Below are 144,179 nucleotides of genomic sequence, written 5' to 3'. Positions count from 1 at the left end.
CTGTTTACTTTTGTTGCTTGCCTCAGCAAAAAAAAAAGGAAGGACGATAGGAAGAGAATTGGAATCTTGAGGTGCAGTGAAATCACAGGTAAAAGAGAAAGTTAACAGAGCAAAAGAGTTAACAATATTGATTGGGGCTGATAAGAGTTATAGTCCCAAACATTTTGAGGGCATTAGGTTGTGGGAGGCAAGGGCAGCACTTTGAGAAACTGCACCTGCCTATATTACCTCTTCTACAATACTGTCAAAGATACAATACATGAGCTATACAATACATATACTAAAGTCAGCCATCTCTGTTTTATTATAAAGTGTTTTCGCTAAAAATGTTTAAGGCATGCATTTACCTTGAAATACCTTCATTAATTGTGGAAACAGCCTTTTCTGCTGCTGACTAAATTCAGACACATCGTAGTTACTGTGGAAACTAAGAAGTAAAGGATATTTGTGAATACCAGGTGTGTTGTGGATCTAATTGTGCATAATAAAATAAACTGCCTGTGGCCCTTCTTGTTGGGGAGTAAGTGACAATGCCACCATCCCCTTTTTGGCATGAGCTGTTAGCTTTCACACATCTACCTAATATTGATCCAATACCTTCAACGTATTATCATGCTAGAAGAAGAGTTTGGATTTGATATCCTGCTTTATCGCTACCCTAGGGAGTCTCAAAGCGGCTCACGATCTCCTTTCCCTTCCTCCCCCACAACAAACACTCTGAAGTCTCTCAGCCTCACTCACCTCACAGAGAAGTGTGACTAGCCCAAGGTCACCCAGCAGCTGCATGTCGAGGAGCGGGGACACGAACCCAGTTCACCAGATTACGAGTCCACCACTCTTAACCACTACACCACCCTGGCTAGGTGTTTGCAAAGGTTGGGGGAGCTTAATAGAGCCCTGACAATGGTGTGGCCAGATTACTTTCTGGGTTAGTCCTTTGGTTAATTTATTTGGTAAAGATAATCATTCACTTTGAAGTTTTTTAAAAAATTGTTTTAGAAAAACAAAAGGCAATAAATAGGCAAATTTTACAGCGCAAAATCTACCCCTCCTTACATTTCATATAGAACAGAAATTCTGTCTTCTTAGTTCTAAAAAAAATGTTTTTGAGATAGTCACAGGCATTATTGGTCCCCAACCTCAGCTCAGCGGAAGGTACACCATTGTAATTTGCCCATCCCAACTCAACGGGGATTTAGCCCACTCACCCAAAGTTGGCTAAGCTGAGGCAAGTTTAAGTTCCCCAAAAGGGTTGTTCCAGGGTGTAGCAAGGATAGAATCAGATTGGAGGATGTCGACTGGAACCTAAGCCCATCCAGTTTGGTCATGTGACCTAGCAACCCAGCATAGAACACTATTTTAAAGGCTTGTTTTCCTGCACCCAGACTAGGCACTGTAACAACAGCTCCACTGCTAAACAGGGTTTGAATCTAGGGTAACTTAAGCAGACATAAACTTATATAGGCTTGTTTTATGCCAGCTTCTTGTGCATAGAATTGCTCCCTGAATAGATTGCATTTTATTTTTCTTCTCTTTTCCCCATTAGTGGTAGTTTTCAGAGCTTTTTCAGCTAAAATTTCATCACAGGGACCTTCCAAAGTTTCACAGCATATGTCAGTACAGTAAATACAAAATAAGAGCTATGGTCTTTCTTCTGGTTTTTTTTTTTTTTTTTGTTATCTCTTGAATATATTTCAACAAAATCATTTGTGGCTCTTCTGGTGGGCCTGATCTTGGTCCTATCAGTTGTCACACTCATTTAACCAAACAGTTTGATTTTAGGACAATCTCACCCAACATGCATATATGTTCTTTTCAGAATTAGTAGGAAAGGGCAAGCTTCAAATATCCAATATGAACCTCCCTTGAACCTAGAATCCATTCTCAAGAGACCGCAAGAGTTTCCTAAGGATAAATATTTCAGAATCTGGCATGTAGATTCACTTTAACAGCCTGATTATTCTCCTCTGAGATGTAAAATCAATGCAAAGCAGCAAGGCACCCAAGGCTTCTCAAAGTCTAACGTAATCACACGCATCACAAGCATTTTTCTGAGGGGTGAAAACGTCGGTAGATAGTGGTGTCCTATGTCATATTGCCGGATGACACACGGCATCATATTCCTTGCAATAATGTACAGTGGCACAAGAGCTCAGAAGTAATGGAGAATGTCTCACTTCATGTCAGAGAAAGCAGTGAGCAGTTTATCTGCTGAGCATCATACATTTAGCTTAATGGCTCTGTCATGGCCCTCATTGCATCTGACATCCCAGCCACAGTACGGCTTTATTGTGAACCAGGTCTTCCGACTGTCTGCATGCCGAATAACTAGCACAGCTGTATGCTGTTAAAAGAACAATAGAGAACATATGAATTCTGTTCTTCGTCTCCTCCCTCCAATTCTGCAAGCAGTTCCACTCCAAAATGTCACTGAACAGTTTTCAAATCAGGGAGCTGTGAGAATCTTTTAATTAAGCAAGAAACCTTCTTTTGCTCTTGATAATATTTCTCTACAAATATTGCAATTTTGCCAGAAGTACTGTAATTTTATTTAGAGGCTTCTAAAGCCTGCAGTGCCATGAAATAAACTACTGGCAATTTAAGCCTTCCTGTCTTTTTTGGTGCTGATTTTATTATAATGGAATAACATCAGAAACAAGACTACACTACGTCTCACATCAGAATACACATATTTCATAACTGAGGGGAAAACTTTACAATTTGGGATGTCTCTTTCTGGATTATGAAAAAATGGGTAGGAATTCTAGAAATTTATTGTTAGACTGGTAGAAGCAAACAGCTACTGTAAATGACTTTGGTAATCAAAGTTGGAATTTTTCAACTTTGAACATTGCCTTTTTTGCAGCACTATGTGAAGTCCTTTATTTTGTCTGTCCTGAATCCAGGGGCGGAGGAAGGGGGTGCGGTGGAGGCAGGCCGCCCCGGGTGTCACCACTGAGGGGGGTGACAAAATGCCAGGCGGCACTCACTGCGGGGCCTGTAGCGTGCCCGAGCTACGTATCTCTCCTGGGAGTAACGCAGTGGCTTGGGTGCCCGCAGGCTCCGCGCTGCCCCAAACAGTCCACCCGCCACCTCCCCTTCAGCTGTAGGGTGGCTGAGTGGGAGGAGACAGGCAGGCCCCGCCCCATGGGCAGCTGGCCCCTCCCGGCACAGGACACACATGCCACCCCAGGCGCCCAATCAGCTTCCTCTGCCGCTGCCTGAATCTTCCAACAGTTGTGATGTGTAAGATTATTCACCACTCCAAGACTGGCCTTCTGACTGCAGTGGGGCTTCCATTTACCAGGAGACAGATGAGACAGGGCAGCAGCAGGAGTAGATGGAGCACTGAGCTGGAGGATGCAGCAAGGCAGTGTGGCAGCAGTATTGCACCTCACACATTGCAACTGCAGTGATGATGATGGTGATGATGATGTATTAGATTATGGAAGTGATAGTCTGGTCCAGGGGTCGGCAAGGTTTACTTCGCCTGGGCCAGTTCACTCCCGCAGAGATCACTCTGTGGGCCGGATTGTGTCTGTGCATGCGCAGATGCACTTTCCGGCACCGCGGAAGCAAGTCTCCGCTCCGCGCTGCACCGGTTTAGCGCAGCGCACGGGGACTCGCTGAGCGGGCGGTTCGGGGGTAGCTCTTGGGCCGTTTAAACAACCCCCATGGGCCACTTGTGGCCCATGGGCCACAGGTTGCCGACCCCTGGTCTGGTCAGCCTGGAATAAGGGACAACGGTCAGTTATGATATAGCAGTTTGGATGGCCCACCCTTGCCCTACAGTCTAAAATCCCAAATAGGAGATACTAGTACTTAGGAATGAAGCTTCAGAGGTGTTCATGTACACATTCATAGATGCTCCTATTTGTACATGATCACACAGCTGCTGAAATCTGCCGTTTTTTATGGTTAAAAACTCTGAAGCTTAAAATAGGACTGAAACCTGGACTTTGGTGAAACTTTGCTCACATTGAGCCCCACTCTTGAAAGTGTGCCATTTATTTAATCTCTTTTTTTCTCTCCTCTTTTTTGTTTTGCAGAAATCCATTACAGAGTGAGAGTTATTTACAAGGAGTCCTGGCAAAGAGTCTGGAGAAAGCTGTTAGCCAAAAATAGTGCTTAATAGCAGGATGCATAGAGCTGCCACAAATGCCTTTGTGGAAAGTGCTACATACAGAAGCGGGGCTGTTTCCACCTCCTGTAAGATTTATAAGCTGAGCTGTCAATAGGAGACTTTTATTAGGGTGGGTTCTCATCCTTTATGTCAAGCACATTAATGGCTTCTTATTCCTGAAGTTTCTAATCACCCCTATTGGAAAGAAAATTTATTGCTAACCTATTAGCGCTATTTTAATGTCCCAAAAGCATATTATTTGTGCATTTGAAGATCAACCATCAATAAACTCTTCCCCCACCCGTTGGGACAGTTACTTAATGGGATTAAAAAGAATTAATCCATTTGAATTAAAATCGAATGGTTATATTTAATCTCAACAAACATCCACAGAAGGTTTATGTAAACTGTTTATATGTAATATGATCTAGATTCCCTTCACATACACTCGTACCATTCTTAAAAGATGAATTACTGGTTCTAATTTGTGTTCATGGCTGCAATAACACTTAGGTTTATAACAGTGACAGTACAATCCTATACATGGCAATACAAAAGTAAGGCCCATTAAGTTTGATGGGGCTTACTGACAGGTACTGTCACCTAAGGCTGTAAATCAGTACCCACTTACTTGGGAGTAAGCTCCCTTGAACTTAATAGGACTATAGGATTGTGTTGTAAGGGTGCAGTCCTTAAACACACTTACTGTACTTGGAAGCAGATACTATTGAATTCAAGTAGATAGGGTTGTGCTATAAATAATACAATACCTGATGAGTGTTGGAATTTTGAGTCTCCCATTAACCACACTGAAAAAAGCAGAAAACCCTCCCCTTTAGCACACTGTAACCCTAAGCCAACATGGCACCCATGAGCACACCACAACACCCTCTGGCTCTCCCCAATCCCCTGTGTCTGCCAAGGCCCACTGACCCCCCCCCAATTTGTAATTAAAATGTTTTTGGGGGTGCTTCCTCTTAATTGTGGCAGGTGCTGGGCTGGTTGTGAAGTGAATTGCAAGCATCCAAGCAGCCTAGCCCTTTCCAGGTTATTTGGGAGGAAAGATTGCTCACTTTTTCTTTTGTATGGTTAGAGAGTGTTTTGTGGGAGATGGCATTACCTGATTTTTTAATTGTCTATTTTGTTTTGGATCTTTTGCCTGTTGCTTGGAGGTGTAGTATGAGCAATGCCAGTTTTTCTTCTCTAGAATGGGTATTTCATGGTGCCCACGGCAGTTATTTACATTTCCCAGGCCCAAAAGCTTTGGAAGCGTACAAAAAGTATATGGTTAAACCAGTGTTAAGGTGTTAACTTTGTGCATTGTATAATACTGTGAATTATCTATGTGAGCATTCTAATATATATTAATGATTGTCAAAGAACTAGCAAGTGATGTATGTTTTTCAATTCTTAATTGGAAAAAATGTATTTGTTCATCTGAATGTGCTCCTGCTTCGTTCTCCCAAAACCTTCTCAAACTTCCCATTCTCATACTTCTCAAAAATGAGGCAATTGGTACAAAGGAGAAGTTGTTGAAAGTCAAAAGGGTCAAATATCTTCAGAATGTCTGGGGGTTATTCAAAATCGCTATAATAGAACGTCAGCTAGAATGTATCCCACAGATAAGGAAAGGTGCTTGCAAGTCCCAGAACAGGTCAGCCTGGTTAACAAGCAGAGGCAAAGAAGCTATCAGAGGCAAGAAGATTTCTCTCAAAAAGTGGACGTCTTACCCAAAGGATGGTGACAAAAAGGAACACAAAATTTGGGGAAATAAACCCTAGCAGGCAATAAGGCATGCCTAACAAGGTATCTGGCAATCCAATCCTATACACCAAGCACGTCCAACAGGTAGATTGTGATCTACCAGTAGATCACTGGATGTCTGTGGTAGATCACTGTAACACCACTGGCACCCCTAAAAAAACCTCACCCAAAATTTTCCTCTTCCCTAAAAAAAGCTGAACTATGACCTGAAGCCCTAAACAAAAATGGGCCTCCCTCCCTCCTACAAGAAGCTCAACAAGTTTGACCTAAACCCCAAAAAACAGGGCTTCCCTTCCTTTAAAAAAAACTCAACAGCTTTGACCTGAACCCCCCAAAAGGGGATAGATCACTCCCAGTTTTTAACTCTGTGAGTAGATCAGAGTCTCTTGGGAGTTGGCCACCCCTGCTATACATGTTTGCTGAATAGTAAGCTTCACTGTGTTCAGTTGGACTTACTCCTAGGTAGCTGCGTACAATAGGGATGCAGAACCTGTGTCCCTCCAGATGGTGTTGGACAACTCCCATAATTCCTGACCATTGGCTATGCTGGCTGGGGTTTATGGGAGTTGTAGTCCAACAACATCTGAAGGGACACCCACCTGGTTATAGGATTGCAACGTGAAGTGCCGCATCAAACATCATGAGAATTACTTCCAAGTAAATATGCTTACAGCTGTACTGCACAATACATATTTAAAGGGGTCATCCTCCTCAACCAGATGTTTTGGACTATAATTTCCATCAGCCCCAGCCACCGATGGGAGTTGCAGTACAAAATATCTAGAGGAAACAAGGTTGGGGAAAGCTCTTAAAATAACCACTGGCATGTTCCACCAAAAATGAGGCCAGCAGTCCTTTATAGCACTTGCCTCATAAGCATTTAGGGGTAAAAAAACAATCTCAAGATCTCCCATAGCTATTGTCCCATTGCTTCCATTAAATAAACACAACTGTTTGGCAAAGGTGTAATGAAGCAGTTTATGTCAGAGACGAGAGATTTCCAGGTCATCCGCTTTTGTCCCTCGGTGCTGCAGGGATCTAATTATATATCTGGATGTGTTCATCCCATGCAGACAACTCTGTTGTCACTTCATGCTGCTTTAAGATAGTCAATGACATCCAGACAATTTATATGTTTCTTAGTTGCCGTTGGAAAATCCATCCTGTCAGAGTAAACAATGAAGCTACTCAGAGTACAGTGCCTTTTCAGGTTCTGAGAGGACGAAAGCCGTGCTTTGGGGATCATTCCTCAAAGCAGACAGCCGATCTATCTGACTGAAATGACAGCAAATGATGAGAACAATCAGGGAGCCTCTTCCACCCCACAACTCCTACCTCCAGGGATGGGAAACCTGTGGCACTCCAGGTGTTGTGGCACTCCAGTGCCAATCATCCCAGATGATTTGCCATACTGGCTAAGGCTGATAGGAGTTGGAGTCAAGCAGCAGCTGGGGGGGGGAGTTCCCCACCCTTCTCTAAAGACAGCAAGAAGTGTATATCCTGGGCTCTCTCTGTCTCCCACTGTCCCCATCATTCACATGCATTGCATGCAGAAGCATTGCCCCACCGCCCAACATGTGGAGAAGAAACAGACAAGATAAATAATTTTTGGATCAAATAAGGCCATGACTTTATTGATTACAGATCTAAGAGGTTTGGCATAGGCATTGGATTAGACATCCAGCCCACCTGCTGGATGTGTTGCAGAGATGTCCTATAACTTACATCAAGTAGAGACATCTCTGTGGGATCACGATCTATATGAAGGAACACCACAGGCTATAGGTGCTTTCTTGAGCACCTGTGAGAAATGACATTTAGCTTAACGTGACCCATCCTCATATATGAACAGTGGCTCCGTCCCAGGAGTCCTAAGCTAAAGGTACCTGCAGAGGTCCTTCACAGGGCACAGCTCCTCTCCATCAGTAGCTGCCAATCTTATTATGGAACCATTCCCTAGTTGGTCCATCAGACTCTCCAAGTGGCCCTATTTTCTAGGGATGTCCCTAGTTTAGAGAAGCTGTCCCGTTTTCTGATTTGATCCCGGAATGTCCTCTTTTCCTTAGGATGCCCCTATTTTCATCGGAGAAATGTTGGAAGGTATCTGACCCCCAAGCTGTCTGAAGGCTATCCCGTATAGGCAAGTGTTTTTCTAAAATGTTTAATGTTTTATTAGGTTTTTATATATGTTGGAAGCTGCTCAGAGTGGCTGGGGCAACCCAGTAAGATGTGTAGGGTATAAATATTCAAATTATCATGATGGAATGGGACGTCCCCAATTTTCATCAGAGAAATGTTGGAGGGTATGAGTCCATTTTAGAAAAATGTATTCTGATGGCCACTGAAGATGGAGTTAGATTAATGTGTGTTGCAGTAAGAGGCCTTTAGCTGATGTGGAAGGATTGTTCTCGGAAACACATGCACAGGGCCCCAAAGGAGTTGGAGACGAAGAGCAGCTAGAGGGCAACAAGTTCCCCACCCTTCTCTAAACACAGCAAGAAGAATATATCCTGGGCTCTCTCTGTCTCCCACTTTCCCCAGCAAACACATCCATTCCCTTAAGTTTTCCCTTCCACAGTGCAAATGTCTTCAAGTAGGCACTTTCTCCTCCAGCAAGTTCTCCTAAGTCAGCATGCTGTATAGGTTGGGTACACTCACAGGAATTTTCCTTGCTTCTGATTAGTGCTTTCCAATTTCATGTGCCTTCAACCATTACAGATACATATTGTACTGCTCTGCAGCTCAAATCACCAGGGCTTTTTGTAATTGAATGTCTCTCCTATTTCTCTTTTGATTATCTCTCTGAAAAGAAAACTCTGTAGCTAAGCATTACCTTTGTTTTATGCCATGGCTGCTCCATCCGGCCAGTGGTATTAAGTTTGGAGGCATGTTCGTAAAGTGTGTACGTGTGTATGAGTCTGCAAGCCCACTTTTCTGCTACCAATATCTCTGAGCTGAAGAGAGGCACACAAACACACACACACACACACACACACACTAAATGCCTTCATCTAGTCTGAATCTGCACATTATTACTATAAGCAATTAAATGAATCTACAGTTTCAAGATATGCCAAGAGGATATATCCCTTTACTAAGTTTGCTTTAAAAAGTTGAGGGTGGCTGTTTGTTAATTATGCTGAGATTTAAAAGAAAAAGAAAATAACTACAATGAGTTTTTTTAATGCACAGTTTTTTGAAATTTAATCTTGAAAATATACAATTACCCCAATGAAATATTATTCCTTGCCACTACAAAATGCCTCTGTGTTTTGATCACAGTAAAAGTGGAGTTAGATCTCCTAGGCTTGGCCTTGGGAAAAATAAAAAGTACTTTTTTCAGGATAACATAGGCAGACTTTTCTTTCAGCAGAAATTTCGAGAGAGGCTGGCTTTCCTAGCAAATGGGTCTGTTGATTCTTGTTCCTCCCCTTTGTGAACAAGTAAAAGCCCATTGCCTCTACAGGAATGACTTTTCTATTTTTCTTGCTTCTACTCATGTTCAGTTTTGGTGGTGTTGTAATATTTTAAAAGGTGGTTTCAATTCAAGGCAGCGGAAAACTGGATGAAGAGCTTTTACAGAATCCATTTCTTTCCCTCTTTTTTAAAAACCCAAACAGGCTTTCCCTAATTCTGTGAAGAGCAAGCATACAACATAGGCGACATAGAAAAATCCTGTGTAAGAACAGCTTAATTAGAGCCCAAGGGACGTGGGGAAATTTCCCAGGCTGAGATCTGAACACATCAACTATCTCCCTTTAGGAATGAAAACTGGGATTGTCTCAAATCGCTCCAGAGTTGCCCATTTCTGCTGAAGTAAAAAAATAAATGTGCCTCAACATCTGGGGTAAACACTTCCCTTACCCTGAGTTTGGCAGGGAGGTTCTCTATGTTGTGGTCTCGATTCAGATCAGGGGAACCACAGCTGCTTTTTTAAAAAACAACAAAGCACTTTAAAGTGTGTCCTTAACTTCGCTTTGTGCACTTTGCCCTTAATGAAACCTTAGGCTGGCATAGGGAGTTAGGTATTTGTGTAAGCACAGCTCTACAAGGAAAGTGGGATAGATTGCACTTAATCGATGTATAAAATAAACTCAAAGGAGGTGAAACTGGGCCCAACAGCTTCCTCCTCATTTGAGATGCATATTGCTGATATTAAAAAGTTAGATGGCACTCCAGTTTTGCAGTTCAAGATGAAGCATCGTTGGTTCCGTGGATCATTTCACAGGTTGCTGGGTCATGACCTCTCAGCATGCAATTGACTATATCTGAAATACCTGCATCATACAGTCACCTTTATTAGATATATCTGCAGCACCATATTCAGGCTAACTGCCTTACAGGTAAGGAGTCACTGTCCCTAGTTTGAGACCTACAGCACTCTGTCCAGATGGTCATCATGAGTTGGTGGGTCCTCTTCCTTTTAGTGAAGCCAAATAATAAGCATCAGGCCATTCCGTTCCCTGGAGAACGAGAATCCTTTCCAAAACTCTATCTGCCAAGGAACCTGCACATTTGCCAAGGAACCTGCACATTTGCAAATGAAATTCAGTGTGCAGTGGAGCATTCCAATGGTTTTCTAAGACACACTAAGTTCATAATGGGCACCGGCCACTTCTATTGTGCCATATTGTTGCCTTGCTTGAACGGAGAGTGTGGCTTGGGAAATAACCTCCTGCAACTCCACATTGGTGGACACATGATCAGAATTAGGGTTCAAAAGAACCTACAGGAGTAAATTAGCTGTCCAATGTCTGGTATGTTCTCTGCTTGACTCAGACTTGCATGATTAGACACTGCCTGCTTCCTCCAAAAGCCTCGCCATGAGTGACACCATGGAAGAGGCGGGGTGACCTTTAGAGAGGGCATAGCCTGGGCAGAGTCTTGAGGGGTGGATAAAGAGGCCTGGAGAGTCCCATTTGACCTCCAGGCTTGAAGATACCCACTCCTGCTGTATACAAGGGCTGGTATTCTCACTGAACCTGATATACCTCCAAGAGACTCTACACTTCCCTGGAGCATAGTTTTAAAGGCCCTGAATTATATGGTCCCATCAGACTACTAGGAGCCTATCTTGGATCTCGATAGATTGAGAATGGGGAACCCTAGGACAAGACTCAGTTTGGGGAGTTAGGATTCCTGCCCTGAAACAAAAACACCACACCCAATTCTGTGAAACAATGATATTCTCCTAGGATTCAAAGCATGTGATTTAGCACTGTGTCAAATTGTAGTTATTCCTACATTTAGCAGTTTAGCTTTAGGCTACTAAGTATCTTGTGCTTCATAAGGCAGTTTTGGTGCTGTATAAGTAGGGGTTTGATAATTCCAGTTGGAAGTTATATCTCAATGAAAGCTCCAGTTGACTGTAATGAACTTCATGGTTTATGTTTTTAAAGAATGCTGTGCTGGTCTACAAGTCTAGCTTCTACCCACAAAGTATCTCTCCACTATTAAAATTATAGCATCTCTGTTTTAATTTTATAACTCAGTGGTGAAATACATATCCATGAAAGTCTTCCCTCCATTAAAAAAAAACCCACGCTAAAGTCATATCTGTGAATAATTTTTCATGATTCCACCTTTAGTAAAAAGTTCACAGTGTGTATAATTTGCAAAATCCATTAACTTCTCTCCCGTAAACACAGGCATTTTGGCATCTTGATGTCAGCATTGTCAAGAGCATCTTTAATCATTTATTCAGATAACTTTGTGGGACACAGAGGGTTTGCCAGCAATGTGCCATTTCTGGCTGTTCTGCTCATAGAACTGCACAGAGTCACACAACTGGAAAATTAGCCAAGTGTCAGCAGGTGTTAGTGGGTGAAGATACAAGAATATATAGCCTCCTCATTACAGTGTTTCTAATGGTAAAAGATCTACCAGCCTCAGAGGGAAAGGAAAAAAATAGTTCTGAAAGGAGCTGCTGAACAACAGCTATAATGCAGATAACCCTGGGATGATACTGGTAACTGTCAGGACTTGAAACCAGCAGATGGATGCTCTATCCAAAGCGGGACAATATGCTTTTACTTGGTTGGGATCCAAAAGACAACTCTCCAATAAAAGCATTGGTGGGGGGGGGGAGAAATGACTTTGCCCTAAAACATTATGCTGATCAATAATCTATTAACTCTAACCTTGCTAGCACTGAGAGTTAGTACGATTTATGGCCCATCAGTCAAATAATTATTTCTGCCCCCCTAAATTAGAGTATGGTAAAAAGAAATATTAAATAGGGAGATTATCAGTCAACAAAAAAAGGAAACAGTTAAATTTCTTGACAACTTTCCGATTGAACTTCATCCACGGCATTTGTCCTTTTCTTCCAACTCTGCAGATGGATTGCATTATATTTCTTGCAGTTCTGAGGACCATCAAGTTGTGCTTTTTATTTTGTTTACTATTGATTATTAAAGCAAGGCTATTGGTAGAAAATAATTTGGAAAGTGTGGGTAGAGCTGAATCATCTTGTTTTAAAACATAGATAAGTTTGTGGCCATACCTCAATGCAGTTTTGGCTTTGTCAGACAAACTAGAGCAGGCATCCCCAAACTTCAGCCCTCCAGATGTTTTGGACTACAATTCCCATCTTCCCCATCCACTGGTCCTGTTAGCTAGGGATCATGGGAGTTGTAGGCCAAAACATCTGGAGGGCAGCAGTTTGGAGATGCCTGAACTAGAGGAAACAAAAATTAGTGTACGTAGATATTTTCACTAGTGGACATTTGAAATCATAGGGTTGATGCAGTACAGATATGGTCTCCTCAACACAAAAAGGATGTTGTAGGACATTGTACAACTGGAAACAGTTCAGAAAAGGGCAACCAAAATTATCATGAGGCTGGAACAACACCCCTATGCGGAAAGGTTACAACATTTGGCACTTCATTGCTTAGAAAAAAAGGTAAGGGGGACACAATAGAGATATATAATATTATGCATGGTGTGCAGAAGGTGGATGACGAGATGTTCTTCTACCTCTCTCGTACTAATAGAACCCTGGGGCATCCAATTAAATTAAATACTGGACAATTCAGGACAGACAATAGAAGGTACTTCTTCATACAACACATACTTAAAAAGTAGAATTCAGTGCAGCAGGATGTAGTGATGGTCAATCAATTGGACAACTTTAAGAGGAGGTTAGACAAATTCATGGATGATAAAGCTATCAATGGCTACTAGCTATGATGGATTTTCATGGCCTCCAGTAGTATGCTTTTGAACACCGGTTGCTGGAAAGCGCAGGTGTGGAGAATCCAGCTGCAATCTGGTCCTGCTTGCAGACTTTCCATGGGCATCCGGCTGGCCACTGTGAGTCTGACATGCTGGATTAGATGGGCCTTGGATCTAATGCAGGAGGGCTCCTCTTTCATTCACATTCAAATCCTGTACAAGATTTTAATTGGTGAGTGGGTTCATATGGGAAAAGATAGTCCCTCGAGTATCCCAGTACCAAATATTGCAGTCACAAGATATGGTTTCTAGCACTCGATTATGCATTGGAGTTTTGAGGACTCGGAATCCAACCTTGTAATTCTCACTGCTCTCCGGACAATACCAAAACATCTTATGAGCTTCAGCAGAAAGCATCTGCTAGAAGATGTCAACTGTGACAGGTCAACAACCTACCTCAGCTTAGAGGATCAGGCAGGTTGCCCAATTTGCAGAGTTAGTGTTGATGACTGGCAATAGAACTCACATACAGTACTAGACATCAATGCACAACACGTGTGGTACAAATTAAGTTCATCTGTTCACATTCTTGTGTACATACTAGTCACATAATTTGTGAATAGCCGATCTCAATTATAATGGAAAATGTTTCAGTTAAGCCTTAACAGAGCCTTGCCTGTGAGCATTATGTTATATCCCTCTCTCTCTTAATTTCAAAAGGCATCTTTGTGCACCCAAAACCAGGGAGAAAAGAACAAGAAACACTCTATACAAGCACCAGGGTCATTTTTTTTCTGAGCCCTGATTCTAATTATACTCGAGGGTTTTTTAATTCCATCCCATCAGAGGGACTGGAAGCGCAGCACTGCAAGCAAGCAAACCTTGGAAGGTAATAGATCTACTTTCCTCTGGTCTGGTCTATACTAGACTAAAGCATTTCAGGTTACAGGTAGGTAGCCGTGTTGGTCTGGATCGAAGTAAAATAAAAAAATTCCTTCAGTAGCACCTTAAAGACCAACTAAGTTTTTATTTTGGTATGAGCTTTCGTGTGCATGCACACGAAAGCTCATACCAAAATAAAAACTTAGTTGGTCTTTAAGGTGCTACTGAAGGAATTTTTTTATTAAAGCATTTCACTTAGGACAATTCAGCTGCAAATAAAGAGAAAGGACTAGTATAAATAAAGATGATTAAAGGGTTTAGGAAATGGAACTAGACTTTGTTAGCTTAGACTTAGAGGAAATATGTGGAGAACCAAGAACAGGTTTCAAATATAAAAGTCATCATAGATCAGCTGATGCTCCCTAACCCATATAAAGGCTTCCGGGTCACATTTTGATTGCTCCTAGGGGAGGGGGAGATATTCAGTTCAGGCACATTTAAAGGCAAATCTACCTAGTTTGCACTTTCTGAAACAATGTAATTATTTCAGTTCAACACAGCCATCCTTCAGAATTCTCTGGATTTTGCAGTGCAACCCTCCAGCATACAAAAATGTATTAGGTTAAAGTGTACAAAAGTTGCATGTATTGGTGAAAATACCATACCAAAATGTATTCTGTTAGGGAAAACTGTTCTGCAAAAAGGTGTGTATTAGGAAAAATTGTATACAAACCAGCATACGAGGAGAAATCTTCACAAAAATGTTGATAAGTTTTCAAGAGGATTAAAAAAAAATTAAGTGTAAACTGATATGGAAATGGGGAGAACCAAACTTATGATTGGAAAACTGATAAACCAAGAGAATCCAAAACTGACAGCAATAAAGAGACATATTCTCTTTCTGGGTAGACTTTCAACCCCTTAGGACTCCGACGCAGGATCCAATAGTCCACGGCACCACTGCTGATCTTATTGTAAAACTCGGTAATCCAACCCCAGGACTCCCTAGAATACAATTTGAAAACATAGGCATAGAACTGCTACCAGCCTCACTTCCTCCAACTCCCTTCCTACAAGAGTTATTTCAGGCACTGGGGTCCGCCCTGTATCTTCTGCTGTGAAGACTGAAAATCTGACAATAGTGGCTGTCTTGGTTTGATCGCCAGAACAAATAACACATTCCTTTTCTACAAGGGAAAAGGAAAGGCTACAAATGCAGCAAAAAAAAACCTGACCAGGGCACTCCTGAACAGTCAAGAGAAAACAAGCAAAAGCACACTGCAGCCAGATGTCTCCCGAATGTAAAGAGAGAAAAATATATCCTCCAAGAACATGAAATTGCTTATTTGTACCTCAAGAGCCAAATGCGGACTGTCAGCAGGCAGATCATCACAGGGAAGACAGTCGCTGGGACAGGTGAGATGGAACAAGCTACGTCAATATCTTGCTCTGCCAAGCTGCTGCTTTGTCCTAACTCCTTTTGGCATGTCCCACTCAAAAATGAACAAGGTCTCTCCAACACTATGTAGCAACAATTACCAACCTGGAAAGCAATAGCCCATTATGTTGTTTTCAGGTCCGCTGGCATACATTCATAGAGCACTTTGCAGTGGCCTCTTTTGTGCCTTGTATGCCTTTCGCTGCCAGTGCTTGCCGTCCATTTGGAACAACTCGTTGAACTTTATTTCACTTTATGTCCTTTCGCCCAAATGCTTTTAGCTAAATGCCCATATTAACAGCCGTCACAGCAAACAGAAAATGCTCATTTGTGTTTGCTGGAGTTAAAACTCTGCACTGCTTTGCTCTGACATGGGAAAATTCTGCTGCAGTGTCCTAGCCTTCTGGATCAGTTTCTACCCTTCATTTCTTGACCAGAATCATCCCTTAATGAAGAATGGATGGAAAAGGCAACCTGGTGTTCTAGTAGTAGCTGAATTACAGAGTTGATGCTATTAGCTTTAGCTATTCCATGCTAAAGCAAATAAAGGATATAAATGCACCAGATTCTGAGGTGGTAAGTACAATTTGAAGTCAGTGGAACAAAGATATAGGATCAAATTGCCTGTGACTCATTCCATCTTGCAGGCAGGCCTCCAGACAAGGAGAATTGGTTGTGTGATTGAGTTTTCATGTATTCATGAATACATCTTGTGAAGGCAAAAACATTGTGTTGCATCTAATGTTAGTCGTACTCAAAGCAGACCCACTGAAAATAATGGGCATGACTAACTTAGATCTATTTATTTCAATAACGGACACTTGCTGCTTCCAGGGGGAGGGGCAATGATTGCAGCCTCATATGCTCCTCTTTCAACCCCACCGGTCCCTGTGGGACGTTGTTGGGTAATTCCCTCAGCCGGTGGTCTTAAGGGGCACCCTTTCTGCCAAAGAGTGCGACTTTTATTGGGCTAATCGAAGGCCCTGCTTGGAGGGCAGGGCCTCCATAAATCATCATCGGGGTGTTATTAGCATAGCTGCCAAGTTATCCCTTTTTTTAAGGGATTTTCCCTTATGCTGAATAGGCTTCCTCGCAAGAAAAGGGAAAACTTGGCAGCTATGGTTATTAGATGCTGAAGCCAATACAACCTGTTCTTAACTTGCTGTAATGCATGTTTGATTAGCATGAACCCTTATGAGGCACTCCTGTTCTTCTCATAGCTGCCAAGTTATCCCTTTTTGAAAGGGATTTTCCCTTATGCTAAATAGGCTTCCTCGCGAGAAAAGGGAAAAGTTGGCAGCTATGGTTCTTCTACCACATTGGCAACTGCTACCCTAGTACTTACATGCCATTGTTGCAATCCCACGATCCTAGAAAAGTTGCAGTTCTTAAACAACTGCATTGGCTGCCTATTTGCTTCTAATCCCAAGTCAAGGTGGTTGAGCTTTTAAAGTCCGAAATGGCTTGGGACCCAGACAGCTGATGAAGAGCACTCAGCCTGCCCATGCTTTAAGATCAGGGCACTTCTTTGGGTTTGTTCACACATTACACAGGTACAAACTGTCCGCACATGTGTAGAAGTGTTTATGAGAAATGATGAAACACTTGTTGACCTGTGTGCAGCTCAACTACTGTGTACACAGATACACAGATTGTACACTCAGTGAACGTAACATGTGAATAACTGTTTTGTGTTCCACGATCAAGGGAGTCTCATTAGCAGTTGACAGGGGAGACAGCCTTCTTCATTTGTGGAACGTGCTCCCCTTACAGGTATGTCAGGTGCAAACATTGTTGTCATTTCAGTGCCAAGTGAAGATATATCTGTTTAATCAAACTTTGCAGTTTTTTTAATGAGTAGGGGTTTTTTTAGCCTTTGCCTCCATTCATTTGCATTTCAGTTGCCTTTGCATCTTAGTGGCCAGTTCTAGCTCTTCTTCCAGATTCTACAATTGTTGCACTAATTCCAGGGCTGCAGAAATCAGGGAATTGAGTTCTGTGGAGAATACTAATGATAGATCTAGCAGCCATAAAAATTGAGTTCAGCCTCTTTGGTGCAGTCTGGTAGTCTTTCCCCTCTAGCTGGAAGCAGGCGAAGACCACCCACATTTTGACCACTGACTGAACATCTGTCAGCAATGATACATGACGACCACATTTGATTCCAACACATGATTTCTTCACTATGTGATTTTAAGCCCATCTGTGCAGATCGCAGCCTGCCTTATTTATTTAATTTGATTGATTGATTGAATGATTGATTGAATTTATATACTGCCCTATAGGTCTCAGGGCAGTTCACAGAACAAAATCAAAATATAAAACCACAAAATATATAATCCGAATAAAAAGAACAACCCAATAAACCCCCCCCCAAAAAAAAACAAACCACATTTTAAAAGGGCATAGGATGTAGCCAGGAAACAAAGGGCCTTGATGAATAAGTTCGTATCATGATGCATGTTTACATTGCTAAGTGCTTCCTTGTCAACAGAACAACAGTGCTTGGACTATACTGTTCCTCTCTTCTCCACAGCTGTTGATATTTAGGTGTAGACATGATCCTGAAGAGTGAGGGAAGTAGCTGGGCATCTCTGGTAAAATACCAGCTACCTATAGAAACTTATGGCCATCAGCCAGAGCTGAAATAAATGAGAATTTGCACTGTTCCAAATCATATTTCACTACTTTTGGAGAAGTAGTCCAATAAATCAGAGTAAGGTGCTCTTAAAAGCCCTAGAGCAGGGCTAGCTAACCTGTGGCCCTCCATATATTGTTGGACAGCAGTTGCCATCATCCTTGACTATTGGCCATGCTAGCTGGAGTGGACTTCAACATCTGGAGGTCCACAATTTAGCCATACCTATGCCTTAAAGATTTTGCAGTTATAATAAAAGGGCCATAGCGTGGTATGAGCTCTTTTCATCAGGAAGGATAATTTTACCTTCCCTACTCCTGTGAATCAGTAGGAGGTGACCCTTGGAGCTCTTATGTCACAGAGGTTAATAGGTTGACCTTTCAGTGTTGCTTCAGTCTAAATGGGAAAGCTTCCCTTGGTTTTCAGTGGAGTGTGGTACTTGCACACTCAAATGCTCTTATTCCCTTACAATAAGCGGAATAGGAGAGGGAGGGAGGGAGGGAGGGAGGGAGGGAGGGAGAGACCAATGCAGAATAGGAGCCCTAAGGCTACATTGGTGATTTTTCTCCTTCTCATAACTGTGAGTAGTGTATGGCAAGCTAGGAGTAGCAATCTAAAACATATAGAAGAACAAGCAACATATATTACAGTATCTGTTATGTTTATTCTCTGCAGTTTGGTTGTCTTATGAGGGCTAGTTCCAACATTATTCATAAACTCCACAGAAAATTATTCCATGTGGATGTGAACCATGCAGTAGGGCATATGGTTTGCATTGGTTTGAACAGATAGATAGAAGATGGGGGGGGATATACAGTGGTACCTCGATTTCCAAACATAATCTGTTCCGGAAGACCATTCGAGTTCTGAAATGTTTGAAAACCAAGAACTCAATAGCCAAGCCTCAGGATCTTGTACTCAGTGGAAGCCTTGCGGCATGTTCAACTTCCGATGCATGTTCAAAAACCAAAGCATTTACTTCCGGGTTCAAGGAGTTTGAAAATTCGTTAACGGAGACATTCAAAAACCAAGGTACCACTGTAATTATCTTGAATAAATTGCTAAATACAACAGCCATGATATTTCTTTTTTTTTCCTTAGTAGCATCCACATGGGAGAGGTGGCAACTGACCCCTTTGTTATGGGGTCTAGTTGGTTATAGGGCAGGAAAACATTATTCTGCCATAACACATCTATGTCTAAAAAAATAAAGAAGTCTCCATTCTAAGCACACCTCCTTATCCTTTCAGATGACTGTATGACATCTAGGGAAGGGCCATAGCTCATTGGTGGAGCATTTGCTGCGCATGCAAAAGGTACCTGGTTCCTGACATCTCCATGTAGGGCTAGGAGAGATTCCTGGAGATGTACTGCCTGTCAGCACAGATGAAATGAGCTAAATGGGCCAATGGTTTGACTCCGTATAAGGCAGCTTCCTTTGTTCCTATTGCTCTGAAAAATGTCAAAGAATGATTTCTGCTCCGAGGCAGGCAGGTATACAGCAGGCTATGTCTTAGTACCAATACACAATTCAGCCATAATTAATCCGTTTAAGTGAGGCTTTACCCAAAGGTAGAGGAGACACTGGCTCAACTTAGCTAAATCATTCACTGAGGTTGAGGGGAAGTGCATATCCCAGCTGGTCTTCCATACTCAATGTATTTTGAGTTTTGATATCACCGTTGAAGGTTACCCTCTTAGGGACAGAGCAGAGTGGGTGAACTTTAAAACAGCAAGTTTGCAAACCTGTTGGGAATGCTGATTAATAGCAGACTGAATGAAGGTCAAAGTGAAATACACACAGCCGGTAACTCCGGTGGAACTGGTGAAGGTACATTAAGGATAAACTTGGCAAATCAGGCTAATTCATAATTCAGTCTGAAGGCTATTTGGTTTATTTTGATTTATGGTCTGGAGGCTATTTGAGAGAAAGCGTATTAGAATGGCAGATGGCTCTGCACCTACTTTCAGAAGATAAAAGGGGAAGGGCAGAGGATAAATGGAAGAAGCATAGTTATAGCACACACAAAATGAACTTACCAGGTTTGTAATAAAGAATTGTAATAAAGACTACAAGCGCCCTTTGAAAACTCACTGCTTCATCAAGGTTTTCTTCAACTATCCCAACATTGTAATTCCTGTCCTCCATTGGGGTATGAGTCTTGTTCCTCTCCTCCCATCTGTCTTATTCGTGTAACGTATGTAGTCAGTGGGGATGGGAGAAAAAAAATATTCTGGCCACATTTAGAGGTGAATATATCAAATTTGCACTTTACAAAACCATATGAGAGCCACAACACAGCACTTATCTGAACCAAAGCACACTTTGAAATCTGCACTTATACAAATTTTGTAACGCAGCTCACCAACCCAAGTTTATAAAAATGCACATATGAGGAGAAAGTGCATGAAAAAATAATAATAAGTTGGTGAACACAAAAGTGTTCTCAGTGGAAACCACTTGCAAATATGTGTACATTAGTCAAAACTGCATAGAGAAATGGGTTCATTAGGGAAAGCACACTAAAATGCTGATGAATTTTCAGGAAGATTTGTTAAAAATGCACATTGGTGCAGAAATCTGGAGAAGTGAATTTAAGATTTAAAAAATTAGAATCTGAGAGGACCAAGATCAACTTATCCCTCTGTCCCTCATTGAAATGGCCAATCTAGGGGTGAGCATGGCCCTTCCCATAAACCATCACTGAGTGGCAGCTAGGAAAAGAGAAGATCTCTGCCCTGCAGTGTCCAAGGAGGTGCAACCTGCCCTCCTGTCTGAGCCATGCCTGCATTGTGTACTGTTGACAAAATAAATATAATCATATACCGGTAAGTGGTGCTAGAACCAGTAGCAGTAATAGCAGTACTGGTATGGAAACTGCAATCCTAATGACACTTTAGCGATCACTTCTGGCAAAATAATGGGCACTTCTTTTTCCATTCCCATCCAAATTAAGCCTTCATTTCTTGGTCTAAAGAAATCAATAGTGGAAGTAAGACCTGACCTGCCAGTCTAGTCGGCATCCAAACCTACAAAGAGAAGAGGGCGCAAGCTTGTCTATCCCTTGGGCAGCGAAAACTTTTTGACCAGCTTCATCCCAACCCCCTCTTGCCTGTTCTGCCCTGTTCTTTGAGTACTAGTGTCAAGGTGACCCATTGGATATGATTTATTTGGGTATTCAAACAGCTCTTGATAATATCCCTCATAAAACAATATTAATCATTTTACATTTATGAGCTCACATTAATGATAGTGTCTTTTATCTCGATGACTCGGCAAAGTGTTTCACCAAGTCCCTACTAACTAGGCATTGTCTCTGTCACAGGGAAGGGATACAAATCTAGAATATAATGTTACGAATTTGTAGTTTTTACACAATCCAAACTGTGCAAAGCATACAAGATGGTGGGGAAAGGTGCATTTAAGGGGGAAGCAGGAGAACAGGAGAAATACCAATTAGTAGATAAAATAGGGTTGTCACATTTCAAAAAGTAAAATTACTGACACTCGCAATGTTGTAGAGCTTGTTGAAACCCACCAAAAGTGATTTTAAGCTGACGTATGGCAAGCCTAAGATATAAAGACTTGGTATATCTTTCAGAAGTAGATATTACAAAAATAGATAGCAGTATTATGCATTGTCTTATACCTGAAGCTCTCACGGCACCTTGTAAAGTGCCACGAGTAAATATTAAAAATCCACATAACAGTCAGTTTAAAAAAAAATTAAAAAAACCTCAGGCATCAAACACAATAACATAATCGCTATAAGTCAGCAACATGCCAGGCTCCCTGGAGAGAGCATTACGAAGGTTGGGAGCCACAACCAAAAAGACCCTTTCTTTAGTAGCCACCATCTCCATTTCAGTCAGATGGGGTATTCAGAGACGGAACGCAAATGATGACCTGAGTACCAGGCAAATCTATTGTTAGCATACACGCAGAAGACCTGGGCCACCAAGCCCCCCGTTAAGCCTCTGCCGGGTGTCTTCTGCCTCCGGTAGCCAACTGTAACACGATCCAGGCTCCTTGGAGTCTGGACACGTTATCTGCAGAGTTCATCCAGCATTAGCGTGATTTGCAGCAGCAGCAGCAACAAGAAGAAACTCAGAGAGAAGTCCTTGCATATTTACAAGCGTTTATTCTAAAGCATCTTGGAAGATAGACAAAACGTGTCCGTCTTCATCAGCAAAGCAAAAGCAAGAGAACTAACATTACAATAGTACAACAAACGGGAATATACATCATGTGACACATTCAACATCCTCTTCCAAGCCTGTTCCTGTTTAAGGTGGAACAGAATCTACTATGAAATCCTAACATCTATATGGGAACAGGTGCTCCATAAGGTAATAGGATCGCAAATCAAATATGGTTTTATAAGTCAATAACAACCCTTTGAATTTGGTGAGGAAACATACTGGAAGCTTTTTAGCCAGTCAAAGTAGACAATACTAGGCTAGATGGAAACATCATTTATGGGATTAATATCCTGCTATTTCCTAAGCATAAATGATCCAGTGAATCAGCATAAATTATCCAAGCATACATGTTACAACAGTTCCATTAAACAAAACCCTAATTTAGCAAAATCAGACTGAAATTAATACACATGTATCTTCTAAAAATATATTATTCATCAACTTTAAAAGGTCCTCCAAAAGGGGATATTTTTTCCCTGATGCTGAAAATTTGTCTATGTTGGCACCAGCGTACTGAGGCTACTGAGGCCACACATCCCCAGTGACAAGAGATCTCAAGAAGTACTGCCTCCAACTATGGAGTGATGCAACCGTATCCCGAAGACACTGAATTCCTGGACAAAGGAACCACCCATTCACAGCACTTCCATCTTGTTGGGATTCAGCTTCAGTTCATTGGCCACCCTGAAGCTCATTACGAAACCCAGAGACTGATTCAGCACCTGCAGAGCTTCACCTGAGAGTCTGATGTGGCATATGAGGCAGCTTCCTATGTTCCTACTAATATGTGGCACTGCCTGATTGCTGGGTCTCATTCCAGGTATAACCTGACAAAAATTAAACTATATCCAACATTTCAGGTGCACTCTTTCCACTTCTCATCTTGCTGAAATTTTGTTGCTCTCAAATGAAGACGGCTATGTTCTGAGCCAATCAACTTTATCCTATAATTGTTTAATCACAGAAAAGTCTTTTAATAACAAGGTGTGTTTTTAAATATGTCATACAGCCAGTTCCTCTTATCTGGATTAAAGTGCTGTGTTTGGCGGCATTAGTTGGAAGTATCACTTCTCCGAGCTCTTACAAAGTCACAGGAGCGATTTGCAGTGCCCTAGCTTTCAAATTAAGATTTTATTTCATTTATGAGGGTATAAGGACATGCAATTTAAAGGGGGGAAATGTCAGGTTAATTGCTTGAAAGCAAAGGTTTCATATTTTAATTAAGCTTTAAGTGGAGTTGCTTAATTGCTCTTTGATTTTTGCTTTCAGATATGACGATATGAAGCTGGTTAAAGAATATCTCTACTGATTAAGTAATAACAATAGCAACTTCACTGTGATTCTAGAGCCAAGGGAGTTTAATGATGTGCATTTCTTCCCCCCCCCCCCAGCCCTGTTTTAAAATAGCAAACTTTGAGTAACTGAAGATCGAGTTCAGTTTCACTGCTGTGCACAGCAGCAAAGTGCTTTTGGTGCCATTTCTATGGAGCCAGAAGCACCCCCAAGCTGCATATCCACCCCTTCAAGAGGAAGTGTAACCCCATCAAGAGTACACAACCTCCCATCCTCTGAGCCCACTAACAGTGCCTACCGGTAGATATTATCTGGGTTGAGCTTCAGTCTGCTGGCTCTCATCAGGTCCATTACCAGGGCAAGACAACAGTCCAACACATCTAAAGGTAAAGGAGCACTGGATGGTTAAGTCCAGTCAAAGCCAACTTTAGGGGGTGGCGCTCATCTCGCTTCAGGCCGAAGGAGCCGGTGTTTGTCCACAGACAGGTTTCCAGGTCATGTGGCCAGCATGACTAAACCGCTTCTGGCGCACAGAACACTGTGACGAGTGCCAGAGTGCACGGAAACACTGTTTACCTTCCCGCCGGAGTGGCACCTATTTATCTACTTGCACTGGTGGGCTTTCGAACTGCTAGGTTGGCAGGAGCTGGAACCGAGCAACAGGAGCTCACCCTGTCATGGGGAGTCGAACTGCCAACCTTCCAATCGGCAAGCCCAAGAGGCTCAGTGGTTTCGACCACAGCACCACCCACTACATCTACTGCCACTGGATGACTACTGGCAGGATACATGTGTTAACTAGGGATGCCAAGTTATTAGCAATCCAGAAACCACTGCTCCGTGTATGTTTCTTCATACATACCTTACATTGGTGTGACAATTGCCACCATTTCCCTCCCGTGATGCATACACATTAATAGAGACTTCCTCTCCTGGAATGTGGCTACAAGGAGATAAACCCGAGGCTTAGCTATGTCTCTCTCCAGCGGGCTCCTCTGTATCCCCATCTGGTCTGCTTCTAGGAGAGGTTAACTTGGACCGCTTTTGTCATATACAAAAATGTATTCTGATGGCTACCATCACCAGTATTGCTATGGTATGATTCCATCTGCCCCTGGGCCTTTAGGAAGTGCTAGTGTTACAAGGGACATGGGTGGTGCTGTGGTCTAAACCACTGAGCCTAGGGCTTGCCGATCGGAAGGTCGGCGATTCGAATCCCTGCCACGGAGTGAGCTCCCGTTGCTTGGTCCCAGCTCCTGCCAACCTAGCAATTCGAACGCATGTCAAAGTGCAAGTAGATAAATAGGTACCGCTCCAGCGGGAAGGTAAACGGCATTTCCGTGCGCTGCTCTGGCTCTCCAGAAGCGGCTTAGTCATGCTGGCCACATGACCCGGGAAAACTGTATGCGGACAAACGTCGGCTCCCTTGGCCAGTAAAGCGAGATGAGTGCCGCAACCCCAGAGTCATTTGCGACTGGACTTAACTGTCAGGGGTCCTTTACCTTTTTTTTAGTGTTACAAGAGAGAGGAAGACGGGTGAGACATGGCATGCACTGGAGATTTTTGATTATGCAAAGGATTGACCAAATGTGGGAAGAGTTGGCATGAGCTGCATGCATATGTTTTTATCATTGGTTGCCCACTTTGGTGCCTAGAAGCAGCATGGCAGAATGAAATGGGGAAATGAAACAATAAATTAAGCATGCACAGCAGCTTCCTTCCCAGGCCACTGTCCAGCACAGTCATTTTGGTCCACACTCTTATCTATTTAGATTATCGGCAAGCTAAGTGAGCTAATAAGCATCTGCCAGTGAGGTTTCGCCCTCATCAGAATCACAAGAGGTAATTTTGACCCCTGCAAACCTGGCAAAGCGTTTGATCAGGAGAAAACAGGGAATCAATAAAAAACACATCTCATCTACAGAATTAAAGTAGATTTACTCTCAATTCTCTGCGTCTGTGGACGGTGCTCTGTCCTGCTTTCCCTTCATTAATTTGGATTAATTTAATTTCTTCCTGAGCACTGCTGCCTTTTATCTGCTGCTCAACTTTAAGATCCTAGGAGGACCTCATGTGGTTTTAACAAAACAAGCCAGGTGGGGCTTCCATTCCAATGTAATGGATGATCTGGACCTTTAAAACCAATCTAACCTCATTTTTCCCTTACAGAAATCTAATACTGTACATAGATGATATTAGCTGAGTTAATTTTTAAGCTTTCTTGTGCACAATACTTCACTGGGAAACTGCATTTTGGTTCTTGTTTTGTTTCAAAAGGCGCATATACAGTAAGTCCTACTGAAGTCACTGGATAAGTGCATAGAACTGTATATTCTACATGCTTATCTCTCCCATTGAAACTAGTAAAATCTGTGCAACACATTCCTATGCATTTATTACTGGGAGTAAGCCCCATTGAACTTACTTCCAAGTACACACCTAAAGGGTTATAATCATAGAATCATAGAGTTGGAAGAGACCACAAGGGCCATCCAGTCCAACCCCCTGGCAAGCAGGAAACACCAAGCCTCTGCTTAAAGACCTCCAAAGAGGGGACTTCACCCCACTCCTTGGCAGCAAATTCCACTGCTGAACAGCTCTTACTGTCAGGAAGTTCTTCCTAATGTTTAGGTGGAATCTTCTTTTTTGTAGCTTGAATCCATTGCTCCGTGTCCGCTTCTCTGGAGCAGCAGAAAACAACCTTTCACCCTCTTCTATATGACATATTTTTATATATTTGAACATGGCTACCATATCACCCCTTAACCTTCTCTTCTCCAGGCTAAACATACCCAGCTCCCTAAGCTGTTCCTCATAAGGCATCGTTTCCAGGCCTTTAACCATTTTGGTTGCCCTCCTCTGGACATGTTCCAGCTTGTCAGTATCCTTCTTGAACTGTGGTGCCCAGAACTGGACACAGTACTCCAGGTGAGGTCTGACCAGAGCAGAATACAGTGGTACTGTTACTTCCCTTGATCTAGATGCTATACTCCTATTGATGCAGCCCAGAATTGCATTGGCTTTTTTGGCTGCTGCATCACACTGCTGACTCATGTCAAGTTTGTGGTCTACCAAGACTCCTAGATCCTTTTCACATGTACTGCTCTCACCCATCCTGTATTTGTGCCTTTCATTTTCTTTTTGCCCAAGTGTGGTACTTTACATTTCTCCCTGTTAAAATTCATCTTGTTTGCACTGTAAAGTACTCGGCTTTGGGTGGATTTTTTTGCATCAAGGCCATTCCCCCCCCCCAAATGGGACTTGCTCCCAATGTTTGTTGTTGCCCTAAAAGGATAATGAGCTATCCATCACTGGATGTCTTCAAGCAGAGGATTGACAGCTTTGGGCTGAGGATGCAATAGTTCTTGATTTTTTGCATCAAGCAGGGGGGGGGATTGGGCTAGATGACTCTATGGTGCTATAAAGGACATCCTGCCATATTTAAATTCAATTTGCATCTATTTCTCATATTTCAATAAAATGGATGGAGGGGCATATATTGGGATAAAGAATCCATAAAAATGTGTAGTTAGTGAAAATAACATTCACAAGTGCAATATTTTAGGGGAAATTACTTTGCAAAAATATGTATGTTAGGCAAATTTGCAAATAAGCATGTGTATATTAAGAGAAGCTTGCAAGGACTTCTTGGGGGTTTTTTATTTAAAAAACACACAAAGTGGTGTAGAACTCTGGAGAACTGAACACAAGACTGGGGAAAAATGAGAAACTGAGAGAAATCCAAATTGACAGATGATTCTGGGTCTCCAATGAGCTTTCTCCAGGTTTAGGGCTTATCCAGACTTTAGCACCATGTTTTCCCGGCACATGACCATATTTTAAAGCTCTGTATCTGAGGGTTTTTCGTCGTTGTTTATTTTCAGAATCAGAGCAAATGACAATCCAAGGAAAACCCAATGACCATTTCCTCTGATTCAGCGGTAAAGCGCAGGTTTTCTGGAAACAAAAAGTACATTCAGGCATATAGCGTTAAAGCCAGGACCAGCTCCTAGAAATGCAGCACAAAAAAAGAAGTCTAGATCAGGCACCCCCAAACTTCGGCCCTCCAGATGTTTTGGCCTACAACTCCCATGATCTCTAGCTAAGAGGACCAGTGGTCAGGGATGATGGGAATTGTAATCCAACACATCTGGAGGGCCGAAGTTTGGGAATGCCTGGACTCTAGATGAACCCTTAATCTCACTAGTGACCTTGGCAGGTTTCTGCTTTCAGACACAGAATGCCCCTGAATACTAGTTGCTGGAAACCACAGGAGAGGAGAGGGCTCTAGGGCTCAGGTCCTGCTTGCGGTTTTCCCAGCAGGCATCTGGTTAGCCACTCTGAGAACAGGATGCTGGACTAGATGGGCCTTTGTTCCGATCTGGCAGGGCTCGTTCCTATGTTCTTATGTTCCTTATGCACTAAAAGGCAATGGCTTACTCACTTAAACCATCCATGTATATTTTGCTTAATTTGTTTATTTGGTCAGATGAGGGCTTTTCTTATTTTACAACTTGGCTCCTTATGCTTCTCTGCCTATTACATATCGAATGATCTGCTTTGTTCCCCTTTGATTTTCCCCAAGCTGTCAAAAGACCTGAATGTCAGCGCTGCTTGCTGGCTGAAGTTCTCCAAGGGAAAGGATTCCAATTCAAGCATTAAAAAGGAAACAAACCCTTAAAACTGTTCCACAAATTAGAAGCTGGGATTTGCTCTGCTTCAGATCCCCACAAAAAAGTACCATGGAAACAGAATAAAGATGAATTTGACCCTCACCACTCTTGTTTTGTGTCTCTGATTTACATGGATCCTTGGAGTCATTTACAGTACGTATTATAATACAGAGACTATTCCAGAGAGTGAGCAGCCCCAAATTTGACATTGCCCTGTAATTGGAGCAGGGATTTAATTTTGCTTACAGTTATAAAACATAAAAGGTCTCTCAAAAGAAACAGAACAGTTCACAGTAAGCTCCACCTCTGCTTCTAACAAACAAGAGCACTTCTACTTATTCTTCAGGTTTGGGTTGTTTTTTATAATGTATACAGAAAAGAGAACTTCCTCCAGTCTTCTTGTTTCAAATGTTGCTGTTCCCTTCCAGCGTAATCAGAAGATAATCTCATACATGGGACAACATGAAACAATAAAAATGTCACTGCCACAATGAATAGTTTATTAAGGTTTGACGGATTGATTCAGTGACTTTTTGACATAATTCTAGTCTGTCAAACCATGGCTGTATTTGCACATAACACTAAGCAAACAAATAAATAAATTCCGGTTTATAATATACCAGGAAATGCATGAGCAGCAAGCATATTTACTGATGGTCAGGAACAGAAATCAATCAAGTGAATACATTTGGTATTCAGCTTTTTTTTTTAAGTATACAAACCGTACATAATCAATGACTTTTTTACAGTGTTTTGATGTTCACTTTATGCTGAAATGAATGTAAGTTATTTCAATATGTATGTAATTTATGTTAAGTAGAAGTGAGACAATGACATATTTGACCGAAACCAAATTGCAGTGAAATGGAAACAGTGCTGCCCTCATACATCCCTAGTTAAAGGTAAAGGGTAAAGGGACCCCTGACCATTAGGTCTAGTCGTGACCGACTCTGGGGTTGCAGCACTCATCTCACGTTATTGGCCGAGGGAGCCGGCATACAGCTTCCAGGTCATGTGGCCAGCATGACAAAGCCACTTCTGGCGAACCAGAGCAGAACACGAAAACACAGTTTACCTCCCCGCTGTAGCGGTACCTATTTATCTACTTCCACTTTGACGTGCTTTCGAACTGCTAGGTGGGCAGGAGCTGGGACCAAGCAGCAGGAGATCACCCATCATAGGTGTCACAGAGGGAGCGTTGTGACTACTCTAAAGTAACGACTCTCCAAACCGTTGCCTTTTCATGCTTTTATTGTGTGCAGGCTATTTACAGTGCTAGAGCTGTACAGGGTACATGTTCTTAGTCTGACCCAGAACCCTGGAATGGCGCTTCCCGCGTTTTCTTCCAACATAAGAGTCTGGGCACCCCAAATCTCCTTCCGCGCTTCCTCCTGCGTAATTCCGGAACCGGAGGGGAAATGGGTCTCCTTTCCATGTTTTCCTTCTCCCCCCTTTTCCCCGCTCTCTCTTCCTCTCTCACGTGCAACAGGGGCTCTGCTATCCTGCCAGAGCCCTGTCTCCTACTTCCTCCTTCCCCACTGGACTCTTCCCCCTCCCCGCTAGCTCCGCTGCTGGTGGAAGAACTGCTCCTCAAGATGGGAGGGGGGCTCTCTGTACTGTTTCCCCCTCACAATGGGGATTCGAACTGCCGACCTTCTGATTGGCAAGCCCTAGGCTCTGTGGTTTAACCCACAGCGCCACCTGCGTCCCTACCAGAGCGCCACTCGCATCCCTACATCCCTAGTTAGAGAGCCACAAACTCCTCAACTCTGTCTTAAGGGGTATGTGGATGTGGGTGGGTGTAGGCTAAACAAAAAGAACCAGCACTGACCCTTTTTTTTCTAGCAGCTATCTCTTGAGATGGACAGACTTCTGATTTTTCTGATCTACTTTGTTTTTTACTAGAATCCCGAGATTTACCAACCATAGCCAGCTATACAAGACCTGCATTTTGATTTTATATATATATATAAAAGAAAAGGGGTGTCTCTGAGCATATCCTGAACCAAAGAATTTGTTTTGATACCAGCACTGAATGGAACTCCCAGTCTTTTCACTCAAAGTCCACTCCTGGTTGGCTTTTCTTAATTAGGATGGGGAAAAGTAGCTTCATCGCTACTATTGTTAAAAAAATATTGCAAGTCAGAAACCCTACTGATCTACAGCAAACTACCCAGATATTTACTAATAGATCCAATCCACCTTCTGCCCTGTTCTACCCTAGCTCAGAAAGCAAAACTGGAAAAGACCAGGCTGCTGGTTTTGTTTTACTTTTCCTATTCACTTAGGATTCTAATAACAACATACTTTAGCTACAATGAGAACTATATTGCATGTTGTTTGGGCCCAAGCCACTATCTTTACAAACCTGTTATTATTTGAGCTTCATCGACAGTGCATTTTGAAACTGAGGTCATATAATTTAAGCAGATTTTATTGGGGTTTCAACTTCCCAATGAACAATTGACTCAGTTGCAAGGCAAGTTGTTGGTCCCTAACATTTTGAACTCTTCTGAAACTTCAAGGAAAGTTAAGGAATGATTTTATGCACTTTCCCCCTCAGTGTTCAGTCACAAACCTGAATATTCTATGCTTGGGTTGCCCTTAATGGATGTTTTACTTTTACACTTATAAAGTTTTCAAATTACACTTTCTCTTTCTGATCACTCAAAGGTGGATGGTAGGTGATGATCCCTGTTATTTTCCATCCCCATAAATTCTTTTAATTGGTTGCCAATGTTGCAGCTATACCACAGGCTCTCCTGTCAAATACTGTTAAAATGATCCCTTGTCTGGAGACGGTATTGGGCAAAAGGTCTTCCCTGCTATGCAGGGAAAATGCTAAGTAATCAATTTTCAATGAGATCAGATGTCAGATACAGAAGTGTGAATAAGACTGTCTGTTCAAGTGGACAAAAAGGATGTCAAACTAGTATAATATTGGTTCAACAAATCAGATGAGCTATTCAACACCCTAAGCAACATGGGCACAACTTGGGAAATGGCCTGAGAGACAACAGGCATGCAAAGATTATGGGTATGATTGAGCTAAAGTTAAGCATAATTAGTTACATGACACTGATTTTAATGAGAAAGTTAAGCATGTGCTTAATTCTCCATAGCTGAAATCAATGGGACCTCAGAGTACTTAACTTTGGCTCAATCATGCCTAAAATTGTTTTGCAGAAATCTTACAAATATGATTCTGGGAAACTCCTCACTCCATCAAAAATGTTACCCTGGTAACAGTCCTAATTTTGAGTGGAGGAAGAGTTGGATCTCACTACCCTGTTTTTAGTACCAATGTAGGACTTTTATTTCCAATCTCCATGAGGCTGTATGCTCAGGCACCCACATCAAGAGAGAGAGGGAGAACGATAACTATACACTAGCTATTCTCCTTCTGTACTTCTTCACTATGAGTTTCTTGTTCCAGCTATGCAAAGAGGCATTAGAACTCCAGAATAGTCAGGTGCCTTTGTTCCTGCCTAGTGATCCAAATTTGTCTGCTACAGATGGGTACGCAATCTAGATTACCTTAGCACATCCTGTACCAAGGAAAACCTGGAAATCTGTACTTTGGAACCATTATGCACATTTTTGCATGACTTACTCCACTTCTAATTATGGGATGGAAAGACCACTGAAGTGCCAACTACTGAGTCCTAGAGATCCTACATAGCACTGCCCACTTAGTTCTTACATTCCCAAGGTACCCTCCAACCACTCACAACTCTATTTTTGCAGGTATCTGAGCTAGAAACTTCTGTTCCCACACACCAAATTCCATAATTACCTAAATGGGAACAATACATGGTATGGCATGGCATAAGTGCAACTCCATCCCCTCCCCCAGAATGAAGGGGGACAGGTCTTCTTCAACATTTCCCCCCTTCATGTCCACTCAAATGTCACCAGAACAAGGAGCCCTGAAAAGAATCAAATTAGGGATGTTCTTTGTCCCCAGCTGATGACAGCTTGCTCTAGAAATATTTTTTGGGTACCAGCTTTGACCCACAAAGCTTGAGGTGGCTAAGATATTAAATCAAGTTCTTCTTAGCTCTGTTCTTGCACAGTTTCTGATTGATGGGGATCTCTCTTGACAATTCCACCAACACACCAAGAATGAACAAAAAAGGTTTATGGAGAGAGCATTCTCAGTACTTCCTCCTTGTACCACTGAATTCAGCTCAGTTGCTGAACTCTCATCATCCCTGACCATTGGCCTTTCTGGCTGGGGCTTATGGGAGTTGGAGTCCAACAGCATCAGGAGGGTACCATGTTAACCAGAATACCCCAGAGGTTTGTCAACCTCAAGCTTACTTTGAGAACAGCATCAGGCACTGTGTGCAGGATTTATTAAATTATTCAAAATATATAGTTTTTAAACAATTGTTGTTCCCCAACTCAAACATTTCATTTAGATGCAAAATATTAAAAAAATATGTGCTGATTTTTACTTGAGAATAAGCTATTTTTGTTAGGAAGAAAGTGGTGATCAATTTGGAAAAAATACTGGAGAGTGTCAATGTGTGTGCAAATCTTTGGTATCTTCCCTAGACTTCCCTAACACTTCAGCATTATAAATATACTGCACTCCTTTGGAAATCAACAACAAAGTATCTTGGTTCTTTTCTTATCCTGTTTTGTGCCAGTCCCGATCATTAGAAGCAAACAGACAAGAAAATATAAAAGGGGTGGGTGGGATATGAACTGCAATATAAACAATTTAAACAATTACATGAATAAAAGCACAGTCTGCTACAATAGGTAGGTCAATCTATAAAATATGAGAATAAAGGCATTGCAACAGATGCCAACCTTCAAAGTATGCTGTGAAAAGAATACTAAGTGCCAACTCATGGCTTAGATCAGTATTTGTAATTTTTGCAATGAGCAGAAGAAAAGAAGGGGATGTCTGGAAAAGGGAGTGGGGCTTTTTCTCTCCCCATCCCTTTTGTATTTAACACCTCAGTCCTAAACCTTTAGCAGTAAGCCCCACTGCAGTGAATAGGGCTTGCTTTTAATTGCATTGTAAAGCTGGACTGAACAGCCACAAATGCTTTTGCACAACCATTCAGCTCATATGAGAGGGAGTATATTCAGCAAATTGGGTTAGGGGAAGGTGAGAATTCAGGGTGGAGGGGCTTACCTTTAAATACCAAGTGGCTTGGCTTGGCTTGCCTTCTTCCATTCCTTGCCACCACTTCAAGTATGGGCGTGGTTGCTCTTTACAGCCTACTCACTTTCCTGGGACAGAATTTTGTAGTCATTTCGTAGACAGAATGCCATGACTCAGGAAGCTGCCTTAGACCAAGTCAGACCAACAAGTGTCTAGTTCAGTACAGTCTGCACCGAATGGCAGCAACTCTCCAAGGTTTTAGGCAGAGGTTCCTACTTGGAGATGCCAGGAATTGAACCAAGGACCTACATATAAAGTGGATGCTCTACCACAGAGCTACAGCCCTTCTCACATATTGTCATGTCCCAGGAATGCCATCAGACTGCTAAGAGCAACCAGGCTAGTGCCTAAAGCAGAAGCAAGGCAAAAACCGATAATACCACAAACACCTTTTCTGCTCCTTCATGTGCCTTGGTTGTGGGTTCCCAGTCATCAAGAGCTACCTGTGCATCATTTGTAAGGATGTGTTACCTGCCCAATGGGTGGTCAATCCTCAGGCAGTATAGTTTGCAGTAGGAAAAAGTCTCACCCTGATTTGTGTTTGTTTTCTCAAATACTAATTGTTGTACTTCTTGGTTTTGGCTTAACGTTATAGAACAAATTGAAAAGGGGATACCTACAAAGCACTGCTGCTAGAGTGATTCAGTGTCTAGCCCTGGTTGCATTTGATGTTTGGATGTTCTAGCCACCTTTTGTCTCCAAGAATGACTATGGAACGAGATTGTGGTTGAGATGGAAAGGTATGGTTAAACTGATTCCAGACTTCCGTAGCACATGAATAAATCAACTGACCACAGCCCAGTAACTACCTTGCTCTATTTGTGCTAAATACTAAAGTGTTGACAGAGGTTATAGATTATTTTGTTTGGGTCAATGAAAGTTGTGGATGGGTAAAGGGATGCGGGTGGCACTGTGGTTTAAACCACTGAGCCTAGGGCTTGCCGATCGGAAGGTAGGCGGTTCGAATCCCCACGACGGGGTGAGCTCCCATTGATTGGTCCCAGCTCCTGCCAACCTAGCAGTTCGAAATCACGTCAAAATGCAAGTAGATAAATAGGTACCACTCCAGCGGGAAGGTAAACGACGTTTCCATGCGTTGCTCTGGTTTCGCCAGAAGTGGCTTAGTCATGCTGGCCACATGACCTGGAAAAACTGTCTGAGGATAAATGTTGGCTCCCTTGGCCAGTAAAGCGAGATGAGCGCCACAACCCCAGAGTCATTCGCAACTGGACTTAACTGTCAGGGGTCCTTTACCTTTACCTTTAAAAGTACTTAATTACGGCAAGTTCTGGGGTTATTTCTAGTGTTTGCTTGGTTATTTTACATATTTCTCGTATGGTTGTCATCCAGAATAATTGAATTTTGGGGCACTCCCACCACATGTGGAAATATGTGCCTGTTGTGGTGCACCCTCTCCAGCATTTTGGTGAGGTTCCTGGGTGTATTAGCGCTAGTTTTCTTGGTGTTAGGTACCACCTGTAGGTGAGTTTCAGGGTGAGTTCTTTCCTTTTTATTGATATGGATTTAAAGGGGGGTTTAGACCACATTCTGGTCCATTGAGTGGGGTTAATCTCATAGCCTATGTCCTCTTCCCATTGTCTTTTGATTGTGTCTAGGGGATTGGTGGGATTTGTGGAGTAGTATTTTGTATATTGCAGATACCATCCCTTTGCCACGTCCCTTTGTCATTGGAGGAGATTTTCGAAGGTTGTCAGGGGCCTAGTTGCTGCTGATTTTACTGCTGGATTGTTTAAGAGGGCATGTAATTGGTGTTGTGCTAACCAGGGTATTTGGGTGTCTCCAGTTTATCCTGTATTTCTTGTGTTGACAAGGGTTTGTTATTTTTATAGAAGTCTATTAGGCGATATAAACCTTTGGTTTGCCAGTTTTTTATCTGGAGGTTTTGTGCTGCATGGTGGAATAATGGGTGGTAAGCCAGGGGGATTAGTGGGGATGGGGTTGGGGCTAGTTTGCCTATTTCTGTTTTCCATGCTTTGAACATGGTTTGTGTGTACCTATTAAGACAATAATGCCCAAGTACACTACAAAGAACTCATAACCCACTTACTCTCAGCAACCAGAAGCACCATAACCAGACACTGGAAAGACCTGTCAGGAGTAAGCATGGACCAATGGTACCAGATAGTATGGGAAACAGCCCTACTAGAAAAATTAACCAATAAGCTGAAACTGGCACGGGGACAAATAGAAGAAGACGAGTTCAACCCGGTATGACTCCCCTTTATCACATACATATCCCAACAAGACAATGACAAAAATCCACCAACAGCATAAAAATCAATATGGCTAACCTGACCCAAAACACCCACCCACCCCACTCACACACGAAACAAAGACCACCACAGCCAACCACAAAGGAACAACCATATCAGAGGCCAACCCCAACCCCAACAGGAATGCTTTGATGGTGTTTCCTTGGCAGGGGGTTGGACTGGATGGCCGTTGTGGTCTCTTCCAACTCTATGATTCTATGATTCTATCTCTCACCACCAAAGGAACATAAGCGAACAGCAGAGAACCAGTACAAGCGACGCTGACAAAAAACCTCACATACATTAAATAAAATAGAAACATCGTCACCTGACCCCGTCCCCACCCATCTTTCCCCCATCTACCTCTTTTCCCCTTTTCTTCCCAATGTCTCAACAAATGAAACTGATCTGTATAAATGTTATGAGAGACATTGCACATACTTTTGTAAATCGAGAAAATCTTTATTAAATAAATAAAAAGTACTTAATTACGGAATAGCAAATGTCATAAAAGGGGAGCAACAGCATCTCTGCTTAGACAAGGGAGCTGAGTGTCACATCCAATGCTATCCTTACAGAGATACGGTGTTTCTCCAAAAATAAGACACCGTCTTATATTTATTTTTCCTAAAAAAAAAACACGGTGGCTTATTTTTGGGGTATGGCTTATTTTCGGAGAAACATGGCAGCAAGGGGCTCATATGAAAATGGAGTCATTTTTTAAGCAACTCTGCAATTCTAAATTCAGGGATGACTCTGGCTAGTTTCTTAAACTTTCATTTTAAAAAAACAAAACACCTGTCTCTGCTCTCTTGTGTGTGTGTGTGCTTGCTTATATGTCATTTGTACACACTGAATTCATGCATCAATAGCCACTTTACAGCCATTTTTTTCCCAAAGGTGTGATACAAGGGGTGTTAATAATTTGATGTCAAAACTACAGCAGTTTCACTGATCAAGTAATTGGTGTGAATGATTGGCAGATAGTCAATAGAGTGCCTGCTGAAGAGTGTTAATACAATCTATCACCACAGTACTATTACTGCCAAAGACATTCACCTAGTACAGCATCCACAGTTGTATTATGCCTAATAACAAATATGTAATATTTCAGTTCTGTTCTGCCAGGTGACCTCAGCCCCCAGGTTGATAACAATGGGAAATTAATGGTTAGTTCAGTGGCGTAGTAATGGGGGGGGCGGGGGGCGTGCCGCCCCGGGTGGCAGGCTGGGCAGGGGGCAGCAGGCTTGACGGGGGTGACCACTTCCAACGGCTGCCACTGCTGCGAGCGCCCCTTGCCACCCACGTGGAGGCGACGCTGGGGTGCACTGCAGAAAGAGCTCCGGCGGCTTCCAAGCCCGGCTCCTCCACGGTGTCTCCTCCCTGCCGGAGGAGCTGCCCTCCACCGACAGCGCAGCCCTCGTCCGCCTCCACGATGGCCCTGAAGAAAGCCAGGAGGCGGGCGAGCAGGATGAGCCCCTGCGGAGCCAGCACAAACTGGCTGTGAGGAGAACCGCCTCGAGCGCGGTAAGGACGGGTGGAGGGAGGGCCAGAGAGAGAGAGTGGGAGGCCTGCCGGACGCCCCCTGCCGCTGCCTGCTGTGTCGCTGCAGCGCCGTGGCATATCCCTCCTGTGCACGCATGCGTCGTGCGTCATGACCTGTGCATCGTGCATCGTGGTCATGACGCATGTGTTGTGATGTGCGACGTATGCGTGCAATGGACACCCCGTCCCCCGGCAGGGTGCCTTCGGGTTTGCCGCCCCGGGCGGCCAAGTGGCTAGCTACACAGCTGGGTAAGTTAATGAAAAGTTAATTTCTGTACAATGCCTTTGAAGAAAATGGTTATCAGGCAGGACGACATGCACATATTACCCAGAGTATAGCCAACTGATCCAACACTTGTTATCCTAAAGACACATCTACAGATACACTTCACATAAAAGCTGTATGTGTTTGGCTCACCTAGCATACTCTGAAGTTAAAGAGCTCAACAGAGCAATGGGTGTGAATAAACGCAGGAATTTTCCATCTGTAGATCTGGCAAACTCTGACACACAAAGACAATCTTCCCTGCGCCTGGCTTTTTCTTACCCATTTCTTAATGATTAGCTGGAAGTTAAGGTTAGGTCCTGTTCCACCTTACTGTATTTCCATTTGTGCAAGGACTTGCCACTGAGGACATCCCACAGCAGAGGCAATTCACCACTTCCAATAGTGATTCAGTATATGAGTGCTTTACAGCAGGAATAGCCAATGTGGAGCTCTCCATCTGCTATTGAACCACAACCTGCATTATGTCTGACTATTGGCTATTCCGGCTGAGGCTGATGGTAGATCTACTCCAACAGCAACCAGAGGGTGCCATGTTGGGTAACCCCTGCTTTGCAGCAACTTTTCACATATTTTTGTCCAAATGATTCAAACATGCAGCTGATATTTTTCTGCCCTTTGGTAGGAGCAATTAGCTCTGCAACACTTGCTGAGTAGATACAGTCATCATTGGACATTTTTGCCAACAGTACTAGAAAACTTTTAACTGTATTTACTTGCAGGAACAAAATTTTAGCAGTTTAAAACAGGCTTTTTTGAAAGGTTAACTTCATTTATAATTGAGTGCATTCGATATTAATAAGTATAATAGTGCTGTATTTTCAACGTGGCACAGAGCTGCAGATTTTTTAATTATATATTAGCATGGTATTAAGCTGGTTTTATTTTCTGAGCACTGCGTCAATTGCTGTTGTTCCTTAAGAAGCATGATTATTCCCAAGATGATTATGCATTCAGATAAACAATCAATGACATTAATCAGAGAATGTTTTTAGTAGTGCCGAGTCAAAACAGGGGCATCAGGAACACTTTTGTACCATCCAAAAAAGATACTCCCTTTTGATGTTTGTTTGAGGGGATCAAAAGGTTGTAAAATGTCAGCAAAAGAGTTGAGCTTTCTTAGCATTTGTAAGGGTGGGGGGGGGGATATCACTGCATATTGCATATTCACTTCTGTGACAAGGAGTGCCACAGAAAGCAGAAGTATGCAGTGATTTTCCATATTTCATCAAATGTTTAAACTACAGGCTAATGCCTAGACCTGCCGAATATATACCTTCTCCTGGAAAAAAGGTACAGAAGTCCCACAGCACCACCTTCTGGGCCAAACCTTCTGGGAAGGACTGGAGGCACTGTAACATCTTGCCTCCTAGTCCCACCCATGCCAGATGACCAAGAAGGCTCAATGCTATTAAAAGTGGCAAAGAAGAACATGCTTCCCATATTCTCATGGCCCCTAGCTAAATCAAGGAACAAGTAACAAAGCCTTCATTCCAAACAGGATTGGCCAGTAGCTGTTATTGGAAAGTTGCTGAATTGGCCAGTGTGGTGCAATGGTTGGAATGTTGGCCTATGGTCATGAAATTCACTTGGTGATCTTGCCTCACAGGGTTGTTGTGAGGATAAAATGAGGAGGAAGAGAACCATGTATTTCACCTTGTGCTCCTTGGAGGTAAAATGCAATCAATAAATGAATGAATGAATGAATGAATAAATAAATAAATAAATAAATAAATAAATAAATAAAAGGTCGTGACCCCTCTCCTTGATAGGCGCTTTGCACCATGTAAGGTCTCAGGCATAATAGTTACTGTACTTTGCTTTGTATGGTCTCACCTTCTACCTGATCCTTTTTACCTGGAGATGCCTCGGTACCTTCTTGGTACCTTCTGAAGATAGGATTTGATGCCTATCTCAACAGACTTACATATTCTCATTTAAATTAGCTACTACTTTATATTAACGTCTGCTGTTTAATCCATTAGTTGCATTAGTTTTACAGCGTTACTGTATCCAGCGATTAACTGCAGCTCGGTTTCACTCCTGCCGAATCACAGCACCCTGATCACAGCTCCTGATGTTGGTTGCTGGATTCTAAAACCCTGTTTTGGATTCCCATGCCACAGGTGTGTGTGTGTGTGTGTGTGTGTGTGTGTGTGTGTGTGTGTGTGTTTTAACAGTCCAGATTGCATTTAATTGACATGAAAGACCTATTTGTTCTCATGCTGTGAATAATCAACTGAAAAACTCACTTTCATTAGCTTTATCAAACCATTGTTGGCGAACATCCTAAAGTTTCCATATAACATCTGCAAAAGTATTAAAACTAATTATGAAGCCATCTGGAACAAGAACAGAATATTTTTTCTTAATTTTTAAAGGGCCCTCCATGAATAACCGGCTTCATAATAAATGGAATGTCAAGCAAATGAGTATAATAACAACAGCAGAATCATTGAGGGAGGATGCAAGGAGATTTACATCAAGAAAGTCACAAATGCTCATTAAGAGAGAAACATCACAGAGACACTGCCATCCACTGCTACCTAAGGTCTACTTCGTGTGTTACCTGCAGTGGCAAAGTTGCTGCCACCTGTGGCTCCTCACTGCCCCCTTGTTCCCATGGAAGCCAGCGTTAGGTAGGGAGTGGGCCACAGTGAAGCAAACAGAAGCAGAAGGCAGCCGGAAGTGAATCCTGTGCTGGATCTGTCCAACATCATGACCCCTTCTGCACTATACATTTCAAACAGTATCATACCACCTTCAACAATCCTGAGTTTCCTCCAAAGAATCCTGGGATTTGTAAATAAGTGTGCCGAGCATTGTTGGGAGACCTCTGTTTGCAGAGCTTCAATTCCCAGAATTCCCTGGGGAAAGGGGCTGATAGTTAAACCACAGTGAGAACTGCAGCTGAGACCACACTATCACAAAGCAATGCATTAACCACTCCCTGGATCCACCCTGTTAAGTGTCGGAATGACGCTCTCTCAGAGATGGCAGACCCCAAGATCCCTGAGCAACTCCCGGGAGGCCCCCTCTGGAATGGCATGTCCCCTCACTTCAGACTGCCTATCTGTGACCCCCCTCCCCTCATGAGAAGAGCACACAAGTCTTCAGCAAGAAAAAACATCCGTAGATCTAAACTACATTTATTTACAGTCTATATACAGAGACTCCATAAGTCACATCTGTGTTCTCCAAGCTCAGGCAGAACAACAAGCACCGCACACAGCAGAAGTTTAAGTATATCAAATTACAATAACACTCTCAGAAGGAAGAGATAAGACAGTCTTCCGTTCTCAGACACTCGTGTGATTTAAACTAATCACACTAGCCAAGCTGAAGCAGCAGAGGCTACATAAAATCCTAACATTAAGCCCTCATTATTACAAGCGGGGCTGGCCCAATACATTTTAGCACCTGAGGCAACTCACAAAATGGCGCCTCTCCTCACTACCACCAGGGAAGAAGGCATAATCGACATAATCTACATTTCTTAATATAGAAATATAGAACAGGGCCGTCTTTCTTAATATAGAAATATAGAAGGCATGATCTGCATAATCTAGGCATGATCTACATCAGGAACAAGTGGGGAATAAAAATCTGCATCAGGAATAGGTTATGGGGTGAGGACAGGGCCGTCTTAAGCACCTTTGGCGCCCTGGCGCCATGGTGCGCTGGATCCCGCCGCTGCCACCCCCTGCCACCCCGTTTTCCAGCGCGGCAGCTGGGCGGCCGGGCTCAGCACGCAGCGCAGCTGCCAAGGGAGCTGCTGCGCGACGGGCGGGTGGGCTTAGCGTGCAGCGCAGCTGCCGTTGGTGCTGTTGCGTGGCGGGACGGCCAGCGGGCGGGCAGGCGGGCGCAGCTGCGTGGCGCCCCGCCCCCGGCGGGCCGGTGCCGTGGCACCCTGCGCCACCCAGCCTGGCCGTAGAGCCGGCCCTGGGTGAGGAATCAAAACAACCTTCCCTGATGGTTGAAGTGGGAATCAAAGGCCATCACTAGGTGTGGGGCTCACTTTGAATCATGCTGGGTGGGTTCAGACCCCAGGAGATCCCAGAGGGCAGCCCCTGCCATTTCCTCCGTAGGGGCGGGATGAAACCAGCAGTGCCTCCTATTCACGAAGACGCCTTGAGGAGGAAGCATTGGAGCCTGTCGCAGCCATCACTGCCATTGCAGCAGTAGCAGTGTTCAAGTCTGGGTGCCCTTTTGTTTTCAAAGTGTCTTGCAAAATTGTCACAGTGCTAGAGAGGACCCTTAGGAGCAATTGTGTCTTGCCTTTTCCTTTCATGGCTCAATAAGGAACTAGACTTAACTACTAGCTTTAGCTGCTTGAAACCCTCTGATTCTATCATAACAGGTCCTCCACCTCTGCAAGTGTGGGGAGGGACTGGTGCTGTAAGATCAAACTTCACCATATGACCGCTTGACTAAATTTATGGTGATGGAAGAACAACATCCGCTATGTCATTCCTTGGATCTTAGCTCTAGGCCAGCTCTTAAACTTTCTGCAAGTTGACTATGATTTCCAAGTCCCTGTTGCCACTAATTGAACAAGGGAAGAAACATGCCAGCCGTTGTTTGCCATAGGACCAATTTCAGATGCATAAATGATAGATGCAGCCAGAAAGGCATTATCATAATCATTCCCCCATATAAATGTTTCAGATGTTGGAGTTCAGGCCTGTTAGCTCATGGCGAGACACTCGCTGATAAGCTACTGACTAAATGCATTAATATGGATTCCCCCCCGTTGTAATGAACTGGTGCTCTCAAGGTGAAAAAGAGCATGAACACATGGAAGGAACCATGCAGTTCACTCCACAAAAGGAGAGCACTGAATTAGCAATGATACTTGGCCTGTGCACCCAGCGTGCCATTCTATGATAAATGCCTATGAGAGCCCAAACTGTCAGCTGTGTTCAGAGCTTGCTTCTGTTCCTGATATAGGAGACTACCCCTGCTATCAATAAGCAGCAGCTCTTTGCATTTCACGTAAGTACGGGGGGGGGGGGGTTATTTAAAAAAAGTGCTGGAGCAAAATGAAGCAGCGGTGTAGAAAACAGCAGGAACAAATCAGCATCTTTTGTCATATCACCATGGGCCAGGTCTGATGGATGTAACAGTACAGCATATTGATCTGAAACTCCTTTCCCCCTGCCCCAAACCAAGTGTTTGGTTAAAAATGTTTATTAGCAGCTGAGACCATCCATCCACCCTCTCTGCTTTTTTATTTCTGTTCCTTAGTAGTTCTTACTTAATTTTCATGGATAGAATCCAAGGAGCTGCTCAGAGTTAGACAAAGGTGCTTGGACTCACCCAGTGGAATTTTCCTTTGAACAAGACTGCATCAACAGAAGTATAGTGTCGCAATCCAGGGAAATAATGGCACCACTCTATTCTGCCTTGGTCAGAACAAACCTTGAGTCAGGGGTACCAACTTGAATAAAAATATTGGGAGGGGGGGCAGGAAAGTCCAGACAGGAGCCAATGGACCATAGCATCCCCTAAAATATGGCAAAAGTGGGTGGATCATTCCAAGTTAATGTATGTCATAGGGCGATCCTTAACCCAGGATTGACACTGCCAAATTATCAACCAACAGATGGGCTATATGATTCAGGATGCACACCCAATGCCTACACCAAAACCTACTGACATCTGTAATCAATAAAGTTGTGGCCTGCTAAATCCCAAGGTGTTTGTCCTATGATTATTTGCATATTCCATGCCTTGGCCCCCACCAGCCATGGACTCACTGGACTCACCCGCATGTATTGCATTATTCTTAGTTGCTACACTATAGCGTCAATCCATGAGTGAAGGTTGTTGCCATCTTGTGCCCTGGGATGGGATGCTGACAGTTGCCTCCTAGTTTCAGCAAGGGCAATTATTTGGCTAATAGAATCCTATTGCTTTCCTTTCCCTCCATTTTTATGCCTGTTCAGGGAGGATCACTGCTGTCAACTGCTTTGAGCAGAAAGGATAAAAAGCGATGCACAAAAGAGAGATGCAATAAACATTTTCATTGCCAGCAGAAATTTTAGCTCTGCTGCTCATAATGTAACAAAATGAAAATATCTGTCTTCTTACAAAAGAGGGAAGCTGTACAATCCATCAAAATGTCATGGATCTCAGATCAGGGGCCCTAGCAGCCTGTCTCTTTGCATTCTGCAACACCAGGTCTGAAGCAGAGACCATGATCCCACGAGCAATCACTGTTCAGCAAGACCAGTTGTAAGCTGGAAATGTGGACACAGTGAGTGGAGGTTTGCTCTGCTGTCCCGGGGACCCCATGATGTAGAAGGCTATGCTGGAGCAGAGTGCCGTGTTATTACTCTGTGGAGCACAAGAAGTGGGCTTAGACCTGAGGGAAGGCAGAAACCTTTGTCACCTGCTCTATCTATAACTGAACAATCTCTCTCTCTTTTAAGAAGACAAGTTACCTACCAACGCTCTTGTTTTCATCCTGACTGGCCTACAGGCTACTTACCTGAATTTTGTACATAGTCATGGTCTTTTCAGCTGGAGCTCACTGGAGCTCAGCTCCAGCATCTCTCAGGTGGGTGGCATTCTAAGAGAACAAGAGAGAAGTTCATGGTGAGCACTGTGCATAGCTAGCATTGGGCAGCACAGAAGCATTAACAAAATAAAGCTAAGAGCCCGTCCTCTAGCATTCTGTTTCACGGAGTAGCCAGCCAGGGGCCTATGGAAGCCCACAGGTAGGACATTAGTGCAATAGCCCTTTCTTGTCAATATTCCCCAGAGGCTGGTATTCTGAGGCACGTTGCCTCTGATTCCATAGGTAGCCAACAGCCATCATGGCAAGTTGCGTTTGAAAGCATTATTGTTCGTGGATTTGTCTAATCCCATTTTAAGCCATCTCTGCTCATGGCCATCATGGCATGAGTGATTTAAACCTGCCTGCTCTGCAGTGCAAATGTACACCATTCAATTGGATATCTGAAATGTAGGCCATCCACTGCATCATGCAGATGAAGTGGGTTGTTTGAGCTTCTAAAGAGCATTTGTCTTGTGGATTTGCATCGAGGGAGATGCAGCCTAGAACGTGAAAGACAGGAAATATCTCTCCCTTCATTGAGGATCATGGTATGATGTAACTACTGCCAAGGGGAAGCTACTTCTGAGATTGGTCCAAGAGATTAGCATACCCTTTTAAGATAAAAGACTATGGGAAGAAATCAAAGCTACTCCAAGCATGTATATTTCAGTCGAGACGTGGGGTTCTCAACATGGCACCCATTGAATGGGTTTGGGATGGGTTTCTAGAAGACGCCTGTGCGTGAATTTGTTTTATGTGTGGAGATCAGTGCATGCTGACCAGCGGCTGACCATTTGTGAACATCCTTTGGCTCCTCCATGATAATATGACAGCAACAATTGAGGATAACAATGGCTCTCAAAGTGAACCATTCACAGTGGGATCAGGTGTTAAACAGGGATGTGTTATTGCCCCAACTCTATTTATTATTTTCATTGCTATGATCCTAAACATCGTCGAAGGGAAACTTCACACCAGGGTAGAAATCATATATCAATTAGATGGAAAGCTCTTTAACTTGCATAGGCTGAAAGCAAAGAGTAAGGTTACCATAACTTCTGTCATAGAGCTTCAGTATGCTGATGACAACGTAGTGTGCACACGCTCAGAGGATGACCTCCAAACCATCCTAAACAACTTCGCAGAAGCTAACGAAAAGCTTGGCCTATCACTCAACATCCCAAAAACAAAAGTGCTGCACCAACAAGCACAAAACAGCTCCTCTGCAGCTCCACAAATCCAACTTAATGGTGTAGCATTGGAAAATGTTGATCACTTTTCCTACCTGGACAGCTATCTTTCCACAAGGGCCAACATTGATGCTGAAATCCAGCATCGCCCGAGCTCTCCGAGTGCAGCTTCCTCCCAGTTGAAATGCAGAGTGTTTGAGGACAGGGACATTTGTAGGGAAACCAAAATGCTTATTTGCAAAGCTATTGTAGTACCAACCTTACTGTATGCTTGTGAAACATGGACCACTTATAAATGCCATCTCCAACTCCTTGAAAGATTCCATGAACAGTGTCTCCGAAAAATTTTACACATCACTTGGGAAGATAGGGGAACTAATGTCAGTGTACTGTAAGAAGGAAAGATCACCAATGTTGAAGCAATGATTCTTCAACATCAACTTCATTGGACCAGTTATGTTGTTCAGATGCCTGGTTATCGTCTTCCAAAGCAACAACTCTGTTCCAAACTTAAAAATGGAAAGCGTGATGCTGGTGGTCAACAAAAGAGGTTTAAAGACGCTCTCAAGGCAAATCTTTAAAAAAGTAGTATAAACACCGACAATTGGGAAACACTGGCCTGCAAGCACTCCAATTGGAGATCAGCCTTTACCAAAGGTGTCATGGACTTTGAAGACACTCAAACTCAGGACGAAAGGTAGAAACAAGCTAAGAGGAAGGCACATTTGGCAAACCCTCACCATGATCAACTCCCGCCCAGAAACCTATGTCCCCACTGTGGAAGGATGTGTGGATCCAGAATTGGCCTCCACAGTCACTTACAGACACACCATTAAGACTGTGTTCACTAAAAAAGAAGACCCATGGAACCCAATGGCATTCCCAGAAATCACCCCTGGAGCTTTCCATTGTATCATGCCACTCCATTTTTAAAATGTATCGGACTTGCCTTGGACTTGTTTGTATTGGACTTGCCTTCTTATGGGAGGTGTTGCCTGGTTTTTCATCTGTATTCTTTTTGGAGGGGAGGTGTTTTATCTGTTTTGGTGGGGGGGGATTCTGAGCATCACCAGTTTTACTCCTGCAGAATGGGAATTTTAGTGGTGCCCACAGCAGCTCTGCAGATTTCCAAATCTTCCTCCAAACCTAAAACACTTGGGGATCCCTGGTCTAGACTGTCACTTCAGAGCACTAAACTAGACTAGGATTCTACTAACCTCCAGTGTTGCCCACTGCCTGACTTTGAATAAATCTTCCATCCTTTACTTTTTGACATATTAACAGCAAAGGAGAAACTAGACAAAGAAATATAAAACATCTCATAAACTTGGAACTGTCTGGCTGACTATATTTTAAAGTAAAAGTTTGGGCTATCTTTTATCTTGTTAGACACCCAGATTCTTGCATTTGATATCAGTGTATACATATGTCTTCACACCATGTGCCATTTTCTGTAGGTAAAACCAGGTGCAAAGCAAAACAGAAAATTAAGACCAAGAAAATCACTGCTGGGAAGCTTTGAGCTTTTAAAAGTATTGCCAGATTGTATAACACACTTCTTCAGTTTAGTTACTTAATGCTCATTTCTTGATATATCTCTAGCCCAAGGATGCTCTGCATGACAAACTAATTAACATCAAGGTGGAAATTAAATGCTACTCACTTAGTAATTTTGTGTTCTAGGCTATACTTCCAATCAAATTAGCACCTCGGCAATGTGAGATTTTTTATCAAGGAAGCATAAGTTGTGAAAAGAACCTCAATAAGATTTTGTTAAAGAAGAAGCTCAGCATTGCAATCCTGTGCACATCTACTTTGAAGCAAGTTCCATTAGGGTCAATAGGACTTACACCCAAGTAGGGATGGGCAAATCTATTTCAGTTATTTCAGTTTCATATTTTTCCAATCTTACGTACACTTCTCCACATCAGTTTGCTTTTTTTGTAAGTTCTCAAAATTCATCAGCCTTTTATGGTGAGTTTCTCCTAATATACACGTTCGTATCTGGTTTTGCCAAATATACACATTTTTGCAAAGAACTATATTTTATATTATTTTCACTAACAAATTCATTATTATTTACTACATCAAACGCATTTTTGCACATGTTAGATGACCAGAAAACTGCATTGCAAAATTTGGAGAACTGCACATTTTGACGAGTGGTTGTGTTTTCATTCAGGTATTGTTTCAGAAAGTGCAAATTATGTTAAGTGCCCCTTTAAATGAGAACCAACAACTATCCCTGCCCTACATCCCAACTTCCAAGTAAGCATTTGTAAGATTTCAGTGTAAATCAACACTATCAAAATTCTTGGATTGGAGGGGTTTTTCCCCCCAGGAATGTCATTTTTCTAGATTCTTTTCACACAAAATTCACTTCTCACCTAAACCATGTGTTTCTGTTTAAAAGCCTGACAACCGCACAGCAATTAAATCTTATATAGACATTGTGATGTAAGAAACCAACTTTGATGAACAAAGGAGATAATGGGTGAAAGCTCTGGGCCACAATCATCCCATACATTTAAAGCATTATGATGCCACCTTAGACAGTCATAGCTTCCCCCAAAGAATTCTGGGAGCTGTAGCTTGTTAAGGGTGCTGAGAGTTCTTAAGAAATCCTCATTCCCCTCTCAGAGCTACCATTCCCAGTCCAGCTTAACAACCCTTCTTTGCAGAAAACTCTGAAAACTGTCACTTTGTGAAGAGAATAGGAGTCTCCTAACAACCTTCATGTATGGTGTGAATGTGGCCCTGGTCTCGAGCCACACAGTCAAAGGCCATCATATGTTCATTGTCCCCATTTCTCTTTTTGTAGGTAAATGCTGCACATGTTTCCACACACTTTCAGGGCTGGATAATCACCTAGTTAAAGTCACAGTCCTCCATGCGGCAGTAGCGGTTTAGTCATGCTGGCCGCATGACCTGGAAAACTGTGGACAAACGCCGGCTCCCTCGGCCTGAATGTGAGATGAGCGCCACAACCCCATGGTCACCTTTGACTGTACTTAACTGTCTAGAGGTCCTTTACCTTTACCTACCTTCAATCACCTAGTTGCTGAGGTGCTCAGACACACCTTATCAAAATTATCCACATTTCCTATGTCGGCACTGGTTTCCTGACAACTTGCGGTGATCTTTTTTGTTATTAGGTGTGTAAAATCTTAAAATGACATTCTTACTACCGTAATCTTTGGTCTGGAGCTATATTATTCATGTGTGTGTGTGTGTGTGTGTGTGTGTGTGTGTGTGTGTGTGTTTTCTCCAAAGGGAAATTTCGATCCCTCCACTGAACTGCAAAAAGCAGCTTTTGAACTCATTCTGTCTTTCCCCAACAAATGGCCCGGTCAGCTTGCTAGCTAAGCAAAGCATCTAATGAACTTTAATATTGTTGTCTATTTGGTTTATTACTAATAATATCTCTTCTTCACTGGATAATAAATACCACCAAGATAGTAGCTGTCATGGTTTAGGTTTTATGTTACTTAGAGCAACTTGAATACAGTTTTGGCTAAACTCCCTCTTAAGCATTTCCCTCCCCCCCCCCCTTTGTCTTAATGAGCACAGATTCAGCATTTTATCAAAGTAGTTTCTTGAAGAAGAATTTAGCATTCCAGTCTCTCTCACTGGATGCCTGATCTCATCTGACTAATTGATTTTGGCTAATGGTCCAGTGGCTTGTTTTGTAGCTTCTGCTCTGTTAAATGAAAGAGTGAGAAAGTCCTAGAGCATCAGGTCATCTTCCACAATGGAAAGGAGTAAAACCAGCCGTGCAACTCATATTCAACCATCTGGAAAGAACAGTTAATTCTTCTTGGGGAAGAGGCTTTGTAAAGCAACTTTAAGGCCTGATTTTAACATCAAGCAAGCACATCTCTTTTAATGCGATGGGATAGGTTTTTGAGGACGTGGAGTATATTAACTCCATATTAAAATAATCACCTGATGGATATACAGAAGCCTTTGCTCACCGTTGCAGTAGTCAAACCAGTTTCAGATATTTTACAGATGCCTGGTGAATAAGAATCTGTCATGGTTTGTTCTAACATGAAGCAACCAGATTTTGTGCAATTTCAAAAACAGATTGTGTATTGTGAAATAAGTTTTTATGCATCTGCAGTTGTGCATATGGGATCTGATAAGGAGCAGGGTTGCTAATTTAAAAGAAATAGATAAGGAAATGAAAATAAATTAAAAATGAAAGTGAATATTGTTTTCTTTCAGCCTTCATAGCCTCCAAATACTGTCTCCAACAGCTACAGTTCTTGGCCCTTGAAGAGATTTCTTCCTCTCAACCTTTCAGTAGAAATTAGCCAAATTGCTTGTTCTTATTCAGCCAGCAGCTTGGAAAAACCCCAGGGCAGGCCCTCAGTTGTATTTGTTCTGGCTCCTTGTCCTTCCTTCTCCAACACTTTTCTCAATTACTGTTTAGCTATCCAAGTGGGGGCTGAACAAAGACCCTCCCGACTGCTGCACAGTGAAATTATTAGAATTGAGGCCATGTGGTGGCCTCCAGATCTTGGACTCCAACTCCAACAGTCAGTCCCAGCCAGCATGGCCAACTATTAGGAATGATGGGAGTTGGAGTCTAGCAAGACATGGTAACTAGCAGTAATCTGAAGTGAAATACATTGGCAAGCCCTGGATTAGGTGCAATGCATATTCAAACTCTTACTGGAGTGGTGTGGGATCTTTCTGTGGGGGAGCAAGTCCTGTACCATGAAGGGCAAGCATGCTTAAGCCTTTATATCTTTCAGGTCCCCTTCATCTCCACCACTCTGTGGTTTTCACATGGTCACTCCCTCTGTGGGTCAACCACAGCCCTTTTTTACAGCCTATTAAAAAAGGTCTTGTAGCCTTATTGGCTTAATAATGGTTCCTTAAGTTGCGCCCAGGCAGGGACAAAGACAGTCAATAACGACGCCAAGGGTTGAATTTAGAGAAAGAGTTTAATCTCTATATAGAGAGACTCTTGGTGATCCATACTTCACGACAAGAGTAAAGAAAGACAAATTTGCAAAGATTCTTATACACTTCTTGGGCTCCTTTCCCCTCCTCAGGAATCCACTCTGTAAGTGTGTGCACGCAAGGGGGTCATAGGTTACAAATACATATAAGGAAGATCCGTATCCTGTCCTTCTCATAAACACATGATAACTCAGCAATGCTACCCCGGTACCAGCCTCAAGCAGCCTTGTCTATCTGGTCTTGTGCCTGATATCTGCGTCATCTCCTGGTGTAGACCTTGAGCATCTCCTGATGCTCCTTGTGCTTTCTGGCAAGGCCATCCTGTCTAGCTGTTGAATGTTTTCATTACTCTTTAGCACAGAGGCAAAGAGAAAAGCATTTTAAGGAGGAAAGCATCCCAGGAATAGGGGGGGCTAAGCCACACAATCAGAATTATACAATGCAGACTATATGATCAGATTTAGCCCAATAATACAATTAGCAAATCTCTTTCTCCAGTCTCAAACAACATAGGGATGTATTTTAGGGAGCAAACTATTTAAACAGCTACACACTGCAGCTTCACCACCTGACTCCAAGCCCCTTCACCCTCTTTATTGCGGCATAAAACTCAGTCGTAGGTAAAGATTTAAAAATGAAATCTTTTGCAATTGCTATCTTGTCTGTCCCACTCCACTGCTCCTTTCCTAAAGGGGTATGCAGGGAATGAGGAGAGGAAAGAGAGAGAAATTAAATTGTTTGAGTGGGGAAAATAGCAAAAACACGGAACTTTTCTCAAGTGAGGCATCTGAAGGATGTAAAATAAGATGGGATGTTTGAGGAGCAAATGGAGCCTGACAAGCTCATCTCAGGAAATACTGAATGTGGCCTTTTAAAAAAAGATTTTTGCTATTACTGAGTATAGAGGAAAGGAGGAGGTTCTTAAAGGAGTTGCCACACACTGAAAGTGTTATCAAGTGGTCAGAGCTGAGATGGATTTACATGATACAAATACATTTCTCACATGCTTATCTATGACCCAAATCACCTGCTTAGGGAGCTACGGGTCAAGCAAGTGTATTTAACCCGGCTGCTTTGAGTTTGGGCCAAAAAAAACACACAGTGGAATATATAAGCAGGTGGAAGCATGGAGTTGAAAAACGACCCACACTTGCCTCCACATGCATTGATATTTGCAGTTCCTGTGCATAAAGGAAGTTAAAATATACATCTTACTTTGTAAGAAGTCCAGTGTTCAAATGACTACATAGCCAAGGTGTAAGGGTGACTCCCTACAGGGAGCCAGCCCCCATCATCCTAACATCCACCTCGCCAAGCACAGGGAGCAGCAGTGCGTCTGAAGCAGCCGGGGGGAAGGGAGAGACTCGGAGGGAGAGAGCAGCCAGTGTGCAGAATTATGGGAAAGCCCAGGGGAGGAGAGATGTAGGCAAGGGCTCCAGGCTGGAGAGCCATTACACCGCCTTGAGCAGGAGGAGGCTGAGAGGGCATCGCTCCTTCCGGTGCAAGAGTTAAGAAGAGCACCATGACGCAGGTCAAGGGGGAGGCGTTTTGGGGTGTCCCAACTACTTTGCTGGCATAGGAACAGACGTACGCCATTGCCGGATTCTGGTTTGGACTGAGAGGTCAGGTTTTAAGCTATCTCTGCACTGTAAATACTATACACAATAAAAGTCTTTAAAGACAATCTGGACTCAAGCGGAGTTACTCTAGAGTATCCACAACGACCCTCTGACACAAGGTTTGCAAAATGGCTACATAATCCATCAAAAGTTGGATCCATTCAAATGAACAAAGCCCACTTGGTTTTCAATTCAGGGCAGCAACCGATTAGCATTATTGTTACATCTTTAATCTTGCTATTGTTGTTGTTGTTGTTGGCATCAGTTTGTCTTGAGAGACAATGGAGTGGAGCACCAGGGGTAAGGTCACATCACTGCATTAGCAGCACCTAAGTGACCTCCCCGGGACACAAGCCTGCGTAGTGTGTATGGGGGTCCTGGGCTGCCTAGACAACAAGACTCCCCTCTCGGTCTCGCTGATATGGGCCCAAAGTAAAGGAGGGCAATATGTATGGCATCAGCTTGGCTGCAGTTGTTGTTGGAAGGAGGCCAACAAGGCACCATCGAACTGTTTTAGGGACTCCACTCTGGATTTGTGTAGGGTTTACTTCTTAGCCTTTTCTTCTCCCACATGGCAGCTGCAGTTTAGGATCAAAGTTTTCCTTCTCCTAGATGGGCTACCTTCCCAGGTGGACAAGCCCCATCTGCCCCTCACTTCCCTCTACAGCATGTGCAGAAACCACCTTCTTGACCATTGGTCCCGTCCACACAATCCACCAGAGCCTGTGTTCGCATGCAGGGGAAGTTCCTAACTCACTGAGGATTTGAGACCCAGTGGCTACCCTCACCTAGTTTAACCAGCCAATCAAAGCCATTCCCAGGGTGTGGCCACTGCCACATGCTGACAGCTTTTAGGAACCACAGGTGAGAGCTGAGTGCAGTTGGTGAGTCCAAAGGTGGACAAACTACCTTTGGTAGCATAATGTGCCCCCTACCAGAGGCACTCCTCCTCCTCTAACACCACGTACACCCCTTTAATCCTGTATGGTTACTAAAAACATGCACTGCAAAAAAAAAAATCAGCCCCAGATTGACATCATGTTCAACAATGTGAAAGTATTCCTTTAATCTGCTTTGAACTCTTTTTCTTCCTTCCAAGTTCCCAACGAAATTTGTATGCAGGAGCTCTTTAAACATAAAAGGTAATTAAATGAGAAGACCCATCATAAATACAGAGCTCCTCAAACAGAAGGAAAGCACGCTTGGCCAAAAAGATATATAATTAACTTTTTAAAATCAGATTATATTTAATTAATATCTTATGTTGTCCTTATTCAATAGTACTGTATTGGGAGGATAGAGCATTATTTAAGGGCTTCTCTGCCTTTAACTTCTGTCTATACTTCTTCCTATGCACATAAGAAGCTGGCCCATCTACCTCAATCTTGACCCACAAGGTTTGGGAACCTTTGGCCCTCCAGATGTCTCTAAACTTCACCTCCCAACAGCCCCAGCAAGCTTGACTGCCAGAGTTTCTTTAGGGTTTCTCCCAGCCCTTTCCAGAGACGATGGGAATTGAACCTGGGATGTGCTGCATACAAAGCAAATGTTCTACCACTCAGTTATGGCCCTCCTCTAAAGGCAGAGTTTTTGACTCCAGTAGAACCCTCAAAAATAGATCGGCTGAGAAAGAGCAAGCAGAAGAGAAACTGACTATGCGTTCTCAGTGAAATTGTACTGAGGTGAATTGGAGTGCTCATAAAATGTATGAAAGACTTTAATGCCTCAGGGTCTTTTATTAGAGCAGCAGTGCAATCTTGTACATGTCTGCTCAGAAATCAGTCCTACTGAGATCAGTGGGGCTAACTTCAGGCAACGTGTGCATAGGATTGCTACCTAATTGTTCGGAGGCACCAGGAGGTTTCCAGCTACATTCAGAAGGTCGGGAATTTAAAGTTAGTTTCTCCTCTACTCTTTTTCCACTTCAAGTCAAACAATGCTGAATATCAGCTCTTAGTCTTAGCATACATAATATCAAGGGTAAATTGGCAAGGGATGTTAGGGATCGCCAGTTCCTCCCTTTGTTGACGTGGTTTGCAGTGTAGATGTGACTTGCTACATTTATCTTTTCTGTCCTGGGTCTACGATATTGCATGTAATTGTTGTATGTAATTGTTATCCATGCCGTTGGGCATTTATCAGCATAGCTGAAGGTGCCGTGACTTTCCACAGATCCTCAGAATACTGATTACATGGCCACACAACAGATATATGTCACATGTTGGCCAGCAAGTACTTTCCTCTGCCATTTTAAATAAGTCCCTCACAGCTTGAGTCCAAAAGTCTTCTTCTTATGTGAGAAGATACCCTGAGTTGAGACAGTCACCCAGGGCAAGAAAGCAGTAGGTATACCCTAGGTACTACTGGGTACTACCAGTGGGTAGCCAGTAAACATCATTCTTTTCCCTCACAAACAATTAAAAACCATAGCTCACTCTCTCTCGTTTCTTCAGAGAGTGTATTTCCAAGAAGGGTGGGTGGGGTGAGAAAAAAAACGGTTGGCTTTTCTAGCTTTTTGTAATGGAAGTAAGATCACCAGGCATCATAGCACCTATTCATAGAACTGTAGAGTTGGAAGGAATCTCAAGGGACATCCAGTCGAATCTCCTGCAACGTAGGAATAGTCACCTGAACACTGACAGATTTCTTACCCAGGGACACTTCCCTCATGTGCCCATGTTGATTGCTCCCTAAAAAAATAAAGGAGGGGATATCATTTCTATTCTCTGCCCCCAAAATGAATACACTTCTACCTTGGTTTTCGAACAGCTTAGTTCACGAACAACTTGGAACTTGAACGCCGCAAACATGGAAGTAGATGTTCAAAGTTTGTGAACTTTGCCTCGGAAGTCAAATGTCCAGCGCGACTTCCACTGCTTCCGATTGGCTGCAGGATGCTCTTGCCGCCAATCGGAAGCCACGCCTTGGTTTCCTAATGTTTCAGAAGTAGAACAGACTACCGGAACGCATTCTGTTCGAAAACCAAGGTACAACTGTATATGAAAAATATTTAGTTGACAACTACCGTACAATCCAATCAATCAATCAATCAAAGCAGGATGTGTGCTTGTGAGGTTTTAATGTCTTCAGTTAAAAGCATGTTTTGCAACAACAGCAATGAAAGAGGCCACATTATATAGTGATCATTATATGCTGAAGACATCATATCTTGCAGGTAATAAGACCAAAAAAAAAACCTAAGCGAGAAAGAACAAGAATAATTAATATTTGTTCAAAGATGGCTCCAAGGCTCTACTTAATAAGTAAAATATGTCATCTGTGATGAGAAAATTTTCATTTCGCACCTGCCCTCAGGAAAGACTCAAACATACTTTAGACCTCATACAATTCCTGTTGTGTCCAAGTGCTGGGAACTTTCTTCACCTTTCCTGCGAGTTAATTATTGCTTTTCTCATACAGCAGTGCTGGTGCGGTCCTGATGTGACTTCCAGTGCTACTTTTTCATTTCAGGCTCCTCATATATGTACACTGCAAATCAGGGTTCGTTGTTCTTTACTCAAACTTCCTTAAGGTGAGCCTGGTGCCTGGATACTGTAGCAACTGGATACAGTACTTTTTTTAAAAAAAAAAGTTATATTAAAGGGCAGGAACTGCTTTGGTCACCCATATTTGGGGAAGAAGGAACTGTTTTTTATCCAGGGCAGAATGTAAGTCAGGATCTATTGGCAAATCTCTGGATGATATTTGCCGTAGATCAGCAAGGGTGCTGGTTCTCAATTGTTTAAGAATAGGGAAGGGGGGAAAAGACTTCTGCCCTCACCTCCCAAATCATACTGTTATGAACTCTTGATTTGCAAATTACTTGTGTATGCAAATCATCCCAGTGCTGTAGGTAACTGGCACCAAGCCTTTGCACCACCACTTTGCCTCTGGCTCCTCCCCCACCTCAGCTGATTGGTAGCTTTCAGGGTTCTAGTAAAAAACAAAAAACAAAGTCGACCTCACTAGCATGAAGTATGCCCACCTGTTCTCTAAACCGGCAGTAATGGTTAATTTACAAAGAGAGACATCATCAAGAATACTAACAACTGCATTATCCACCCAACTCCTGTAACAAAAAAAATATTCTCTGCATGTTTAGAGATGCCCTCATCTTTAGCATTCCTCTTGCATATCCAAGGGTCAAGTTCTGGTTCTACGCTTGCTGTGATTTTCTCTTGCACACATTTTTAAAATGTGGCATAGCATGCCGCTCTTTAATTTGCAAGCCTTTAACCCTCACTGCCCTGTAGTACAATGGGTAAAAGCACCCCCCCTTCAAAATTCAATAGGATAGGCTTGGGCATGTTTGAGCTTATGTCACACTTCAGGGGTAGAAGAGTTGGGAGGGTGTCAGAAAGCATAAAAAACCTGGCATTTTGTATATTTAGAGTTTAATCTATATGTAAATTTCCACCACTCCTTAAATGAAAAATAATTCATGACAATTTATGCCTACAATTTATCGTGCAATTCTTTTTGTGTCATTAACTAATGCTTTCAGAGCAGTGATGCCATATTTTACAAAGCAACGTTGATGCATTGTCTGATCGGCTACAAAATTGAGGGCTTACTCCTGTACAAATGAATAAATAAAGGCACAATCCAGTCTTCGCGTGGTGGGGGGGGGAGTATTGTGGGTGTGCACACTTTTTCATCATTCACTTCTCTCACCCACCCGCCCATTTCAAGCAGCACACTGGCTCTTCCACTGAATGCGGTATTGCTGGCCTAAGAAGAGCCATTGATGAAAATTGATGAAAAGCCTATGGTGATATAACTAGCTTACAGCTCCTGAAACTTTTGAGTTCTCCGCATGGTTTAGGGATGGCCCCATAGCTGCCAAGTTATCCCTTTTTTAAAGGGATTTTCCCTTATGCTGAATAGGCTTCCTCGCGAGAAAAGGGAAAACTTGACAGCTATGGATGGCCCTGGGGAAAAGCAACAGAATTGGCCTTTTCTAATACTGAAACACAATTCTGGAGAAAGCTTTGTCTGTTGATATACTGTCTATCAGACACCCTGTTGCTTATGTGGCCCTCAATTTATATTTGTGACTCACCCACAAAAGCTGGTACAAATTTGCATATGCTCTTCATCCTATGCCCTCTTTAGGGGGTGGAGGTGGCAGACCCAACCCACATACACACTGAGCCGAGACAATTCTGTTGGTACCCCTGAGAAGCAGCAGGGGAAGACATAGATGTATATTGGTGTTAACTTTCACAGTTTCTCATTCGGATAACAAGCTAAATATTTGTTCCCAATCAAATTGAGAAGCAGGCTTTTTGGAAGAGAAAAGCAGATATATATGAATAGCTAATAAATCATGAATGCTCACGTTCAATGCCCTTTTATATCTCTTACACTAATCCATTGGATTGAAACAATGGCTCAGCCATTTTCAGACCATTATCCGGATGCAGAGATGTCCCTCTTAATCTTGAAAAATCACACGCTTACAGTGTATCCGAGTTGGAAGCGCATTGTTCTGCATACTTAAGAGCTTCTCCTCCTCATGCAGTTTAATTGTCAGGTTTAGCATGAAGCATAGATGTCAGCTGGACCGATGCCATCATTCTAAAACTAGCGTATCTATATGAGAGCGGAAAACAATGAATTATACACACACGTTTATATATTCATGGAAAGTTTTTAAATACATTTCAGACCCGGGAGCTGTCACCAGCATTGTAGTAATCTGGAAAAATAATCCCAGGGTGAAAAGAATATTATGATGGATAAGACAGATAAGAAACTTGAGCATTTTCTAAACAAACAAAAATACCAAACCTCTGGCCTGATCTTATGCATGTTTATTCAGAAATAAATTCTACTTCATTTGTTGGAAATTGATCCCAATGGGGAGGCATAGGATTGTAACCTAAGGGGCAGTTCAGATGACACAGCCTGTGACAAGCTTACCTTTTAGCAGCCCAGCTAGTGATGACAATACATGTTTTTTGCATTCAATTGTGTGCTCTTCTGACGTTAAATTGTGTCTGGAACTTTGAGTTCAGCATCCCATATAGCCGATTGCTGCATGATGAGGCTGCAAGGCACAGTAGCAGCATCACCTTAACCCTGACCATGTAGCAAAGTCAGGCCATTTTCGAATGGATTTCGTTCTTAAATTTCACACAGGACTAATAAGGCAAAGGATAGCCTTATGAATACGTTATCCAGAGGCGCAGGCAAATTGGATGATCACAAAGGAGGTCCAAATGAAATGAACCGAATTGGAGGTAAATGTTTCATAGGCATGGTTACCTAAGGGAATACATTACTGGTCATAAATGCAGGGTATGTGCAGAGTGCAAACCCCAGCTGGGGAACATTGTGGTATAACAGACCCACCTAGGTCTCAGTGATACAGACCAGATCAGCCTCTTCATCCAGAAACAGATCGTGGATGAGGGAGGTCTTACTCCAAGCCAACCTGGCATTCAGCAACAGCAGTCACAGACCTGAGGGCTGGCTGATAGGACACCAACTGCCCGTGCCTGCCCCACCTATCACACCATACCTTCCCCTCCCCTGAACCACTGCTCCTCGCTTCCCAGGCACATCCTACACCCCAACCAAAAAAACCCCACAATTTAAAGACCCACCATTTAAAACATTTTGAACAGTCAAGGTAGCAAAAACCATAACAGCCCCCAACAGAAACCCCTGGACAGATTGGGCGATATTGCTAGACAAGAGGGCATAGCCCTCATGAAAACAGGGATGTTCCTAGGGGAGCAGATCTATCAGGTTACAAAGCAATGACAAACCTAGACAGCATCTTAAAAAGCAGAGACATCACCTTGCCTACAAAAGTCCGTATAGTTAAAGCTATGGTTTTCCCAGTAGTGATGTATGGAAGTGAGAGCTGGACCATAAAGAAGGCTGATCGCTGAAGAATTGATGCTTTTGAATTATGGTGCTGGAGGAGACTCTTGAGAGTCCCATGGACTGCAAGAAGATCAAACCTATCCATTCTGAAGGAAATCAGCCCTGAGTGCTCCCTGGAAGGACAGATCATGAAGCTGAGGCTCCAATACTTTGGCCACCTCATGAGAAGAGAAGACTCCCTGGAAAAGACCCTGATGTTGGGAAAGATTGAGGGCACTAGGAGAAGGGGACGACAGAGGACAAGATGGCTGGACAGTGTTCTCGAAGCTACAAACATGAGTTTGACCAAACTGCGGGAGGCAGTGCAAGACAGGAGTGCCTGGCGTGCTATGGTCCATGGGGTCACGAAGAGTCGGACATGACTAAATGACTAAACAACAACAAAATGTTTTAATCTTGTACTGAGAAATGTGTCTTTGCTGACTGACAGTCAAATAAAGAATGATGATGATGATGAAACCCCTGGACAATACCTCAGCTCAGGGTCCTGCATTCCCAGGTTCTCCAGAACTCTCAGCATGGTGGTCTCCAGCATCAGGCCTATGAACTATGACCACTTGAAGCCTCAGAAATACAAAGGTGTGGGGGGATGAGGAAAACAACCAGTGCTCCTGCATTGTGTTTATGCACTGCACTGAGGTTTGTGTTACCTTGCTTTCATCAAGCTGGCAAGCAATGAACGTGAGTCATTTCTATGTGCTGGAAATGTTAAAACTGTGGTGTTGTTGTTGTTGTTGTTGTTGTTTTAAAAAAATGTAAAGAAACATATCCAGACCAGAAAGGTGCTCTAGCCAAGTGTGGAAATATCCCCTAGGCTTCGTGTGGGAGTAAAATATTTGTGACTTTATAGACAAGAAAACTCTCAAAGGTTCTGGCATCTGTAGGTTTGGTTGGAGCCAGTTGTAAGCGGTTTTCGCCAGCCTTAATGCCCAAAGCAGCTTGTAATCTGTCACCCACAGGCCGGTTTAGTTTGAGATTTTCTCTGTTTAAACCTCTTCAGCTCCTCTTAAAACAGGTTGGATTTAAGAGCTGTCAGACATAAATGGAAGGCAGAGAGGGAACCATCACGAAGAAGTTACAAGTTTTAAGAGGTAAAATGGAGGAAAGGAATGGATTTATACTGGTATTTTCAGCACATTGGTGAGGGTTGAAACCCCCACAGGGAATGACATAATGGAAAATAGAAAGGAACTCAGCACTTAGAACGAAACCTGGCTGAAGAAAGAGGCTTATTAAAATGCGTATTTTTTGTGGCGTTCAAAAGGAAACACACACACACACACACACACACACAGAGAGAGAGAGAGAGAGAGAGAGAGAGCAGGGTTCAGAAACGAAGGGACATGAGAGAAATGTTCTAGTGCACCAAGAGCGAATATTTGGAATAGTGTGGTTCATTAAGTGAAGACTTTCTTTTTCTCCTCATCTGGTCTGTTACAGAATAATCTTCATGTGATATGCCACAGCTGGATGCAGCTGCTGGAAACCACAGGAGGGGAGAGTGCTCTTGTGTTTGGACCCTGCTTGCAAGTTTCCCACAGGCATCTGGTTAGCCACTGTGAGAACAGGACTAGATGGGCCATTGGCCTGATTCAGCAGAATCTTCTTACATTCTCATGTGACAAGGAGGGTCCCCAAAAAGGAAGCTATGCTGTTAAAAACTAACCCTGTTTTCCAAATCCACATACTACTGACACATGGTTGTGCATTTCTCACCCGAGCTTAATATCATTGGCTGCTGATAGCAAGGGCAGGGGAACAAAAAAGTCACAGTACAGAGACCTTACTATATCGTAATGCAGGGGAGAGGTGACTTTAACAATGGGATGCCTTTGTTCTGCCTGCTTTGGCACCCAGAAACACCCCTTCTGGTGGATGGGGCATATTTCAGGAAAATGCTAATTTGCTGCTATAATTCTTGTTTGCTGCCCTGGGTTCCTTTTTGAGGAAGGACAGGGTAGAAAGTCAATAAATAAATAATAATAATAATAATAATTTATTATTTGTACCCCGCCCATCTGGCTGAGTCTCCCCAGCCACTCTCAGCAGCTCCCAAACGAGTGTTAAAACAATACAGCATTAAATATTAAAAACTTCCCTAAACAGGGCTGCCTTCAGGTGTCTTTTAAAAATAGGATAGCAGCTTATTTCCTTGACATCTGATAGAAGGTCGTTCCACAGGGCGGGTGCCACTACCGAGAAGGCCCTAAATAAACAACTAAATAAACAACAAAATAAACAACTAGTGAAGCAGATTGGTACATGTAGATAAGTGGTGGAACGAAGGAGTCAAACCAGAGGGAGAGATGTGGCTCAGAGGCTGAGCATGTCCATTGCGTGCAGAAGGTCTCAGATTCAATTCTTGGTCTCTCCTGCAGAGCCACTACCGGCCAGTGTTGGCAAAACTCAGCTGGGTGGGCAAGAGGTGTCTCTTGCTATGAGGCAACTTCCTATGCTCGCACTGACCATAGTCTCATGAACAAAATAAAAAAAATTCCTTCCAGTAGCACCTTGGAGACCAACTAAGTTTGTCATAGTCTCATGAGTTTGCCTTCCTTCGAGGCCTGAATTTCCCCTATGCGCTGAACAGGTTCATTCCTGCTTAGCTGATTAAATCTGATGGGCTGGCAGCCCAAAGCCTTGCCACCACAGGGCAAATAGCATCCCTCTTTCAATAGATGAAACAAAGCGTACCAAGGCATTGATTCCTGAAGAGACAACACCACTTATATCATGCCGTAGTATAGAACTGTCTAAATAAATGACTTCATGGGATCAATACTTTTAAACAGATACAGGACTTGAAGTGAGGCGGGGAGGGGGGAGAGGAGAGGGCACCCTTTGTCAAAGCTCTTATTGTTGTTTTAGCAATTTAGAAAAAGCATCTCAGATATTCTTAACTTGCTCAGGGAAATGAAAGGGGTCCAAACAGCTGTAAAAAGGCAATTCGGAGCTCCTGCTTCATTATCCTGTGAGCTCCTTTCATCTTCAGTAACTATAATCGTCCTCATAGTCACTTATCAGTTAAAGCTTGAACTCCAGCCACTCTGCAGAGCCCAGAGCAAAGGCTGTTAATACTGGAACGAAAGAAATAATGGTCAGCCAATACTAATAAAAGGCCATTATCCTGCACCTAGAAGTTAGAGGGGTTCACAGTCATTTTGTTACAGCACTTTTACAGCTACATCTAAGCTTCTTGCCCCAAAGCTCGTACAAGACATCGGAAAAGGAGAGTCTCTATCAGCAACTCCAGGACTTGAACATCAAATTTCGCTGCTTAAGGCTAAGAACCTGGACTGACACACTTGAGAGCGGAGAGTGTTTAGGCCTTGCTCATAACCCTCTTCTTTAGAGAATCGGAATGCACATTGTCACCCCCTGGGATCCGTAGGCATTTGGATTAGCATTTGGATTGGAAAGACTATATACAAATGCTGGGAGAGAGATGAAAGAAAAGATAGCTCGGTAGAGGGAATTTTTAACTTGTAAGGAAGCAAGGACATCATTTTCTTCAAAGTTAGCTATGGGTTTGGGGAACCTGTGACTCTCCAGATGATGTTGAATCCCAGCTCCCATCAACCCCAACCAGCATGGTCAATAGTCATGGATGATGGGAGGTGTAGTCCAGCAACATCTGAAGGGCTACAGGCTCCCCACTCCTGAATTAAGAGAAGTTTATTGGGAATGAACCCACTTTGTGGGTTTTATTGAACAGCTTTTGTTGAATGTCAGGTACATGAATTAATAAATCTTACAAACATACAGAAACAAGAAAGAAAGACATTGTATATAACATAAGATGGTTTGAAGGCTTGTAAACTGGCTGGCACACCTGCAAAGGGGAAGTGAGACATGCATGGCTTTCTGTTTTTGTCCCTGAGTGGATGCTACTTTCCAGCCACAGGACATTACACTTCTTGACTCATTCAGTGTTCCTCTCTTCACATCACACACACACACACCATGCATAGTTGCTGCTCACCTCAGATTAAGACTTCCTGGAAGGATGAGCGGGGGTGCTTTCTGCCCTTTGCTTCGGCCTTGCAAATGCACCATTGTCAGAGGGTGATTTGTAGTGAAGGCATAGAAGGAACGAGGTGCTTAAGCCACTGCAGTCTGAAGTGGTTCAGCAGCCCAGACACAGATTTACCACCTTATGTACTTTGTGAGAACTCGCCTTGTTGATTATGCTCACATACCTGTAAGAGTCTCTGAAAATTGCCTCCATAAACTCTGCTCATAAAGAAAAGGGAGCAGCTGAACTTGTCCTCATGTTACAGGGACTGCCAAGGATTACGTGTGTGTGTGTGTGTGTGTGTGTGTGTGTGTGTGTGTGTGTGTGTGTGTGTGTGTTTCCCAGCCCCTAGCAGCAAAATATTAATACTTGTAGGGCAGTTTACTACTTTGTTTTTGTTTATATAGTGCCACCAGGAATATGTGGTAAATTACTAAAGCAGGTTCATTATTACAGAATAGAAAAAGACAGGTCTATGCCCTGAAGTTATACACCCTAAACCGCAGGGAGAAAAATACAGCAAGGCAATAAAGGAATGATTTGGGCTATGAGGGAATGTGTATGTACAGTTTACACATACTGTAATACTTAGACATGTGCCGCTTAAGTGTTATTGAGCCTCTCACTGCTGTTCATGTGAATGAATAAATGAGAATGATTGAGTGAGTGAGTGAGTGAGTGAGTGAGTGAGTGACAGAAACATAGTTTTTAAAATGTGTTTGGATTAGATTTTAAAAATCATGCATGATCGTGCAGGAGGGATAGGTTCACAACAAATCCATTTTAAACAAGAAGCAGACTATTTGCAGTTAGGAAAGTGACAGCAAAATGCATTGAAAAGCGTGGGGTAAACAAATGACTAACAGGAAGATGTTTCACCACCCCAAAAGAAAATCTGAATGAATGTAGGATGAATGTTCATTGTTGTACAACTGTCCCACAAATAAATCGGAATGAATGCTCAATAAAACCAGGTGTAATCTAACCTCAGTGTAAACGTTGTGCAAACCAATCAGGATGAATGCCCAAAAGCTTCATTTAAATATGAGATAAAACCAAGGGGCTAAGCCCAGTGGTCACCAAGCTTTTGAGTCTGGGGGGACATCAGGATTTTTGAGAAAGTGCTAAAGAAAAAGTTATCCTTTCCTAACACTGTTAATTCTTGGCTGTTGTATTTCCTGTTGCTGGTGAACTGTTATAGAAGCCAACAATTTCAATGATGAAGGGCCAAAACAAATAACTTTAGGGTCCTTAGTCAATCTAACCTGGGAGAAATTGCTTCCTGGCCCCAAGTAAGGGAAAGAGTCAGGACTTTGTACACTAACAATACCTATCCAACTGGGTTTTCTTCGCGGCACAAAATGGAGGCCATCTTGTGAAAGATACCAGGACTAGAGATTCAATTGTTTGTCTCTCTTTGTCAATTCTTTTCAGCAATTGCATCCAACCTAAGGATACATCTTTTCTACCCCAAGCTTGCTCTGTCTTAGATTGCTTATAAAATTATAGGTGAATGGCAGAGGAAAGGCACAAGTATTCTTTAATAGGTATATATAATAATAGGGAAATAACAGAGGGAAAATAGGAGATGAAATATTTTGCACTTCACAGGCAAAGAGCCTTCAATTCTGAATATCTGACAATGTGAATAGCAAAGCCTTAGATTGTGTGATCAGATGAGAGTGGTTTTTTCCCTGTGCTTCAAAAAAGATAAAGATTTTCATTCTTTAACCAGCTTTTCTTTTCCCAGTGATTTTTGCAACATGAAATGATGATGATTGGTAGTCATAAAAGCTCTAGAAAAGGTTAAACGTGGCAAGTAGGGGTGATTGACAAGTCCCTCTTATTCAGTTATTTGCTATCTATATGAGTGTTGGAGGCTCAGGCAGAAGAGTTGGGGTCTTAGGTAGCTGGTACTACAGAAAGGTTAAAAGCCAAAGACTAAGGGCATCTCACACAATAATATTAAATTGCCGTTTACATCCTATTTATCTTAGACAAAAGTATGAGCCCTGTATAGGCCACACTAGCCTAGGACGCAGCTTGTTGTTGTTTAGTCATTTAGTCATGTCCGACTCTTCGTGACCCCATGGACCAGAGCACGCCAGGCACTCCTTTCTTCCACTGCCTCCCGCATTTTGGTCAGGCTCATGTTGGTGGCTTCGAGAACACTGTCCAACCATCTCGTCCTCTGTCATCCCCTTCTCCTAGTGCCCTCCATCTTTCCCAACATCAGGGTCTTTTCCAGGGAGTCTTCTCTTCTCATGAGGTGGCCAAAGTATTGGAGCCTCAGCTTCAGGATCTGCCTTCCAGTGAGCACTCAGGGCTGATTTCCTTAAGAATGGATAGGTATGATCTTCTTGCAGTCCATAGGACTCTCAATAGTCTCCTCCAGCACCATAATTCAAAAGCATCAATTCTTCGGCGATCAGCCTTCTTTATGGACACAGCTAGTAAAAGGTAAAGGGGCCCCTGACCATCATGTCCAGTCGTGTCCCACTCTGGGGTTGTGGCGCTCATCTCGCTTTATAGGCCGAGGGAGCCGGCGTTTGTCCGCAGACAGCTTCTGGGTCATGTGGCCAGCATGACAAAGCTGCTTCTGGTGAACCAGAGCAGTGCACGGAAATGCCGTTTACCTTCCCGCCAGAGTGGTCCCTATTTTTCTACCTGCACTTTGATGTGCTTTCGAACTGCTAGGTGGGCAGGCTAGGTGGGCATAAACATCAGCCTTCTTTATGGACCCAGCTACACAGCTGCAAATAAAACGTTTTAAATGTGTTGTAAAATGCAACATACAAATGTGACACTAGATGGCGACAGTTATGAAAAATTCAATGTATTTTTCAAAAAAAAATTAAAAAAGCATTTACACAGCGTTTTTTTATGTGTGTGTAGATTCCACCCTAGTATCCAGCTATACATTTTTTAACTGACTGACAACCCCAGTATTGAGTTACTTGATGTTTTTATTTGAGCTACTTTTTTTAATTATTTGAAGTAAAGAGTTATTTGACCAAGACCATTATTTGACCAAGCAGAGCACGTAAAGATGGTAGGCATGTATTGTACCAATGGTTAACTTTAACCTTGTAATACATTGGCAAGGCTGCTCTTACTCGCTAGGTGCTCCTTTCTCACACACCCCACCACTTCCTTCCACCTTGGGTGGATCTATACACAGGGGGAAAACAGTATAAATAAGTCAGAAATTAAATTAATATAACCAAAGCGGGGGGTCTATGTAAAAATGCAATACTAGAACGTTTTGTGCTCTCAGGCACCATCTGGGCTTGGTTGTTTACAACACACTCAAATTGCTGCTTTTTGACTAATGCAGACTAATGTTCTCAGCCATGTCGCTACCCCTCTCTGATTCACCACTTTCACTGCAGCTACTTCAAATTCTCTTTTAGACTGTACTTTCACAGCTATCATGTTTTTTTTTGTGCCAGAGGCTTGCTCTTTGGAAAACTCTGGATATCCAGAAGTCTGTGCTTCTCTTTATGACAGGGTTGGTAATCCTGTGGTCCCCCAGACATAGCTGTACTACCATTCCCATTATCCTTAACTACTGGCCATGTTGGCTGGGGTGATGGAGTCCAAGGACATCTGGAGGACCACAGGTTAGTCACACCTGCTCTATAAACACGTTTTTAGCTTACTGTGGATATTGAGACCTCTGGTGACTAGACTAAACTTATCAAAGAAACATGCATAACACAGAAAATATAAAATATTCAAATATTTCTTGTCTCTTATGCAGTATTTGAACCTTAATGGCAGCTGTTATGCAAGTATTTGAGAAGTAAAATATTTACTTATATTTTAAAATAGCATCTGCTTTTTGAAATATGCTCCTTACCTCTGCCGTTCCCTAACTTTTGTTTCCAGAAAGTGGCAATGTTATATTATACATGAACCTGCAGAGGCTATGGCATCCCTGAATTGCAGATACCAGTATAAATAAACCACTTAAACTCCCTTACGCACCCCAGTGGACTTCAGTAGGGTAACTTCTATAAGTAAATGGGGTGTAGGTTGCAAATGTGCAAGCACCACACTTCCAGTGGGCTGATATTGACTTGTACAGGATAATAAATTGAGGAATTAGAAGAGGCTCAATAGATCATTCCCACTCCTTGATGCTTAATCTAAATCTTCTTCCTCACATTTGAACTCTATTGCTTCATAGCAAACTGCCTTATACCAAGTCAGACCATTCATTTACCTAACTCAATGTTATCTACATAACAGGTTGTAACTCTCCAGAATTTCAGGCAGGGGCCTTTTCCATCCCTGTCAGAACTAAACCTGGTACCTTTTTCATGCCAAAACATGTCTGCCCTGAGCTTTCCTCCTTCTTTCCCCAGGCCTGGAAGAGAAGCTGAATATTGGTTCCCACTCCTCTTTCTACGATACTTTAAAACTGGGTGGTCCACAGGGACGTTCTGAATGAGAAATTCACATCTTTGAACTTCAGCGATGCAATGAAAGGATGCGCTCAACCTCTGCAAACAGTTCAAAGGCTTTCATGGGTTCATTTCTAAAGAGGACATCAACTCAAACAAATTGGCAGATCTTCCAATGCCACCAGCAGGCATGTCAACAGGTCAAACCAAGCAGAAGATTCGTTTTTTGATAATGCCCTCATCGCTGCTCACTCAGCTAGGGATCCGTTACCAACTTGTCAAGTTCTTTTGGAGGACACCAGCCCCTCCCCACCAATAAACATGTAACTCTGAAAGATGAATAGGGGCCGCTGGTTGAAAGCATTTAGACAGCCGTTGTTTCCAATAGCTTTTTAAGCTATGCGGTAAGGTAAATGGAAAGTGTCCTCTGCAAAACAGTTCAGCCTTGAGAGGAGAAAAACATTTATGCTTTTTATATCCCCAATCTTTCTTTCCCCTCATTTGCTTCTCCAATTCCAGACTTGGCAACAACAGCTTTACAAGGACTCACTCGTCACGCTTGGGTCAATGTTTTCGGAACTGACATTTTCCTTGCAAATTCAAACCAGGCACTTTCTCATGTTTGGCTGTGTGGCTCCATACTGTAATAACAACTTAAACAAACGCCTCCCAAGGTCTTCGTTCTCCAGAAAGACATTCATCAGTGGACATTTGCTCAGTGCTTTTCAACAAGTCCATGACTGAAAAATGGTAGCAAAGGCTTAAATCCCTGTGAAATTTATTATTAAAATCTAGAGGAGGAAATCTGGCAACAAGGGATCTGGGGGATCCCTGTTCCTCCACTAACCCATAACAGGATATTAACACGAGCCTTGAATCTGGCCTGGTAGCACATGGGCAGCCAATGTATCATTTGGGCCTTTAAAAGTTAAAACCAGCGCTTTAGATTAAGCGTGGAAGCAAATGAATAACCAAAGTAAATCAAACAAGGTCAGAGTAACATGGTATGCTACCATGATATCATGATGGTGCATGCAAAAGCAAGCCATGTTGCTTTTTGACATCACCACAAATGAGTTGAGAGGGATGAGTCAGGGCCATTTGCATGCTTTGTGTTCAAGATTTCTTTTTCATATAGATTGACACAATGTGACCTCATGAAAGCAAATACAGTGGTACCTCGGAAGTCCAACGGAATCCGTTCCAGAAGTCCGTTTGACTTCCAAAAATTTCGGAAACCAAGGCGTAGCTTCCGACTGGCTGCAAGAAGCTCCTGCAGCCAATCAGAAGCCGCGGAAGTCCCATTGGACATTCGGGTTCCAAAGAACGTTCACAAACGAGAATACTCACTTCCGGGTTTGCAGCGTTCGGGAGCCAAAATGTTCAACTCGCAAGGTGTTTGGGATCCAAGGTACGACTGTACCTTGATGTAACAGGTGAGCAGTACTGTGTGTTAATCAATAGTGAAATCTGCAATTTGAAAAGATCCAGGGGCCCATTGCAGAAACAAAAAAAAGCATGGACTCGTTGGCAGGATTTAAATAGACATTTACAACTTTATTTACAGAAAACAAGAAATATAACAGATGACAAAAGAACATTATGTATAAACAGCAGAATGTAACATTTGGTGTAACAAACCAGAAATGGAATTTGGGGCAAGTCAACAGGGAGGGGGGAAACTAGAAAATAAATGTTAAGTGATTATATTGAATATTTGTTATGAAAAAAGAAAAACAATAAAAATTATTTATAAAAAAAAAAGATCCAGGGGCCTTAATGGATCACAAACCATCCTTTCAAAGCACTGTGAACTCAAGAGAGGCAATTGACCAAATGTGTAAAAACACACAAGAAGTAGGATGTGTGTGTGTGTGTGTGTGTGTGTGTGTGTGTGTGTTTCCCTTGGACTTTTGCTTTATGCACCTCACCCATTCTGCCTCTCAACCGTTACAAGCGCCTGAACGAAACTTTGCTTCCTGACCTTTCCAGTAATTACCCAACACTCTTGCAGAACATATCAGAAAAGCCAGCCTTGCTTTGAAGCCATGATCTTTATCGGAAGAAAGAGAAAGAGAATAAAACACAACAGGCTAAGAAACATCTTGCTTTGGAGAATGAAAAGATGTTCTGGATTAAAAATTCATTAATCAACATTGCCCTGGCAGTTTACAAATGTCTGTGCCAGCTCAGTCTGCCAGCCAGCATATACCTTAAAGGGCAGAGAAGATCAAAGGCACAGCAGGCTCCAGCTCGGCTGCAGCCTCCTGAAAAATGAACTCAGCTTAACTTTTATGGCGTTCATAATTATGTAACTCATTTCTAGGTGTAAATAATTCAGCGCGAATGAAAGGCGCAACGCGGGAGTGGGGTAGCTGTCCCCTTGCTCATCCTAACGATAAGATATGAGTCCATTAACCTTTGCAAACAATTTTAGAGGGGAGGAATCCCTCTCCCAGGCGAGCTAAGCTAACCCTTCATTTCCAGCTGACATTTGTTTTATTTTTAATCTAGGCGTTTGTCTAATTAAGGAGATAGATTGGCAGCTTAATTTTCATATAAACTCTTTAACATCAATGGGGTTGCGTTCTGCAAACCAAACTAGGATTTATTAAGGCAATAAAGGAGGCACTTCATAAAAATTTAAATGCCCGTTTCGTGGTATCCTTTACATGGGGGGGGGGGGGTGAAGAGCAGCGAAGGAAATCTCTTAAACTGAAGAAATGTATCTGTAGGACACTTAAAGCCTTTGCAAGCTTTGCATCTTTGTGAGTGTGTGTTTGTGTGCGTGTTTCCACATTTAACCGAGTTTCCCCTCTTTCCCCTGAGAACTAACTCAGCAAGAGTCTGGATATATGCCGGCTTTGCACCTTTTCATGCAAAAGGGTGCACTGGTTCAAATTAATTGACTCATTTGCAAGAGCCTCGAAGATGACGATGGGAAGAAAGCAGATTAGATTCTCTCTCTTGTGCTGCATCATCTGTTTACAGCAATATAGTAAATCAAAACAAGAGGAGCCGAGGCACATTTTCTGCCTGTGCCGCAGGAAGCGATGGGGGGAACTTTAATTGACCCCTCAGGAGACAGAAGCAGAAGATTCTCCAGGGAAGGCTGCATCTTTAACACAGGGATATGGCTTTTCCCTTCAAACCGGAGGAAAGGATTAAAGCAGCAGTCTGCAGGATGGTGCTAGGCGTCGTGGAAACAGAATCCTCACCTGAATGATTCGAGGGAAGCCATTTGTGAGTATTTTTCTACCTGGCTGATGACTCCAATCCTTGCAAGTCCCAGACGTTTCATTGCCACCAACAGCTTCTGTGTCCAAGAGAGCTTTCATGAGATCACACTGATTTACTCCAGGTTCCTTTGTTTAGATTAAATACCATCTGCTGGTTATGACCTTACAACCACAAAAACGTATTAACCATTGCCCTTGCACACTGAGAAAAGCATTCTTAAAACCCCTTACATAATTTGGCATCCTTTAATGCATTTTGTCGATCGTTTTATGCATCATATCATACGATTAGGAGCGCTAGAAATTGAGCAAAGAGCGGGTTTCAACACACATTCTCCTGTAGGAATTGGTAGATAGGTTTCATTCTGAATGAACCTGGGATATTATCCTATAACCACCAACAAAAAATTTGTCACCATTCCAGACAGGAGGGATTAATTTATCCCTCTGCCACTGTGCCATATACCTGGTTTCCAAACCCATTGGAGAGATGGAGGGTTGAGAGGCAGAAGCAGGAGGGCTCAAGAGGGATTTGGCATTCCAGTACTATACATTCAAGAAAGGGAATGCTAAATGTTTACTGCAGACAGTCTATTGGGGGAGCCTTCAGTGAAGCAAGTACCCCTAGCCCTATGAATACCTTCCTCCAGATAAGGGAGCACCAGTGCAGCATTTGGCCACATGGGTAGTGATGAAGATTACCATACCAATTTGTTGTGAGGCTGATTCTTCGGGGAACATTTTTTCTATATTATATCTAGTTTAAACCCCTACAGAATTCTGAAGGATTTCTCTGCAACGGGTTGTTCTGAGTTTTATTTTAAAAATGAAGCACTTTCCATTACATCATAATGATTTGCTATAAACGTTAAGAAAGAAAAGGTCACGGAGCTTTACTGTTTTAGGCAGAAATCCTAGAATCTTCTTCAGCTTTATGGGCGATGTGGTTTCCCCCCCCCCCCTTCTTCTTCTGTGTCATGCAATTTATGCCCTTAAAAACACAGAGAATACCATTAGGTGTTCCAACAGCAGATGAATCAATTCTCCTATCCTTTGAGTTCAATCATCTTTTATCCCACAGACAGCTGTGGTTATCTCTAAAAACCCACATTTCTCCACACTTATCTCCATCAGCACGTACCTGCCTTCAGTCAGCAAAAGACTGTAACGAAGCTATTAAAAGCCGATGCAGAATGGTGACAACGCTGCCGCTAAGGTCACAGAAGATAAAAGAATAAGGGGCGCCAAGGCAACGTCAAAGGTTTGCTGAGATATAAAAACCCATAATTGTCACCCAAGAGGCAACCAAAGGAAAGCTCCAGAGCCAAGACCAGACCTTGTAGCAGAGCCACACCGCGGGATTGACAGACCTCCTCAGGATTTCTTGGTTGCCTCTCAGCATATTGATTCATAAGGATGATCTAGATGTTTTTGGAACACATGGTTCTCACATTTAAGAGAGCGATTTACCTACACTTGCGAAAGCTAAAGAGAGGGTCCCTTCTTCCTGACTCAGAACCCGTAGTCTGCAAGCAGGATATAGCCCCCAACCAGATTTCATCTGGCTCTTTGGATCTGTCCTTCCTATCAGCTGTTCAGCAGACGACAGCAGAGAGGGGCAAGGGCTTTGCTGTTGTGTCAAATATGCACCTGTAGTTCATTTCCCTGCAAGTTCAAAGCAGAGGGTGAAATGGCTCAGGTAGACTTGGGTTCCTTTCAAATATGCCCGAAAGTGTTCATGCATTTTGCAATGGCATTCATGCAATTTTCAGGATACAAGTGAATTTTGAAGTTTGAGGTCTTATAAGAGGTAATTCAGGGCTTGCAGTTCATCTGTGCATTGATATTGTTTGGATTCTTTCTTCTGGGATTACAGAGTTCTTTGTGCCTGCATTACAGTCAGGATAGGTCAAGGTGTTGGAGAGCATCTTCATTTTTTTACAGTCTGTGAAGAAAATGGAAGGGGAATGAGGTTTTTCAGTATTAAATATCTGCCTCTGTTTTTGTGGAAGGTAGCTTTATGGATATGCTTGTGGGGAAGAACGGTCCAATCCCACTTTACATTGGGCTGAGTGAGGGCAGAGGTTCGATTACGCAAAAGTGCATCCCTGCCCATCTGTCCTGGCTGAAATAGCTTCCGATATGGCTTGTGCTGATAAAAGGACACAAGCATCACTCCAAAGACAATGCCCTCCTTGTCGTGCCCACCAAATGTACAAGCAGGAGGGAAGCCCACTGGAGCATCTTCACTGGTGAGAGGAAATCTCCAGAACAATCCCACAGGCATTGCATGACAGTACTGGACCCAAACTGGGTCCAATTGCCCTGTCTCTTCCCTCCCCTTCCAACACACACACACTCCTTCCACTGCAGCTGCAGTGTGCAGCAAGGTTGAAGATGCAGTGGTGGCCCCACAAAATCCCATCAGCATGGGGAAGGTTAGGATTGCACCTTATGGATTTGGCCCCATGCAGTTTCTAACCAATCCCAGGTCAGTTGGAGTTGGACTTTGATGTGACTGTGGTATCATGTGATGACTGTATGAATTGGCCATCACAGACCACAAGTGACTGAAATGTAGCATTCAGGTCACCTGAAACATAATACTTAAGTAGAACTAGCAGAATTTCCCCTGTTTTCTTCAAAAACCTATTACTTTCAGCTCAGTGCTGTGGTTTGAGTCTTTGGAATGAAATTTCCCTTTTGGTGAAACTTTGTGAGGCATTTGTCATGCCTGTTTTTCAGCTGCATGTGGTGTTTTGCCACAGATCTGACTGAAACTTGAGTTCCTAGAGAAGACATAAATCAGTTCATTCATATGGTCAAGCCATTAATCCACTTTTAGAGTAGGTATAAAACCAGTTTCCCAGGCAGAGTCTTCCATAGCTTCCTTTCCTGATTTGCAACAACTTCCATTTCCTAACACTCTCTTCTGGGGTAAGCAAATGGCACATGGTACACTTGGAAAAGATAAACAGATTATACAGGTCTGCTCAATGGGGCCAGTATGGTAGGTAAATGCCAGCAGAATATTGCTGCTCTTGATTGATATTTCTATTTATAGAAGTGATTCTCATAGGATGAGTACATAGCAGAAAGAATTGATTATTCTATGGAACTTGTTCCCCTAATGAGGCTGTTCCCAATCATTTTTATAAGGTCATCAGTCCACAGAAATTGTCTTTATCTGAAATGCACCAATTGATTCCCATTCCAGCAACTTCTGACCCAGAAGAAAAATCTTTCCTTTCATTTCCTCATATGACCACAACCCATCTCCGATAGGCTCCTAATTCCCCCATGAAGCTGTCTTAGCCTTCTGGTGGTTTCTGAATTTGAGAAACACTGACTTAAAAAGATTTGAAATTACTTGAGGTGGGGCTATGCATTGCATATAGTCCCGTGATTGATTTTTACCTAATCCACATGTCTTAGGAAAGGAAGCTGCTGCTGCTGAAATCTGAGGAGGAGACATAGCCCTTTCTCCTCATGCCAGTTTCCTACCAAAAATTGCTACCCCAAAAAACTATGCATACAGGCAGAGCAAACATTTCAAAAAGTGGCCCACCTCAGTAAAGGTAACAGAGGCTCCAAGTTCATCCCACAAAAGTCTTCTAAGCCTCCGTCATCATTATACGAAGAGAACTGTGCTAGATATTCATGGCAAACTCAAAAGAGACCTTGTTGTGAAGCTTTAACATATGGGGGGGGCAGAATTTGAGGTTATTCTTGCCTCAATTGCTTGTGTTTTTTAAGCAGATGCACAAAGTGTCATAGCAGCCAATCCTCCGACAGACTGCAATTTCCAGTGATGTAAAATGCTGATGGGAAGTTCAAGCTGTGTCGACAAATCAAACTTTAACGTGTTTTGTAGCTGATGGAAATAGTTCAAAACACAGCTAGAAGGCAATCTGAGTGGGGAGAGCATACCTTTCTTTTTTAAAGATTTCAACATGAAGGGTTTGAGGGGGTTATATTGGTTGTTGTTGTTTTTAAAGAGTTCAGCATTGTGTGAGTCATTTCATGGTTTGTTCACCCATTATATTTAGGACTCGTGATATGTGACCCACTTCTGGACCAAATGAGTACTGGTATGTAGAATTTGACAGTCACAAATGTGATGGTCAGCCCTCTTTTGTTCAGTGCATTTTGATACCAAAGCTACCTACCTATCAATTCAAAACTGAGTCAGATAACCATGCTGGACTGGTTACATTCCAGGAGGAAGCAACAGCACCCAGGGAGCTACCTCAGATTCATCATTCTTGTGATTACAGTGGTGCCTTGACTTACTGATTTAATCCGTTCCGAAGGCACCTTCGTAGGTCGAAAAATTCATAAGTCGAAAAGCGCCATTGGAAATGGAAAAATTCGTAAGTTGAAGCAACCCTATCTAAAACCGCCGTGGTTTCCTTTCGGATGTCGAGCGCGGCCATTACCCCCATTCGTAAGTCAAAAAATTCGGTTGTCGAGTCGTTCGTAAGTCGAGGTACCACTGTACAGTATATTTCCTTTCAGATCAATAAGGCAATATGCTTCTGAAAACCAGTTGCATGAAACTGCTCAGGTCCTGCCTGTGGGCTTCTCATAAACATCTGCTTGACCACAGTGAGAATAGGATGCTGAACTAGATGGGCAACTGACCTGTTCCAGCAAGTTCTTCTTATGTTGAATTGGGTGGTAGTAATTAAGAAATGTCTCGTACCTTTCAGAATTAATATACCACATGGCAGGGCTAGCTTCAAAACTAACTTTTCCATCAGCTGGTCCTAAGTCCAGCCCTCAGGCTCCAATTAGCCAAAGGGTCCAAAAGAAAATTAAACTTCCCAAAATTACATCTGAGAAAGTGATGGTATGGGATCAGCATTGCCTAATGAGTGGCACGGGGAAGGTGTCTGATCGAAATATGTCCATGGATGTTGATTCTTACCCTTTAAAGCCTTTAAGACTAGCTTAGCAAATGACCATTAATGTAGAGCCAAATAAAAACAATTTATACTTTGGCTTGTTTCCTAAATTCCCCATATGTATTGATGTCTTGCATACCAGGAGTTGGGGGTTAAAAGCTCTAGACTGGTATAGCTCTGCAAATTTAAATATAACCCCATGCACCTGATGAGAGTGGGTCCTGAGAGATATTGAAAGGCCAAATATGCAGAGAATTGGGGGTAAGCAAGTGCTATCTCAAAGCAGGGCCTCCTTCCTTGGGGGAGAAATAGTCATTTAACAGCTCTATCTTCTATATTTTAGTTGGAACTAACAGTACTGTAGAATAAAGGAGGAGTGCTCAATCGTCATGTGAGCAGGTTCATGATGTTTTACATATTCCCCATGTACAGAGCTGTGGAAATTTGTCTTGACAAACTATTACCATGCTAAGAGATAACAGCTTTTAAGGCATGAACAGTGTAGTTGCTATTACCATATGGGATTCAGCATGCTGTGATTTTCATACCATATGGATAAGACATTTCTCTAGGCCCTGGGGTGGCTATATTTAAAGAACAGGAGGGTTCCTTTTTCTTTAAGCTGAAGAGAGATGAGAATTGTTAATGGCATATTTATACCAGACACTTCCATTGCTTGTTAGTAGTCATTCACCTGCTTAAATGGCTTCAAAGGGAGATGAGGCAAATTCACAGAGAAACAAGGTTATCAGTGGCCATGATCAGTCGAGGCTGCTCTGCTGGACAAAGTGGGGCATAGACCTTCCAAGATTCTGGAACTTCCAAACCCGTCCCATGACCAGCTATTCTGTTGAACCAATTAAAGCATGCGAGCCAGGTTTCTTTTCATGGCCTTCATGATTCCCCTCTTCCACATCTTAGCCTCATCACCTGAGACATAGGCTGGCAGTGAATAGCCCAAGGTGAGCCAGGGGCTTCACGGACGAGTGCTGATTTTAACCCTGGTCTCCTACATCCTAATCCATTTAATATCTCTCTGCATTCTGGAACAAAGGCAAAGAAAGGAATGGGTGGTTATTGTGACATTAATCCACACTAGAAATTGTGACAGCAGGGACCCCGTCAAAAACCAGGTTAGACACTTTTCAGTTTAGTTAAGCACAAAGCACTTGTGCAACTGCAACGTTCTGATGTCCACACCTTTACAAAGGAGGAGGATGAGAAGAAAACCAGAACAACATGGCCTCAACTATGGGACTTCCCTGGTCCCACCCATATGACCTTATGGGCTCCACCTACATGACCTTCTTGGCTATAGGCTGCCCCACCAGGTCCAGGGGCTACCAGCCGCCACTGGTCATGATGGGTATATATTACCTCCAGGATCAGGATATTACCTCTGAATAGTCGCTGCTGAGGAATAACAGGAGGAGAGGATTGTTACCCTCATGACCCGCTTGTGGGCATGGCTAGAGATGTGCTTATGCAAAGATGGCTCTAGGGAAATTAACATGGTGAGCCACCATTTTAATTTCCCTAGAGTCATCTATACATCTGTAAGCAAAGGTTTTCTAAAAGAAAAGAAAAGAAAAGTTACTTTTTCCTTTTTTTTAATGAGAGGGAATGGTGCAAGAAAGCTTGACATGAAAGAAGGAGCTGAGCTCCCTTGGCTACCCACTAACAATACCTTTGTTTTCAGGCATCCTATAGGCATCTGGTTGGCCGCTGTAAGAAACAGGATGCTGGAATACATAGACTTATGTTCACTTTCCCCAGGGAACTCTGGAAATTGTAGCAAGGGATTTCAAATACACCTTCACCAAGTTGCAGCAATCTTTGAGGGTGGCCATGATCATTTAAATAGGTACTGCAAATTTTTAGCACAGGTATAGTCTAAGAGGGTCAAACATGATATGACAGTGGTTCTGTTGCACTTCTGTCTCACTGTCACCTCTGTTCAAAAAGGCTTTGCATGTTTCTGATACTTGCAAATGCCGTTTACTGGAGTCACTGGTGTGTTGAATGTACACACTTCTGCCAAGAATGCCTCATATTATGTTTAATTGACGGGGGACATGATTGACTGTTTCCATGCTTAATAATTATGTGGAGAAGGAGTTTTAGCAGATTCTGAAGCACAACCAAGAAAAGCTGCACTTGCCAAAATTCCCTTTACAGGCACAGCTACTCGAGATTTAGATTCTCCTTTGTTTCTGGTTAACCTTATTGTAGCTTTTCATGGCATCAGTGAAACACACGGAAACTCAGTAGAAACTGCTGGTATAAGATTCAGGTGTCATCATGTTGGGGAGATGAAAACATCTGCAGACTACACTCGGCAAGGCAAGTGGCAGTGAAGATAAAGTCAAAATGGTGAAACATTTTGCAGAAATGGCAAGGCTCTGCTCCAAAATTTGCTGACATAAATGGAAAACGTTTCCATTGACTTGGAAGTTTGAAGTTGATGGGGAAATAATCTTCAAATTCAGTCCCGTTCTCACACTTTCATGCTTATAAATTCAGTTTTGTAAGAAGTACTTGGGCATGCAGTTTCTTGGACATGATGCCAGCTTGCTTGCTTGAGCTATTTTCCTTTCTTTTCCATCTAGTAATTTGTTACCTTCACCAGGTAAACGTCTCAGGGTTTCTTTACATCAAGCAATTTGGATACATTTCTAATCATCACCCGCACATACACACTGCGGGGGGAACAAGGGTGTTTTAAAGTTAGCAAGAGCGTGTGCATACACAGGACCCTAGCAGAGGGAGGAGGGAAGGGTGTACGTGGAGCTCTGAAAAATAGAAGCAGCCATGTCTTTTGAGATGAAGCAGCCTGCCCCACAGCTGGTGGGAATGTTTGAATGCAGCCTCCTGCTGAGCAAGCCAGCAGATTTTGAAATATATTTGGCTGCCATTGTGTGCAATGTTGTAGGGGCAAGCACTGAGTTTAAAGCAAAGTGATGAAATGAGTGGTGAATTTTATCTTTGCTCCTGCTTTAAAGAGAGACAGAAAAGAATTATTATGGTAGCGGTGTGTGTGTGTGTGTGTGTGTGTGTGTGTGTGTGTGTGTGTGTTCAGTGCTATCTTTGATTAAAGCACTTTCACAGGAACCTCATTTAGCAAGAGATTTGTTACAGAAACATCAGCAAACAATTAACTTGATAAGATCTATCAAATGTAGGGATAGGCTAAATTTATTCAGGGTAAATCCAGCCAGTCTCAAACTTCGTTTTTCCTACTGAAATGACACCAGCTGTTACACATATACTTACCTTTTCTCAAGAAAGAGGAAAGAATATGCTATCGAAACTTCATTAATATTCATCATCGCAATCATCATCAATGTTGTCCTGTTTTTCGAGACCTTCTGACAGCTTTGGCAGGGAGTGGCTAATAATAACGAAGGATGCTTACAGGTCATTCAGTTCATTAGACAGGGCCTGCTCTAGGTAGACTCCCGGTGGCGCAGTGTGCCAGGGCGCCGGGCCGGTAGGCCAGGTGCCGCGCGGCAAAGGAGCGGAAACCATGCTGCACCCTCCGAGGGCGAGGGCGCCAGAGCGATCTCCGCCCCTCAACGCCAGGGCGCGCAACCTGCTTGAGACTGCCCTGTCATTAGATCACCAGTGGCCATTTAGATGGGCACCTTAGGGCGGGCGTATGAAGGTGAGATGTAGCGTGAGGTATCTAGAGAAGAAAGCAGTTTATTTTTGGAAACCACCTGAATAGTTTCCAAGAAGATTCCTGCCAGCGTAAATTGCTTGTGGTATTTCAAAGAGTTGATGAAGTGCTTCTGCACCCGCAAAATACATGCTCAACATGAAAATCTCTCTCACACACACCCAAAAAATTAACTGACCCAGTAACGTTGTCCCAGGATCAGAGCTGTCTTTAGCAAATTCATCGCTGGGTTGCAAAAATCCGCCCACAGCCTCCAAATTTAGTTTAGCCACCCCAAAATTTTTAGGGGGGGGCAACCTCAAAGTTGTTGAGCTTTTTGGGATGGAGGGAAATTGCTCACCTGTTATGACATGTAAGAAAATGGCTATGCATGTAGACAGTCATTCTTAAAACCCATTATATGTTACAGCTTTTTTAATATAAAAACCAAAACATGCAAACAAATATTAACAGCCCAACAGGGAACCTTTGTGAACTGAGTGATTTGCCTATGCCGTTTCTGTCCAGTTAATGATCAATAAAGACACCTGGGACATATGTTCCTAATTTCAGATTCCTAGTAAGAAATGAAATCTAAGCTGATTTCAACATAATAACAACAATGGCAATGTACACATTACACCAACACCTGGTAAAAAATCTGAAGAGATCAATATGTGTCTACATAACAAGAGATGATATAGATAGATAGATAGATAGATAGATAGATAGATAGATAGATAGATTATAGATATCAGTATACACCTGGAGAGAAAAGGGTTCCTAGCATTTACTCCACAGGGGCAGCTATTCTGTGATACAGTGTTAAAAGGAGAAGGGAAAAGGTGGGCAGGGAGGTTATCAGGCATTTGTGGACATCTCCTCTTTATACAGATGGTCCATTTTTAAGGTCATGCCTTTGTTCTCCATCTTGGAGGTGGAGGTAGAAGATTCAGTGTTGTAGTGGAATAGCGAGTATGGAAAAGTGTGGTTCCAGGACAGGGCCAGCCCACCCATGAAGCAAGCTGTCACCTCCAGCTTTCTTTGGGCCCGCACACTTGCCATTGGGCCCATCTCCTTCACCCATGGCTGTGTAGGTAGCAGTGGGTGGCAGCACAGGAGGAGGCCAGGCACAGGAGGAAGCAGCTACTGCCATGGCCAGGTGCAGAGGAGGTGGCCTTGAGTCCATGACTGAGGTGGGCAATAACTTCTGGGCATGGAAGCAGAGAAGGCAGGGCAGCCATATTTCCTGTTGTGCCTGAAGCATCAAAACATCCCAGGCCAGCCCTGCTCAGGGACTTTTACCAGAGCTGGTGTAATGATGTCATCTGCTGGAGCGCCAGGGAAATTTGATAGTCCTTCCTTCCTCCGGCAAGTGAATGAGGTGCTGCTGAGGCTTTCCTTTTCTGACAGACTGGCATAGAGGAAGTTAGAAAATGAGGGACCTTTTTCAAGCAGAGGTTGGATACTTTCTATCTTTTTTTTGGTGGGGTTCCTTCCTACTTCATCCTAACAGTTTAAACAGTAACACTTCTTTCTTGAGATTCTTTGCCATTTCTAATGGAAAGCTAAAGGTTGCATTCCAGCTGACCGAAGATCTTTTGTTGAAGCTCAAGATGTTTCCTTCAAGTTGAACTTACGCAGTCGGAAGTTAGCACCATTGAGTTCAATGGCACTTACGACACTGCAGTCATGCTGATGCTAACATGGGCTTATTGGGCATTATGCTTTGTACAGCTGCTCTGTGGTATATATCGTATATACAGTGGATCAACACAGCTGTCTGCATTGTTGGGTTCATTGCTGCAGGACGAGGTCATTGCTTTGCCTGGGATCCTATGTGCCAAATCCTGACCCTTCTTCTTCCCTTTACAGCATGGCCAGATGCACTCCTGATGAGGCCCAGCCACCTACATATTCATTTGCCCAGAGCCAGTGATATTATATATAAAACAGCATGTGCATTCTTTTTTCCCAGATCAAGCAATGCCCCTGCTACTGGGACCTGTCATGATGAGCTCCTGCACTTCATAATTTCCCACTGCACCACTGGAGAGAATAAAGGGATTTAGAGCAAGTTGTCTGCATGTGAAAGGTGGAGAGAAGAGCTCCTCTTGGAGGAGAGAAGACTGCAGGAGACAATGATGGTGGTGTGCTTTTGTCTTTTTCTTTTTCTTTTAGTGAGAAAGCGCATAAGAACATAAGAAAAGCCCTGCTGGATCAGGCCAAAGGTCCATCTGGTCTAACATCCTGTTCTCACAGTGGCTAATCAGTTGCCGATGGGAAGCCTACAAAGCCTCTTCTTCATCTTCTGAAGGTGCTTCACATCTTAAGACATGGTTGGGAAATGGCCTTAAGTGCCCTCCTAAGTATGGGGGAGAGAACATTGGATAAACTCAGCAGCTCACTAGCATTTAGGCCCTCTGCTGTTGATATAGCTTCGCCGCAAGGAGAAAGAAAAAGTTGCTTTTTGTCATGGTGAGCAAGAGCCATCTATATGTTTGCAATCAACAGAGTATTACCAATCCGCTCTTTGGCAAATGTCATGTTGGGCCATTGAGAAACTGAGACTAGGTTTACCCAGAGTAAACTATTTCAATTAATGAACACGGCTATGTTAGGTCCATTTGTTGTTGTTGTTGTTGTTGTTGTTTAGTCGTTTAGTCGTGTCCGACTCTTCGTGACCCCATGGACCATAGCACGCCAGGCACTCCTGTCTTCATGTTAGGTCCATTAACTTCAATAAATCTACTCTGAACGAAAGCTAGGTGACCACTGTTCATAATCTAACCTGCGTGTAAGCTTTTTGTACAAGCGAATCACGATGAATGCTCAATAAACAGATTGTCTGAACATACCCATAGACACTCCTAATCTTCTCTTGCTTTTTGGCCCACAAATCGACCTTTATACCTATGCATTAGGAGATTTGTCTCTCCATCAAATGATCTTTCTCATTTTCCTACCAGAATCATGAAGGAATCGGGAATAGGTTGCCTTCTGTTTTGCTTCACCCACAACCTTACCAGAGGTCCTTGGTGACCTTGGCTTTCAGCTCTGTTCTTTGCTTTTGCCTAGACAGGTAGCTGCTGTCTGGCATACCAGCCCACTCCAACCCTGCAAACCTCTCTGTCCTGTTCCACCTGCCCTATCACCAATTCCCACCTTTCTGCACCCTCCATATTCTTAAGCATTCGCCGCATTGGCCTCTTTGGCCATTGTGGACATGCTTGTCCTATGCACAGTAATCCTATTGTATACAATTCCTGAGTACAGTACTTCCTCAAAAAGTCCCAGCATTGACAGAGAACTGTAGTTGGCATATGCTAAAAGTCTTGATTCTTGAGTTCCCATCACAGCTCAAGACACACTTGCAACACTGTTTTGACAAGTCTGTTCATCACTTGGGTGTAGACAGTGTGATATGGGCTTGATTCACTGGCATCTCTGATTCTTGTATATTTCTTCTTCGTTAGGTGGGCTAATAAATTAATATGGGGAAATAGCATGGCAAGAAAGGTGAAGCTTGTCCTATCCCAGAACAGCTGCTGCAGTTGAAGTTTGGGCTATACCTTATTTCAGGGCGCAGTCAAATGGCATGGAATCTGATCATAGACCCTCCTACCTATATGAGGTATAGTTTGGGCCACAGTAAGAAGCATAAAGCCCTCCCTCAGCATGTTTTAAACCGAATAAACTCAGCTGAGCAAGGAGGGAAACTCACATGAATGGAGTACTAATCAGGGCAAGCATTTATTTTGCATGTCTGATCTTTAAAATATTTTTAAACCTATCCGGGGAAATATACACCCTTGACGTTCAAGGAAGGCAGGGAAATCTGAAAGGAGAGGGAAATATTTACATGAGATTTGTGCAACATGGCGAGTACCGTGAAAATGCTAGCCACCTTGAGCCTATGGGCAGAGGGAGCGAGGATATAAACCGAAATAAATAAATAAAACACATCCCTTATATCTTCAAGCAGCATACACAAAGGCCACAGTTTAAAAGACTCCCGTGGAATACTGATGGGATGGAACAAGCAGGTCTCTGGTAGAAGAAGGACCCCTTGTGGTGTGAAAGAAAAACGGAATGAATTGAATACATGCGGGAAAGCAACTTCTGGCCTGATTTGCTCATGGGCCAAAGATTAAAGACTTTGAGAGGTAAAATACAGCAGAACATCCCCTCACACTGTTAACATGATGCTTATGTTGGAGGTGGCCAAGAGAACAATGTATATAAGTCCTACTATGCTCAGTGGTGCCGACTCTCAGGTAAGTGTAAACAGACTTGCAACCTTAGAAAGGATATACAAGCAGAAATATGACATGTCAGAAGGTTTACTTTGCTTACTCCACTGAGATGGCTGTCGAGCATCTGAGGCTTATGTGGAGGCATCCCCAAACTGTGGCCCTCCAGATGTTTTAGCCTACAACTCCCATGATCCCTAGCTAACAGGACCAGTGGCCGGGGAAGATGGGAATTGTAGTCCAAAACATCTGGAGGGCCGAAGTTTGGGGATGTCTGCTTATGTGTGTGGTACATAGTGTTTGCATGTGTCTGTGTGTGTGGTGGGGCTCCCTATATCTTTAAAGAGCGAGTTGAGACCTATTTACACCTTTGCTTAATGTAACACGTGTAAGTGGAATATTTGATTTCACTGACAATGGGTTAGGTGTATGTATGGACATACACTTAGAAATCAAGCTATACTGTCTAATGGCAGTTGATTAATATTTTGTGCATGCTGTATAAAATATTAATCAAGCAATGAATAGTAAATACTGTCTTATTTGCTAACAAGCAAAAGAGGAAAGCGCAAACAACCCTTGTAGCGTGGATAATTCATCAAAAGATGGATCTCAGTTGCCAGATTCTTGAAACTCTCCCATTGAGTCACAGGATATATGTCAGCTCAGGCCTTTCATACGACTGAGGTACATTTTGATGTGATTTTTAAAACAAGAGTATTTTATTTAAAACTACAGTGGTACCTCGGAAGTCGAACGAAATCTGCTTCTGATTGGGTTCCAAAGAATGTTTGCAAACTGGAACAGTGACTTCTGGGTTTGCAACGTTCGGGAGCCAAAACATTCAACTCACAAGGCATTTGGGATCCAAAGTACGACTGTAATGGCAGACAATTGATGGTCTATCATCTTCTTGATACTCAATGGGTTTTCAGCAGGATGGTACACCAGATTGAATCCTAATCCAAATTGGGCCAAGGATCAGGGCAGGATCCGGTTGGGTTGAAACAGTCCTGGATCACTACTTGTTGAGTAGGCCTGGGTCATCTAGGGCTGTCAGAGAACAGGGCATCAGGAAGGAATGAGAGGGAAGCATGAGTGAGAAAAATGAGAAACCATGAAAAAGGAGAGACCTACTGAATCAGTCTGATCCCAAGATAACAGGGTGGATCAGGGTGGTCCTAGTTTTCAGATGCCTCCACAATGGGGAGCTGGATGCAATATATCTATTGAATGTACAAGAAGACTAATTCTTTCATTAGGCTTTGCACCCTTTTTTTTGCCAGCTTCCACTGCATATTCTTTGTCTTTAGGACATACAGTATTATACAGTTTCCTCACTTCTTGTCATTAAAATATTTCTCACTTTCCCACGCTCTCTCACACACCGAGAGAAAGGTCAAAAACACTTCACTGGAGATGGGTTTTCCATTTTATTGTCTACGAGGTCGCTAGTCATGGTGCATATAAATAAAATATATACGTAGGGTCTGCTAGCTGCCTTGTTGATTTGGTTGCATTTAGGGCCTGTTGATTTCTTCCTCTCATTCTACACTGGGGAGAGAAAGAAAGGGAAGGGAAGAACTGGAACATTAAAAATAAAAAGCAGGCTGCTATTTGATACACTTCCTTTGCATTAAAACTGCATCAGGCATCCGACTTGCTTTTAACAGCATCCCCACCCTGCTTCTGGGAGTGAGGCATTGGCCTCTCTTGTGAGCCATTAGATTTACACTTGCCAACGTTGTTCTTCGAAAATTTGAGAGTTCTGCTTGTTGAGCAGGGTCTCAGGTGGCTTGCAAGAAATAAGGCTGGCTCCCATGTTTCCATTTGGGAGTCAGTGTTCCTGTGGGGATTAGACTCCCCTGTAGACCAGCTTGGCATGTGCAAGCAGCAAATCACCACCACTTACTCTGTTCTTGCTGCAGACGCGTAACAAGCTTCCATATATTGTGATGTTGATAGTCAGAGACACGCAAGTGACCACACATTTCACTTTTCTGTCAGAGAAAATCTACTATAAACTATCCCTGTCACCCCCATAGGGACATGTCATTGTTATTTCCCCCTTATGTCTCAAGGCACACACTTAAGATCACCTAAAGCAAGCTTGTTTACTCCACTTAAAACTCTCTAATGGACCGCATTCACTGTTTTGAAAAGGTATACTTTTTCTACTCTTTTGGGGGCTCATCCACACCGTGCATAGGAAGCAGTTTTTTATTCTGCCCTGCACCTTTCCAAGGGAAAATCCGCTCTTTAGTGATAGATCGAAACAAATAGCAATTCGGGGGAAACCCGAATTGCCGTTTGCTCCTTTTAAGCACTAAAGAGCAGTTTTCCCCAAGGGAAAGTAGTGGAACAAGAGGAAGTGTAGATAAGCCCTCAGTGCATACCTAGGGATGAAAGTGGGGGGTTCATATTAGCTTTAGCAATTGAAACAGCAATTGCAACAGGGAAGAGATTATTTTGTTGTTGTTGTTGTTTAGTCGTTTAGTCGTGTCCGACTCTTCGTGACCCCATGGACCATAGCACGCCAGGCACTCCTGTCTTGCACTGCCTCCCGCAGTTTGGTCAAACTCATGTTCGTAGCTTCGAGAACACTGTCCAACCATCTCGTCCTCTGTCGTCCCCTTCTCCTAGTGCCCTCAATCTTTCCCAACATCAGGGTCTTTTCCAAGGATTCTTCTCTTCTCATGAGGTGGCCAAAGTATTGGAGCCTCAGCTTCACGATCTGTCCTTCCAGGGAGCACTCAGGGCTGATTTCCTTAAGAATGGATAGGTTTGATCTTCTTGCAGTCCATGGGACTCTCAAGAGTCTCCTCCAGCACCATAATTCAAAAGCATAATTCAAAAGCATGTTCCCCTTCATGGATCAATGCCTTGTCGTGGCGAAGGGGCTTGAATAACTCAGAGAAGCTATGAGCTATGCCATGCAGGGCCACCCAAGATGGACAGGTCATAGTGGAGAGTTTTGACTAAACGTGATCCACCTGGAGAAGGAACTGGCAAGCCACTCCAGTATCCCTGCCAAGAAAACTCCATGGACAAAGACAACAGGGAAGAGATTAGTGAGCAGCAATACAAGTTTGCATAGACACCTCAGGGTGTCTCATAGGTGAATGGAATATGGAAGTGCCACAGCTTCTAGCGCAACCTGGTCTGCACACATTTTCTAGCCAGAAATGCATTAGGCGGTATTGGGCCCTTGATTGCAAAGCAGTGAAACTGCCTGTTCCTTAACGTGCTTGTAGGCTTCATTTGGCCAGGTATGTAGCAATCTGCTATTATCATGAGTATGTGAGGTGTTCGGACATTGGTAACCACAAGTACTTTCTTAGACTGCTACCCTAACCTCTATGTACAGCAGGGGGGTGGGGGACATGTGGCCATGCAAATATTTGGGGCTATGCCACCCATGATCCCCGAGCGCTGGCCATGCTGGTGGAAGTTAGAATCCAGTAAGATTTGGAGGCCTGCAAGTCTCCCGTCACTGCTGTACAGAATGCCTTACCATTGGCCACTTTGACTTGGCTTTAGTTTGTGCCCAAATTTAGCCTGTCCCCTGCCTAGTTTGGCTGCAACTGCTTTCCTCAGACAGGACTCTAGACACTAGATGCAACATGACCATGCGTTTGATGATACACGTCCCAGTAATTGATATTTTCTTGTTTTGGCTCACTGACAATACTCAGAGCATCTGTTCTCGATTCCATATATAGTAGAGTACCTGATCAAAGGAAGTTGTTTTATTTCTTCCCTTCCTTAGAAAGTGCAATATTAGGACTCTTGATGATCAATGAGAATAAACTCCTAAGGAAAGCCAGTGCTATAAACTCTTAAAGTGTGGAATGGCTGCTATATCAGTAGGAGAGGGTATTTTTGCAACAAAAACAAACAAACAAAGTGTTAGAAAGTAGCTCCCTCATGTCAGATCTCTGAGGTATAAAGGTAAAGTGACCCCTGACCATTAGGTCCAGTCGTGACCGTCTCTGGGGTTGCGGCACTCATCTCGCCTTATTGGACAAGGGAGCCAGCGTACAGCTTCCAGGTCATGTGGCCAGCATGACTAAGCCGCTTCTAGCGAACCAGAGCAGCACGCGGAAATGCCGTTTACCTTCCCGCTGGAGCGGTACCTATTTATCTACTTGCACTTTGGCAACGGGAGCTTACCCTGTTGCGGAGATTCGAACCACCAACCTTCTGATCGGCAAGTCCTAGGCTCTGTGGTTTAACCCACAGCGCCACCTGCGTCCCTTATTGAAAGTCCTTATTGAAAGCAATAAGGTTCCAAGCCAATTGCTTCTGAATGCCAACGCAGCCACTTTTAACACCAGCAATAAAACACACAGCCTTGTCAACAGGAGTGCAACACTTAAAAAACAAAAAAGATTTTCCTCCCTTTATCAATTATGTCCACAATGGAGGGTTGAATCTGCTGCCAGTGGAAAAAGAGAGCTAACAGCTTGGTCAGGTGCAGGCCAATGTTTTTCCTAGTGGAAGGAGCTGTTTGGAACTCAAACAATGTAGTCCTAACCATGTTTTCTCAGATATTAGTCTTGCTGATTACTGTGTGATTTACTATCCTGTAAGTGGCTTTAGGATCACAGCCAGGGTTTGTTGTGTGGGCATCAGAAAAGTCTGGCAGGTCTTAGAAGAGCAGTGCATATCCTCTAAACATTAGGCTATCCCCCAATTTAAGAAATATTAGTCAATCATATGGGTTAATCAATCTGCATAATTTGGATGTTAATAGAAACAAGCAGTTAGCAGCACCAACAAAATTTGCCTTGTGTCTTTAATACTTGGAAGCAGCCTGATAAGGTTTTAGATCTGCTTGTGTCATTCTGATTCAGTTTGTTATCCAGGTCCCAAATTTGACCTGCTTAATCAGAAACTCTATTTTCCCCATTTACAGTACATTGATGTGGGAAATAAATATTTTTTTACAGAAGTGGCTGGAATTTGCAGTCCCTCCAGAGTGACTTGAGCCTGCCAAATTGCAGGTGATGATTCACCCAGGGGGGTTGTTGTGCAGAGAAACTTTTTTTTTAAGTATCTGAGTTTTAAAAAATTTTGCCATACAGTGGTACCTCGGGTTACAGATGCTTCAGGTTAGACGCTTCAGGTTACAGACTCCACTAACCCAGAAATAGTACGTCGGGTTAAGAACTTTGCTTCAGGATGAGAACAGAAATCGCGCGGTGGCAGCAGCGGGAGGCCCTGTTAGCTAAAGCAGTACCTCAGGTTAAAAACATTTTCAGGTTAAGAACGGACCTCCAGAACGAATTAAGTTCTTAACCTGAGGTACCGCTGTAAATACATTTAAATTCCAGACATGTTTCCCTGTTCTGAGGCAATAAAGCCTGCCAAATTCCAGAAAGATGAGAGCAGTGGTTCTCCCGCAAGGGCATACTTTATCAGGTTTTGTTGCGGAAATGGAAATCATGTTCCCTCCTAGTTCTTTATGTGCAATCTGCTTGAAAACTCTTTGCTTTTCTCCTCTTTTGCTGAATGGAATGAAATGTGAGCATGTTCAAGGGGCTGTGGTTTAATGTACCGGTAGGAGCTGAGTTCGGATATTTATTGAGACCTTTTGCAAGTGCCATAGGAGGTACTGGTGAGCACCTTGGCACCACATTTGTGACCGCTGCCATAACACAAACTGCTTTGGAAACCCCTTTCCATTTCAGAAGCATTTGCAGTGCAGTGAAGTTTTTTTTGTTTTGTTTTTTAATGAAAACAGGGCTAGGGCTGTGATCATTGAACTCAGGGGACCTTACTTCCAAGTAAACATGCTTAAGATGGTGCTGAAAGATCCTTTTGGCCTATAGTTTTTTGTACCTTGATTATTATGCTTAGCTGCCAAGTATCCCGTTTTTCGTGGGAAACCCCTGGATTTTAATCCGTTTCCCGCTGTTCTCCCGAATGGAGAAAAATCCCGGAAATCCCCCGGATTTCCTACCTACCAGGGAGCCTCCATTTTGGGTGCTGCTCTTCCCATGTGTGTGCACCAGAAATCGGGCAGAGCGGCACCGGAAGTTGCTTCTATGCATGCCCAGCGGCCATCTTGGTGGTGGCCGCATGGCGGCGGCTGTCACCAAGATGGCTGTTGCCATGTGGCCACCACCAAGATGGCTGCCAGGCATGCGTAGAAGCGACTTCCGGTGCTGCTCTGCCCGATTTCCAGTGCCCACACATGGGAAGAGCGGCCCCAGAAGTTGCTTCTATGCAACTTCCGGTGCCGCGCCACTGCTGATCCCACATTTTTCAGTGGGAGACTTGGCAGTTATGTTATTATGTATATTTGTAAAAAACAAAACAAAAAAAACTAGGCTTATTATTATTCATCTTTGAAATTTGTTGTTCATCAGGATTACGAATGACTCTAAAAAGCAGATTTACTTTTACTTTGTGAAATCCCAGTGGTGAAGCTTCTTCTACATTTCACTCCTTGATCCTTAGTTCTCTGACATCATACAATATGTGACATGTCTGTGGAAGTTCTCTCAGAAAAAGCCTTGGCAGATGCAAGAAGTAAAGTTCTTATCTCAGTACCCAGGGAAGTTATGCAAGTTAAGCTGATGGCACTGAGATGAGGAAAAAACACCCTGGAGAAATGAATCATTGATAGAAGACCCTAAATATTAATAAGATACAAGAGGATGCTTCATTCAACTTTGCACTTAGCCCAAATGCCTGGGTAGACTTGCTCGCTCGCCTGCTGGATCAGCTATTCTAAGCCATGCAAAGATACCTTGGGCATGCCAAACAAATGCCAGGTCTTTCTGACTGCTGAATGGATTATTTATTCAAATCTCAAATGCAGCAGAAACTCTTTAGTCTAAACAAGGTTTCAAATCAAATTTTCAGTTCTGAACATAATGTCCTTCTGAGGCCCACTAAAGAAAGGGGCTTCTATGAGAAAGGGGGGGGAGATATAAGAAAACTAGCTGGCCCTGTCACGCATTGCTGTGGCTAATCCCTGTGATTGCCCCCACCCTGTGCCAATCCATGTCGTATCCCACCCCTCCTCCCCCCAGCTTATCCCTGTGATTCCCCCCACCCCCGGCTTATCCCTGTGATTTTCCCCACCCTGTCCTGACCCATGACGTATCACACCCCCTCTTCCCCCCACCCCCTGGCTCATCCCTGTGACTGGTCCAATCGTGTCCTGACTTATCCCGTCCCCTCCTCCCCCCAACCCCCACCCAGGCGAGTCAGTACCTCCATCTGGCCTAGTCTATAAAAGCTTCGGCCTAGTATGTAAATGGGAGCTGAGGTGCTGTTGAGAGGAAAGGTTTTATAGATGTAGTACCAGTGTAGCTGTCACTAGAGGGCGTTGATTTGCAACCTGGTTCTTTTCCCAGCATGCCTGGCAGGGTCTGCTGTGTGGGTTTTGAGCTTCAAAAAACAGGGTTTTACCTTGTTCTGGGGTGACATCTGTGTAAGCAAATGGTATGTGGACACTCGGTTATTCACATGTGACATTGTGTCCAAATTTGAACGCAATCGGTCAAGCGGTTTTGGTGTGAGGTGGATACTAACCCACATGCCCAGTTTACATTTATATATATATATATATATATATATATATATATATATATATATATATATATATTGCAAAGCATCTTCAAAAGCATCTACCGGTAGGTTAGATTGCACTGATGCGTTGTATACCGTGTTTCTCCAAAAATAAGACACCGTCTTGTATTTATTTTTCCTCAACCCCCCCCCCCCAACTATGGCTTATTTTCAGGGGATGTCTTATTTTTCTCCTCCTCCTCCTGCCATGGCCAGCATTGCTGCTGTGCCTATCACTATGTCTTATTTTGGGGGTATGGCTTATATTCCTTGAATGCTTAAAAATCCTGCTACGTCTTATTTTATGGCTACGTCTTATTTTTGGAGAAACAGGGTACCTGGGGCTGCCTTTGAAGACAGTTCGGAAATTACAGCTGGTAAAGAATGCAGCAGCCAGATTATTGATTATTGACCAGAAGGTCTGAACATATTACATATTTGTGTCATTTGAGCACAAGGCATCAGCTTTAGTTTCCAGTTTCCCAGCTTTTCAGAACTTGAGCCAATATGAGTTAGTTTTAAATCTGATATTCAACTGGCAGGCTTTTAAATGATAATAATAATAATAATTGGATTGAATGTATAAATCGGTAGGGTAACATGGCAAGGGTAAAATGATAAACAGTATTCGGGTCAGGAAGGTCCTTTCCTGCTACTACTTTGTGGTCAGGAGGGAGACAAGTGAGTCAGTGCTGTCTCAAATTGACCCAATGTCTGTCAGAACCCATGAGTGAGGAATGGAGGTGGTGATGCTATATTTAAAGAAGGTTCTAGAAGGTTCTTTCTGATTGGACAGATGCACCCCTAAAGATTCAGAAATAGAATTTCTTCTGGGCTAAGGTTACAGTATGTGTGGCACACTCATTCTTGCAGTTAAAAGATATATAAGCCAATATTGTTCATGTCACTGATTTCCTGGCAGAGAAAGTTCCTTTTCTCAGAACATCTCCCCACTCCACCATCTTATTATATCACTATGCATCTGTTACAGCAACCCGCATTTTGAAAAAAATTAATGAGAAAAGCAAAGTGGGCCCCCACCCCCACCCCCGCAGTCTGAGAAGCTTCCACTGCCTCTGGAAATCCCCAGAGGACACAGAACAGCGAGGAGATAGGCCCCGGCTTTAATTGTTGTATTAAAATTCTTCCAAGCTAGTACACAAGCATTAAAAAGGCCAGCTAATTAAAATGCCAACACGGTGCCTTTCATAGCCGGTGAAGTTCTTATTATGTGCTTTTCTTATTGCTACCGTAACTTCAGTTAGACCCAAAAGCCTCCCTAAAAGTCTCTGCTTATATAAAAAAGTAGAACTGTGGCAGTTTTCTCCCTCTTTCGCAGTACTAGAAACTGAGGTCATGCAAGTGTAGCTGAATGCTCTTAAGATTCAGGGCAGGCAAAAAATATACATAGCAGCACATCATTAAAACACTGGAATTTGCTGCTTCAGGGCCTAGGGATCACCACAAACTTAAGGCGGCTTTAAAAGGGGATCTGACACATTGAGGGAAAAGAAAACTAGCCATGGCTACCAGTCATGAGATCACCTCCAACATCAGTGACAGTGGGCTTCTGAATCCATTTATGGGGAACATAAACAAGAGGGTGCTTGTGGGCTTCCTATCAACACCTGGTTGACCACTGTGGGAACAGAATGGTGGACTAGATGGGTCTCGGGGTCAGGACCCAGTGGGGTTCTTCTTGTCCTTGAATCCTTTCCTTCTCCCATACACATGAATGGCTCCCATTAGTCTCTGCAACATAAAGAGGCTGCAATGTCTGGTATCACTGCAATGGAAACCACATCAGCCCCCTCCTTCCACTAGGTCACTGTAGAGGGAGAGTTCACATCTCCAACATGGAAGCAAATGACTCTAATCTGTGGGGGGAAGTAGAGGAAGCACAGTAGAGGGCAATTTAAGGTAGGGGGGAAATCCTGCCCCCATCCTGTGGTTATCCCAGGATTGGAAGGCAGATTTTGCCCCCTCTTCAATAGTACCCTTGGTTTGATTCCGGATGCTGAATGGAAGTTCTTCACCCTGTGTTTTATTTCCACACACACACACACAAAGAATTGCTTTTTTATCTTCACCTCAGCACTTTAGAGTGCTGCAAATTTATACTAGGCCTATCTGCCTTTGAGTGTCTTGTCTCATTCTGATGTGCCTGTTTCTTCGCACAAAATGACTGAGCACTTCTTAATGATTCTTTTAATCGTGTGACACCTTTGTGTCCGTATTGCAAAACCCAGTCTAATTCCATCAAACTCCTGCCTCGGAGAGTGACGTGTTTTAATATTAGTAGGAACCAATATGGGCCTGACTACGGCAGCCGCACTAGCAAATTGCCACCGTGAGGGACAGTTAAGAGGATCTGCATGAACAGTAATGAGACGAAATACACCAAGAGACAGGTCGCTGTTAACTTCTTAAGGACTGCGAGAGCCTCTTCCATTTTTTTATTAATGACACTGAATCTTAACAAAGATTTGCTTGAAGAGTGTTTGTCTGGAATGCCCTTATTTTAGGAGCATCTTTTCATTATTTAGCGCCCATGCAGTAAGTCCTCCTGTTAAGATTCAGACCGGGCTCAATAAAATAGAAAGTGCATGGTCTGGAGTACAAAGAGACCCCAGGTGATACAATGGTTAAAATGCCTAACTAGGATGAGGAAGGCCCGAGTTCAAATCCCCATACAGCAATGGCCCTATTTGGTTGGATGACCTTGGACCTGTCTTCCCAGCCTATCCAACCTCTCAAGTGTTGTTGGGAAGATAAAATGGAAGGAAAAATTATATTTTGCATCAAGTTGTTTCCCCTATTTACCTGTGGGCAGGTGTGTGTGTGTGCGCGCGCGCGTGTGCTCTGTCCTGGCACTCCTGGTTGCTGGAATGGAGTAGAGTTTTGATGTTGAATATTTGTTCAGTGGCCCAAGGCAAGAGCAATTCAGCACCCACTTCCCAACTGAAACACTTTTTTTTTGCAGAAATATTAAGAGCTACCATGTTTATCTTTGGATTGAAGGGTGGACTTGACAGAACCCCCAGAGCTCTTTGGAGGACGGTGAGTTAACAATGTTAACAAATAAACAAAACAGATCTAACTTTGACATGTCCACTCTAATCCGTGAGTGAAAGAGTGGACAGCCCACATTCAGATCTCTGATCCTAAGGAAGAATAAAACCCTCACTCCCGCCTCTAAAGCTTCTCAAATTGTTCAATCAGACTGCATTAAATTAAGAAAAAAATGCCTAAGAGTCCACAGCCTGCTCCCAGTGCAGAAATTTGGGATTTTAGAAATCTGTGAAATTGGACACAGCAGTAAAGAAGTATATGATGTTTATTGGCACTTCCAGATTTTGCTTGCGGGTAGAGCAAAGACATGTTCCTAGCCGTGTAAAAGGTTCACTCAAAACAAGGCTGTTTTTGAACATTCTCCAACCTCAACACTAAATGTTTGCTTAATGGTCACACCCAGGAGCCCACACCCTGAGTGCTGGGGGGGAACAAAGACCCAAGTGGCTCCCATTGCATTATACTGCACGCTTAAACACCGCAGATGTCCAAAACAATTTTCATCACAAGAAGCAACTTACAGACACTGCAAGTTGGGGCTGGTTTGCAGGAGAAGGTACCTTTTCCCATCACTTATTGCTCAATGACACACAGCCGCATCCACTGAAAAATAATTTTGCTCAAGGTAAGCCAGGACTATCTGGACATTCTCTTCTGTGGCAGCAAATCCTTGTGCATTTACCTGGGAGTAAGACCCACTGAGCACAGTGGAACTTTCTTCAGAGTACACATGCACAGGATTGAGCTGGTGGGGGTGGGGGCACTTCACAGCAGCCAAGAAATAACACGATGTGAACCTGCTCTGTGCTGCATTTCTGAGAGGTGCAAAATGCAGGAAGTTTTCAGTACAGGGTCCTTGGGAATACCTGTTCTCAGGCCCCAACAGGAGACCCATTTTACTACACACCTCCACCTGATGCATAGCCCTGTTCTCTGCAGTGCTTTGGCAGGACATTGCAACAGTTAACTTGCATCATGTTGCACACTTCCCAGGTAGTTTTCAGTCAGCTGCACAAGCTTGGCGGTTCCATAAACAATAGAATCCAGGGATTCAGCAAGTTTTCAGTGACCTCGTGTTGTTCGCCACTGACCCATCTTCTCCGTAAGATACAGACTCCCACTTTATTTTTGCTCCTTATCAAGAAAATAATAATAAAAGAATCACAAGGAAAGAAATCCCCTCCCCACCCAAAAAAAACCCCACTCCCACCCTCCCCCTGCACCAAGTTCTCTACTGGTCGATATGAAAGGGTTTTCACATTCCCCCCCCCCCACTTCACTCTCCCTCCCCAGGCATGGTATATTATTGTAAAGCTGAACCAATACTGCACTTGCAATTGTAAAAGGGAATGACTTTCTCGCCACAAAGAGAATGTGCGCTGCTGTTAGAGCATCTTGGAGATGGGCTCCGTTTCCCTAATGAGCCACCGGAGAGCTTCTTGCCGTCCTTGCCGCTCGAGCTCTGCCCCGACCACCTCTCGGCATTTTCTGTGGTACTCGTTCACCCAGTCGCACTAAAGAGAAAGGAGAGCACCACTGTGAATACCGCTTGCAAGGGGGAAAGGGATTATATGTCTAAAAAGCTCAAACAGTTGGAAGTGAAGAGCAGCCCTTTGTGTATTGTTGTCTATGGGGAAGAGAAGCTGGATACAATAGTCCCTTGTGCATCACTTTTGGAGGGATGGGGGGGTCAACGGCAATTGTGAGGGCAAGCTGAACCCGCAACAAAATGTTGCAGCGTGGAAGGTTCAGTGTTCCAGGCAGCTAGCCATGATGCCCTCTACATGCCCTCTACCATGATGCACAGAGAAAAGCTGTGCAGGAAGAGTACCAGCAAGCATGTTTCTCTTTAAATTTCAGCTCTTGATTTCATGGCAAGTATAAGATACCTATGAATGTCTCACTACAGAACAACCTCAATGGCAAAAATGCCCTGGAATTTCACCTGATATATACTCAGTTCCTTAAATATTTGCAAATCTGGGAGTTCCCCCTCCCACCTTCTATCCCCAAAATAACCACGGTGCCACTTGTACTAGCATCCTGTCAAGTTTGGCAATGGACCATGACAGGTTTGGCTGTAAATACTAAAATACTAAGACAACTAAGTACTAAGATGCAGGTTTTCATCAAGACCTGCCCTGTCTGGAAATGAGGGGGGAGAAAACCAAGCATTTCAAGTCCTCACAGTAAAAGCCTCAAGTTTTACAACACAGTTATTATTTTCCTTACCTCCTTTGGAGTTAGCAAATCAACGTCTATCATTTTGAGTTGAATGGGAACCAGGGTCAAAGGCTCAAACGTCAAACTCCCTCTGTTGCTGAAGTTATACTACGGAGGGAAAATATCCTGGTCATTGGAGAAAGCTTCTAGCTGAGTAAAAGTGCCCCTCTCACCATCACAGATTTCCCATAATGCAGCCTTCCCCATTCTGGTGTCCTCCAGCTTTCATGAGATGACAGAAAACTGGAGAACGGTGGCATTAAGGGCATATTCTGAGAGAGTTTAACTAAGCAAATCCAAACATGTCATCCATCCCTCTGGAGAACTGTCCCTGGTGCATAAAAACTGACTTCTCACCACCTTTATAAAAATGTTTTCGGTCACGTAACCTAATGCATGACCAAAGTCCATTTCAGGGGCATAATCCGGCTGCCGGTCAGTTTAATCTGGCCCCTGTGGCAGTTTATTTCCTGGGTAAAATCCTAAAAAAAAAACCTCAACAACTTCAATCCTAAAAAAAGTTCAATAACTTTGGGGTAAAAGCATAAAAAGCTCAACAACTTCAATCCTAAAAAAAGGTTGGCCCTTTGGTCGGCCCTCACAGCCCTTCACTTCATCAAATCTGGCCCTCTTTGAAAAACGTTTGGACACCACTGAAGGTTGTGAATGTGGTGTCTTATGCCAAACACCATGTTTCAACCCAATGTTCTCTTGTGTTTCTCATTCCTACGTAAAAACTCCCTTTCATCAGCAACTAGGAAAGTTAATAGAAGATTAAGGATACTTTCCAAAGTTATGTTTCAGCTTCCAGGAAGGCAGAAACAACCATGCACTGCAAGGATGGAAAAGCTGTGGCTTTTAAATCATTGGTGGGGAACCTGTAGCCCTTGAGATGCCATCAGCCCAAGCCAGCATGGCCAGTTGTGAGGGATGATGGACCGTGATGCCCAACAACATGGAAGAAGGCAGGTTCACTCCCTATTGGAAAGACATTGTGCTCACAAGTCACAGCAAGGAGGCATTGCTCCTCTCAGGCATGCAAAGGAACTGCTCACCTTGGTTTTAACAGGAACGACTATGACAACGTTTTCTATTCGGATCCCAAAAGCGTCAGCCTCATAATAACCAGGCTCTGGAGAGACAAAGTTAGCCAGGAACACTGTTAGGGAAAAAAAAATCCCCAAAGGGCAAACACCCTAACATCCTTGGGAGTAAAGCCCAGCTTTTCTGTTCAAGCAACCTGAAGATTTTGGAGGTCAAAGAATCTTCCGTCTCCCACCCAAAGGCACATCTACACCTTTCATAGAGAAAAGCAGTAAAGCCTTCTTCTATGGCTTGATCACAGAAGCTGCATTGGTGAGGCAGCACTTGGGGGTGAAAATACCAGCACCGTAAGAAAGGAAAACAGGATGGGTGATTTTTTTAAAAAAAAAAATGCAGGGGCAAAACCAAAGCCCTTGAACAGCAATATTGCCTGAAAACCCCACAAAATTCACATGGCGGAGAAGAGATAATGTGCACCAAATCTACTGAATGCTTGTGCCAGCAAAATCAGACCTTAACGCATACATACTGGGCTGACCAATTGCTACCGTAACAGCTAAGGGACATCCCTGCCTCAAATCTCACTCACTGCTAGGTGAGCCCAGGCACCATTTCTCAGGCTCTCATCTATAATATGAAGCGAGAGTGGCTCATCTGGTAGTTCAGAGCAGCAAACAATAGCTTCCTGGAGATGGGGTTATTATTATTAACTTTTTGTTACAACACATAAACACACGACACTTAAGAAACAAACTTAAAAGAAAACACAAAACAAATGACAAACATATAACCATAAATCTGAAAGCTCTTACACATGGACTTATGTTACCCTATTTTCTATTTCCGATTGTTATTCTATTCTAATAGACTTCCTTCCTCCTCAAAGCAAGTCTAATTTCTTGTTTGTTTAACTGTTTCTTTCTCATTTCATCATGGAGTTACTGGTGCTTCTGGGAGGGGGGTGGCTAGGAGATGTTAAAAGCCTGTTTGATGCTGCTCCTGATATGATGATAATACTGAGCTACCCTATAGGAATGTAAGGATTATTGAGATCAATGCATGCAAACTGATAGCTCGGTCAGTACAGCATGAGACTCTTGCAAGAGATTGGGCCAGATGACTCTTGTGGTCCCTTCCAACTCTACAATTCTACGAGTCTGTGATTCAAATATATTTGGACACTTGCAAGCACTATATAAATGCTAAGTATTAATATAATCATGGTTGATATTTAAGTACTGGAGAGGTGCCATCCTGCCATTCCTTCCCAGAAACAACAACACAGAGAGCCAAGAGGATCACATGAAATTCTTATACTAAAAGCCAAAGAGGCAGAAGACACTAGTTCATGTAACAAGAGTCGCGAGTCCCACTGCAGTCAATGGGAATAAATTAATTACCATCAGAAACAATCATCCCGGCTTCCAGAGGTTCATCTGCAAAGGTTTTGTAGCTAATGCCACATGGACCTTCATGGACATTTAGGAAAGCCCCAACTCCGTGTCCTGTGCCATGCAGGTAATCTAAGCCTTGGTCCCACAGTGCAGAGCGTGCAAAAGAGTCCAGGAGGTGACCTACAAGTCACAAAAGGAAGTTGCGGGTCCACAATATATCAACAAACTGAGCAGAAAGCAAGCAGCATTATTTCTGGCGGTTGTATCCTGAACTTGCAGGTTGAAAAAGACGTGCACACAATTTTATACTGTCCTTTATATACTATGATTTTTAAAAAACAACACCTTGGGAACCAGGATGTAAGCATGACCATAATATTATCCAAACAATTGGTTTCCCACTCCCCGAGAACAAAAACTGATTCATACAACAAATTTCCCCATAAATCTATGTGCATATTTAGTGGGTGCTAGTCATCAGAGAGTTCATTTGGATACTTTATAAAGGGGTGACGTATTTCAGCAAAATCATCCGTATCAGTCGCATCATTGGGGCACATACTCTCTTAGTTAGTTTCTCAGATAAAGCAATTGACCACACATTCTGTTTCCATTGTGTGATGTGTAGATAATCGTGTCCTTTCCTTTTGTGTATTGTGCTGAGGGAACAATACAGATACCCCTTTTATCTGCAATCTTGCAGAATTTATTCGTTTTTTAAAAGGGATAATGTTGCGTCTTGCCTGAGACATTCAGAATTGTAAATTGAGGGGAAACAGGCCATAGCCCAGTGCTTGAATATTGGCATTGTGTGCCAAGGGTCCCCCCCCCCACATCCTCAGGCGGGGCTGGGAGAGAATTCTCCCTGAAATCCTGCCAGCCAGTCAGTGCAGACAATACTGAACTGAATGGACCAATGGTCCGACTCCATAGAAAGAAGGCGGCTTCCTAAGTTTCTTAACACTCTTTCATTCAGATTCCACATAATTTTATTCAGGCTTAAATTTCAGGTGTCAATTTTATTTTACTTAACGTTTTAAAACAGGAACCCCATTTTTAAAGGGGGATTGTTGTGATTTGCTAGGGAAATATTAAATTTTAGTTTTAAGTTTCTTTAGATTGTGTATATATACTTGATCTGGGTCTGTGGCAATTCTATTCATCCTAAGTTACTTTTACACGGGTGTGTAGTTCCACATCGTTAAACCCTTCCCTCGTAAAGGCCTGATGACTAGATAACAAAGAAAACACAGATCCGATTCTGAGTGCCACTCCAGCTGAAGAAGAGGAAAGTGAAGATGACCAACCTTTGGTCCCGTTGGGGAATATGGCTGCGCTGACAGCTATGTGACCCTTCAGCACATAGGTAAAACACTCCTGGAAGGAAAGGGAAGACTATGAACAAAACAGAGCCGTGCATTGGAAGGCCTGACCCACAAGTCACTTGCAACCTAGAACAAGTGCATTAATGAAATTCTGCGCTGGGATCTGCCAATAAATTTGAAGCAGCAGCTCCATTTGATAGTAAAAGCGACCAGTAGTGTATATCTCATCTCCCTAAGATGGGTGTGTGCAGGGATGGAGGGGTGAAATAAAGAACAATTTCTAGCAGTGGTCAGAGCTTGGATGTTCAGGCTACATGTGGACTACACCCACGGGTGTTTTAATTGGCTCTTGTACACATTGGCACCCAGAACATCTGCCCCACCCCCTTTTTGGAGAAAACGCTGCTTCTATAAATATTCAGGTGGTTTTGATTATGAAAAAATAATGCCACCAAACTAAACTTTCAAAAGGTTTCCGATGGATAGGTACAACCGGGGGGGGGGGGGGAGAGAGTTGCTGCAGGCGCCCAGGAACAATAAGGCCACCCTTGACTTTCAGGGGGAGTTTGGTGTCAAGCAGAGCTACTTGATTGTCTCACAGTCCATTGTAGTAAGTGAAATCTGCACACATACGAACCTACAGTGCTTAATTGTATCAAAAATTGCCTAAGGCAACCCAGTTGGGGGAATCAACGATGAAAACCAAATTCTTGCATACCTTTTCATAAGCTGTTGGGGTGCCAAAATGCATGGTCCTTGTCACATCTGTAGTCCCGTCCCTTCCATAAAGAGAAAGAGAAAAACATATTCTAACCAACAAAAGGGAAAGGTGGAAGCATAGACTGTTGCGTTATCCCGAGTCTAAGCATTGGTCCATCTAGTTCAGTAATGTCTACACTGACTGGCAACAACTCCTAAGGGTTTCAGTCAGGGGTCTCTCCCTGTCCTGCCTGGATATCCTGGGGATTGAAGCTGGGATCTTCTGCAGGCAAAGCAGATGCTCTAACACTGAGCTATGGCACTTCCCAGAAAAGGCAAGAATATACTTTAAGCTGTAGCCAGCCTAATGCAAAATTTTGTGAGCTTCTTCCAAGCGTTCTGCAGTGGGCAAGGCTCAGCTGTAACAAGAATGGGCATTGCTGGTCTTGCTGGGTCACATCGAAATAGGCTATGAAATAGGTCAAGATCAAGAAACACCAGGAGACCATTGCCCACCAATCAGCTCACACTTGAATCTAAAGTGCAGAAATAGCAATCAACTGGCAGAAGTTCACTGGGCAGAGGAAGGACTAGTTATGCCTACAGAGGGTGGAATAACAAGAGGGGTAATTGGTCATGGCTGCTGTGACCTGCTAGTAAGAGATCTCCCAATTAGAGACCCCCAAAGCAGATGGTTTCTCCCACCCTCCGGAGATAAGGTATCAGCTAGCCAATGGACATCCAGGTGTCTTCTGCCACAACTCAAAGTATAATCTATTTACAGTAGTTATGCTGTTTTTTTTAAAAGATGCTCAACTTTTTTTAAAAAAAAATGCAGCTTCTAGAAGCTGGCTCCAGCCCTATCCCAGCTTTGCTCTAGTTAATGCACGCTCAAGTAAGCTTTCACAGACTGGAAGGCCACTGGAGAGATGTCAAGCGGAATCTGTAACTGTAGCTCAGAGGAAATGAACTCTCTTCCAACAAATCTATTCTGTTATCCCTCTAGCTATCCCGGCGCTGGTGTCCGTTGGTTCCTCCTGCTCTCTGCTTATGGAACATTCCAATCTGGATAACCATCTGCATTGTTGTCTCTGCACAGGGCAAGCTGTTCGGAAAGCTGAGGTACAAAGGATTTGGCTCCAGCGCAAGAGATTGTACTAAACGACCTTTGCCTCCCCGCTAGCTCTGCCAGCGGACAAACTGAAGTCACTGGATGCAACTCAAGGCTCTGGGATGCTGTGTTTCATAAATGATACATAATTTGGTACTGTGGGGCATGTTTCAGAGGATGAGAAAAGCAGGACACACTTCCTTACGGCAAACCAACAAAAACAGGGGAAATAAATACTGCCAATCCAGTAAAAATCAGGGCAAAATGTGCATCCTGCAGCTCTGTGCATGCAGCACAAAGGAACAAGAATCAACCTTCTGAGGGTAGCACTAGGGAAAGCGAGTTGGAGAGCATGTGAGCAATGCTTGGGGAAGTATTCAGAGCCAGTCAAGCAGGATTTCTATTGATCCATGGGGGTTGAAAGCTATCAGGACCCCTGCATAACTCCTCTACCCTGTCCCAAAGGAGTGAGCAAATGTTTCAAGTTCTCCAGAACTTCTTCTGCAGGCTGGGTGTTAAGCAACACTTTAAAACGGGGTGGGGAGGCAGGTACAGTGGAAAATCCTTAGAGTCTGAAAGATGGGAGTTCAGAAAGTGCAATGCACGCTTAATTTCATTAAACGTCCCCGGTGCAAAGTAGGTTTTCAAGTTCATCAAGAAATTCTATCTAATGGGTTGGGATCATTGACCAAGGAAGCCTCCTTCGTCTCTATGGTCCTACAGGTCATGGAGCTTTGTTCAAGCATCTATATGTACTGTGTTGAAAAAAAGTCAAGGAATCTGTATCTCTCTGAGAATTCCCAAATTATCCATACTTTTTAAAATAAAGAGCACAATCCCCCATAAATTATTTTCCACAACCTCTGTTGACATTAACAGGAGTTAAGCAGGACCCTGAGAATGTCTTGGGGGGGGGGGAGAGATTTGTGCAAAGTCTCTCTCCAGGCACTCTGCCCTAGCACATGACTTTAAAAACACTCAAGTTAACTTTGCAACATCAGCCAGTTCAGCCCTGCTGCCCCACAGCCTGGAGAATGTCATGGATGCATAACTCATTATATTCAAGCGGCTGCTTCACATTGTGGCACCGAGGAAGCCGATAATTAGGCTGCCTGAGAAGAAGGCTCTCATTGTACAAGTTTTCTGCCCATAGTTCCCATTCAGGGGCCCATTAGAATTTCAAAAAAACAAAAATGGCAAACCTCTAAAGCCAGGATGGGAAAACCTGTGACCCTTTAGATGCTATGGGCCTGCAGTTCCCATCAGCCAGCACGGCCAGTGGTCAAGGATAATGGGAGTTGTAGTCCAACAACATCTGGAGGGCCGCAAGTTCCCCATCCCAGTTCTAAAGAAGCCATTTGCATCCACAGATCAGGTCTGCTCCATTCCTTGCTGAACAAAATAGTTTTCATCTTCAATGCTGCTGTGGCTAAGATATGATGTGATTCTGCAAGTCCCCTTCTGTAAGCTTTTGGATCTCACCTCTGCAAGCACACTAGGTTGCCTTAAGCAAGCCACTCGCTCTAAGCCTAAATAAAAAAATGATACTGTATGTGAAATAATGCTATTTCAAAGCAAAAGGCAACTGCACGGCCCCCCAACTTGCCAGAATAGTACTGCTATGACTCATATTTTCTCCATGGTGTTTATCTGAAACAAGTTTAAGGTTGTGTCTTTTCCCATACCAAATATATATCTGAGGTGGGATTTGATTTAGTGTAGGTAGGTTCACCAATGTGAAGTAGCATATAAGCTTCATTTACCTGTACTGAGCCCCAGAATCCAGGAGGTAGATTTCATTCATGGATAAAGTCCTATTTGTCTCAGGTGTAGGCCTATTCAATAAAACAAAAATGATTTGTCTCACCTTTTCATTGAAACCAGCAAGTGAAAACAGGCTGAATTACAAGTTATTCCTTCAATCATACAATTAAATTATGAACTCTGGGCCAAGTTTATTTGTCCTTAGTAAATTGTCATGGATTGTTAGATCAAATCAGCTGCCCATTTAGGTCAGCTTCATGTGTCTGAGGGGCAACTTCAGCATTGTACAGCATGTGTTTACTATTCTAAATTATATGAGAGGCTGTATAGCATCACAATCTTTGGTGGTGGAAGCACATTCACAATGACGATCAGAAGGCTGGAAGAGTTTGTTATCTACACCTACTTGTTGATCACATGATTCTCTATTGAAAATTCTACAGCTGACAGGAGACAGGTCTATGAGCCACCAAGAAATATCCCAACCCTTCAAATAATTTTTTATAGATAAAGTAAGATATTTGCATGTATTTCCACTTCATTCAACCGTTATTTCAACTAGGGTTGTGCTGAATTCTGCAGAGTTATCAGTTTTTGCACTGAAAGCTGCACTTTGGGACAAGGTTGACTTTTTCACTGAATCAGTGAATGTCAAGAATTTTTCTTTTTTTAAAAAAAACCGCTTCCAGCCTCAACATCATGCAACCCCTGAGAAACTTGTAAAGGACAAACCAAAATCCTCTAGTCTCTGCATTCTGCGGCAGCAAATAACCTCAGCCCTCCACAATGACTCCGCCCCTCAAACTCTCTCATTAGTAAATTTGAAAAAACCAGGAAGCTAGCCAGACAGGGACAACCAATCTTCATGAAGCCAACAGCCTGAAAACAATTTGGACATCCACAGTAGATGGTTATGGAACAAGATACATTGTTCTGCTGCTTCAACCATAAACTCTATTTATATCACTAGATGGAAAATAACATCAACTGACGTGATTCCCTGAAGTTCAATTAAGCCTCAGATAGCATGGGGACCACGCCAGGTGCACTGGGATCCTGGAGAAAAGATTTGGTCATAGAAACCAACTTGAAGGTTAACAGTAGTGAACATTTCCTAATCTAGACTAAGCAGCGAGACACTAGCATGATGGTGCTCTAGGTTCTTCCAACTATGTAGTGAAGGGTCAAGTGCAAGGACTCTGTTGCTCTTACTTACTTGTAGTGAATGATAGCACCGTTTGGGCCTGTACTTGAAATTGTAGCAAAGCTCAAGTCGACAAAGTTCTCTTGCTGGCTGAAAAAGAGATAAATTTCATGAGCAAAGGTGCATTTAGAACAGGCATAGGCAACCTTGGCTCTCCAGACGTTTTGGAACTACAATTCCCATGATCCCTGACCACTGGCCCTGTTAGCTAGGGATCATGGGAGTTGTAGTTCCAAAACATCTGGAGAGCCAAGGTTGCCTATGCCTGATTTAGAACTTCTATAGCAAGGAGACATCCTGACTCTCAAAGGATGAGGACAACAAAGGTTTTCATCTTCTGCCATTGCCCTTCATTGAGATTTCATCATTCACGATCAGCCTGGTGAGTCAGCCTGCAATTTGTCTTGATTAACCATTTGGGCCAAAACTTGCTCTAGTTGTTCTAGCAAGACAGTGGACATCAAACCTAAAGTATGGGGAAGGGCTGTAGCTCAGTGGTAGAGCATATGCTCTTCATGCAGGAGGTCCCAGGTTCAATCCTCAGCATCTGCAGGTAAGGTTGGGAATGCCCCCTAAAAACTTGGAGACGCACTGCAGTTCTGTACAGACAATATTGCGCTAGATGGACCAATGGTGTGATGGTGTGTTGTAAAGAAGCATCCTATTTTACCACCCAAAAAAGAAGGTTGGGAACTGGACTAGTGGTGATCTCAAACCAGAGCATGCTCTATACTCAGTTCATCCAAAAAAGTATTAGCTAGAGCAGTGTTTCCCAACCTTGTGCCTCCAGATGTTTTGGGACTACAACTCCCATGATCCCTAGCTAGCAAGACCAGTGGTCAGGAATGATGGGAATTGTAGTCCGAAAACATCTGGAGGCACAAGGTTGGGAAACACTGAGATAGAGTACTGAAATATACTGAGTTGGTGTACTTTCCCCACATCATGCACAGCAGATTACCTAGCCAAGTTTACCAATCTGGTCTTAGATACAGGATTGACTTTGTTTGGCCAAAATGACATGCACAGTATTCTATGTGATGAATAAGCCTGAAGGTCAAGAACTGCACAATCTTGTTCTGAGCTTGTTTAAGAGAGTTATGAAACCAGGCAAGACAAACAAGCAGACAGGGCACCAGTTTGATCATAAAATGATGCAGGGCAAGGACCCTCTCTCGTAACAATTTGTGGACATCCAATCAAGCCAAATGTTGGAAGATTCAGGACAGGCAAATGAAAGTACTTCTTCATGCAGCACAACTCACTCCCACAGGAGGCAGTGGCAGCCACCGACTTGGATGGCTTTAAAAGAGGGTTCGGCAAATTCATGAAGGATAAGCCTATCCATGACTCCTAGCCATGATGGCTATGCTCTGCCTCCAGGAGGCAGCCACACCTGTGAATGCCAGGTGCTGGAAACTGTGGGATAAAAGTGTCTTATGCTCAGGTCCAGGTTGTGGCTTTCCTACAGTTATCTAGCTAGTCACTGTGAGGTTGAGCCAGCAGGCTCTTATGTTCCTAAAAGTTTGTTCTTCTTTAAACTGCCTGCCTTGGAAGACAGAACCCTCATTTCCGCAGCCTCCCAATAAAACAAATGGACTCCGTTTCCCCCAAAGTCTATATAAAACTTCAGGGACTATGATGGCCCAGAGATTGCCCACATCTGTCTTTCTTCTTACCTACGGAACTCCTCTGCTTTATCTGCTGCTGTTATTTCAGTGATATTCCCTTTGGGAACCTAATAGAAAAGATTGCAGCCTGGTAAACAACAATGGAAACACAGCGTGTTGTAGCCTTCATGGGATTTTTCCCAGTCACCCTCTCTTTTCCTTTTGAGGCCACTGTTGACTCCCCATCCCTCCATGCTATCCTTGGGCATCAATATCAGGGCTCACCGACATTAGCAGTGGCTAAACCAACAGTACTTGGTCCTCAGTAAAGGTAAAAGGGACTTCTGACCATTAGGTCCAGTCGCGGACGACTCTGGGGTTGCGGTGCTCATCTCGCTTTACTGGCCAAGGGAGCCGGCGGAAAGCTTCCAGGTCATGTGGCCAGCATGACTAAGCCGCTTCTGGCGAACCAGAGCAGCGCATGGAAATGCTGTTTACCTTCCCGCTGGAGTGGTACCTATTTATCTACTTGTACTTTGACGTGCTTTCGAACTGCTAGGTTGGCAGGAACTCAGTAGACTACAGCTATTGAATATTAGCATTACCTTGGAAACTTAAAACTGTGGCTAATCTTAACAATGTTATATTGAAACCAGCTTTAAAGATTGATTCCCAAAGTTGGCTTCTTTAAATAAACCATGGTTAAGACTAGACACATTTTGCTTGAGTTTGGACATTACACTAAGCTGTGATTGGTGACAAACAGCAGCAAACGCTTCTGATCCCCTCCATGTGGCTGCACTGGAAAAGCAGAGCGAGGGGAAAGTGTTTGAATCCAAGGCTAACGCAGGCCCATTTACGTAGTGCTAAGCACCATAGTTTAGTGTGATATCTGAACATGGCCATTGTAAGAAAACTATTACGGCATATTAAAAAAAAACAGAAAAGAATTTGGTGCTTTCCAATAACATTCCACTATTACAATCTCTGCCACGATTTTTTCTTCTGTATGCAAGCCAATGCATAAGGCAAGCAAGAACAGTCTCCAAAAGTCATCATTCCCTCTCAAGGTGGAAATAGGAACAGCCCTCACAGCCCCTACAAGTCTAACTGGCTTTCTCCCTCCCTCTAGGCCATAGTAATCAGTTAGCATGAGCACTACTAAAGCTGATATTCATTCAATCTTCTATTATACAGTAACAGTCTTCTCTCAGTTAAAATCTATAAAACCATACCTCCTTCTCCAGCCAGTTAAATAACTCACACAAGGCCACAGCATCCTTAATCTGTTAATAAAAGGAGAAAAAGAAACAAGGTAAAGGGATGGATGAAATACACCTGTATGGAATAACCCACTGAAAAAATTTAATGGAAGAAATATATTAGTAGGCAGTAGCAAAAGGACGACATTTCTACTTCCAACCAAAAACTTCTGCACTTCATAAAAGCTATCGCAGAGTTCAGTAGAATTAATAATTTGCAGCTTTGAAACAGAAAAGAGCCACTCAACTGGGCAGGTCACTTACGTGAGCTCTCCTCATGCCTTCTGACTCTGCTGCATTCTTCACTGCTTTTGCAATGCATATGGGAGTGTAGGGGGTGAGGTAGCGGTGATCCTAAGACCAAAAAGAAAAAAGAAAAGATATAATTTGGCAAGGAGCCTGTCACAGGCGCTGTAGCGGCTACTCTAGAGTAACGACTCCTCCAGGCGTTGTCTTTTCATTCTTTTATTTAGTGTTGATTATTTACAGTGCAGAACAGTACTATGTACATGTTGTCAGTTAGGGGTCAGAACCTCCGAATGGAGATTCGCGCGTTTTCTTCCAGCAAAGTAGTCTAGGCATACTGAATCTCCGCCCCCGTCGTTTCCTGCGCAATTCTGGGGTCGGCGGGATCGGCCTTCTTCCCTTGCCTCCCACTTCCCTTCCCACACTGGGCATGGGCTCCGCTACCTTGCCTGAGCCTCGGTCACCACTTCCTGAGTCTCCGCTGGAGACCTCTCCCTCTCCACTAGCACTCGCGCTGGGTGACGAGCTGCTACTTAAGATGGGAGGGACTTGCCTGTAACTTCTGTCCCTCACAGAGCCCAAACTGCCTGCTGGCCCTGGAGTTGTCTGGCCACTAAGCTGAAGTGGCTCAGCTGCATCTTCGTATCCTTCCAAGGCTGAGGGACCAGAGAGAAAGGATGCATGCAAGCCAAAAGCATCCTTTATAATCTTCTGTCTGCATGAAAGGCAAAGTGTAGCCTTTCCTTACAAGGGACCACCAGAGCATTTTGCATGCCCTTTCCTGCACCTTTTACAGTCATTCCCCCCCCCCCCCAAATTCTGCTCGGACTGTTCTAAGTCCTTCAGGAGATGGTCCATTTGAAGTCTTCAATTCCATGGATCTATTTAGATATGATTCCTACATTGCAGGGGGATGGGCTAGATGATCTGTGTGGTCCCTCTACAATTCTATGAAGCAGACACACATCTGCCTATAGTTCTCTCTGGAAAGTCTCCAGCTCTGTGCAAGCCACTTTATGAGCAGGAAGCAGGGCAAAGTCTGGTCTCAGAGAACATTGCGGACTGTGCCAAAACACTGCCATATACATGTGGCACTGAGCTAAAAGCACCTTAGAATCTTCTTGCACTCTGAGTCCATACATTAAGCTACCTAACACAGCACAGATAGCAAAAGAAAAAAGGAGAGCCCATTTCAAACAGAAGGCACGCTCCTGCAGCCCAGGGTAGCCTTCTACGTGTGGTTGGACTCCAACTTCCATGAGCCCCCACCACCATGGCCAATGGCCAGGGAGGAGGGGACTTGGAGTTCAACGCCATCTGATGGCACCACAAGAGCTACCACTGCTCTAGCTAATGGAGGTTTCTATATTCATTTTCTACATACAGGTGAAGAAGAAAAATGCCTCACGTGGGATAACAGTAAGTCTGATGGTGCGTTTTGTCACAGCCTCCCCACAGAAAGCCAGAAGAGGCTGTTGTGTCGTTGCCCCGTCCCCCCACAAAACAATGAGAAAAAAACCTCTTTATTCCTCTCTACTAGAATGTTTTCCAGCCCAATCAGCAAAAAGTAGGGGGGGGGTTGCTGCAGGGCCAATTTTTCCCCAAATCCCTGCCTTATTCTAATCTGGCACTTTTTCAGATAAATTCTTTTAATGAGTTAGTCATTTCCTCCTGCCACAGGGGTCGTAAGCAACCCATGGAGAGCTTGGCTTGGGTTTCAAAGCCACGTTGCAGCAGAGGGCATGAGGCCTGCAACAGCCCCACATGGAAGGAAGCTTGGAAGCATCCGCCCCGAGTGGAAGTGCATAGCGGCAGACCTGAGCTGGGGGGGGGGGTAGAGGAATTTGCTGCCTTGCCAAAGCCTACGGACCTTGGGGATGGCCTGGGTCAGGGCATAGCTGGCTTTGTCACTGAGCCAAACTTTCTCATGGGGAGAAAGGGTGTCGCAGATGGACTTCAGAACGGTCAGGATGGAGTCGTACGGCAGCACTTGGATGCTGAACTCAGGGTCCTGAGCAGAGTCCAGAAACAGATGCTCTCTCACGCCTGGGTCGGATATCCGATCACCGTCAATGAACAACCTAGAGGAATATATTGGAGAGAGAGAAAGAAAAGCAGCCTGAGCCTTGCGGGACACACAAATAAAGAGTGAATGATTGAACAACGTTTTATTTATTCCATTTGCATCTCGCCTTTTCGCCAAAGAGATCAAGGTGCCGTACATGGTTCTCTGCCTCCTCATTCAATCCCCACAACAATCCTGAGTGACTAGCCCAAGGTCACCCTTCATGGCCAAGTGGGGATTTGAACCCCGGTCTCCCAGGCTTTAGTCCAACACTCTAACCACTACACCACGCTGGCTCTCCAGGTCTCAGCAGCAGGATACTGGTCATTTGGGCACAGACTTTCTTAAAGGTGAAAAACATATGGTAGTGCTACCATAGGAAGGAGCAGAGTGAGGTGGCAGCGAGGTCAGGGGAGATCTAGATGGACAGTAATGTCTCTGCAGGTACACCTGCCTTGTGGGGCTGCTGCCTACTCAAAGTTCCCCAGACCTCACTGCCATTCCTCCCCCTTCACAGGCTGCAGACTATTGCTTTTAAAGGCCTGCTGTCCCTGCCCACCCAGCAAATCAGTTTTTTCAAGGAAAATATATACACATGTTGACCATCAGAGTAAATGTGAGCAAAATAAACGAGAAAGCCTCCGTTTCCATTACCTGATTGTATTGGCTCCTATGATGGCGTAAGCAAAAAAGACCGGGTTGTACTCAACATCCGAGCCTCTGAGATTAAAGAGCCCTAAAAAATAAGGAAGGAGAAGACGGTGTCACGAACCTGGTTAGAATTCAACATTACTTTCTTTTTTAAAGAAAGCAGCGGGGGGAAGCGCCATCCATAGTGAGATGCAACACAACCACTTAAATGAACAATAAGGGGCTTTTGCCACAAGATGGCATTAGAGGTCCAGACTACGCACAAGGAAGATCTTTTGGTAACATGAAAATAAGACAAGCCAAGTACAAAGGAAGCCAAGTTGGACCATAAGGAAAAAGTGGAAAATCCACAGCGGGGCCCTCTATTTATTAGGACCACCCACAAAATAGCGAGCAAACTTTCAAGGTCTCCAGATCGCTTTATCGGGCTGGAGGATGAGGGAAGCAAAGCAGGAGGAGTGGGATGGTGGAGAGGGAACATGGCTGGTATCGAAGCCATAAAGTCTGCATTGGTTTCAGCCTTGCAACCAAGAGATAAGAAATGTAATCGAGGTGCTGTGCAGGTTGCAGGATATCCTGCAGGTTGCAGGATAAATGAAAACAAAAGAACATCCAATGGTTCAGCGGCTCACTCCTTATTATTGAAAATGTAAAATCCAGGTATTACTCACATCTGTCTCTAGAGACTGAGACTGGTCTCACATATCACACTAAGCCAAGACAGGCTCCCAGAGAGGAGATCACAAGCCTTTTGCTACACCACCAGCCCCAGCAGTCATCCTGATGATGGGCAGGGAGTTCAACTCTGCTTGGTGAGGGTGTGCAAGCATGTTTGCCACTGTGAACTCACTTGCGCAGCAAACCCAGCAGAAAGCAGGCCCCTAGACAAGCCCACAGCCTACTGAGCAGATTCCCCAGATCAAATCCAACGGGTTATCCTTTGGGCCACATTGCCTCCCAATAGGCAAACATGCCACTTCCTGTTTTGCACTTTACTGTAGTCCTGGCTGCTCCTCAGCTTACTTGGTGGGTATTTGGGAACTACAGTGGTACCTCGAGTTACAAACGCCTCAGGTTACAAACGCTTCAGGTTACAAACTCCGCTAACCTGGAAGAGTTACCTCGAGTTGAGAACTTTGCCCCAGGATGAGAACGGAAATTGTGTGCCGGTGGTGCAGCGGCAGCAAGAGGCCCCATTAGCAAAAGCACGCCTCTAGTTAAGAACAGTTTCAGGTTAAGAACAGACCTCCGGAATGAATTAAGTTCGTAACTAAAGGTAGCATACTGTAACCAGGCAGTGGCTCCGCAGAAGTGCAGTACAAGGTGGCTTTTCCAACCATTCATGGTAGTTAGTAATATTGAGCACAGCAGCCCTCCTGGAAATGGTACAAGGTTCCTTGCCATTGACCAGTGAACAGCCAGCAACTGAAATCTCTACATTCCAAAGATGACACCGCGACAGACTTCTATTGTCCAAATTGGCCCACAGTCCTACTGACCTCTGGGGATGTTGCACGGTTTCTCATTTCCAGCTGCGTAGAGATCTCTGAGTAGGTAACGAACATGGAATTGAACAATGCTAAAGGAAACAGGGTACTTGTACTCACAAGCTACTTCATCCAAGGCGGTCACCACAAACCACGGAGCCTTCCTCTCAGCCATTTTCCCCCGCAGGGCTGTGATCTTGTCCTTCCAGCTGATCCCTGCATCATGCAATGAAAGCGAGAACTTAATCCGGCCAAATTCTCTAGGGTTAATGTAACAAAGCCGTTCTTTATCTACACACAGGTGCCGTTTATGTCCACTGCCCAATTCATCTCAGGTGCTTTTAGGGATATTAAATGATGGTTGCGGCCGGACTAGTCTCATCCTTACCACACACACAGTACCTCCGCCCAATATGCAATTCAATGGGGAGCCTGTCGAGATTGTCATTTCAATTATCAACAACATTCTTACGGACGTGACTGGGATCTTGCTGACCTGTGTAGTTCAAGCCTAGAGTCATCAAGGGTTTGCAAGGCCGTGGTGGTCGATCTGTCCATATGACATCAATTAGGTTGTCTTTGACAGGCACGAGAGTATGGCCAGCACTATTCAGAACTTTGGACATCCTCTTCCATTGATCTGAGACAGACAGAAAGAGCGACATAAGAAGGATGCTGCTGTTGAGATCCCCAACCTGCCAGCTTTCCCTGTGAAGTGACATTGTGTAAGCAGAAAGGTGGGGGATACAGTACACATCTAAACACGTGGGTTGGTAACAGAATCATTGATCCACTGCATTTCTTTAAAAGTATTTTATTGAGAACCTCACCATTTGCATTCATGAAATATAGAATCAATAAAAAAAACTGAACAAAATTGTTTGTGCATGTTCTGTACATTACAATGAGAATTAGGGAACAAGAACTTCTCCTGTTAGGGTCAACTAAACCCTAGACTTCCATCAGAAAACTTTGGACCAGAAAAGTATTGCATTTCTGACAATTTATCACTCTCCATTTCTAAAGAAACAAAAGTTTTTATGTCTTATGGTTTTGAAGAAGAAACTGGAGACGAATGGTTAACTTACAAACCACTGTAGGATTGTAGAGGAAAAGTAGTAAAAATATTGCCATTAACCAGATTTGGGGGAAACAGATTCCTGTGACCTTCTTCAAATTCCCAACTGAAAAGTTTGCTAGATTCATTTGCAGTTGAAACTGCATAGGGCAACCAATCCACCTCCCTCTTGAATAATCAGGATATCCCACTGCCTCCTTGGAAAAACATCAGCCTCCCTACCCCCAACTACCTTGCTGCAGGGTTTAAGGACAAGTTCAACTACCCTAGTTAGATCCAACCCCTTGATGCTGTGTGGTGAAGCAGCACAGGTCAGGAGAATCTAACCATTTACACAGATCAGAAGGTATTTAAGGGCAAACTAACCTGCTGGAATGATAAAAGGATCTACTCCAACTTTGGAACCCTCGGGGAGAACACTCACAAGCCAGTCCTCCTGTGCGGGAGTGTTCTTCAGACCTGAAGGCAAGAAAGAATCCAAGAGAGATTGCACAGTTTAAAGAAAAGGAACACAAGCATGGATACCTTGATCACAGGACAGGGAGCAGTAAACTTCAACACAGCGGTTTATAACCAAATTTAAGTGCAGAAATGCATACCCAAAACCCCAAGTAAGACTGCAGTGCCAGAGATGGAATTAGCACCGGCAGTGGGAATCCCCACCAGGCCTCCCTATTTGGCCGCAATGCAATTTTGGCCAAGCCACACCCCTCTGGGGCAGCTAAAGGCTAAAAAATGATTTCTTTTCTTCACTTCTCACTTCCCTCTGTGCCCCCCTAGCCTTATGCTGCGCCTCCACATTTAGGAGACTTTTGCCTGTGGCCCCCTTGGAATATCCTGGACCCCCCCAGGGAGCCATATGGCACCCAGTTGGGAAACACCGCAATAGAGCTTTTTGAAAGCCTTGCCAATCAGCTGGTGAGCTCTGATTGCACAGAGCTGTGCAAGGCTCTTTGAAGTTGCTAATTGTCAGGACTTCAAAGTGTTGTGCACATAATTGCAACACGGGTTACCGACAGGTGGCTAGTGCCCTCTCCCCTGTCAAACTTGCCCAGTGAGGGACATAAGGACCCAGCACACAGGTCAGGTCCACATCCCCATGCCTGGAATACTCAATAGTATTTTGGGGAAACAAACCATGTGTAAATCCCTAGGAACAGATACTCCAGAACCATGACCCCTCACCAACCTATACTGTATCATAGAAGCCCTCTGCTCCCAAAACAAACCCCATTTATGGATTCCTTTCCATACACCTAAAAACACGGCAGATATCCAGCAAAATTAATGACTTGGAGCTTGGAGCACTGTGATACAGTGCAGTGTGGTCCAGAATGGTCCAGAATGTTGCCCCTTTAATAACTCGGTTTGCTCCCTTACTATTTGCCTTGGGAAATGATATGCGCAATCAGCTTCTGAGCACAATTGAGTCACACCCCTGGGCTAGATGGACCAGTCTTGCCTACTCCCAACTGGGAGATGTCAGAACTTTTCCTTTTCTGCAAACCGATACCCTTGAACCTGAAGCCTTCTGCACGCAAACCATGCGCTTCTCACATTGAAGCATGGTTCCTTTCAGCTATAGCTACTGCTAGCCCCAAGAGCAAAGCACCTGGGAGGTAGCCGAACAGAGCACCCTTCCGTTCCCTGCCTGCCTCCGATTTGAGTACCACTGGAAAGAGAAGTGGTGCCCATGCCAGCTCTTTCCTTCTCCTATCTCCCTTCCCTCATCAGCCTTTGTTCTCACTAAGGTCAGAAAGCACTGCAGTTGCTAAGCAACCAAGGGATGGGCCGAGGAACAAGAAGTTGCAAGTACTGGCAGCAAGTTCAGCAATAAAGGAGGAACTGGTGTGTTCAGGAAGCCCAATGGTGAAAGGGGGGTCAGCGCAAGGAAGAGAATGGGGAATGCTGGACTAGTCAGAAATTCTGATGCCTTGTCTTGGTGCCTCCATTGGGGAAGCTGAAACCATCTCTGTGGTTCAGGGCACCCTGAACGTTGCAACATTTTAATGTCATGCCTCTCTCACACACAGTTTCTGTTTCTCAATCTTTCCCCTACACCAGGGGTCAGCAAACTTTTTCAGCACGGGACCGGTCCACTGTCCCTGACCTTGCGGGGAGCCGGACTATATTTTTGGGGGGGGGGGGAATGAACGAATTCCTGTGCCCCACAAATAACCCAGAGTTGCATTTTAAATAAAAGGACACATTCTACTCATGTAAAAACATGCTAATTCCTGGACCGTCCGTGGGCTGGATTTAGGTGATTGGGCTGCAACCGGCCCCCCGGGCCTTAGTTTGGGGACCCCTGCCCTACACACCCATATAAATGACAGCAATTAAATACAATTTCCATAGCTAGAATTATGCCCAAAAAATTACAAAAGTTTTCTTAATTTTGAGTTACATGTCCAGATATTAAATGCGGACTTCCTGCAAGCACAGTATGGATCCTTACTGTGGCATTTGGAAAGCTGGGTGCACAATTCACAGGCCCTCAGCTGCACCTTCAAGTGAGCCTGGACGTGATCAGACCTAACACAAAATGAAGAGGTCACTATGGGGCAAGGTCACATCACCTTTATCACCTTTGCCCAGCAGCTGTCAATCGCTCAGGCTGCATTCAAGCAAACTCCATTCTATTCTTTGCATAGGGTTGGTACAGGAAGCTGCAACTCGCTTTTATACCATTCACACAAGAAATGCTGTTGTATTTTTCCAGGGAACACTCACACTTGGTGAAGGGTACAGCCTAACAACTAGGATTTGCTTGCTTTCTGCCTGCAAATAACCACTGACTTTGGGCACATACACTAGGAAGGGAAAGCAAGAGGCCCTGCTCCTGTAACATGTTCAAGAAAACGTTCTTTTCTCCATTTAACAACAGGAACAAGGGAGCGTTAATGGGTTAAGGAGCACAACTGAGTTACTAAAGGAACCGTGGAGGAGACCTAAAGCAAAGCCCTAGTTTGGGCTCTCACACACCCATCATCATGAGTGTCCAGTTGGTGTCCATTTGCTCAGCAGCTTGGAGAAAGTAGCGTCCGTCGGTCCACATGGCAGCATCTTGTGCTGTTATTATGGCGGTTCCTGTGAAAAAGTGAAGGGAGAGGTGGTCATATATTATATACACACACATGGCCAGTGGTGCCCGTTGAATAATCTGAAAGTCAGGCCAGAACAGTAGAGTTTACCTTGAGAAGGCCTGAGCTAAAATACAGTGGTACAGTGGTACCTCTACTTATGAATAACTCTACTTACGAATGTTTGTACTTACGAATGGAGCTCCGTCCGCCATCTTGGATGCGGTTTAGATAGGATTTTTTCTACTTACGAATTTTTAGATAGGGTTGCTTCTACTTACGATTTTTTTCTCCCAATGCATTCCTATGGGATTCGACTTACTATTTTTTTCGACTTACGAATGTGTGTTCGGAACGCATTAAATTCGTAAGTAGAGGTACCACTGTACCTCGGTTTGCGACCACAATTGGTTCCGGGGAGCCAGTTGCTCCCCGAATTTGTCGCTCCCCGAGGCATGCTTCTGCACATGCGCGAAGCGCTGATAGAGCGCTTCTGCGCATGCACGCGCTGCGCAGATCGCTTCTGCGCATCCACGCGCCGCAGAACCGGGATGTAAACACTTCCGGGTCCGCGGTGGTTGGAAACCGAAGCAGTCGGAAATGGAGGCGGTTGCAAACCGAGGTATGACTGTACTCACTTCCTGGGACATAAACCATAGTTAGGCTGCTGACACCTGGACTGGGCTGTTTTACAGTAAGGGGTACACAAAGCCCCACAGAATGGCTGGCTTGACAATGCTTGCAATGCATATATATCACACACGCAGCTTGAAATGAAACCTACATCTCATAGCTGCAGTTTAATGCTTGTAACCACAGGGCAGGCTGCTAAACAGAACACGCTGTCCCTATGAAAGATAAACAAGGCTTTTCCCGCCCATTAGCCGAATTTCAATGCCCAGCGATTTCAGATGCAGAAAAAAATCTTTTTTAAGAAGATTGAACTTGGCTAACCAACGCTGTTTACCGCTTAATCCCCCAATCTGCCAAACTACAAGCAAATCTGTTTCCACTGGCTTCGCAGAGGGGAAAAGAAAGGCGAGCTGCGACCACTGTATGAAACAGTTAACAGGATTTTTCACTTTATTGAAGGGTCATCTGGGGGTCGGCAAAAGCTCATTACTACACAGGTATTACGTCACCACTCCAGCTGGTGTAGATGCTGAAAGGGGAAGGGACAAGTCAAACTTTCCCTTCGTGTTTTTCTTTCAACCCAGCACGCAAACTGCAAAGCACAACAGTTTTTCCAGAAGTGAGCTGAGCCAACTCTCTCCACCCCACCCCTACGCACATACCAAAGTTCAGCAGCAACAGAGTATAGAGTATAGACTTATCTGCCCAGAGGAGGTAATATATACCAAGTCTGCCTTAAATGTGGTTGAGAGAACGGTTTATGCTGCATGGTAGGGACTGACTTCTTCCCCTTAAAAAGTTACACACAACAGCAGCCAGGTTTGGACCTGTCCCTGCTCCTCTCTAGTATATAAAAGCATGAGCAAACAGACACTGACATCACCTTCCCCATTTTATTTTTAATTTATGCGACAAAGGCCACTATGATCAAGGCTGCCATCCTACACACCAGGGGGAGAGAACATAAAGCATGTGTCTCTGCCTTGCTCCCAGAACCCTCCTCAGACCCCACCCCATATCCCCATGCCACACCTCTCACTGCTCCCGATTCTCCCCACAAGTGTTGTATTTGGGTGCTGTATTTTGTGAGTCAGGATGTGCTTCGGCAAGAGGAAAGAAAAAGAGAGAACGGACTGCTGACTCTAACGGTGTTTCGAAATGAGTTGCTATGTTGTTGTTGTTTTTAGGAATGCTATTGTTTTATTGCATTGTATTATATTGTAGTTTTGCAGTTTCGGTGTTGGGTTATCTATACATATTGAATGCATTTTGTAAACCACTTAGAGATTGTCTTAAGCGGTGGGTGGGTGTATCATGACATTTTGCAAATCACACGCAGGTTATTAAACAGCCATACCCAGACTGGATGTAAAATAACAGCAACAACTGTACCGCACTTTAGCTTTAGAGGGAGTTGGAGAGATTCGTGTTCTGGCCCGTGATCCTCAGAGGAGGAGCTTGGCATTCAAAGCTTAAAAACCGTCAAATGTGATGGGGTCAAGCACAGTTCTGGGAACATACCTGCTGAGCCATCAAACCCGCAGATGAACTGTCTTCGGCAATCACAAGGCGCACTGTACTCACTCTAGAAATGAATGGTGAAAAGAAAAAGGGGAAAGTGAGCCTAATGTTGCATAACTGCAGAGAGGGACACCAAGAACAGCAGAACATGCTTCCTGGAATTAGCTGTGCTCCCCTATCAGGTGCTCTTCCAGATGCAAAGAAATACTTAAAAATCTGAACAAGCTCTTCCTCTGCCCAGCTGTGCCAGCTGCGGCTGGTGAGAATCCCAAACATCTGGTGGGCACCAGGCTGGAGAAGGCTGCCTTCATAGAATTATTCCACCAAGACATTTAAACCTCCATGTTTATTCTTCATTTGTTTACTTCAGATCGGCAGTATTTTTTCCTCTGACATATCTCTCAGCGCTCATGTTTATTTCACTCTTGACCACACCACTGTCCAGCCAAACAAGTCAGGCCTTTGATGTGGCAACACAAGCGGAAGAAACACCCCAAGTATCTTCTGATCTTCTGATGTAACCTTTGCTTTATTTTACTGGCATCCTCTAACTGGATTTTTTGAGAAGTACTGGAAAATGGGTGTCTGCCTAAAATCTCCCCGTTAAGAATTTCAACCACTGCCCACAAGCTGTTCTGGCCTTTACTATAAACTCAAAGCAAATAAGCCTAGAAGTCTCCACTGCCGGGATGTACCCCATGCAATTCAGAACTTAATTTGCTAAGGCAGAATCTACTTCTTCTAAAACTATGAAAAAGGTACCGTAGCTTTTCAGCTCTGATGTTCACAGACTAGTACAGCCACAATACCGGCTCCACGCAAACAGTGGTTTGCAAACTGAGGCAACCTAGGGCATGCATCCTTCCTACTCTTCCTAAATTCCATTTTCTTGTTGGCCTGAATCATGGTTTACAGTGATATTTTTTATCAATGCTAATCATGCTTCAACCTAGCCAGGTACCCCTCAACCGAGGTTTACAAGTGCATCAAACCCTGATTCCGATGGAACCTCTGGTTAGCATTAACCATGGCTAGTACAGCTCACCACCGTCAGCTTCCATCCAGCCCCACAAATAATTTATGAAATTAAGTAGATATGCTTACTTTGCATAAGATAACTTTGACGCTGTGAAATGGTAGGCAGCCCTACTACCACCACCCCACTTGAAGCCTTGCTGAGGAACACTGGTAGAAAATCAGTCAGGCAGTTCATTCTTCTTCTTTTTTCTTAATTCATTATTACGTTTTTATCCCACCTCTCTCCTTTAAGAAGTTTTAGGAAGCCATGAATTGCCAGTCCCACTCTTTATATCCCCCCAACAACTCTGTGAGGTAGGGTCGACTAATAGATTGTGAGATCTCCCAAGTGGGGGTTTGAATGCAGGACTCCTCGGTCACTCTGTCCACTTCAGCACACAAGTACTTGTGTCCTGAGAGTCAAGGCTTGAACCATGTACGGGGGGGAGGGGAGACATGGTTTTGCTGAAGTCATGGTTTGCAGCAAACCTAGTGGATACAAAATAGGGGGGGAGGCGGGTTTCTTCCTGGCCATTCAGCTCTCTGAGCAGAACAAACCTGATAAACTTGCCCAACAGGAAAAGCATAATGCGAGGTCTTTGCATTACTGCATTCCCTAAAGCGACACAACGAAATAAAGAATCTGGTAGGTCATATTCCAAGATCCACAGGAACATGTTAAAAGTCTCACAAGCGTAACCAGAGCTACAGAGAAGCAGCCTCAGGCAGGAAAAGAAGCACCTGTAGCAGCTGCAAAAAAAAATAAAAAATAAAAACCCCTTGCCTGTAGCAACCTGAGAGCAGAATAGCTGTGTGCGTGTTTGGTTTGCTTGCTTTATTAGATGAAGAACACTGCGCACTGGCAGCTGGAGGCACTGTTCTCTGCATAAAGCATAAAAAGTGGACAATGGAGTAGCCATTAATCCTGGAGCAGGGCTTTCCACGTGGCTGCCCCCGTTTTGTGGAACAGCATTCCTATCAAGAGACAAGAAGTTTCCACTACCTGCACCTTCCAGAAACAACAGAAGATATTTTTGTTCCCAGTCAAAGAAAGGGGTCTTAACCATGAGTGTCTGCTTTCTTAGGGTTCCAGTCTTGTTTTAAATGCATTTGCTGATTTTGTGTTTCATAATCTCATATGTAAATTCCCTTGAGACGGCTGTTCAGAAGGTGATAAATAAACTGATGGTGGTAGCTGCTGGGGGACAGGAATCCTACTGTGTTCCCAGCATTTTGTGGGCTCCCATAAACATTCCCACTGTGAGAATAGAACACTGGACCTTTTCACAGTGTGCATCACCTTGATATAGGCTTAGAATAGGGATACCTCTACATATTAAAGACGCTTGGTTAAAGAACCTTAATCCTTAGCTCTTGGCAGAAGGAGCAAAAGGGAGGGAAGAATTCTACCGACAGAAGACAATTCTGCTGAATCCCATACCTGATGCGCATCTCCGGAGGGTACAATGTAGGCTTGGATCGGCTCTGGAACATATTTGGAGTTTCTCATTGCTTGTCGAAGCAGATGAAGCAGCTCTGTAGTCTTCTTGGGAGCCATATTCCTATTTGGATTTATATTTTTTAAAAAGAAAGTCTGAGAGTCCTGTGGATTTCATACCTAAATATTTCAAATCTGTAAAAGAAACCCCTTGGTTTCCAACCAGAACCTGCACGCGAACTCTCTTTCTCCTTCCCCCCCCCCCTTTCTTCTCCTACAGGCAACTTTACTGCAGTACAGTTTGACCCCGCCCGCACTCTGCCAACTTCCAGGACCTTGCATTTGTAATGATGAATCTCTTGGCAGTGGATGCCTCATGAGTGGCAGATTGGAGGAAGTACTGTGTATGGGAAACTTTCGGAAACGAAGCGCAACAGATGCTCTGAGGCATGTGAGAAGGGCAAGGACATCAAACAGGAAGGAAGCAATTCACAAGCTGCTGCTGCTGCTCTCAATTGTGGGGAATGTTCCTAGAGCTTCTCACTGCTTCCTATGTGCCATCGTATTATAGTTTACTGCCAAGGACAGTCAGTAGGTTCCACAATCCCTCCTTTCTCACTCAGTAACACGTTTCCCAAGGGAAAGAAAACGTTTCATTTTTCCAAGTTTGGATCTGTCAGCCCTTGCCCTTGCAACTTTCCATGTCTCCTTCCCAAAATCCAAGTAAGTGTGGTGTAATGGTTAGTATCTTGGGCTACAATGTGGGAAACTGGCAGTTCAAATCCCCGATCAGCCATGAACCTTTGGTCAGCAATTATCTCTCAACCAAACCTACTTTACAGGATTGTTGCAATCATAAAATGGGGAGGGGGGAAAACATGTGCGCTGCCCTGTGGTTCCGTGGACGAAAGGAAAGATATAAACAAAACAGAGAAATAAGAAACATGGCTTGTTGGAGAGTGTATTTAGATAAGATGCTCATAATAACAACTTTGGGCAATTCATGTGTCACAGATCACTGAATCCCCAGAGCTACCATTTTACTGGGAGATATGTCTATATTTTTACAGTGGTGCCTCGACTTACGAAGGTGACCCGTTCCGCGGCGCTCTTCGTAAGTCGAACCCTTTGGTTGTCAAAGCGCCCATTGTGCGCATGCGCGAAGTGCGATTTTGCGCTTTGTGCATGCGCAGACTGCACGCGCCACTTCTGAGCAGGTGCAGAACGCACACGCGGCGAAAGGACTTCCGGGTTTGCCGACTTCGTAAGTCGAAACCTTCGGTAGTCGAGGCATTCATATGTTGAGGTACCACTGTATTAATTTTTATAAAATTCATATCCTACCTCTCATCATAGATGATCTGGCAGGTATAAAACCCTTTCTTTCTAGTTATCATTATCATTTATTTATATGCCACTTGATGCCAAAACAGTCTTGGGTCGGTTATCCCAGAAACCAGCACACGTTGATCATCTCTATCCCAGATTATAATTCAGGATTACAACAGCTCCTTTTGGCACTAATTGTGCATTCCCCAAATGACTCCATTGCCCAGAAGACTGAGGTTATTTTGGACTATTCCAGTGCTGGTGGAATATTCACTATACAAAACCATGCAGGTCCATCTGCAGATTAGCCTGGGCTCACATCTACATTATTAATTCGTCAGTCACAAAGAACAGTGGGTGCTCATTCAGATATGTCAATTAACATCTGAAACGGGGAAACTGCCATATACAATAAGCAACTTCACACTGGAATTGGCCCTGAATCAGCTGCTACTGAGTCACTAATATTCATTCAGCATGACACAGAAGCTACAAGATCATACTTCTAATTAGGAACATACCATCTGGTCAGGGCCAGTAACCATTTTCCAAAAGGGATCAATATTCTATCTTTGGAAGAGCTATTCTGCAGAACAATGTTCAGTGAGTGCAGGGTTGTTGTTTTTATTCCAACATTGTGATGGTGGCGAAGGGAACTGTGCCACTGGGGAAAAAATTCTTCTTTACACCACTTAAAGAAACTGGAGCTCTTTTGGAATAAGATCAGCCTCACTGTAGCCCACTACCATACCACCAATTGACTGAATCCCTCCATGGGGATTCTATTGGAACTTGCAGCTTGCCTTGGCATGGGGACATGAAGCCATTGCTGACTGACGATGATGGCTGGTGCCCATCAGGATCCGTAGGGCAGAAAACAGAGAGGCCATCAGTAGGTGCGGCCAGAGTCAATGGCAAGTAGAGCCAACTAATTCTAGTTTTGCCCCCCCTATTTTCCCCTGCTGAGTTCTACAAAGGCAGATTGAGGGGGAGAGGCTGGCATAAGAACAGCCTGCTGGATCAGGCCAATGGTCCATCTAGTCCAACCTCCTATACCCACAGTAACCGTCCAGCTGCCAACAGGCAGGATCTGAGCACAAGAGCACTCTCCGCTCCTACAGTTTCCAACCATGGAGGCAGAGCATAGCCATCACGGCCTAGCAGCCATTGGTAGCCCTATCCCCCACGAGTTTGTCCAGTCCTCTTTTAAAGCTATCCAAGTTGGCGGCCATCACTGCCTCTTAGGGGAGAGGGAGTTGCAAAGTTTAACTATGCACTGTGCGAAGTGCTTTCTTTTATCTGTCCTGAACCTTCCAACATTCAGCCTCATTGGATGTCAGCAAGTTCTAGCGTTGTGAGAGAAGGAGGAAAACTTTTCCCTGTCCACTTCCTGTGCGCCGTGCGTAAATGTATGAGCATCTGTCATGTCTCCTCTTGCTTGCCTTTTCTCTAAACTGAGTAGTCACAAAGGCCGCAACAGAAGAGTCACTTGATCATTTTGGATGCCTTTCCTTAAACTCTTTCCAACTGCACAATATTCGTTTTGTGGTGAGGACAATATGCTTTTTGAGGACAGGGCGTGGTGCCCCCCCACACCGGGCTGCTTGTAATATACGGAAGGCGAGCAAGTGGGACTGCTGAGGACACAACGAGATTGGATGAGGCCTCCTCTGTCAATAGAAATTCAATATCAGATGGCCTTGCCCGCATGTCACCAGGCCACCATCTTCCATGGCCATTGATTAGCCACTAAAATAGAAATGGCCTTGGGCAGCCAAAGCCCAGTATTAAAAATGGGGTATGCTTGCTGCATGCTAACTAACCCTCAGCAAGAGTACGGCACGTGGCCAAAAAATGTGACTGAAGTGCAGTTGTGAAGCAAAAATCGGACCAAGGCATTTAACTTCAAATGTCCAACCAGAAAGGAGGATTTGGGATCGAAAGGCAATAGCATACTCCAAAACTGAGAACTGAGCACAGCAAGGTCTGAAACAACTTGAGTAACGCATGACAGTAGCTTAAAAAAATAAATAAATCAGGAGTGCACACGAGTAACAAATTTGCTTCATTAGTCCACTTTTGTGGGTATTTTTTTAAAGTACATCTGCTTTGGGGGGGGGAGGTATCCCATTAAAAATCAAGTGTAAGTAAAGGTAAAAGTAAAGGGACCCCTGACCATTAGGTCCAGTCACGGACGACTTTGGGGTTTCGGTGCCCATCTCACTTTAGTGGCCGAGGGAGCCGGCATACAGCTTCCGGGTCATGTGGGCAGCATGACTAAGCCGTTTCTGGTGAACCAGAGCAGCACATAGAAATGCCGTTTACCTTCCCACCGGAGTGGTACCTATTTATCTACTTGCACTCTGACGAGCTTTCGAACTCCTAGGTTGGCAGGAGCTGGGACCGAGCAACGGGAGCTCACTCCGTACCATGAGGCTGGACCTAGTTCCTGTACTAATGCATTCACAGTTGCAATGCTTCAAAAATGTTACAAGCATTTCTCCAGTGTGGTTCGCTTTTGAGGGCCAAACTGCATGTGACATTGGGAGACACAGGATATCAGATCTCCTGTGTTTTTCCCAAAAGTAAAAGTAGCTGCAATGGGGTGTTTGAATTGGATGGAAAGCAGGACTAGGGGAAGGGGTGAACTTTCTCCCCAAAGACACACATATATTTTCCAACCTAAACTTCTGTCCTTTGAAAAGCTATGGTGCAAAGCTAATAACAACCAAGCCAGAGCAAATTCTTGCTCCGAAACTGTTATGAAAATATTCCCAGGGCACGTTTTCTCCCACAGGGCAAATAGCAGCTAGCTTTAGATGAGGCAGTTCTGATCAGGAAAATTCCCTGCCTCACCAGCACTGTTTCCCCAATCCAGTGCTTTCCTCTTCCCACCCCCCACTCCAGCTGCTTTAAACAGTGTGTGCCATGTCACACATTTAGTTTATTCCTGAGTCTCTAGCCCACTTGTCTATAAAATATTTTTACGAGGCAGGCCACTGTCTCAGAACTTCCTGAAGAGCCTCTGGTGGCCTGACTGGTCAATACTGTACTATTATTCATACTGTCCTATACTGTCCTTACATCCTTATTGCCGAGACAAAATTATACTGCCAAAGCCCCCTTTAATATCACAGTTTTTTAAACAAAAAAAACCCCTCACAGCAATGAGGACTAGAAGGTTTATATTTTTAAAACAGTTAGACTCCTCACAGGGTTCCTCACAGCCTGCAAATCACTCTCTCACTTTAGATCTGCCCAGTTCCACAAGTCCTCACTTATGTTTCCCTATATTAGCTTCCTTCTTAAAGAATTCAGTCTTAAGGAAACAAGTCCTTCAGAACTCAAGGGAATGTATCCCACAATATTAAGCTGTTTTGTTCTCTTTTTTTCTAAAAAAAGAAACCGTTACGAGAACCAAGCAGTAACAATTTTACTTTTTCCATGGATAGCTAAGTACATTTTGGTTTTGGTTTTAAAAAGAAACTTGTTCATTCTCATTTTATTTGCGTTGTGTGCCTCATTCCTGACCTGAGAAGACCAGACCTTCAAACTGTGTGTCCATAAGATCTTTGGCACAGTCCTATTCAACCTCTAGCAGAAAAAAGTGGGGGGGGGCTGCTCTTTTTCATCTCCCTTCCATTTTCCTTGGGTGGTCATTTAATCCAATTTCACTAGATTCCCAATGGTGCCATTTACCTCCATCACTTTGACAGCACTAAATTATAGGCAAGGAGTAAGTTTTAATTCTTTCCCTGCTATCATCTGCCCCTGTGGTATTCAAAGACAAACAAAGCTGGAATTAAAGGACATTTTCTCATCAGTGTAAAATACCGCCTCAGTTTAAAGGACAGAACCACAGTCTATACATGCCACCCCCATCCCCCAATTACCTGTCCTGGTTAGTCCTTCTTTGGAATCCTGGGTTCCCCAGCTTTTGACAGCACAAACACTATTCAGCTCCTTCCTCGCTCTTCATTGACTCAGCAGTGCCTGACAAAGCAAAGGGCAAAACTTCAAAGGTACAGAGACTTTTTGCCACAATAACCCTTCCCTTCCCACAGTGGTTCATCTCAAGCAGCGATCCTTGGAGCGATAGGATTGTTCTAGTTGCAGTTCACAACACCAGAACAGAAAGCATTGTGCCATAGTGGAGAGGAGAGGGCTGGACTTAGATCTGGGCTCAAACCAGTCATCATCATCATCATCATCAAACTCCAGCAGGCTCCAGGGTAGGTTACCACAATTTACAATTCGAAACTCAAAACAGATTACAATCAGAGGGTTAGGGTGGGCCCTTTAATCACACAAGTCGGGGGTCAAAGGCCAGGGTAAAGAAGTGAAAGTTGTATATCGAAGAAGCCAGGCACACCTCTGTGGGAAAGGAATTCCACAATTTAGGGGCTGCCACAGAGGATGCCCCCCTCCCAGGCCATCTCTCACACACAGGGCCATCTCAAGCATGTCAGGCGCCCTGGCGCCGTGGTGCGGAGATCGCTCCGGCGCCCGGCATCCCCCTGCCAGCCCCGCGCCCCCCAGCCTACCCCTAGAGCCGGCCCTGCACACACAAACAAACACACACACACACAAACCTCTGAGGGAGGTAGAACTACCAAGAGAGACGCCCCTTCCTCACAGGGCTGCTATGAAGATAGACAAGATGGTTCCATTTATGTTGCCCCGAACTGCCTGATGGAAGGATCCAAATTGTCATAAATGTCAGCAAGTTCCAGGACACATGCAATCAGTTTAGACTTTAATTATGGAACAGCTACAGATTAGAAAACATAACGGGGGATGGCAACACTTGCAAGGAGGACTAAGTACACTGCAGTTATGTGCGCACATGTGAGCTGTTGGGGGCGGGCAGGAATACAAGAAGTTGCTCATTCAGTTGCAGGGCCGTGTACCAACAAGTGCTGACCTGGCGTTCTGTCCATAGGAAGAACTTCAAAAAAGAAACGAGCCATTTCTCAGAGGCAGAATTTGCACCCAGGGCTCTCACACCATAACCACATTTAAATGGCTACAGAGAACTCATTTTTTTTCCTGCAATATACTTCTTTCTTTTCTTTATCGGGCCTTTCCTCCCAGGGGCTCAGGGTGACTTACAAGGGCCTCCCCACAAAAGGAACACCCTCAAAGGAAGGTTCCTTGGTTAAAAGATTGGGTCATCCAGCTCAGTAATGTCTTCACCCTGACTTGCGGTGACTCCTCAGAGGTTTAGGCAGGACTTTCCCTCCAGGCCTATAGCTGAACCTGAGGTCTTTTGCATGTCAGGCATATCCTCTATCATTGAGCTACACCTCCTTGTCCTGTGGTGCAAGTTAGGCTGAGGAAGTGGCTGGCACACAAACACCCAGGGAGTTTTGCGAGACTTGAACCTGGATCTTAGTCCAGTGCTCTAAGCGTTATGCAACATAGGCCAACTAAGCTAAAATAGCAGCGTGCCTGTTTAATTTGTGTACCCTGCTTTTTCATTAATAACCACCAGAGCTGTTTTCAACAAGAATATAACTAATCAAACCAAAATAATCAAGATTTTAGTTTGATTATTTATATTCTTAATTGTTGAGGGTTTCCTGACTTGTGGGGGGTTGGACTAGATGATCCTCATGGTCCCTTCCAACTCTACAATTATATTATTCTAACCAAGCAAACAAAATAGAATAAATAGTAGCTGAAAATAGACCTACACACGAATATTATTTCTGCATTTTATTTATCTACTGCCTTTGTATACCCGCAAAGCAATGCAAAGTGATTTGAAATGTAAAATACTTAATAGGGTGGAAGGGAGGCCTAATAAATGAGTAATAACAAAAATAAGGTTCAAAAGACACACACGCCACAAAAAGCAAATTATTTTTTTCTTGTGGCATCTTCAGGAGCTGGTGAAATGAGCTCTCTGTTCATAGCTTCTCCTCTTCCACCTTCCCTCAGGGTGCACTGAGGGTCTTTAAGTAGCCCCTGGGAAAATAAGTGCTCCACAAAATATGCAGAGTATATAAAACAGTTTATTTATGAAACTGTTACTATGGCTGCTACATGGGCATTCAGGAAATGGGTCCCCAGGACTGTACATTAGAGAGTTCTGCCATTAAGACACGTTCTGGCCTACATAAGCAATTTACAATCCAACCATACACATGTTTCTTCAGAAATAAATCCCACTAAGTTCAATATGTTGCAATAGGCAGGTGTTCACAGGATTTTAGCTTGAGGCATAAAGTTTTTCACAGAACAACCTGCCTTTTGCAGGTTCACTACTTCAGGGAACTCTGTGAAGTACCTGGTGCCCTGAGTTTAGAAGTGCTGACTTCATACAAGCCAAGTTCTTGTTAGAACACTATTTAAGGAATACTAAACCAATGCTAGAATACAGTGTGTGGTCAATATGTCTAAAATTCTGTTTGCTTCTCAGGTGCACATCTGAAATCTTGCATTATAACCTTGCCAGAACAGCTTCTTCTTTTTTTTCTTTCTTGTTGCTCATTATTGTAAAAGAAAAGAAAGCTTCTCATCTGGCCCGTTAAAGGTAAAGGTAAAGGTACCCCTGACCGTTAGGTCCAGTCACAGACGACTCTGGAGTTGCGGAGCTCATCTCACTCAATAGGCTGAGGGAGCCAGCGTTTGTCCGCAGACAGCTTCTGGGTCATGTGGCCAGCATGACTAAGCCGCTTCTGGCGAACCAGAGCAGAACACAGAAACGCCATTTACCTTCCCGCCGGAGCGGTACCTATTTATCTACTTGCACTTTGACATGCTTTCGAACTGCTAGGTGGGCAGAAGCCGGAACCAAACAACGGGAACTCACCCCGCCGCAGGGATCTGGCCCGTTAGTCATATTCAAATGCAGATTCACTTTCATTAATAAAACAATTGTTCTTAGAGAGAGCTCATATTTTCCTTTTGGTTCCATCAACTGCTTTTTAAAAAACATTTCCTAACATGTCACAGAGCAACGGGGGGGGGGGTGTTCAGGAAGTCCCTTATAGCCAATGTTCAGCATATTTCCATTGAAGGCTGGGATCCTATTGCATATTTACTATGGAATCAGCCCCAGTGAGCCTATGGGGATTTCCTTCTCAATGAAAATACACTGGATCCGATAGATGCACACCACGCAACACTCATACATATGCATACACACACTTAATAGTCTGGTCTGCATCTGGTGAAATGAGCTGTGCTCCAAGGAAGCAAAAACGTGGTGCTCTTTTAAGATGCCACAAGACTCTTCGTTTGGGCTTTGCACAGAGATCAGGGGGAAATTAAAGCCTAGCTATTTTCTTTACAGCCTGAAATGCTTTATTTTATTAGTTTATTTCAGATTGCTGGAAAGCCGGGTCCTCTGTTTCACAGAAGTCCCCTGCAATACATCCCCTCTTTTCCCCTGCCCTCCTCCCGGACGCGCCACCCGGTTTGTACCCAGCGGCCATCCTGGCCCTTCGGATCGCTCACCTGGCCGCCTCTACTGTTTTGCTTCCCTCACTTCAGCGCTTCCGGGAGGCTGCCATGCAAATCTGACGTCTCCAAGCCCCGTGAGCCACCGAGGCCGGGGAAAGGGAAGGGGCGGAGCAACGTCCGCTTCCGCGCCAGTGACGTCGCGGCGGCGGCTCCCATTCATGCTCGCCGCCCGCAGGAGGGAAGGTGGGAGGGAAGGAAGGAAGGAAAAAGGCTTCCCTTGGCTCTGGCATTCTGAGCTTATTCAATTATTAGCTGGTGTGCGAGGCAGAAGGAAAGAAAAGCCGCCCGGGGAAATTAATTTAGCCATTTCATAAGATCAACACACCGCTTGATATTTAACACCCCTCAAAGCCGCTTACGGAAAAAAAGATAAATACATTTTTTATTATAAATGGATACTTTTAGTTATTTATTACCAGCGCTTTTTTTTCTTTAAAAAAAATGCTATGGGGGCACTCTCATTTTGACTCAAGAAAATCACCATTTTATAGTTCAAGTCAGGGAAAATAAATACAGGAAATGGACAAAAGTACAAAGATTCACCAAATGTTTAGGGGTATGTGTACCCCTGCATCCCCCCCAGAAAAAACACTGTTTATTACAATACATAATACATGGGCATAACCAGGATTTTTATTAGGCCTTTTGTTTGGGGGGGGCAGAACCTCACTTTGCTATGTATTTTTATTTATTTATTTTTATTTTGGGGGCAGCTGCCCCTCCTTTGGCTACGCCCACGATATAATACACTGCTCTTCTTCTGAGGAACTAGGGAGGTTTGCACTGTAAAAAAACAAAAATACACAAAAGTATCTAGCAGACAATCGCTGCACCCACAAACACACTTTACACACACAGTTTTAGTGGCCATTGATTGTTTAATTAGCCCACAGCTTGGGAGATTAATATTTTCAGCTTGTGCCTAAAGATAAGTAATGAAGACACCAGGTGAGCCACCCTGATAATAAAATAAGAAAAATAATAATATAAGACTTTTGAAAAGTTGAAACAACAATAGACTGGGATATGAGGTATACATCTACAAAATAAATTGCAGAATTATATCCAAGTTTTATATATATAGAAAAAAGGGGGGCAAGAGAGATATTGGGCTCATTTATTTCCATGCAAAAATCCTGTGCTTTTGTTATGGTAGAAACCCTTTTCCCCTTGGCAAGGCCACAAGTGTAATAGTGTAATAATTTGAGTGGTGAAGTTTACCCATCATTATCTGCAAAGTTGTAATTTCTGCCTGCCGCTAGAACGAAAGATGAGACAAGCAAATGAAAAATAGACCTTATTGCTTTTTTGAATTTGTAGAGGTGGGATTCCCCCACACACACAGTGCAGAGGGGGGCATTCACTGAATGTGACTCCACTCCCTCACCCCCATGACTGGCATTGTCTGGTTTATAAATATCCAAATAGGCCTAAGGAAGCCAAAACCAATCACAGCTCCTCTGTGTGTTTCCCCATGTTTCTGCTCCTCATAATTTGCAGCAAATGGACATATTTACTGGGCTGTGCAAAGCAGGAAGCAGGACTTGCTGCTAGTTCAAAATCAAGTAAGCAACTTGGACGTGGTTTGCCTTTGATGACAATCAAATGTTAATACTGTAATCATCTTTATTGAATTAAAATACAAATATATATACAGACATTGAGATAAAAAAGAAAAGATTAAGACAAAAAAAGAAAAAGAAAGAAAACATACAAAAAAAAGAATTTTCATTATTATACAATCATTCATTGAATTTCTAAATAAAGGACTTCCAATTCTTCTCATTGTACTTGTATTGTTATTTATGTTAAACGCACAGCCTTCTATTACGCTGATTTGTTTTCATGTACTCTAGTAAATTAACATTTACACATTGTATTTTACAAGGATCAGTTTAGTTCCGCAAGGAGATTGTTATTTGAACAATATGTTTTTAGGTAATCTTTGAATATTTTCCATTCTTTCTGGTTTGAGAGACCTCTTACTTTCCCTGTCATCTGCCAGTTTGAGGTATTCAATCATAAGAGTCTGCCATTCTATTATCGTGGGTGTTGTTTCATTTTTCCAATTTCTTGCCACTAATATTCTGGCTGCTGTTGCTCCATACATAAACAATGGTCTTACATCTTTTCTAATTTCCGCTGACTGTAAATCTAAATAGCTTTTTGAATTCATTATATAATTTATCCCAAAATTCACGGATGACTGTGCAATTCCACCACATGTGTAAGTATGTCCCTGTCTCATTTTTGCACCTCCAGCAAGTTGGTGATCTACCTTTATACATTTTAGCAAGTTTTGCTGGAGTGTGGTGCCATCTATAAAGCATTTTCATTACGTTATCCCTAAGATTATAGTACGCCATGAATTTTATGTCAAATGTTTGCAGATTCTTCCTATCCACCAGCATCATTTTATCTGTATGTTGCCTTTCCTCAAAACAATTTATGCTCAAAGCAGCATAAAAGAAAGCAAAGATACATCTCTAAAGCAACCATTGCAAAAACAATTCCAAAACGGGACAAAACAGTAACATAATAGAAACATTGGGGGAAACCAATTTTCAGCACTATAAATTTAACACAATTACATTAACAGCATGGAAGTAGCAACAATTAACAAGGGAACTTGACAGTTTCAACTTGAACCCAGAAACACCCCTCCTATTATGCCTGTCTCCTGCAGTCAGTCTCTCTCCTGCAACAGCTTCTTATAAGACCCAATGGCAGTGGGTAGGATATAGTAGCCTCAAACATCCCTCTCATTTTGTTGTTTACAGGTCCTCTGCTGCAGCAACTTGCAAGGCATGATCTTGCTCTTAGTTATTTATGCCCCACAAGGACCTATAATGCTTGCATGTTGTTGTTCATTCAAATACTGTATTGTTATTTTCTAATAAAAGTATAGAAGCCATAGGGATGTATCCAGCATTCCCTGCCCACTAGTGCAAGGACCCTTGCAATGGCAGACTGGGAAGTTTTAATTTTACACTACAGAGATAAACAATGCAACAGGTGCGCAGGCAGAAATGTGTGTGACAGGTTGCGCCATCTCACCTGCAACAAAGCGACCAGCAACCTGTTTGTGCATTATCTTGCTCAACAACATTCTGCTGACGTAAAAGAAAAACTTTGGCAGCAGAATAAGTACAGTATACGTACTGCTAAGTGACTTCAACTTAGTGCTACCTTGGATACACTGTTTTCGTTGCATCTCAGCAGATACCAGTTTTCAGTTTCAGTCCTCTACTCCCATCCAAATCCATATAGCCTCAAAATGACAGGCATAATTACAGCAAAATCTGATATATTTTCCCTGATTGTTCCCTCAAGTATAACAGCTTGCCAGTTTATTTAGCCTCAAGCACATTTTCACAGGTGGCTTTTTGCTTAGCCCCCTTTAAAAAAGGGAGTTTGTTACAGATGACCACTGCAGTGCTATAGGATTGCAAAGGGAACTGCTATGACTGAAGGTAAAAGGATTTGTGGTGCAGGATTTTTTTGATAATTGCTTCCAGGTTAGAGCGTGTTTGCTCCAGTCTGGGGTTACCCACAGGACCTGCAGCATGCAGTAGAGTAATATAATCATGTGGCTTGCAGCAGCCCCCAGTTTATAACTGCCAAGGGAAAGCACAGCAGATCATCTGCTTGGTTTTATTGCTAACAGGCTAATACTGGGAGGAATTTCCCTTCATCCATCAAGTGAGCAGCAAGTGCAAGAGAACTTTATGGTACTATGATTGTAAAGTTTGATCTATTGATGCCTAGGGGGTGGTTCATTCGGTTTTTGTGTTTTTGTTTTAAAAATTGACTTAACCTAAAGTAACAGCTAAATATTATTAATGAAGTTACATACATTTATGAACTGTGCTTTTCACAAATACTGCGACAGAATTGTATGGGGCTGCAAAATATGAGAATATTTGTTACCTTATTAGTTGTTAACAATTTCATTGTTAAAAATTTCAGTGGATTTGATGGATAGTGTTAATATTGGAGCTGCTTAACAAAGGTTAAAGACGGGTTCAGTTTCCAGAAAATGCATCACCACAAGATCAGGAAATAATTGCCATATATATGCAGTTTTGTATAAAGTTGCAGTTTTGTATAATTGCAGTTTTGTATAATTGCAGTTTTGTATAAAGTTGCTTATTCTAATTTGTATGTATATATGCAAATATGGAAAAAAATTACTGTAATTTAAATGGAAATGCAATTCATCTCAACTCAGTGAGGCAGGTGATCTGTGTACCTGTTCAACCTGCTCTTCAGATGCTAGTTGTTAGTGGACAACTTCAAAGCCCCTGCTCTTTTGTAGTTCTTTATTGGACTTGGACCAGACAGCCCTTCAAGTAGAAAACACCTTCAAAGAGAGAATATTCCTTTGTAAAGTAGAACATGTGGCCACCCCAGAAATCAGACATCCCTGCGCCTGTTCTCTGGCCTGCTAAATCTAGTCCAGTCAGGAAACAGGACATAGTGAAGTCAAAATGGACCCAGTAAGTCTAAAATGAATAACCGGATTTTGGTCCTCTACAGGCAGAGTTGGAAAGAAAATACAAACCAGCACACTGCATGATAGGGTCAGGACATCGTGCTTTCTGATCACTCCAACTCCCAGGCAAGAAGAAGGTAAACTTCACTACCCTTAAGCAACAACAGGAAGGAAGTAATGCTTGCTCACAAACAGTTGGAAGTGAGGAATATGATCTCCGTTCCATGAGCAATACAGCTTTTTGCTTATGAAACACCAGATCTGGAAACTGTGGTAGTTCTGCACTAAGGAAGAAATTCCAAATCCTCCTCCAAATAACCTGTTTATTGAGCAATCGTCCTAACTTGTTTGCCCAAAAACATATGCAGAGCTTAGATTATCTCCAGCCTTGAGGATTCGTTCTGGTTTGTTTGAAAGGTGATTATACAACATTGACCCTGAGGTGCTTATACATCTTCATGTTGCTCATTCATTTGCCCCACTGTTTTCAGCATTTCCTCATCACTTTCCTAACTGCAATGAGTTGGATATTTTGTTTCGTTGTCTTTAAAAAAAAATGTGGATTAAAGTATTTTTTTGCCTTGGTACAACTAATGCACTTTAAGGGCACAAACCTAAATTTCCCCTTCTTGCTTGAATACTTCCTACAAAATAGTGACAGCCTAGAAACACCCAGAGAGATGCGGAATTTTTATCTAGTGGACACAAGTGAAATCATCTTAAATGACATAGTTTAAAATGCACAAAAACACAACAAACAACTGAGGAAGGAGTCTTACTGAAGACATTAGGTTAGTACTTCTTACACTTTGGTGTAATCAACCAACATTTACTCAGAGATGATCCATTGAAATCAATAAATCTAAGTGAGCCAAAGCCATTAATTTCAATGGGTGTACTCTGAGTCAGAGTTGGCTACAACCTTGCATTCTTAACTTTCGTCTTGGCACTACTACTCACCCAGTCTCTAGATGAAGAACGGGGAACTTGTGGTCCCCCAGTCACCATTGGACTATAACTCCCATAATTCCTGACCATTCGCCAGATTGACTGGGGCTGATGGGAGCTGGAGTCCAACACCAACCATCCCAGTTCTACAACTTTAACAGAATTTACAATAAAATCAAAATGAAATAGATATGGATACAAAAGTCTAGTTGCAACAGCTATAAGCAGCTTTCAACATGATTCATTTTCTCCATGTGCAGCAAATAACATAGTATGCAAGCCCATTTCCTTGGAATAGCCAGTGAACCATATTATGAGTTCAAGGCCAAAAAGAAAAGAAAGAAGATAGAGTTCATGTTCCCTGGATTGGGGGGGACGAACGACCCCAAACAAATATGGAAATATCTTATACATTACTATAAATAATGCAGACAGCAATGTATCTAATGGTCTCACGGACATCTCAAACATTTGGATTCCGAAATCTAACTGCTCATCTAAATGGAAATGCTATTTACGCAAGTCTACGGTTACACTCAGAAGGTCACAAGCTGGGTTTGCACAAGTGGGAGCTGTGGGTCTGAGTTCTTTGTAGCAGATGGGAGAGATGGATAGGACAGCTTTCTGTTCCTGGAGGAAACATTCTGTTTTCTCTCCTTCCTTCGGCAATAAAAGAAGCCATGGCTCCCACTGCTGTTTGTGAAGGGAAGGGCCTTAGTTTTAGTCCCTCTCCCACACAGCAGCAAAGGGCAATTTGCATGGTAAGACCATTGCAGGAAGTGAGATTTCCATAATTGCCTATTAGCTGTTATTTATTTAAGGCATTTAGATGCTGCCCTTTAGCCAAAAAGGCTCTTTGGGTAGCTTATGGATATCAGTTCTAAAGCAGTTCCCTCAAGTCCATAATCTAAAACAGACACAAGACATGAGGAAAAGGAACAGGAGGAAGGAAGGAAAAGCAAGCTAAAGCTCGTTCAAGTTACTGTTATTATTAATGAATTAAATAGTTCTGTCCATGCATATCCTGGCTATCTAGAATAGAAGCAGCCCCTCTATGATTCCTGTGGAAGTTCTGCCTTCCCCTTGATAAACAGGAGTGGTTTCCCATGCATGGAAGCCTTCTTCTCTCTGGATCAGATCCAGGAGCACAACAGGTGGCAATGGCCAGGCAAGGAGGATGCAACAGTTCCTGTTAAACCTCAGATTCTCAAATTCTGGGGGATAGAGAAGGAAGTTCAAGTTTCTCCTCAATGTATCCTCCAGATCAGTTTTCATGATGGTCAAATCATGAAGCTGAGAATGTATGGGGAGGCCTTCTTCTGCTCTTGCAGTGTTGAATGGCAAGGAAGAGTACATGGCAAACACCATCTCTTTCTGGCTGGTTTTACCTTTTCCCCATGACCCACCATCACCGATACATAAAACACCTTGCAGACCAATGTGGTCTTGTTGTCAGATTTGTAATAGCATGCTCTCCTACTTTAAGCTAGAAATGTGTGAACTTCAGTGGTACCTCGGTTTACAAACACAATTGGTTCTGGAAGTCTGGACTTAACCTGAAGCATACTTAACCTAAAGCAAACTTTCCCATTGAAAGTAATGGAAAGTGGATTAATCTGTTCCAGACGGGTCCACGGAGAACTCAACCTGAAGCGTACTTAACCCGAGGTATGAGTGTAACTGGTTCCGGAAGTCCGTACTTAACCTGAAGCGTTCTTAACCTGAAGCGAACTTTCCCATTGAAAGTAATGGAAAGTGGATTAATCCGTTCCAGACAGGTCCGCGGAGTACTTAAACTGAAAATACTCAAACTGACGCGTACTTAAACCGAGGTATGACTGTATACTAGGATGCACTATAGATTTCCAGCACAAGACTAACCATGTCTGTTGTGATGTAAATCCTCTTGAATTCAGTAGGTAAGGGAAGTGAGTATTGCAGCCCAAGGCCCTACAGTTACAGCAGGGCTTAACTACAATGTACTTCTTATGTACTTTGCTGTTAAGAATACACACACATCCTGCCTTTCTAATAAAACATTGCTCAAGACAGGCAGCTGAATAGAAAATTCAGCACAAAAACATAATCAATGCTTCGTATATTATAAAAAAAACATGCCAAAGAAATACACAGCACAAATGCAATTGGAGATGAGGGGAGTTGATAAGGGAGGCAAAGCATCACATTCTTTTACTTTTACTGTTTCTCCTCTCTTAACAACACAATCCTATTTCTGCCCACTAAAAATTCCCAGTGAGTTCCGTGTGTGTAGCCCAAACACACACACCTCTCCAGTGGGTATAGGATTGCATCCTAAATCTCCCTCCTAAATCTGCTTTTTCCTGGAATTGCAGCCATCTGGCTTTTGTTACTTGCCTAGGCAAGTTAATGTGGAGTTCCGCCTTTTATATCAACATTGCATTAAGACTGTCACTTAAAATAAATGTAGCTGACCCTCCCTCCTCCTCCTCCTTCTTCTTCTTCTTCTTCTTCTTCTTGCTTTGTGGCTCATCATTATTACCCCTCTTCTTAGTCTTCTGACATGTTGCTCATGACCTTGATTCAGTGAAAGGAATTATGGATCTCCATGGTTTAGGGAAATGTTCAAGACAGCTGGGCAAATCAGATGTTAGATTTTATCTAAGCTTCTAAATGATTGCTGGATTGTAGCCAGCCTTTATAGCTAAGATAGCAGCTTACACACCCTAAAATTGATGTTTCTTTTAAATGTCTGCACTGTTTGTTGCTTAGAAGAAAACTGGGATGTCCCTAGTGCATCAAATACTTAGAAATAAAGCTGTTTGGATAGTTCTCCTCTGGCCAGAGCAGTTGAAAGCAGTAAATTGATATTGCTCCCTCTTGTGAGCTGTGTGTCTCCTGTTCATTCGAACCAGCATATCAGGCAATGGTTTTTATTGGAAACAATTTTTTAAAAATATGCACAATTTGGTTCTAGTTGACCTATGTCTGCAATAGGAGCTGAACTTTTATCTCATCTTGTCTCGTAGGAATTTAGGAAATGGTTCAAAACATTGTTTCTTAACTGACTATTGCATTCTAAGAAGCAAATGTGTCCTCTCCAACCCCTTTCTCAAGTTGCAGACAAAGTGAAAAACAAAAATTTCACCAGATTTGGACATCTGATATTATTCCTGGAACTATTTTGGCTGTTTTGGCTTCACTCTGAGTGAGGAGTATCAGGGCCAGCCCTACGGTAAGGCTGGGTGGCGCAGGGCGCCAGGGCACCGGGCCACCAGGGGGCGCCGCGCCATGCTGCGCCCGCCAGGTGGCCGTGCTGGAAAACGGGTCGGGGGCGCCAGAAATGCTTAAGATGGCCCTGAGGAGTATGGTGGCCCTGCAAAGGAGTGGTTTAAGCTAAAGGACCTACTACACTGTATCTAGGCATGGACTTATACCAGCAACATCAGTTGCCATATACAGTAGAAACCTGCATAACTATGCTTTCAGCCTTTGTGTAACAGCTAACGCTGTTTAGGAAGTTGATTTTTCCCCCTCCTTAAAACCAAGAATCCCACAGATGCTCAAATAGTTTAGTATTCCTCTCAAGAAGTTCATTTTTTTGGATCTTAGGAGGCTTGTCCCCACTTCTCCTTCAAGCCTACTCCAGCCCTGTGTATTCCTGTAGGAGCAAGACTGCTTCTCCAGCTTCCTTCCCCTTGTCTTCTCTCCCTATCCTTTTCAACCACGTTTCCTGTTTTCCTCATATCACTCAGGATCTTGCAGGAAGCACAAGCCAATATGTTGTCCTACAAGGCGGAGGTAGTTGTGAGGAGTAACAAGTAACCAAAGGGTTAACTGTGTACTGTGCACCTGACCACTGAGGAAGATATCATGTTACAGAATGTACTGGAAGTGTTTCTTTGTGTATCAGTTGGTTTCGATTCTGCCTGGGAGACGGTCGCAAAATGTCTGCGAGCTCGCCAGGTCGTTTGTTGTTTTCTCTGTAAAATAAACTTCAGTAGTTATTAGAACACCTTGGACTCTGTGTGTTCTTAAGAGGCTTTTTATCCAACGGCTATACAAGCTACCGCTGTGCGTGAGAAAGGAAAAGAAGAACTCTGCTATAGTTTACTGCCAAGCCCGGGTCTACGGAGCAGAGACGCTAGAGAAAGCGTGCCGGGCGGCATTTAGTGGCTCCTAATTGAGTCATAAATAACTCAAAGGAGTCCTATATTTGTCACAGTAGTTACTGTGGTGCCCTCCACATGCTGTGGACCCATCAGCCCCAGCCAGTGCAGCTGATACTCAGGAATCATGAGAGTTGTAGTCCAAAACATCTGAAGGGCACCATGTTGGTTACCCCTTTCACGAGGGAAGCTCTTTCTATCCTTCAACTGCATGAGAGAGATTCTAAAGCACCCAGGGTGTTCCTTGGAATTTGGCTGAATGGCTGCCTTATTAAGGGCCTGACCCTGTGGGTATTTTCCAGAAAACAGAGGAAGCTAACCAGCTCTTTGTGTTGAAAGAGCCAACCATCTAATCTACTAAACTGCTGCCAGGAACCCATATACAGCCATAACATCACACCTGCAGTTCAGGGTCGTCTTAAGCATATCTGGCACCGTGGTGCGAAGATCCCTCCAGCGCCCTGCCCCCTCCCCCCGTTTATCAGTGCGGCTGTCTGGCGGGCGCAGCGCGGTCCGGCGCCACCCAGCCTTGCCTTAGGGCCGGCCCTGCTGCAGGTCACAGTGAAACCTCCTTAGTCTCCCTTCCTCAGGACTAGTTACAGGTAGGTAGCCGTGTTGGTCTGAGTCGAAGCAAAATTTATATTTTGTTTATATTTTGGTATGAGCTTTCGTGTGTATCTGAAGAAGTGTGCATGCACACGAAAGCTCATACCAAAATATAAACTTAGTTGGTCTTTAAGGTGCTACTGAAGGAATTTTTTTTATTTTGCTTCCTCAGGACTGGTAATTATTGGCATCTCATTCATTGCTCCTTTCTGTACCTTTCTCTCTTCTCAAATTTTCCTGTCTTCACATAATCTAATCCCCAGTTATTTGCAAACAGGAATTCCCCCTTGTGTGTTTAGGTTTCATCAGCAATCCTGCCAGTTTCCACACACCTGGCCTGCTCCAGATAAGGCAACTTTTCACCCTCCATCCGCTTCTATCTCTGTATTAGTAACTGAGTAAATATAAGCTAATGGTCCAGCCAATAAAGGTATGTGTAGCTTGGATATTAACTTGGAACAACTAACCTTTTTGCTGTTTTATATTCTGACCAAAGTCCAGTCTCTTGATCCTCCATTTTCTTGAGCAAGGTGATTCTTGCCCTTCCTAAGCCTGAGAGAAGCCCAAACCCATCCTTTAGTTTTCTCATGTGTGGCCAGTACATAATACCCATCAAACCCCCAGATTCTGTCTGGCAGAAAGTCAGGGAAAATCCAGGCATTAATCAACACCAACATCACCATCTTCCTCTATTCCTGGAGGGTGTCTACCACCCCACCCTCCACTCCCTGAAAGGAGTCGGTTCTCTTTTACCTGCCAAACATGAGAAGAACTCTGATTGGTCAGAAGGACCAACTCAACCCAATGTATCACTCAACCCAATGTGGGTGGGAGAGTCCTTCAAAGAAAACAATGGCACACAAGCCTTTGCCCCAGACTCTCACATCAGGTTCTGTCGTCTCCTTCCTACCATCCTACCGTTAGGGTCCACCATCCATCACTGACCATCAGGAAGCCTGCAACTGACTATGCTTGCTGCTTTGCTTTTGAAGAGGCCAGAACACTGTATTGTAAGTAAACAGCTTAGGATCAGTCAGGTTTGAGCCGCAGAGCTCAAATGTTTCAGTATTCTCTTTTGTCTATTTGCCTTCTTCCTTTCCTTCTGTTGTTTGTTTGTTTGTTCATACCCCACCCATCTGGCTGGGTTTCCCCAGCCACTCTGGGCGGCTTCCAACAAAATATTAAAATACATATGACAGGCATTAATACCTTCTGGTGTCATTTCCTGTTTTTTAAAATAATATGATCCAAATGAAACATTAAAAGCTTCCCTAAACAGAGCTGCCTTCAGATGTCTTCTAAAAGTCTGGTAGTTGTTTTTCTCTTTGACATCTGGTGGGAGAGCGTTCCACAGGGCGGGCGCTACTATCAAGAAGGCCCTCTACCTGGTTCCCTGTAACTTGGCTTCTCGCAGCAAGGGAACCACCAGAAGGCCCTCAGAGCTGGACCTCAGTGTCCGGGCAAAACAATGGGGGTGGAGATGCTCCTTCAGGTATACTGGACCGCTTTCTGTTTTTAAGAAAGCTTGATATGCTTCAAATGTTTGTGTGTTTGCCAACCTCTAGAGTTCTAGTCATCTCTCCCAAGCCTTGATCTCTGGGATTACTGATGACGAAATAAAAGGTTGGAATTGTTAAAGACCAGCAAGTGACTCTGATCCCTAAAAGTGAGAGAGAGTTGTGGGGCTGGCTTTACATACACCCTAGGTAAACTGTAAGGGATCTGGGTGGGAAATGCTGGGGGCATTGTACCTAGGATCTCAAGGCCCTTAGTATTTCCATGAGCACCTTGGATTTCCTTCCATCCAGGATGGAAAGCAGTGAATTTAAAGGGAAGTGGTAGCAGCTGTTACTGGGTGGCAGGGGGTGCCAACTTGAACAAAATACTGGGGGGACAGGTAAGCCCTGTTCCACATAAACAATCACCTAACATGGTCTACACACACCATTTAAATTGGATTTTCGATGGTCCTCCTTATTTTTCTGCTTTAACTGTACTGGGAGCAGTATATGCACAAGCATAAATAAATGGGCAGAAGAGCCCATTCAATCTACAATCCTATTTAGAATAAGCAAAATTTAGAATTGGCATGAACGATTAGTATAGCTGTAAATGAGAACTATTTGAAAGCTCGCTGAGATTAATGTTCTTCCTGGTGACCTTATTCTTGGTTATAGTTGAATAATGTATGGTTAATCTTTTAAATACCAGGGTGTGGGATGAGATTTGCAATGAACCCAAGGAAGATTTGATATTAATTTTGATGTGTTTAGTAGGAGCTTCAATAATCTCAAAGCCATCCTCTGTGCATAATGTAAAATATTTAATAATTAATTTATCAAACCTATTATATTTCAATATTTAGACTAGGAAATTACTACTTTGAGGATTTCGATCTTGACTATGCCTGATGGCTCATTTTTATTATTATTATTTTTTAGTTCAGTAATTGAAAGACATGCTTCCTCACCTTTGTGACATGGGCTTGGAATCTGGAGCTGCACTTTTTCCATTTCATTTGGATCATATTATTTAAAAAAACAGGAAATGACATCAGAAGGTACTAATGCCTGTCATATGACAGAGGATGTTACCCTTTTGTTATCCTACCCATATCAGGAAATAAACACCCCCTTATCACGACTCCTAAATGTCGCACCTTCGTCACTATTCCAAATCTCATTTCCCACATTTCCAAACATATGTTTTTTAAAATATATATTATATATCCCAACCCTATCTCTGTATCTGATGCAGGCTGTTTCCAAACACCACCCTCCAAAGTCAACAGAGAGAGAGAGAGAATTCACAAATATTTTGTTAAGTGCTAGGGAGAGAAATCACTAAGGATTTATCATGTAGCAAGGCTATATATGTCTACTGTATATATCTATCCAGATGGACTTTGACACTACTCCCTTTTTTTTATAGCCCTTTTATTACTTCAAAGAGAGGTCTGAAAGCATGCAACCAGTGATATCACTAGAGATATGCAGAATCCAAACTAAAGGCTGCGCTGGGCCAGAGGGTAAAAAGAATGGGTGTTCCACACAGATCCTTGTCGTCCTGTCTTAATTATTTATTACACCTGAACACAGCTCTTCTTACAAAGAACTGCTGACCCCTGTTTTAGAGTGTCAAAGAACATCATATATATATACTGTCTCATTATCCTACTTGTAAGGTGACTCAGTAATAACAAATGTGAGACTGAGGTGGAATTGTATCTCAGCTGAGGCCACACCTGTGAGTTCTAGCTGGGATTTTAGAAAGCCCTTTGGGAACAGATTCAGGACTTGTCTCTTTTTAGATGTTCTTGCCTGTTCAAAGAAGTAGTATGGGAGATAGGTGCATATTCAGCCTCCCCTACACTAAGGGTAGAACCCAATCTGTGCGAGGATTTCTGCTTGTACAATGGACAATTCTCTTCCTCTCCTCCTCCTGTGTACCCCCTCAATCTATTCTACCTGGAGCAGATATGGGGAAGGTTTGGGGTGCACGCAGGGTGAGGGGGGGAGTCCCATTGTGCAGCTGGAAATGCTTGCACTGCTGAGACATGGTAACTGAATGCCCCCTTAAGCTTCCATCCCCTGAGGCCTCTGGCCTGTTTGCCCTTTCTAAATTGTGTCCCAGCAAAACATCACTTCCTTGCAAGGACCACTAAAGCAACAATTACAAAGCATGATGAAATGACACTTGGTTACACTGTACCGGTTACAGTGTATGGTCTGTAGCATATTTAATTCTAAATGGGACCATGCTCTCCTTTTGGCAGATCATGGATTCTCACCCTAATCTACCTCATAAGGTTGTTCTAGCCTCACAACAACCCTACGTATACCAGCTGGAATTCCATTGTAAAAGGCATGGTATAAATAAATCGGGGGTGAGCAGGATGTTCCACTAGTTTAAGAGAGCTAGCAATAAATCCATTCTGATCTGTCAAAACTCCAGAATAGTTTGTGGAATTTGGAAAATTCAAAGACCACCACCATCACTCCAGCTGCATGTGCAGTTCTCCCCGTTTGCAGCCACTGCTTTGCAAGATTGTAGCTTTATTTATTTCCACCTAAGGAGCTCAAAAAAGGGAAAGGGACGCAGGTGGCGCTGTGGGTTAAACCACAGAGCCTAGGGCTTGCCGATCAGAAGGTTGGCGGTTCGAATCCCCGCGATGGGGTGAGCTCCCATTGCTCCGTCCCAGCTCCTGCCAACCTAGCAGTTCGAAAGCACATCAAAGTGCAAGTAGATAAATAGGGACCGCTCCAAGCGGGAAGGTAAATGGCATTTCCGTGTGCTGCTCTGGTTTGCCAGAAGTGGCTTTGTCATGCTGGCCACATGACCTGGAAGCTGTACGCCGGCTCCCTCGGCCAATAATGTGAGATGAGCGCCGCAACCCCAGAGTCAGTCACGACTGGACCTAATGGTCAGGGGTCCCTTTACCTTTAAGAATCTCAAAGCAGCATGAGTGCATTA

At 43.5% G+C, this 144,179-nt stretch overlaps 1 protein-coding gene and 1 long non-coding RNA gene across 3 annotated transcripts; both read right to left on the bottom strand.

Annotated features, from left to right (window-relative positions):
• Nucleotides 1-83,899: 83,899 nt before the first annotated feature.
• On the bottom strand, nucleotides 83,900-90,207 carry LOC148685674 (uncharacterized). Its single transcript, XR_015950236.1, has 2 exons — nucleotides 84,337-90,207; nucleotides 83,900-84,252 (listed from the first exon to the last, which is right to left on the bottom strand). It is a non-coding gene; the product is annotated as an uncharacterized LOC148685674 (long non-coding RNA).
• Nucleotides 90,208-94,102: 3,895 nt separating this feature from the next.
• Nucleotides 94,103-129,641, bottom strand: XPNPEP1 (X-prolyl aminopeptidase 1). 2 transcript variants are annotated; one of them, XM_035133137.3, is made up of 21 exons: nucleotides 129,504-129,641; nucleotides 125,933-126,032; nucleotides 120,714-120,834; nucleotides 118,256-118,319; nucleotides 116,004-116,108; nucleotides 113,385-113,477; nucleotides 112,437-112,580; nucleotides 112,061-112,156; nucleotides 110,457-110,538; nucleotides 109,608-109,818; nucleotides 107,756-107,845; nucleotides 107,465-107,515; nucleotides 106,299-106,357; nucleotides 104,632-104,709; nucleotides 103,415-103,486; nucleotides 100,560-100,620; nucleotides 99,824-99,893; nucleotides 98,523-98,696; nucleotides 97,134-97,210; nucleotides 96,088-96,186; nucleotides 94,103-95,369 (listed from the first exon to the last, which is right to left on the bottom strand). In XM_035133137.3, exons 3-21 carry the CDS (start codon nucleotides 120,828-120,830, stop codon nucleotides 95,241-95,243), a joined length of 1,872 nt encoding a protein of 623 aa, XP_034989028.3. In that variant the 5' UTR covers nucleotides 120,831-120,834; nucleotides 125,933-126,032; nucleotides 129,504-129,641; the 3' UTR covers nucleotides 94,103-95,240. The 2 variants fall into 2 exon arrangements, with proteins under 2 accessions (XP_034989028.3, XP_088526763.1); XM_088670637.1 differs by lacking the exon at nucleotides 129,504-129,641 and adding an exon at nucleotides 126,632-126,719.
• Nucleotides 129,642-144,179: the final 14,538 nt, after the last annotated feature.

This window comes from Zootoca vivipara, chromosome 5, assembly GCF_965207765.1.
Source record: "Zootoca vivipara chromosome 5, rZooViv2.hap1.1, whole genome shotgun sequence".
Taxonomy (NCBI): domain Eukaryota; kingdom Metazoa; phylum Chordata; class Lepidosauria; order Squamata; family Lacertidae; genus Zootoca; species Zootoca vivipara.
Note: the sequence above shows the minus strand (reverse complement) of the source record. Positions and strands in the feature narration are given on the sequence as shown.

What these genes read in the sequence shown, in the direction of transcription:
- XPNPEP1 (XM_035133137.3), bottom strand. Translation starts at nt 120,830, where the DNA reads ATGGCTCCCAAGAAGACTACAGAGCTGCTTCATCTGCTTCGACAAGCA. An exon ending in CTGGACACTCATGATGATGG is followed by an intron (nt 113,478 to 116,003) that starts GTGTGTGAGAGC and finishes TCTTGCCTTCAG; the next exon opens with GTCTGAAGAACACTCCCGCA. An exon ending in AAGGCATGAGGAGAGCTCAC is followed by an intron (nt 107,516 to 107,755) that starts GTAAGTGACCTG and finishes TTTTATTAACAG; the next exon opens with ATTAAGGATGCTGTGGCCTT.